We start from the raw sequence: 144,179 nt of genomic DNA, 5'->3' as shown, positions 1-144,179 counted from the left end.
GGCCAAGCCTGCTGGCCTCCTGATTGGCCAGGATATAGGAGGCTAAGGTCATTCCTGGGCCCCATGAAATCAATCTTTTGAGTTTCAAGGCTTGTATTTTAGCCTTACAGGACTTAACCAAACAGTGCAGCTTAATAATTGGAATGAAAGAAATAAAGTGAAGAGATCAATTAGTTTCCATGTCTTTATGCTTATATGCCAACGTGTTTCGGATAGTTTGCACTATCCATCTTCAGGGCTATTAGCTGTCCTTTCTTATAGTATGTAAAACTTGTTCATTCTTCTTTCACCTACAAAAAGGTAATATAATATCAAATTTCAAAAACCTTTGGATGGTTTCATTCCCACCAAATCAAGAATAAACACATCCAACTGACCTTGTATTCAATTTGTGAAAGTTCTAACCTGAAATAAAAAGCATCCAATTACTTAGAGCTCAAATGTCCATATTAGATGTACCCCTACTATCTTAGTGTGAGAAATGGTGTGCACTTACCCTGCTTATTCCTTTGCATGTCTATCATATCACATGGGCATTTTTCTTCTAGTTTTCTACATGAAATGGCATGTGTTCTTAGCCTAGTGAGGACCAATAAGACAACGCCCGTCACTCAAAAGTTTTAAAGTTTTAATCATGCAGGACCTTAATACTCAGATCGAGCTGAAGCGTGTCTTGGTAGATGGCATGGCAGATGAAGATATTCTCTGGAGTTTGGACCCCCAATTTGCACTACCCCCCGATTACGATTCCCCCTAGGAGGCAGTACACATTAGCAGAAGAAATGGCAATCTTGTTAGCCTTGATAAACCTTAGGGGGTGTAATGGGCGGTTTCCTGGGGACTGGCCTTTCGCCTCCACCTTTGATAATGACCGGTCCTCTAGCAAAATGTATTACATGTTGGTTAATCTCAAGGCCTGGTGATCTATTAGGGATTTTGAAGTGGTAGAGAGGGTGGATAGTGATCACCACCCCCATGCATGGTGATGATAAAGGATATCTGGTGGGCACCAGAAGGGTGCCAAACTGCAGAAGGGCGAAGAGTATTCACCCCCCAACCAATCATGCACCCAAGAAAAATCTGAGGATTGGTGGCTTGGAGCAAGAGGTAGTCCACCCATGGGAGTATGCCCCCTCCTTGAGGCATTTCCAAGTTCGGATTTGAGCAACGCTGCAGCCCTAATCAAACTCCATGTGTAAATCATGGTGCAGGTGGGAGCTTACTGCTCAATGCTCAAAACCAGCTAAAGGTGCCTGACACTTTATGGGAAAAGCAACTCCCTGGAATGATAGGGAGAGCCGGGAGGCCAAGGGGCAGCTCATAGTGGCCACTAAGATACAAGGCCCCCAGCCAGAGGTGCACAGTGGTTAGATGAGCAAGAGGCGAATACAATAAGATGTTGATTGATAAGAACAGTGGGTGGCATGATGACTTATGGAAGGCACTCCTGGAAGTAATTGGTTGTAGGGACTCCAAGGGCTTCTGGGCACAGTTGGGGGCTGCTTATCAAGGGAGTCATACCCTGCAGAATAGCCTGATATGTAAAAGCAGTTTGGGAAGAATACTATGTCAACCTGTGTTGGGAGGAGTGCGGCAATGGGATGCACCCTAGTACCAAAAGGGAATGTTTTGCCCTAGCTGGGGTCCCATTGCCCACTCCTTTGATACTCAGGCCCAGGTTGAGCTGGCAGTGAGGTGCCAAATGCTAGGGAAGGCGTTGGACCTAAATAGAGTACCAATAGATTTTTATAGAAACAAATCTACAGTGTGGGCTCCCTATTTGACCAAACTATTTATTGTAGTGCTGGTTAGCATGCAGGTCCCGGTCCACTGCATGTGGAGATGTTGTCCTAAAGGGAATCCCAATGTCAAGATGCAGAATCCAACAGTAAAGACCTGCAGGCAGAGATGTTGGCCTTAAGAGAATCTCACCATTAAGGCATGGAATCCCAGAGGATATGCTTGCAGGTGGAGATGTTGGCCTTAAACATTTAACAACATGGCTGCTATGCATTTCTATGCAATAGGACGAGATACTTGTCCTCAGCACTTAACAAGTTAAGGAAGTCCTGCTGTCAGGACAGGGATTCCTTGAGACAATCTCTCCATGATGAAATATTTGCCACAAGGGACAGCCTCCGCAAAGAGATGGATTCCTTGAGGCAATCTCTCAACATGCAGTTGGAGACATCAAGGGCCACCATGCATGATGACTCTTTGGCCAGTAGCGACATACATCACCAGGACTTTGAGCTATTGGGCCCTCATGCATGCATCCCTCTCAGGAGTGACCATAGCCAATGAGGACCAGGCTTTGGCATTTCATGGTCAGAGTGCATCATCGGAGGATCCACCAGGGGATGAGGGTTCCAGTTGAACCACGCAAGCGAGGCCATTGGCCCTATCCACTTGCCACCACCACCCCTACTTCATGTCCATGAGCCTTTGCAGGGAGCATATATATTTTATGTCTATTTCATTTTTGTTTGGACCCCCCCTGAATCCCTGGTGGACATGTTATTTTATTTTCTTTTTTTTTTTTATCCCGTACGTGGTGGACTGCATTTGATTTTTATCCACATCCAATGTGGACTGTGTTTGATTTTTACCCATGTCCAAGGTGGACTGCATTTGTTTTTTTACCCCATCCAAGGGGAACCGTAATCTATATTTTTGTCCTCATCCAGGGTGGACTATATTATTTGTGGGTCCTCATTTCAGGCCTGTTGTGCTCTTGAGCCAACTGCTCATGGTAGTGGGCACAATTTTGGACTGTGGGACTGCACATGTAACAATGATCAGTGGAGTAAACTGATGTGTTGTTGTGGGCTATTACAGCCTCCCACTAACAGGTGAACATTCCATTCTACCGTAATGTGTATTTGTGTAGTCTGTCAGACAGACTCCTTTAGATGGTCCAAACATATGTCCAATGTTAATTCAGTTGTGTTGCCTCATCCAGTGCCCACACTCCCTGAGAGGACCCCCTTCATCCTATTTGCATACATGTCCCCATTCCCTATGCTGGACAATGACCCTCATAGCACCAATGCAGGGTCGCAGGGTTGGGTGGAACTGGTGAGTGATTCACAGCACTAAAGCTGTACCACCAGGTAAGGTTGTGAACTGTCATAGATTTTCATGGCTGGTGTCATATACATCATGATTGTAGCATGATGTTGCATGTGTAGGGTTTTCATGGACAATGTGATTTGGTGATGATTGGGTGATGGTCACTGTAACTCTATATGTTAGTTTTCCAACATAATTGTGTGTGTTCCTGTCACCTTTATCAACTATGCATGCACTTTGGGTTACTGCTTGCACATGCATAACTTGCTTCTTGCAGTCATTCTCCCATGGATCTTCCTATGCACATGTTTTTGGTGAGGGCTGATGCAGTACCTCATTTTTGTGTGGCATTGCATGTGCACTCCTGTCATGACAACTTTGCATGCCATCTCCTGACATGTGCCATGTCCAGTTGCCAATACATGATCATGGGTGGACTGGCCCTTCGGGAACTCTGCTAATTTCACGACAGGCATCTGCACTGTGGGCCTCTGTTGTGTATTTTTTCCACATTTCTTTCATGGGAATAGGGTTTGCCTTGTATTAGAGGTGTGATATGGGGTCATTTTGGCTATCCTTTCCATTTCCTTTTTTTTGTCCCCAGTCCACCCTGTTCATGCTGTGTGGAAATTCAGAACACCTGACTGTCGCTGTCCATGGGTGTGGATGATCTAGTTGACAAATGTGCACGTGGATTGTGTGTGTGGTATGTGGTGCATTGCAGGGTCAGAATGTTCTTCTCATGTGTCATGTATAATCTTGTTAATGTGTTCTCATTGTCATGATCAAGGGCTGTTGATGGAGAGCGATATGTTACTGTATGTTTTATTTATGTTTGTGTATCCTGTGGTTTGCTAGTTTGTTTTTTGGAATTCCTGGAGGACATCTTCTTGATTGGATGGGGGACATGTTGAGGGTATCAGAGACATGCATGTGGAAGAGGTGGGTAGGCAGATGATAATTTTCCCCATTACAGCCACACACACATGGCAGTGGTATGCAGAGGCGGGCAGGACCAGGAGCAATGGTGTGAAGAGACACATCAGCACAATGGCAGTCAGGTGAGCCCTTTTTGGCACTTAATTCATGCCACTCTTGGGCATATGGTATCGGGACAATGTGCCAGGGGCTGCCTACACCATTTCTTGTCTTTTGGGCCTGTGACAGGGTAACATTTTATTCCGCTTGCAATTATTATGGGTGTGGTTTGTGAATTTAATGTGATGGATGTCCATGGGGTAGCATTGTACTTTTCATGTTGTTGGGCACACACAGAGACACATGCTCAGGGTTTTGTCTTGGGAAAGCAACATTAGCCTGATTGCATCAAGGGCATCAGGGATGTAGCTTTACTGTGTGTCTTCCACAGGGGTGGTATTTATGTGAAGTAGTTTTGTACTACATGTTTGCGTGTGTCCTGTCCCTGTGCCCTTTGGCCTGCTAAGGGAATGGATTGTGCGTGTCTCTATGAGGGCAGAAGCCCTCCTGCTCTAATACTGCAATACCAAGGCATGTGGCAATATTATGCAGACACAGCATGTCCCAACGATTTTGCCTATACAGGGGGTGCATATAGCAATACCCCACCTGAGTGGTCAAGGGAGAAGAAGCGTGACCTTAGCACTCCGAATGTGCACTCCACTATGCCCCTTGAGGCTATTTGTGCTTCATTGTAGTGCGCCTCACCTAGGGTGACATGATTCCTCATGGGTGTCAACAGGAATGTTGACAGTAGGCAGGCACTGTACCCTGCAAAGGAGTACATGGTTGTTGATTGATATGATATTATACAATGATCTTACTAGGCCTTGTGTCATTGAGATCGTTCAAGTGTGAGGACCGGGAGGGGGAGAATTGCCAGGTGGACAGGGGGAGGGGAGAGTGCAAAGTAACTCATAAGTGCTCCTGGGAGGTGGCTCATAAGTGCAGAGAGTCAGGGGACTGTAGGGTTGCAGATACAGTCCCTTAAGTGGTTGAGAGGCCCAGAGGCAGTGCAGGGGCAACTGGTCATGCAGGAACCTGGTCCCGTAAAATCAGTTGAGAGGGACATCAGCAAGGGAGAGAGAAAGCTGAAGATAAAAAGGAAGGTCTTGAGTTGCTTCCGGAACGTAAGATGGTCATGTTGAAGTTTGAGAGAGGCAGGGAGGATGTTCCAGAGGGAGGCCCCAATGGAGGACCGAGATCTACCCCCCACTCTCTGCCTGGAGAAGCACCTGACTCTCAGAGAGTTGGAGGTGGATGAGCGAAGGGCTCAAAAAGGAAGAAATTTAGGAAGGGAAAGTTGGATGTAGTGTGGTCCCGGCTCCAGAAAGCCTTGTGGACAATGCAGAAGGTCTTGAATTTGTTACTTGCAGCCACAGGGAGCCAGTGGAGATTCCAGGGCTGGAGAGACACAATCCCTGTGCTTGGGGCCAAGGACAAGTCTTGCAGTTGTGTTCTGGATTAGTTGTAAAGGACAAAGAATAGAGCCAGGCATATTTAGAAAGAGGTTGTTGCAGTAGTCCAGCCTAGAGAGGCCCAGGGCTCTGGAGACAGTGAGCTTCTGGGGGAAAGTGATAAAGGAAGAATACCTCTGAGGAGGTGCAGCTGATAGTGTAACTTCTTAGAGACATCAGATGTGTGACGTCAGAGATGTGATTTATTGTATTGCATGTATTGTCATTTCTTGTGTTCTGTGTGTCATATGACTGCTTGTGTGTGCATGATAGTTTGTACTCTCCCACCACCCAGGTGTTCTCAAAGGTTCCCGATGCAAGGGCCTCCTATATGAGAGAATGATGGAAGATGCAGTTGTCATGCGTGCATCCTAGGTAATTAGCATTGACATGCATGTTGTGTCCCTTGGCATCACAGATGATGTGCTCAGTGTTTCACGGGCATTGCAGTGCTGCTTGGGTGCAGTCAATGGCTCCCAGATCACAGGGAAAGTGTGCAAATGCATAATATTTGTGGCACACTCTCAGCCTTGGCTGTAATGTTTGTGGCATGTGATTATGGCTATGAACACATGCTAGTATGCAGTGCAAGACCTGGTGGAGTCACCGTGATTGTGTGGTCTGAGATATACCCCCCACAATTGGTGTGGTATGCTGAAATGGTCATGTGGCCAGGACGTTTGACAAGAGGTGGCACAGCCTGTGAGCACATGGTGGGTGATATCAGGTCATTCTCCCACTCCCTGACCGGTTCTAGGAATTGGTATATTCCATGCATCCTATTATATGACATCCAAACAATGTTGTTTAATATTCTAGGCCCCCTCCTCATCCTCTTCCTCCATCCATGCAATGATATCAGTGCTAGCAATACAGGGGCTGGCATTGTGGCAATCGTATGTTCACTGGTGTTGCATTGCACTTTTATGCATGAGCCTTCATTGCGCTTTAGCTTTGCGATGTGTAACGGGTGACGGTTCGTTCATGGGATGATCATTCTCCTTTGCACTCCAGATGATTGCACAGTACCTTCTGTGAATTGTGTTTCCTTAGAGGCTGTTGAGGCGTGGTTGTTATTTGCATGTTGCCTCCCTTCCCATGCTCACGTTCTTCCTCATTTTCCTCCTTGAATGGGGATTTTACATGTAATGCCCCCTTTTTAATTCTTTGCTCGCGCCCTTCCAGAATGTTGTGCACTGTGTCACATCAAGTGCTCCAGCACATGGCAAAGTGAGAAGGGCCAGTGCAACTTCCATCTGTGCACTTTTATGATGCAAAGTCACTTTGCACTGCGCAGAATATTTCTAAATGAGGCCCATTGGGTAGTATTCTAGGATAAGATATTTAATTACTGCAGGACCACTGACTCCTGACATGTGTCAATTTAAGGGGAATATTAGTTATTTAAGTCAAATATTTTTGTTGGGCCAAGTCCAAAAATCTCGATTTATTCACGAGAATGACAGAGACAGATTATGGTGGACCTCTGTAAAGACTGGAGGGGGGTGTCTGTACTTCTGCTCTCAATATGACAGAGGAGAGGCACAGAGGACCCCAGCCAAGATTCTCTATACCGTAGCGCTGGTCGAGCAATCAATGGCTAGCTTCTCAGCAGGTGATGCAGGCTGGTTCTTAAGTACAGTGTAGTCCCCAAACCCCCACAAAGGAATGTCCTGTATTAGTTAAAACACTGGGGGTCATTCCGAGGTTGGAGGTAAGGGAAAAATGATGCCGGTAAAGGATTACCGGCATTGCTTACCGCTATGGGCTATTCTGACCACCCAGACCGCTATTTACGGCACCATAAAGTATGATGCCGTAAACAGTGGTCTAGGGTCGCGCGCGCGACCCACCATGCCGATATTAGCGGCATGCTGTAAACCAGAGCTGATCCCAGTAATGCGGACATGCAAATAACGGCCTTCTGAAGCCCGAAAAGTACCATACCAGCATGGAGTAATTACTGGCATCTCAGAGAAGGTGTTAAGAACCCTGACCAGTGTTTCCAAGAGCCACAGGTGCACACAATTAGCACAGGTGGAGGCAATGGAGTCTGGCACAGCACAAAAGGAGCACACCCACACACCACACCCCCTCCCAAACCAAGATGATACCAATAGTAGTAGCATTACTGGAGCTGGAGGCCCTGCTTGCAAGGCAGCAGCAACAACAACAACAGCAACAACAACAACCACAGCCCCCACCACAGAGGTTACACTGGAGGAGAAGGAGGGTGAGACAGGCCCAGCATGCCCCACCAGTGCAGCCACCGTTACCACGCCGGCAGCCCCCAATCCCTTGCATCAGAGCCACCCCCTTCAACCTAACACCAGAGCAGATACACACCCTGTACCAGCTTGACCGTGACACCATCACCACCATAGTGGACCTGATACACAACAACATAGTGAGCCTCATAGAAATACGTACCACCATACCCCCTCTATTGAAGGTAGTGTCTGTGCTCCACTTCCTTGCCACAGGCACCTACCAGCACACAGTGGGGCACATGCATGACATATCACAACTCTTATTTTCCCGGACACTGAACCAAGTGCTGGATACCCTCTTTAAGCACACAAGGGTCTACATATCCCTACCACGAACTCCCCAGGAGATATTCGATACAAACATTGCCTTCCATGCACTGGCAGGCATGCCAAATTGTATAGTTGCCCTTGAATGCACCCACGTGGAGTTGGTGGTCCCGCATGCCATGGAAGTGGCGTATCGCAACCACAAGCAATACCACTCCATCAACGTGCAGATGGTATGCAATGTGAGCAAGATCATCACAATTTGCTGTGCCGGATATCCAGGATCAACTCATGAATCTTTGGTCCTGCGGAACTCCACGCTCCCACGCTATATGGAGCGACATGCTGGATGACGTGGTTGGCTGCTTGGTGAGTTGCTTGACTGGGCCATGGCAGTGCATCGGGGTTGTGAGGTGGGTGCCTGCATACTCCACCTTGGTGGAAATGTTGACACCAGTGCACAATGTGCACCTCACCGAACACTGTGCCCCAGAGCCAATGAAACGGCACATGACTACCAAATCCCACAGTGATGAAGTGAGGCCGACCCCTAACACTACATGACTAACAGGTGACCAGGCCACATCCCACAACACATGTACCACTCATCGGCAGCCACCACAAACCATAAGGGCATCTAGCACTATGCACTGCATATGCACTATGTCGCTGCCTTCAATGCACTCCCAGAGAGTCATCCCTGAGAGTGCATTGAACTGAGCCTAACAGGGATACCACAGCGTGGTATGAATATGCTACTGACAACAGCCAACACTCCCTACTACCAAATCTCACAGAACACAATACATCAATGATGTCACTCCAACACTGCTGCATGCATATACGATGCACGTGCAACAAGATGTGGGTGCACACCATAACCCATCCTGAGGATGCTACCCACTCCATCATCCCATTGCACAGGACACATAGCGGGGTCAGAAATGGGGCCAATGCATCCAGGGACATGTGTGTATGGGCAGAAATTACCTGCTGCCATGTAAGACTAGTACAGTTGTCCGCCATGAATGTACAAACATTTACCTTCATACCCCTCATGCAGGTGATGGTGGCTATCCCTTGAAGCCGTGGCTCATGACCCCTGTCCGAAACCCACATAACAGGCACAAGGAGGATTACAATCATTCCCATACCCGTACACGTGTGGTGATTGAGCAGACCTTTGGCCTGTTGAAGGCACGATTTTGTTGCCTCAGCCAGTCGGGTGGGGCACTTATCTACAGCCATGAGAAGGTGGCCAAGATCACCATGGCATGTGTAATGCTGCACAATATGTGCATTCATTGGAACGTACCCCTGCCCCTGACATGGTGCTGCTACCACCTGATGATGATGATGAAGAGGAGGAGGAGGAAGAAGTGGCAGGACAGCATCACAGTGCCGATGCACAGGAGGGACGTGCCGTGCGACAATCATTGATTGGACAATATTCTGACACACAAGTCAGCAGAGGGTGTGAGGATGTCAGGACATCGGGCACTGGGGGTGGGGATGCATGTACACTATGCACAGTGAAACATTAAATGACACATGCGCAATGATGAATGCCCACTCTGTTGTTTTTTTGATGAACAACCGGTGTATTGAATTAGTAGGTTGAAACGTGAAAAACAAACCCTCCACCACACTCCCCCCTCCCACTCCCCCCACAACTCTCAAACACACCCTCACCCCCCCACAACTCCCAAACACACCGTCACCCCCTCAACCTCCCCCCACAACAACCCCACAGCAGTGCCATAAGGACCACATAGGCCACATGTGTATGCCAGCATTGCCACTGTGCGCTCCCAGAGCCAGGGGGAGCCATGTCCTGGTGGCGCAATGCACGTTTTGAGCGACGGAGCGGGCTGGTCTGGGTGGAGGAGCATTGAGATGGTGTGTCCTCCTGCTGGGGCTGTCGTGCAGGAGGTGCTGCCTTCAGGGCATCTACAATCCGGCCAAGGACCTCGCAGAGTCGGTTTGTGCTGACTGTGACCTCGCCCAGTGCCCTAAATTCATTCTGCCACTCCTCCCTGGCCTCCCGATTGTCTCGGATGAAGTCATTTATGAGGCCTGTGAGCTGCTGAGAGCGCTCTGCATCAATGGCTGATGTGGCAGATGTGGTTGGCCCTCTGGGAATTGGGCTTGCATGTCTTTCCTGTGCTCCGGTAAGGGAAGTGGATACAGGACTGGCATGTTCCATTGTAGATCCTTGCCCTGTAAGCCATGGTATATCACTCTTACCGGAGTCACTGTATGACACCTGGGGGTTGGTTTGGGCATCAGGGGTGTGGACAATCTCATCAGTGTCCTCCTCAGTTGCTCCGCATATGTATGAGGGGCTGTCGGAAACATTGAGGGGGCCCGTGGCTGCATTTTCCCCAGCCACACTGGACTCCTCAGAGTGCGGTGTGGGGCATGTGTCCTGCGCCAGTGCAGGGTGGGATAGGGGTGGGGGTGTGGGTTGTACACCCTCCATGGGCCTTACTGGAGCCGGTGGTGTGGTTTGCAGTGTCTTCCTGTTTGCAGGTAGACGGCGGGCCCTGACTAGGCCCCTGGAGGTACTGGGACGGTTGCTTGCCTGGTCCTCACTGTCATGCTCGCTGCCTGTGGGGGTGGAAGAGAGAGACGGCATGATCGATGATTTGAGAGTCAGCATTTGGACATTCCTACAATATCACAATGGGATTCTAGTGTGTTGTCGCCATTTGGGTGGTGAGCAGCACATTGATCTATGCTTGGATGGTAAATGCATGCATATGTCTGGGTCACTCATGTTGGCCGGGTACTGTGCTGGTTCACATGCACACTGTTTACATCAACTGCCCTGTGTGCCTCACAGAATAGGCCTCTTCGTGTGGTATGTGCCATATAGGTTACAGCCTTGCACCTGGCATTAGCCTGGGTTTCACTTGTTTCTGCATGATTAAGGGGGGGGGCGGGGGTTTCGCCAACCATGACGTGATACCTTGCCCAGCCCTTGGCAGTGACTTTCATAACAAATGCATTGGCAGTATTGACTTTGGACACTGAACTCCATCGACGGATGACGTTGCCCCGCACTCCATGTCGCCAACCCCTTCAATGCCTTCTAGGCCTTTCATGGCCGCACACGTCTCCTCCCACAGCATCAATTTCATGGGGGAACCTGGCCCTCCTCCTGTCTCCAGAGCCTGGCTTCTGTTGGCCGAGAGGATGCTCCGCACCCTCAGCCGCAGGTCGTCCCACCGTTTTTGCCAGTCCTTGGTGGTGCGGGGGGTGTTGCCCATGGCGCTCACCTTCTGTGCTACCATGGCCCAGATCTCTTTCCTTTTAATTACCGACATCCTCTGCATGTCATCGCTGAAAACGGTGTCTGAATGCTTGTGGACAGTATCCACCATCATCTGGAGCTCATCCGGGCTGAAGCGCTCCTTCCTGAGGCGGGCAGCTTCCTTTTTTGGTGCTTTCGGCATGATGCTGGTGTTGATGGTCGATGTCTGTAATCAGTAAATGGCTCCAGGTCCTGTGTTTTTAAAGATGGCCGCCGTGCTCCTTCCCGTTCCTGTGCGATGTCGCTGTTTCCGGTTCCGCTATTTAACGGTGACCGTAAATAGCAGTGATCGCTGATTACGGTCACTGCTATTTACGTCCACCGCTATTGCCGCTTTACTCTATGGCGGTAGTGTTAATCACGGTGTGCTTGATGCTGGTAAGGGCTTTTTGGGGCCCTTTTGCAGCATGGCGCTAGGTGCATTACCGACATGGCGCAAAGCTCGTGCCCGCAAAGTCGTAATAGGCCGCTTTTAGCGGTCTATTGCCAACTCGGACACGCTATTTGAACCATGCCGGTAATGACCAGTACTTACCTCCAAACTCGGAATGAGGCCCACAGTCTTTATATAATTAAGTTCAATATTATGTACACAATCACAATAACTCACTTTGTGCTAAGAAAATCGACAATGCAAATATATACAGTTCTATCGTGGTACCACAATTATTATTAGATTCCTTCAAAGTACATCAACTGTACTCTGGTTAAACACATAGTCCCCCACTTGCTTGGCAGGACCTGGAGGGGAGGCTTCCAAACCTTCTCTGATCAAGGCAAGGGGCCCCCTCACGGGATGTCCAAAGAGTAACTCAAAGGGTCGGAAACCAACATCCTCTTGATGTACCTCTCTGTAAGCAAACAGCAGGAATGGCAGGAGGAGATCCCATTTTCTCCTTAGGGGCTCTTCCAAAGCGCCTAGCATGCCCTTGTGAGTTTTATTAAACCTCTCAACCAGACAATTGGTCTGGGGATGGTAAGAGGTGGAGCACTTGGAGAACCCCACACTCTTTCCATGTAGTTTTCATATAACTAGACATGAAGTTGGATCCTCTGTCAAAGACAACCTCCTTAGGGAATCCAACATGGGTGAAAATGCCCAGGAGAGCCCTGGCAACCACCTTGGCAGTAACAGTCCGAAGGGGTATAGCCTCAGGGTACCTGGTGGCATGATCTACCAAGACCAGGATGAACTGATGTCCACCTGAAGTGGGAGGGTCAAGGGGACCCACAATGTCGATGCCCACCCTCTCAAGTGGTGTACTAACCACTGGCAATGGTTGCAGTGGGGCAATGACACTGCCTTCAGTCTTGCCAGACAACTGACAAGTTGGGCAGGTCCTGCAGTGGGACTCCACTTCTACTCCCATCTGAGGCCAGTGGAAATGGGCAGAGAGCATCTGCTTAGTCTTCTTGGTACCAAGATGACCAGGTAAGGGCGCCTCATGCGCCAACTACAGCAGGTAGGGCCTGTAAACCTGGGATGCCACCAACCTCTTGAGGGTACCAGGTTCAGGCTTAATGGGCTCACTAACAAGGAGCTCACCCTCCCAATAGATCTGGAACTTTCTAGGCACTTCTCATTGTGCCTGGGGCAGGGCCTGTTTCCTCAGACCCTCGAGAGAATGGCACTCTCTCTCTCTCTCTCTCCCTTACAGAAGTCCGTCCTGGAGGGTCCCTCTCCAGCCAGCAGGCATTGAAGGTCGGGGTGGTCCTCTGGGTTGAGACCCTCTCCCACAGGAGAGTCTTCTGTGTCTTCTCCCTTAGGAGTTGAGTTTGGGTTTTCCACTGGACCCAGTCCGTCCGGAGCATGGATCCCAATGGGTGCTGTAGGAACAGCAGGAAGAGAAAGAGCCCCCTTCACAGAGGTGGTCTTTTTGTTCTTCCATCTTCTTGCCTTAGGCCTCGCCTTTGGCTCAGGTACCTGAATCACAGCCAGACCCTGTGTCACCTGTGACCTAGTGACTGCAGCAGCAGTCATGGGAAGACCATCCAGGATCAACCCCAACTCTACTAGATAATTTCCTAACAGAATGTTAGCAGGGACATTGTCATGAACTAGGACAGGAAGCTTTGCTGTCTTGTCTCCAATCATGCAGGTGACTAAGGCTATATGTGATAATTTGGGAGGCCTACCAGCTAACATGGTGGTTCTCAGAGGAACTCCTACATAGTCCTCTGGCTTGAGCAGGGTCCTGTCCACCACTGTCATGCTTGCCCCAGTGTCTCTCAAGCCAGTAGAAGGCTGGCCATTCAAGAGGACACTTCTCAAAAATCTACGGGTGTTCTGTGGGATAGTCGCCAGTGCTTCTGCGTACTGGTCCCAGGCCCCAAGGGACACTAATGAAATCTCTACAGGAGCACCAAAGGTGATCGCTGTAGAGGAGGGGAGGACAGTGGCCTCCACCCCAGACATGGGATAAGGGTAGGTCAGCCTGACAGCCTGTACTCCAAGTGCCTTACCTTTACACTTGGAGTCACCCTTCTTGTGATCCAGAGCCGCACATTCCCAACAGGTGCCAGGAATGCGGGGTACGGTACTGGAACCAGTGGAGCCGGCTTTGCAGCAGGTGGAACACTACTCTTATTCCCACCCCCAGATGACTTATCCCACTAGATTTTTGGGTTTTAGGAGAGGAAGGTGGGACTCCTCAGCTTTCTGAGAGGTCCCCTTTTCTTTGTCCTTGTCCTTCCCACTGGAGTCCTTAGTGGACACCCGGTGGGAGACCCACTTGTCATCCAACCTAGCCAGCTTAAAGGGATCCAAAATGTTCTGGTCAGCAACATACTGACGCAGCTTTGGTGAACAGGCTTCAGAAAAAATGCTCAAAAAACAAAAGGTGAGACAATTCAACAAACGTTTTCACTTTGTAACCATCAATCCACCCCATCATGTTCATGTCCGCAACACTCACCCAGTAAACCCAAGACACATTCTCTCTTTTCTTAAAATCCCTGAAACTTTTAAGGTATTGGGTAGATGTCTTGCCAGACTTGGCAATCAAAGCAGACTTCATGCACTCATACTGATCCCTTTCTTCCACACTCAGTTTCAGAATACAGACACGTCCAGTTTGAGGCACTCTGCTTAATAAACACTTAGCCCAATCTCTCTTATCCACATCATGAATTGCACACACCATTTCAAAGCCTTCAATCCATTGGAGGATATCTGAACCCTCCACAAACACACCAACCAAATCTTTCATAAACTTGGTGGCTGGGGACCTGACACTCTCAACTGGTTCAGCTGCAGTCTCCACTCAAGCTTTCTCTAGCTGGATTCTTTGGTGCTCAATGTCCCTATCTTTGAGTATTGCTTGCTGTGCCAACTCCTCTTTCTTCAACTCAGTCTCTGTTGCCAACTTTTTGTATTGAAAGGCTAACTGTTCCCACTGTAGCTCCAATTTTAAAAGTTCAATCTTCAGGGCTTCCCCCTAAAGAGCAGTGCTGGGGTTTGGAACAAAGGCAGCATGGATGGTGGAATTCCCAGAATCAGATTCAGCAAAAACCCCAGGAGCAGAGTCCTCATTGGTTGCATCTCCACTTCAAAAGTTTCACCATCAGTCTGGTAGTCCGCCAGGGCAACTATCAGCTCAGCCCTAGACTTATTCACAAAGTCTAACTCCCTGGCTTCACAAGCACTCTGGAGAGCCTCTAAGCTCATCCTAGTCAATTTACCATTTGCAATAGATTCCATTGCTTGTAATGCAGTTATCTTGTTTAACAAAGTGTAGATATTTTGTAAGTGGCACGGTTATACACTGATTCTTAAAATCATAAACTGCTCTCTATATGGCAGAGGAGAGGCACAGAGGACCCCAGCCAAGATTCTCTATAGGATAGCGCTGGTCGAGCAATCAAGGCGTAGCTTCTCAGGAGGTGATGCAGGCTGGTTCTTAAGCACAGTGTAGTCCCCAAGCCCCCACAAATGAAATGTCCACACAGAGTATTAGTCTAAACACAGTCTTTATATAACTAAGTTCAAGGTTATGTACACAATCACAATAACTCACTTTGTGCTCAGAAAATATACAATGGCAAATATATACAGTTCTAACGTGGTACCACAATTATTATTAGATTCCTTTAAAGTGTATCAACTGTACTATGGTTACATGTCACACAAATCAACTAATAAAGGTAACCAACAGTAGACATAGGTGGAAAGCAGTTGGTTAGAACGATTGGCAGAATACTGGCCTCTACCGTTAAACACAGTTCTGTGTGGAGATCCGCCCACCTGGGCAACCTGTAAAGTAAAGATATATCACAAGCCCAGCCCATATATTGTTCTATAAGTCTTATTTTTTTCTATAATGTTTCTACCACCCCAATGTACCTGGAATAGCAGAGTTTGACATTGGGTCGCCCACTGATCCTTCTTGAGCGGATCCCTTTAAAGCAGGAGCCAGGGATCGTCGAGATCCCTCAAAGAAAGTGAACTCCGGCGTCGAGGCGACAGATTCGGTCCCAGCGGTGCTCGTCGACGGCGGAGCGAAGACGTCCTGCAAGGAAGAGGTGTGCGGCTCACCTCAGTGACCATAGTTCAGGACTGCAAAGAGCTTATGAAGAACTGTGGCCCAGCAAGGGCATTGAGTTGTCCGGTGTCTCTATGGTCGTTGGGTAGCAGGAAACCCAATGGCGGATGCTCCTCGGTGCATCGACGGCCTGACCTTCTCCAGCGGGATAAGGCGGGCAGCGGTGTGGATGAGCGCTGTGGGATGTACTGACCCAATAAGCTCTGCCCTGCGAAATCACTGTGTGCTTGGGGGCACCAGAACCAGCAAAATAGCCACAAAAAGCCCTATGCGTGCTAAACCTAGGAAAATTGCACTGTGAAACCAGAAAAGATGGCTGCCAATCTACATTGCCTGTGTCAGTGGTGGAACAGGAGACCACACATCTGAAACCTGTCATTGGGCTACCCACAGAGTGCAAATGGAAACTTCATGAAAGGCAGTGCTTTATTGCAAGAAAACCCAAAGGTGCTCTGAAATCCTTTTTTCCTTGGCTGCTGAAATTGCAAAACAATGGTTCAAAAACATCAGAAAATGACCAAGATCCTTGCTGGGTATTACCCATCACCTTATGTAAGGAATCCACATAAGCACACAATGTCAGGAGAAGCAGAATCCATCATAAGATTATCCACATTAAAATGTGTGCTTGTCTGTGAAAATCTGTAAAATATGGGTGCAGTACCGTCAGCCGCCTGTGTGACAGCTGTCATTTAATTACACTAGAAGCTTAAACTTGTGCAGTTAAAATCAAATGGTTGGAGTTAAGTGACTTGCCATCAAATGCAATATAGGTTGCAACTATTTAATCTCTATGTTTAAAAAGACTGGAATTAGAGATCTGTTTGTCTGTTTTGAAAAATCTAAGTTTATTTTTCAACTAAGAATAATGTGACAGTTGACTTTAAAGTAAATCTGATGCAAGCCAAAGAACTTCAAAGTAAATTCCACAGTTGCCCCAACAAAAGGCATCTCGCCTGCTTCTCATCAAAGCCCGGGAACTCCCAGTCAGGTGTTAATGAAGAGGGGAGGGGATTTTGCTCTGCTGCTCCTGAAAGAGACAAAGGATTTCCTTGGCTGAAAAGAATATGCAGATGCAAGTGTCAATAGAAACCCCTGCCAGAGGAAAGAGGTGGGGATTGTTCTTGGCCCACCAAAATTCTGGGGGCAGGACAGACAGTGTTGTATATTCCGAAAGCACAGAAAAGTATATTTTTGAAAAGGACTGACACAGAACTGTGCGAATTTATAAAAATTGTAAAGTTACAGCATTGTTAATATGAACATTCTGGTCACGTTTTAAAAGTACTTAGATCTCTGTGCTATGTTCAGGGACATGACTACAGAATTTGTGGTTTTGTAGCAATTGTGGTGATGCCAGAAACATGAAACTTCACATGATTTTGTCCAGATATCATGCGCACATAGGTGTAAAATTGTGGACAAATCCGACATTGGGTACCAGACCAAAAGTGTGAAAAATTGCCAAATCTAGACCCAAGCTCTCACCGCGACGGGGCTCGGATGAATACTTGCTCCACCAAATATGGGATATAAAATTGCGATTGCTAGCAAGTTTGTAAAATTGTAAATATGTCTATGCAGAAACAAAGGGGAGGTTTTTTGGTGGACAACAAAACACACCGTCATGATGACACCCTGTTTTCTTCTTAAATCAAGGGAGAGGAAAGACCCTAGCCGATAGAATACCTGGGGGTGTGCCTAGTAGACTTCAGCATACCCACCCCTTTAGAAAATACATAAATAGAGGTAGCTTAGGACCTAGAAACATACACACATTCACTCACCAACTGATTGCTGGCAGAGCACTTTGCAAGAGAAATCCATATTCCAGACTCCAGACTTCAGAACTCTGAAAGGAGAAAGGCCCATTTCCAAAGCTGAACCATTCTCAGCTTGGCCTTTTAAAATCCTGAAACCAGATTTTACCCCAGATCTCTAAGGGGAACCCCAGAACAGCCTGGCTGTGCTATGCTGCTTTCTAGCTAAGAATTCTTGCCAGAATCCAAAGATCCAACCCAGTAGAGCCAAGCTGTGACCAGATAGCTGTGGACCAGAACCGTGAGATCCAGTCCAGTCCTGCCGTGCAGTGTCCAGAGTGCCTTGCTGATTGCAGAACCAGAGCGCATTGAGTCCAGTCCGGTGTGCTGGCAGAATTCCAGGCCAGAAAGTATCCCTGACCAGATCTCTGACAGGTCCATTCCAAACATTGGTAGTGAGTATCCATAGCATAGGATTGTCACTGGCATATGTAGTGTCCATAAGTCATCTCTATCCTAACCCATTCTCTTATTTCCCGAACTGCATTGTTAGAATTTTTTGTCTTACCTGAACTCTTTCTCTTACCCTATAGTCCTTTGTAATAGTAGTGTTAAAATGATCTTTGCGCTGACATATTTTCTGAAGAAAGGTGAGCGTCTTGGCAGGCCAAACCAACCAGTGATATCCTGGGCTGGTGGCTGCGCTGGCGTGTAGTTTGTGGCTTCATAGTCTACCCCTAGTGTAAAGAAATCTTGTTTGTCATTTTAAAATGCGCATCTTTCTATTGCAAATTTTGACTCTTTCTGAAAAAATGACCGCCACAAAAACCTACATAACTTCGTCACCATGTATGCTAAAAACCCAAAAAGCATATCCCGAATCTTTATAGTTATTCTGCAATTGCGCTTACCGCAAATGGAAATGTTTGCCGCAAATATTTCGTTTGGCTCAAATCTATCACGTGTGAAATAGCTGTTCATTGCACCTGACCTCAGAATTAAGTTTTTAACTTGCTAGTTACTCAATAATCATTGGTAGTGTTTGTCTGATACCATACAAAGCGGCTCCCACTAGTATTGAAACGATTTTAGTGAATTAAATCCATTTTCAGTGTTTTTACCATTCATTCAAAGCCACATTCAAAACCATTTTGACAAGTTTGCAATCACTCCTGTTTTTCTCTTTGTACGCTGGAGGGAAATTGGGCTTGATACTATTTTGTTGAATTCTGTATTCCTGAAACCTGTTTTCTCTCCTTCTATCTCTTTTTATATTGCATATATGGGGATTGAGTAGTGTGCAGGGGGAAAGAGTAATCACATTGCATTTTGATTGAACCCACATAAAGTATTATTCTATACTGCATTATTTTTCCTATCATTACTCCATGTGATTAAAGAGATTTATTGTGACATCACCCCATTGGTGATCATTGTATAACCATTAAAATAGTGTGCATTATTTATTGTGATATCCATAATATAAATATGTTTTACTTTGCAAAACAGCCTGCTTCCTCGTTCAGTGTGACCGGGGGGATTCAAAGAGAGGGGCGTGATATAAGGGTACATCATTCAGAAATAAAAGAACTTATAGACATAAATAAATAATTAAGGGTTTCAATTGTGCATCACACGCTAGGCATTGACTTAGGTGGAGTGCCGGGTAGAAATCACTTACAGCGCTCCCGTGAATCAAAAGTCTTAGATAAAAGGAGCGTGCAGCTCTGGTCGTCAGCGGCTTGGTGTCAAGCGGTCCCCTCTTCTGGGCACCGTGGCTTCGACGGGCCTCCAGCAGTTCCAGTCTCCGGCCGGCAGTCTTTCGAGGGTCTGACTTCCAGGGCAAAGGTTAGCGGTGCTCGATGGTCTCTCGGAGCACGGGAAGATGGGGCCTAACCAGGTCCTCTCTTGGATCAGTCTTGACGGCTTTTGGATTTCCGCGAAGGGCGACAGCAGTCAACCTTCTTCTTCAGGCTCGGCTTCGAGATTAAGCATCAGTTTCAACTTCAGCTTCTGAACAATTTTCAGTGGTGAGAGGTCTCCATATATACTATTCTGCTCTCATCCACACTGCTGGGTCACACTCAGCAGCCAATCACACAGAAGGGCATTCATACAGTTAGTCAGCCAATCAGGCATACAGTGCATTTAGGCCATACTCCTCCCTCTCAGACACTCACAACAAGGAATGTGTATTGGGACAACTACCCAGCCATTCAACACTACACACCGAATTCATACTAGTTTTGGGCAGGGCTATCTCAGTCATCGTGTCAAACACCAGAAACCAGACATCCACAACAAGAAGTGCATATTGGTCACACACTCCATTCACCCAGGTCCCACCCAAAGGGTGTACCCAAAATATACAGTCACTGGGAAGGCTCCAGCCAGTCTGGCCTGAACTTCACAACAACAGCATATATGGAACTTCCACCCAATAGCCAGTCAGGGGGAAGGGACAGAGTCAGGGCTTCCCAGGACTTTGGGAAAACACGGTAACAGGCAATAGAAAGCAAGAGGCCACAGGGGCCATCTTGTTTCCTATCAGGAATCAACTGATTCCAATGGCAGGGCCTGGGTATCCCAAAATGGAGGATACTCAGAGCACCTGTCAAATTCAGCATGGAGCTGCCACCAGCCCATACCGTGCTCTGTGGGCCACACACAGGTGCCCAATAACATACACTAGGGCACAGGGTTGCACCCTCACCCATGGGTGCCATAAGGGTATCCCATGGCTCTGTACACCAAACCAACACAGGAAGAGCTGCACTGCCAGGAGTCCCACATGGACTCATTGGCATAAAACAATACAGAACACAAATGAAAAAGGACTACAGGACAAGGACAGGGAGGCCCTGTCTCTCCAATGCATTTCCAGCATCACAACCTAGAATAAACAGAATACACTCATGGAAAAGATGTAAAATCTCGAGCACTCTGTTGCCTCAATCCAGATGAGGGTTGTTACCCACATCCCAAACTTATACCAAATTGCTCTTGAAACGAAGCAACAGTGGACAGGTGAACACTTCACCAAGAAGTGCATTACAGGATCTGTGGGAGGACCTGTTGAGAGATGAAGGATATGATAAGCAGTAAGTATTGGAGGAGGGCGAACATCAATCTTTGTCTTGTTCAGTACAAATCCTTGCTGCCACCCTGCCTCCCTTTTCTCTTCAAGGTTTGCCGAACATGCATGCAAATCTTCAGATGCTCTTGATATTAGTCAACCAACTTTTAATTTATTTCTGTTCAGTTATTTTTCAACCTTCTCCCCATTTTTCTGGAACTAAGGTTAAAACATTGTCTCAGATGTGTATGTCACAAGAAACAGTAGCTTCCGGTAATGTAACCTCTTTTATTTCTCTTCATGCCTAACATATGCAGCTCTCTGTTCACCTCTATGAAGGAAAACTGTGCACACGGAGCACCAGAATATCTTTATATTCTGAACATAGGGTGAAGGCCGCTTTTTTAGCACAAGCTGCATTTTTAAAAGCTGGTCAAAGTAAGTTCAAGAGTATGCCAACAAAATAGGAGAAAAAAAAATACTTGGTTCAATCGAGAAATTAAGTTGGTTGGTAGATATTGAGAGATAATGAGATATTATCTTAAGTGAAGTGTTAAGTATCCAAAATATATAATACTAATAATTCTACCCAATTTCCCCACACACTCAATTGCTGAGCAAGCAGGCCAGACATAGATATCTGTTACTGTGCTGATGTAGGGCTTTTATTTCACGCATTTACAAGCAATTCTCTTCTTTTGTAGCTTTTTCCTGCAACACAGATTTGAGTTTTTTGTTGTTGTTTAAAACACTTTAATGGGTGTTTCTTTTTGTATCTGTATCTTTAAAATGCTCAGCAAACACGCATTCACTAATATAGTGTTGCTATCTTCACAATCCAAGCACACTCGAATACAACAAACACGAATGATGGAATCACATTTCTGAATTGAAGGTATACTTCTCAATGAGACAGGTTCCAGTCTTTATCCTCAGAATAAAAAAGACATCCTAGAATCACATTTAAGCGACCCGGAACCAATAGCAATCCTTAGCACACAGTTTTCAAATGGCAGATAGTTGGAGTAAATAATTGACAATGGAAACAGAACATTCCTTCATTTGATTGGATGTTCTTTTTAACATTTACAGTATGGACTGTGTGAAACAAGGATGTCATAACCAAGATTATTTTAGTAGTCATCGTAGGTGTGCAATATAATATGTGTGCAACTTAAACCCATTGCAATCATTTCTGATGGAACAAGGCCCCATCTCAATTCAAAGGAATACATTTTGTATGGATCTGTTGTTGGCAGTAGATCGGTGTCTTGTATAGCACATTTGCACCCCAGATGGTGTATTGGGCATTTGAGCAGTACATCTCACCTTGAATTAATAGCTTGCTTAGGTACGAATTGATTAGAAGAACTACACATTTGACAGGAAAATTAATTGTGACCGGGGCAAGATCAAAGTGTGTTGACATTTAACACGCAATAGGCCGGGTGTGTAGGGAAGCCCCTACAAGGCAGTTTAGTAATGAGTCTTAAATACATGGGACGCAGATGAAGGGGGGGGGGTCTGGACATCTGGACAAAAGGAGAAAGGCTAGTCAGGTGCTTCTCATTATAGATACATCTTGTATTGTTTACCTATCAGACCTAATATCACCATGTAGTTGAACTACATGGCCTTCATCCATGTGCTTGGGTCTGGCAAGGTGGAAATAATGTGAGTGAATGGTGGAAAGTATGCCCGGGAGACCATTTGTTACAGAGCTGGTCATCGGCCATAGGAAGTTGTTATGTGATTCCTTTACACTGCATTGCAAGATGTTAATGAATTATAATATAGGAACAAGAAAAATATTGATACTTCCATATATAGAAATGTTAGTTGTGATTCTTTAGAGACTATTTGTTTGTTAAGCTATTGCTTGTTATGTTATGTCCTGTTACAAAGCTTTTATACTGATCCAATCATCACCATAGTGCTCTTACAGTGTCTGTACCTTGTCAGAGAAAATGCCATAGTGTGGCCCCGCACAAAGTAACCTGGCTGCAGACTGTGGAGGAAGAAACAAGGAAAACAGGGCAAATCATGGGGCAGAGAGAAACAGAAATTTGAAAAGCATGCACAAAGTTAAGAAATTGGGAAGAATTAAGCAGATCTTGGTAAATGGAATATGATTGAATAAGTGTGTGTTTGTGTACATGCATGTATGTTTGTTGGTGTGTGCAATGTGCAAAGTGGCCCAAAAGGGAAAATAAGGAAACTCACTGTAACATGGTAACACTCATTTTACAGTGATTGCAGTTTCTGGTACCATTGAAGAGGAACTAGAATTAGTGGAAGAATGGTTGTTTGATGGTCCCCAAGATGTGCTCAGGAATCCATTGAAGTTTGGTGACCAGAATTGCCAGGTATAGTTTTTTTAGTCCCTCCCACAAATCCTATGTACATAATGTGGGAATTCCAAGCCAAATGTCAGAAGGATTGGCTGTGTAAAAGGTGAATGCAGAGAACCACAGCAGGGAACCACAATGGGAGAAAGGGAATAGGGGAAAAAGGAAGTTGAAACTGCAATACAAGAGCCAGGCCTGCATTATCTCTGCAAGAGGGCACATTCACTGATGCAAGTTGTGGGAATTGTCGAGCTGATGACTTGGCATGATTTAATCACTGCCCCAGAGTAGAAGAAACATGTGATGAAAAACATGAAAAGTATAAAAGAGGTTATGCAATATAAGAAGAAACGTGGATGTTGTGGAAACTTGTCACGTACCAATGAAGTCAACAGTTCTCCCCTAAAATATCAGGCATTAGGATATATTAGATTGTGCAATAGTAAATACGAAAGGTCCATACTAGAGGGCATTTATAAATGTTGTACGTGATAAGTAAATCAATGTGGTTTCATGTGTTTATGTGATTTTTATCTCCCCTGACATGTGATGTATATATGGTTTGCATTTCCAGAATCATCACATTCCAAGTAGTGATATAGTTTGTCAAACACATTTAAAGGAAGTTGATATATTTTTAAAATAGCACTGTCCCCTCATTAATTATTCAATTTCACCAAATCACTTCTTTAGGGCATCAATACTCGTTGGTATACACCATTGATTGTGGGGGGCTATTTTTGGACCTTTACCTATGTCATAATATCGAATTGTATGCCGTGTTTATGTTTTGCTTTGTTATTTGACTCGGGTTTTAATGCACATTGTGAACTGAACCCTACTTTTAAAGTCTCTTATTCTCACCAGTGTACACCACTGATATACAAGTGATACTTGTGGACCTTTAAAATATCATTTTATAGAATTTCTGCTGCAATTCCTGTCATTGTATAAATAAGAGAGTGGGGGTGTGAGTAGCTTACCTCAAACTTACCTGGCACAAAAGAAATACAGAGTTTTTTTTTTAAATGATAGGATAAGAAAATATATCTACCTGGGTATAACATGTTTCGACTTCCTTCTACATCTTTTCCTTGCTTTAAACATTTGCAGTTCGTTCACCTACTCGTGTTTTTAAAAGTCTCCTCCAGGCATTTTACCAACTTCAGCAGTGTACCCGAGGCCTAGAAATGAGCAACAAAGGGGGCTTGAAAGAGTGGGTCCCCTGAACAGCATGGCAGCTTGCAGGGTTTGTAAGCAGTTTTTTTTTTTTTTAATGTGTGTTTCGCCTTAAATAGCTCCAAACCACATGGTAGTCACGGTGAAGAATTTTACCGGTACAAGACAGTCTTGATGTTTCAGCACAGCAAGTAAACGGCCGTCAGGCAAAAGCATCTGTTTGCAAGACATACTGTGTGACATCAAGAGCCCCGGGTAAAGTCTGCAGTCATGAAAGACATGTCTGGTGAAGCACATACTGCATTGGTAAACACTGCATCGTCACCTTTTCATCGAACTAGGAGTGTATGGGTTTGATTATTGATACTTTGTATTGTTTAGTGCACACACTTGTCTGTTTGGAGCAATATTGTCCTTCATAAACGTAGGCGTTGATTGACACAATCCGTCTGGTCACAGGATGCACAGATGTGAAGATAAATCCAGCCAAAGCACAGAAGCAAGTTTTCCCGGGTCCCCTTAGTTACAAACGAACCTGCGTGCAAAAGAGTGCTGAGTTGGGAGTGGAAGTACCTTGCGGCCTGCCACTCTTACCTATCTAGCCTGGAAGGTGTTGACCATCTGGAACCAGGTATACAAGTTGGTCACCGGATCCAGGTAGTTGGCGGCCTGCGGTCTATCAAATGACATACATTTTATGTTGAGGTGGACTAAAACTTGCCCCTGGAAGTGTTCTACAAATGGCCCCATATATCACACAGGGGAGCAAGTCAACTCCTTTCCCATTAGAACATTTAGAAATAAAATAGGTAACCACACAAAAGAGGCCCGTGATGGAGAGGCCTGCCAGGAAATCCCAGAGTTCTCTGTATGCCAGACAGACCTGATTTTCTGCAGTTCTACGCCTATTTCAGGGCATAAATACCATACGTCTACACGCACTAGAGCTGTGCACTGCATGGCTGTCAGAAGCCTGAAAAGGCCCTTCTTGTTTTCACATACCCTGTAGCTGACATCATTCACTGCAAAGCCACCATATTATCTGAACGCTTGGGACGCTTGGGAGGAGACATGGGGTGAATTTGGAGAGGGGCCACGCAAGGCACCACCTCCCTTCAAGGATTTTGAATGCACTCTAACATGTGCTCCCCAAATCTAGGTTTGCAGACAAACACAATTTGTCCTGCACTGAATTAATGGCAAAAACGCATCCCTAAATGCAGTTTGTCTTTAAGTCCCAGGAAGATGACACTGAGAGCGAGATTCTTTCTGTTGCTGCATGTCACAAGTGTGAATTCGAATAATACTGGCTCAGCCTTTCATTGCACTGTGGGTAAGAAGTGTACCATATAGTTGGATTAGAGTCTATCAACACTGTAGTTTGAAGTCTTCACGATGTCTTCTCTAATCAGGCATCTCTGTGAATCTCCCTCTCCCAATAGAAACACATTGGGCCTCATTACGACTTTGGAGGCAGGCATGGCCTTAATAAGGGCATGGCTGCCTCCAAAACCGTGTCCGGGTTCCATGAATGGGGAATTACCGGGCTATTCCGAGTTCGGAGGGCATGGTCATTCCTCCTTCAGGGAACCCGGGCCCGGACCTTCCCCATTCCCATTTGAGCCCCCATAGGGCTCAATGGGAATGGGTACGGGAGCTAACAACGGGCCGATTACGACCAGCCCGTTGTTATCCCTGGTTCCCTCGCGGGACCCGCTATGGACGTCTGGATAAACCAGACGTCTACATCGGGTCCCGCGAGGGAACCTCGTAATAGTGCGGAATGCGTTTAATGGCGCCGGCACCATTGCGGGCGCCGTTAAACGCATTCCGCAATAGTCATAATGAGGCCCATTATGTGAAAAGAAGTACTGCTCTATACACCCAATGGAGAACTGGGGCCGTCATCATAGAAGTATGCAGCCTCAGGATGGCTTGGTGATGTTGTACAGCATGTTCGTGGTCGGGGCAATGGGGTTTCCAGTGGGTCCCTGCTCGTTGGGTTTGTGTTGCTCTGTGCTGCAGTCTACAGTGGCATGAACAAAGGACATTGGGATCCGCTCTGTTATGTTAGGGGTTGGGGGGGGGGCTACCATTGAAAAATGACAGCTGTCTTAGATTGTGTTTCCTTATTTGTGCTGTGATTGCTGAATGCGTTTTATTGCCTTCACAGCTTCCATGTGTGCCCTTCACGTCATCGGATGTATTTAAGCAGCCCGGCAAGATGGATGCTGCATTGCAACTCTTCCTGTTGCCTTGCATCCAAGATTCTTGTTGTATGGCCTATTACATGCACTCTGCCAAACACAGCTTGCTAATATGCAGAACAAAAAACCTCATTAGACTTGAAGTCTTTTGGATTTGTATTTATTGATTTATAAGGTGCTTTTGACAAAGTGGCAGACACCAAAAATCAGTACCATTTAATGTATTGTTAACATAAAAATCAAAAGAGTGAACAATTAAGACATATTAGAAAGTGAGTTTTGTGCAACAAAGAGAATAGGTAGGAGCAGACATAATGTGAAGGTGCAGGGAATTCCAAAGTTTGGGGGCTAATACAGAAAAAGAGTGAAACCAAGATTGGATACAGGGTGGCCTAGGAACAGATAGCAGAAAGAGAGATTGAGACCGAAGAGAGTGGGAAGGAGCATATAAAGAAACAAGGGTGCAAGCATAACGAGGAGGGTGCAATGAAGGCATTTGAAAGTGATGAAAAGAAAGTGAAACAGAAGTTGCGGTTGAAAGGATAGCCGAGAGAGAGAGAGAGAGAAAGAGAGAGAGAGAGAGATCGAGAGAGAGAGAGAGAAAGAAGTCAAAGTACGAGAAGTGATTCAGCATCGTGTGTCAATAGCAGAATTAAAGACAGAACGAAGAGGAGTCAGATGAGAGGCAGGAAGACAAACAAGAAGGCAGAAAGAAGAGTCAAGGCAAGAAAAAAGCTACAGCAGTAATAGGGAGTTTAGTGGCATGAAACGTGAGAAAGGATGGGCCTTACGAATGTTGAAGAGTTGGAAATGGAAGCAACGGGCAGTGTGAGAGATGTGTAGTGAAAAGGAGAGCGAGGAATCAAAAAGGACAGAAATGGGAAGTGAGGTATGGGGGAAAGAATGGATGAAGGAGGCAGAGGAGGTGGGGTGGTAGAAGGCAGTAAGAACAAGAGTTCAGTCTTTGAAGCATTAAGATGCAAGAGTTGGAGGGTCAACCAGAATTGAATTTTTAAAAGAGAGTGAGAGATGGTCGAGTGAAGGGTATCAAAGAAAGAGAAGAAGAAGACAAAGAGCTGAGAATCATCAGCATGAAAAAAGAAGAGTCAATAGGACAAAACAGTAGAAGACAAGTGGGAGGTGTACAGGGAAAAGAGAAGAGGGCTCAGAACTGAGCCTTAGGGAACATCATGAAACAGCGGGAAAGTAGAAGATGTTAAGCCACCCCAAGGAATGGTCGTCCTGATAGGATGCAAACCAACAAAGCGCCTGGAATGTTAAGTTGTCTGCCTTATATGTGTCTTCCTGTTCATTAAATTGTCCCTTAGCCACTTGCCTACCTGTATTTCTGTTCCAAAGGCAACATAGTGTTATGAGAGACTTGTAACCCATGGCTGCACACTAAAAGGGAAGATGGGGCTGGACATCACCCCAATCCTGACAACGGACTTTGCAAGAACAGCTGGTTAACCGTTTGCCAGCAAAGCTTAACACCCAAGCTTTAGAAATCATGTGGTGCTGACACAGGCTCCACCATAGCACAACACTCCAGTCTTAGTAAAAACAATGGAGGTTGGCAAGTTATTGCGAATCTATACATCAGTTTACAGAAAATAATCACAGTTACCTTAGTACCTTAGTACACTAGTGCTAATAAAATACATCACAAGCTGCAACTATTCATAACATAGTAGCAAAACAATACAGGTTTCAAATTCAAAGTGCACCAGTATCTCACTTTTTTATTTGCACAGAGAATAGCAGTCGACAATATCTTCCCCTCAACATTTTATGAAGTGAAATTTCTTAGAAGTGTATGCAGCTGAACTGAAAAAAGAAAGTTATCAGCAGTTCAAATTCATTGGTGGTTGGCGAAATCCTATGTGCAGGAGGGACCCCATCCGGCCCATGGGACTGGGGTTTTCCCAAATGCCACTTTATGATGGAATAGCAGCTGTGTCCTTTTAATTTGTTGCCTCAGTTTGTTTTGTCTATTCCTCCTTCTCCTCTTGTGTCTTGTATTGTCCTGTCTGTTTTGTTCTTCTTTTGTGTTTTTGTAGTCCTTTCAGATATATATTTCTCATATATTGCCTCAATAAATTCTGATGTTAGAGTTTTGCATGGAACCTTTAGTGCATCTCTGTAACCTTGATACACTATGTTGTGCCTTTTAATTGTTAACTCAACTTAAATTTGTTTCTTGGACTATTGGTTAGCAAGTATTATAATGGTTTTTGGTTGATGATTATATCCTGTATTTATCCATTACAAAGCCTAATAAAAATTGCTAAACAAAAAGACGGAATAGCAGCACCCGTGAGATGGATGGGAATGCAGATTAGTACTCAAGCATCAAATCAATAATGGCAAATCAATGGTTTTTTAAAAAATGGGGAGTTATGAATATCAGCAGTTGCACAATCTTCCTTCTCACTTCATCTCCGATGAACTTCACAAGAATCACATCCTTTATACAGAAAACTCGTCATCACTGATGTGAAACGCTAAAGATGTTGCATGCCATTCTATTGGTTATAGGAAGGTAACTTTACTATAGGTACTATATCTGTATATGATAGTGGAGTAAAATGATTGGATAACTAGTGTCAGGTGGGGCACCAAGCCCTTCCTTCAGAACACTACTGTGGATGTCACTAAAAATATGATGTCTCATTGGTTCTACACACTATAGGATCCTAGATTACTTGGTACATTGTGATTGGGTTGATACCACGTCACCTTTTACTTTTCCACTTTGCTTAACAGCATGCAGAATGGTCGGTCAGGTGCAGGGTGCCCGTCAGCTCCCCTAGCCTCCCACCAACCAATACCACCATCCATCACTGACCCACTGGCCATGTGTCAATTAGTTTCTAATTTGTAGGCCTTGATGCTGCCTCTCTGTCTGGGAGAACTCAGATATCTGTGCATGGATCAAGTCTGCGCGTAGGAGTGAAGGCCCCATATCTTCTTGCTTGGCAGGTCACGTGTTTTAGGCACTGTGAAATCGTCTTCGTCTCCATGTAATTTGTGTATTTGATTTTAGCTTTCTGTCCACCAAATGCCTTCTGCTGCTTATCTCGACTCCTTTGAACAGGATACTCCGCTCAATTGCATTGTCAGCTAAAATGAACTTGGTTTCTTTGCATGGGTCTCATGCACCTGAGTTTCGTTTCTGTCTTTGGCTTTCGATTCACGTTTTTGAGAGCCTTCTCTCCTTGGGCCTCTGGTAACTTGTGGATTGTTCTGCCCTTTTGCAAAGTGGACATATCCATCACATAAAAAGCTCCTTTTGAGGTACATATGTATATGTGGCGCTTGCTGATAAGCTGCACGATTTCCTCAGCTTTCTTGAGTTTCCAAGCACATGTACACGTGCAAACTGGTTGCATATCTTAATTGCTCTTATGGCATAAGCTTCTTATACTTGACATTGTCCTTTTACTTCAACTCAGGATGTTGCTTATCCTTGGTGTTTCATCTCTTTTTGTCATTCACAGGTCGTTGTTTTCTTTATCTGCGAGTGAGTCCGAGTTCTTGTGATGTCACCATTCGTCCTCTTTTAGGGCTTTCGTGGCTTCTTCAGGCATTAGGTTTTGACAATCGTTATTTTGTCTCACTTGTCGATACGGTTTTCTCAATGGGTTCTTTACTGTCCAAGGTTTCTTAAGTGTAGTTACTTCAATAGGTACTGTCCGTCTGACAGGTACTGGGCAGAGTCCCACTATGGCTCTCTGCTGGTTTATCTGCTCATCATACGTCACATATCTCGGCGTGACCGTTCCTGCAACTTCAAAATGGTCAGTTGGAGGGCAGGCCATATTTGAGGCCTCCTCTACGCTCCACCCTCTGGGCGATTCATCGACCACTTTCACTTTTCCGTTGGTATCCACCTTTTCTGCATCCTCTGTCTTCATCTCCCCTTCATCTTCTGGGTTCACACATGAAGGTCTGTAGAAATGCCTCTTTTGGGTCTATATTTTTATTACTCCCTTCAAGTTTCCTGTGGTTCTCACGTGTTCATCTTTGTTCCATGTCAGAAGTTGACATTGTCCATTTGGGCTGCAATAAATCCATTTCCCCACGTAATTGCTGTGTCTCCTTGGATACCGAAATTTTGTTCTTTCTGGTGTGTGAATGCTAGCTTTCACAAAGTCTCTTATTTCTTTATCAGTCAAGTCTTTGGGTTTCATTTTGACTCAACATCAATCATGATCTTCGTCCCTATGGCTTTTTTCGCAGTTTTCTGTCATTGAGAGATTATTATCTTGATAACACAAAATCCGAGCAATATCATCACTAGCAGGGCTCCTAGGAATTTGAATGTGTCTGCCATCCATTGTGGAACCCACAAAAACATTGATCCAAACCAACTGTCATTGTCTACTTCGTCAGTTTCGTTAACCATTTGATTCTATAGTTTCACCAGCATACCTATGGCTTCTGTTAGAGTTCCATTTTCTTCATCATGAGAAGGTATAAATGTGCAACATGATTCTACGATTTTTACACAAACTCTTCCATCCATGGCTGTGATCATGTCAAGGACGTATCGGTTCTGGAGAGTCATTAGTGGAATCGCCCTTAATTCTTCCTTGATCGCATTGAATCCCTTTATGGTTGTATTGATTGTCTGCAGTAACTCCGATCTGGTTATATGTAACCATTTAGTATTTGCTCCAACTTGGATTCTCTGCATGAAGATTGTCATGAACACTCATGAGGTCTGACTGAACTGCCTATGTTCATACGGAATCACATCAAAAGATTCTATTGATTTGGCAGAGAAATCATTTTCCCTTTTCATTCTGCTTCTTATTTCTACAGATCTCTTCTTCCTCAGATGAGCATCTGCGTTCAGAAAACTGTCAATATTCAAATCACTTTTTGGAATCACCAGCACTGGAACATGGACATTTAATAATGTGCATGTACCTCCCCAGTCTAATATATGCTTTGGATCCCCATGTCCAACAATGATCCATGGTCACTGCAGTACCATGTACCATTCCTGGAGCATCAAGGATTTGTCCACAGTTATGATTTTCTTGCATTTTTCTTTTAGCATTGTTTCTGAAGCACAGTTTTGGATTTTCCAATGGCATTATCTGTAGGCGTCCTCCTCTGTCTTCGACCCATGTCAATAGTTTTGCAAGTTTTGGCCATAACGGCTTGCATATCTTCTGCATATTTTCAATTGCTTCTTTGCAGGCTCTGGTGACCATCCATGCTCCCCAGATCACTACTCCTTTCTCCCATCCATCTGGTGAAAGCACTGTTCCCCATATTTGCATTTGACCTCTGTTCTTCCATTTTCTGGCCTCTTCTGGAGTTCTTCCTTGGACTTTCATCTTTTGATTTGCTTCTCTTCTGATCTCTGATCTGCAGTCTTCTCGTACCTGATCACGATGGGCTTCGTCTTTCCATTGTTTCTTACCTTTATGTCCTGGACATAATCGTCCTCGTTTGGATCAGTTGCTTCAGTTGCCCATTTCAGTGAGACCTCATTTCCCATGAACTGGCCTCTTGTCTTGAACATTGCTATGTGTGATAGACAGTGTGCTGTCTGGACGTCAATTTCTACGGCTACAAAGATCTTTGATTTCTCCATGCTGTAGGGTAGGAGTGCACAAACAAAGCATTCCCCCTCCCAGCTCCGTCTTCCAACTTCTTTCCTGTGTTTGTACTATATGTTGTTTCCCAAATGTGCTGTGTTGTCCAAGTAATCGTTTAGTTCACTGTCATCTCCTTGTATGCTTCTCTTGATTCTCAAGGTTTTCATGTAGTTTGCTATCATCACATCCTTAATAAAATCCATGTAGCTTCTTCTCACTGCGGGATTCGCTGGCACTTCCATCCATGGTTCAGGCCTCTTCATCTGTACCAATGAGGTAGGTGAAATTCTTGCAATTCTTTCCCTCATCTCCTGTCTTTCCCTGGCTCTGGTTATGAATGGCCAAATTAATTCTGCCACTATCTCTGCACGTGATAGTTTTGCGGGACTTGTGCTTGTTCTCTTCATTGGATGAGGTGTGCTTGTCAGTACTGTCTCTGTTGGTTCATTCTTCAGTTCTCTTTATCTTTTTAAAAGTTCAGCTTTTCCCCTTTGTCTTTTCTCTTCACTTGTGGGGTAGCTTCTCACAAATGGTTGCCCTAACTTCTCCCCTTTTTTGGCCTGTGGTTCTGTAGTTATTGAAATTAGATCTGGTGTATGTGTTCTCGTTGTTTGCATGCATTAGGTTGTCAGCAAACTGTTTTCATTCAGATTTTGCCAACCCTGTCTCAGGCTTGTTAATGTGCCTGTTACTGCAACTATGTGTGTGTCATTACTACTCAGATCCATCTCAAATTCACTCACTCCATTGTCAGACATTTTAGGGACTAGAATGACTACATATGGCCTGGGTGCCTTTGTGGGTTTAATATGTTTATCGTTAGCTGGGTGCACTGGACTCTGAACACTTTGTCTACCAATAAAAAATGCAGTTCTAATCGTCAGTGACAATAAAACAATGATGAATATAATGCATAAGTACATGATACCCTTGTAGGTTAGACTGCAACATTTACATCTGGAAAAACAAGGGAGTATCTCCTCCTGGTGGAGAAAATGGTTGCTATTTTGATTTCTCATCTCGAACATTTTAAGGAAAAAGACTAATGCTTTAATACAATCTTAGACAATATTATTTCTGGATGCTGCTGGTTCCTCTTTCGGGATGCATGTACGGGAACAATTTTCCCTCTTGCTTGGACACTCGATTGTCTGTTATCTCTGGATACAGTTCTCTTCTTCTACGTATGAGGAAATGTCAAAATTGGGTAATGCAGTCAGCAAGTCTCTTTTACTGTGCATGTTCAAAGTACATGAGTTCCCAATTGATGCCTCTTATTTGCTTCATTACAGACGGCATGTCACATCTTTGTCAGTGTAACAAGAGTGAAGTCTCTGGCAACGCTTTCTCGATCTGTCCCTTGGCGGGAAGAATCAAGGTTTCTTCTGGAAACTCTGGTGGAGATTGGAGAGTTTAATGTGTACTACAATACCAAGAAGGAGCATGCTTATCTGGTTAGATTTTGCTAGGTCTCTGATGAACATGAGGACTTCAACACCGGCAGGTCTCCCTACAAGTTCTGTAAATTTCTCAATTATGAAAAAGAAGACATTGTTTGCCAATCTGCTATCTTCTGGTGATGGAGGCATTTGTTTTTTCCTTGCTGAATTCTGGAACAGTTCGGTACTCACTGTGAGTGGCTTCTACGATCCAGGTTGTTGTGGAGAGTGACCTGGATTAAGATGCCGTTCAAAATTATGCGCAAGCATTCTGTGTTTGCCAGATTTCGAAGAAACGTTAATACATCAGTGTGTTTTCCGACAACGTTTGGGTGCTCTTCAATTAGATGAAAAAATATCATGTTGATGAGTGTATTTGCTTCTTCTTCCACTTGGGACATTTGTTTTTTCTTCTATGTATTCGGGAAGTAGGAAGAACTACTCGGCGATCATGGTGAGCAGCCTTCTTATTGTCTTGTTGTTTTCAGGATCTTGCAGAAATTTGGGGATGCTAGTGAGCCTTCCCACTAGTGATGGGTGTGACCTCAAGACTAGGTCAAAGTAGTTCAAAACGTCTTTAGTGATGTCGCAACTGTGGGATGCCATTTGTGTGTCCAAACAATGTTCCTGCCTTGAACGAGTTTAGATACTGTATTTTCTTCCAACTCGTGTGTCTGCGATTGAAATTTGACATATTCTTTTCTTATCAAGGCTTTAGTGTGCCTCAGTCTTAAGTTCAAAGTCAATAACCTACGTTATGGCTTACCAATGCACTTCTCTCCTTCACCCGGCAACTAGGATGCACAGAGTGTATGTATTTTTTATGTCCTTATCCTCTTCTCTTTTTGCTCAGAGGCATGTCCATTTTTAAGCCACAAATTTGCACAAAAGTTCTTTGTCTTTGCTTTGCTGCTGGTCATGCGTCCTTCTTCCTCATCATGGATCTCGTCTGCATGTGCTGTGGTTCTTCCCCGTTGTCTGTAGTCTCTTCACAGTGGGGTGCAGGCAGGGGGATTTCTCTGACATATGGCTTGATATCACCCAGGAAGATGCTAGCTCTTCTTCCTTGTAGCTTGACTGCAGATGGAGTAACATCTTCAACTGTGAATGGTCCGTTGAACCTTGGCTCGTCCCACTTCTTCCTTGTGTGATTCCTTCCCAGGACTGTGTCTCCAGGGAAGATTGAATGAACACATACACTCTGAGCTGTGTCTGCAGTAACATCTCCTTCTGTGCTCTGTGCTGCCCTGCACTCTTTTTGTCATCGCTGCAGCTGGCATGCAATTACAGTAAGACAAGATGTCATGCAGTTCAATTAATTTTGCATTTCAGATCCTAAGATTTCACTTGTCGGCTTGGCATCACACCTAGCTCTGCCTCGGGGTGTCAGGGGAGTGTGCATCCTTCCTCATGTTGCTATTTCATCCGGCGTACGGTGATTATCAGAACCAGGTTGGTTTCTGAGTGCATACAGTGCCAGTGGAAGGCAGTGCAGCCATCATTTCGCTAAAGTAAGCTTCAACTTGGCTATCCTTTCCTTTAACAAACGGTTGAGCTTCTCACAGATCCCATTACCTTGTGGGTGATACACCGACGAGAACTTGTGCTTTATACCAAGCAACAAGCTAATATGTTCAAAACCTTTGTTGACAAAGTGAGCCCCGTTATTTGATCTCATGACTTCACATACTCCCCACCTGGGAAATACCTCTCTCACCAGAAATGTGGCCGCACAGTTAGAGTCTGGGTATGTATATGGACCTGCTTCTATCCATCTAGACCATGGAAACACCACAACAATGAGATACCTGTACCATTACATACTTGAATCATAGCGACATAATCGTCATGCAAGTGTGTGCACAGCTGTGAACTGCTGGCATTTCATACAGTTCATCATAAAAAATGCAACGTGCTCTTCTAAGTTCGGTATAAACCAGTCTTCAGTGAGCGTTGCCGCAAGATTCTCTTTTGTCATGTGTGCTGGATAGTGTAACTGCCCCAGTGCTAATTTTAATGAGGCTATAGGCATTACTAGTTTACCAGTGCTGTCTTGTCACCACAAGCTTTCAGAGGGGTTTAAAGAAAACCCTTGCTGCTTCCAGAGATTCTGCTCTTCCTGTGGTACCTCCCCTTGGAGTTCCATTAACTGGGTTTGCCCCATGTTATTATAGCTCTCAGGTTCATTTCGTGCAGCAATCATCTTATTTACATCAGTTACGTCTATGTCCATTATGGGTTCACACTTGGACGTCATATACTTGGCCTCTGTGTCTGCTGCTTGATTTCCTCGTGAGATAAAATCTGCCCCCTTTGTGTGGGCGGTGCATTTCACGACCGCTATACCCACTGGGAGCTGTAGTGCCTTGATGAGCCTGTCCAATAAGGCTGCGTTTTGCACTGGCATGCTGTCCGCTCGGAGGTAGCCCCTCCTCTTCCAGCGCGCTAGGCCTGCATGCACTGTTGATGTCACATAGGCGGAGTCACTGTACACCATAACTTCCTGGTCTGCGTGATTCTCAATCACGAGTATCAACGCCAATAATTCTGCAGCCTGTGCCGAATAGTGAGATGGTAATCGTGCGCTAAGGAGCACTTGAAACTCTCCATTTGCCATGTTCTTCATTACAGCAGCGCCTGTATATCTTTGCCCTCCGTTTTGATCGATTCTCTAGGAACTGACAACAAAGACAATTTCTACTCCGGCCAATGCATTTTCTTTCACTCTGGGAATCTCATCATAAAATTCTTCATAGTTCGCGCAGTCATGGATCGGTTTTCCTTCAGTGACTGTCTCTGCTATAAACATAGCTGGGTTCACTATCTTGCATCAAATGATCTTAATCAACGGGTTCGATATGATCACTTCATAAGCAGAAGCTCTCTGAGATGTCAATGTGCCCTTTGGCTTTCTAGAATGGCAAATAGCGCGAGCTCGACATACGTCATTGAGCATCCCATCACAATGGTTGTCGCTTTGTCTATGGTGAACGCTGCAGCAGCTAAACTCTGTTCACACAGGAAGTGGCCTCTCATCACTGGACCCAAATTCCCACTGTAACATGCCAGGGGCTTGTACCCCAATGTGGTTCTCTGTGTGAGTACTACCGTCATGACGCTGCCATTCGTGTGTGAGAACAGGTAGAATTCCTCTGCATAATTGGGAATCCCTAAAACTGGTGCCGTGCAAATGGCTTTCTTGAGTTCAGTAAACCCTTCCTCCATGGTCTCAGACTATATGATTTTTTCTTTTGTCACCTGTGCCTTCTTTAGGGCCTGTAACAAGGGCTTGGTATATGAGTTGTAGTCAAAGACCCAAGCTCTGACATAATTGCAAAGACCTAGGAAGCTCTGCATCTGTTCTATTGTGTGTGGCTTGGCTGTGTTAAGTATGGTTTCAGCCTTTTCCGGGGTAACTCTATTCCCATCTTGTGAGATCAGCTGGCCTATATAAAAACACTTCTTGCTGACAATATTGTAACTTTTCTTTGTCCACTTTATATCCTTTCTCAACCAGTATAGTCAATATCTTAATAGAATCGTGTCTGCACTTTTCCTCTGTGGTGCTGCAAATTAAGATGTCATCTACATATTGCAAGACAACACTCTCTAATGCGATATTATTTAAGTCCATCTGAAGGACTCTATTGAAAATTGAGGGAGACTCACAGTACCCCTGGGGTAACCTTGTGCTTTTCAGACGCATCTTTCTGAAGGTAAATGATGTCAGATCTCATGAGTCTCGATGCAGTGGGATTGAGAAAAATGCATTTTTAAAGTCAATCACTGAAATATTTTGCCTGAACAGATATTACATAGAATTGTGGCCGGGTTCGGGACTAAAAGGAACTCGGCTTCTACAATATTGTTTATTGGGCGTAGGTCTTGAATTAGCCTCCAAGACCCTCCCTTTGATTTCTTGACAGGATAAACTGAGGTACTGCATGGCTATTCTGACGTCACTAAGGTGCACTGTTCCATCATAGGTGAAATTGTCTTGAAAATTCCCTCATCTGCCTCCCTAGACATGGGATACTGTCGTACCTTTGGTAAAATAGCTCCTGGCTTCATTTTAATTTGACTTCTGCTACTCCTTTCAATAAGCCTACGTCATAGGGGCCTGTGGTCCATACTGAGACAGGCTCCTGGGCGATATCGACCGCAAAATATTCAGGACAGTGCTGTGCCAACATCATTATCTGGGGCACTTCTCTTCACCCAAAAAGTGAGATGCACCTGAACTGTTATTTCTTCAACATCTGGACGTTCGTCGAACAGATCATCATCCGTGACGTCAGTCAGCCTGTACCCTGCTTCAATGTCGATCACTGTGCACCATTGTCGCCCTTCATCATCACAACCATCGATCAAAGCCATTTTCCCTCTCACTATGGCTGTGTGCATCATCAAGTGAAACACTTGCCCCTTCTCCTCGTGCATAGATATTCTTGGCCTAAATAGAAACTCATCTGGGGTCCTCTTGGTTTTGTCTGCAACACCTGGTAGCCATGCCATCAGCACCCGTACTCCATATGCACATATTTCTGGCTCCAATGGGACAGCTCTCATGGCTGTGTGTCCTGTATATGTTCTAATCATCTTGCATACGTTCAAATAGTGCATTCCTGAGTTGAGCATACTATACCCTTCTCTGTGAACGAGATTGTCATGTTTAACTTTGTCATTAAGTCTTGTCCCAATATATTTACTGGGGTTTGCCTTGAATATAACAGTGGAGCATTCATGTCACATTCTCCTATAGAGATTGGAAGTGTGTCTGTAAAAGGAACACAACTTGTTGCTCCTGTGAAGCCCTGAGTTTTTATTGCATCGCTGGACAACGAAAACTTGCCTTCATGTATGCATGAGCTTGTCGCACCTGTGTCAACTGAGAAGGAATAAACTTTACCCCCTATAACGACATCCACCCTTGGTTCCTGGTGAGGGTCTGGTGTCACTGATAGGATAGAACACATCAGGTTTACCAGTGAGCTGTTCTAGCCCATATACAATTTTGTCCCATTTTGTGTGAATGGTCTTCCCCCATCACCAGTGTTAACTCTTATCCCATTGTTCACAGCCCGACCTATACTTGTTGTTTGGGACATTTGCATCGGTGACTGTTGGGACTGTCCCTGTGGACAATTTATCACATTCTGAGGTTGAAAGCTTTGATCATTTGCCCATTTGACATTTCCTGACTTCCATGTTGCATGTTTTGGAAACCTCCCTGTTTACTGTTTCATCCTCTTCCTCGAAAGCCTCTCCCTCTGGGGTAAAACCCATTATTGCTCTGATTACCCTGCTGTTGATTATTGGCCTGCTGCATATTTGATCCATCTGTGTTAGTTATCATTGCCCCTTCAATGGAATATTTTAACAGTTTCTTCTGCAATAATATCGCTTCCTCACCTTTTTGTGTAGCTTCTTTTTTGCGATTCTTCTCTTGCAGCAGCCTGCAATAGTGAGCTATGGTCAACTATATTTCAGACCACGGTATGGCCTCAAATTCCTACTAATTTCTTGAGCTGCTTCAGTACCTGATATGGCAGCCCTTCGCATAATATATGGTAGAACACGGGTATAGATTTCCCCTCAGATTCCCATGTTTCAAGTACCCACACATCTTGGAAATTCTATACGTAAAGCAAAGGGTCTTCTTACTCCTTCATTTTGCGTGACATTGTAGCTCCCATGTCAGAAGTATCTGGATAGAGCGATAGTAATGCTTTCCATACTGCGACTCTGAAATTGTTAAATGGTGCTCCATCATGCGCGGTATTAACTGTAGTCACACGAGAGTAACCTCCGCGTGTCCACACATCATCAGCTCTATCACCAAGTATGGCGATTAAAAGACCCTTGATATCCCCTATAGCTAACGTGTTCCCTCCCGTCATTTTTTCTAACTCAAGTATCCATTTTCCCACTCCCGAAGTCAGCATTGAAAACTTGTTTTTCATGTTTTCCCGATCCATGTGTGGCCATGGAATATACTGTGGTCTCACTCCTCCATTCTCGAGCAACAGAAATTGGGATGCATAGTCCTCTCTCTCTTCTCTCATTGTTTTTTCTATCTACTACAGGAGTGATATTTTTTGCATCACCACCTACCTGGTAATGTCCTCATTCGGATCACATAGGGTGGTGGAGTCACCCCCCTCTGACAGTACAATATTTCTTCATGTCGGCTTGACTGTGTGGCTGATGCCTCCAGTGCAGACACACTAGAATCCAACCATCTTATTCCCTTTCCCCTTGAGAAGCATCTTCCACGTCTTCTCTCGTCTTCCTTTTCCTCATATTCCTCTCTTTTTGCATCTGACATTATCTGTGCCCAACTTGTGCAAATTTTCGCATCCTCCTTGTTCCTACTGATTTCTAACCAATCTAGGGATAGCTCTCTATTCTTACTATTTAGGGAGACATTCTCAGCATCATAAAGCTGAGTGCTCTCCAGGCGCTTTTCATCCCCTTCCCCTTGGGGTACTTGTTCTAGCCCCATCTCGTTGTATATTCTATCAATCGTCTCTCTGATGCTTCTGGTGTCGAAGTCATCCTCAATATTTGCCCTAGACATGCCTGGTACTGAATCGTACTCAGGAAATAATTCTTCCATGTCTTCCCACTCTACTACTGGATCAGGTTTTTTAACCTCTCTTAACAGATATTGAAGATCGTCTGCCCTCTGTCTCCGCTTACATTCTATGTCGTCATTGAATTCTCTGCACCTCCTCACTTCCTTTCTGACCCTATCATCTTCCTCTTGCTTTGCATTTCACCATTCATTTGTCCTTTGTATTCCCTCATCCATTTGTCTCTTTATTCTTTTCTCCTCTGTCTTTTGCTCATCTTCCATTCGCCTTTGTTCCTGTCTGTCTTGATCATTAGATGCTCTCTGTTTATGATCTCGTCTTTTTTGCTCTTTGCGGTATAACTGCTCTCGTCACTGCCTCTCTTTTTTCCCAGTTTTTTCATCTCTCAATCCTTTTTCCTGTTCCTTCTCCGTTCTCTGTACATCGTCTAACTTCTCTTTTTGATTCACGTCATCATTGCCTTTATCATCGAGTTTCAATAGAATCTGACCTCCCATCCATTTGTACTGTGCGAATGTTTTCTCATCAGTTCTGTCCTCATTTCCTTTCACTCTCTTGCCTTCTCTCTCTGTTTCGGGAGATGTTCTTGCTTGTGCCTGGTCTTTCCTCTCATTTTCACGTCTCTCCTTGTCCCTTGGGACCTTGGAGGTGATATCTCTACCTCTGTCTTTGTCTGGGCTTTCGTCACTACTTTGCGTATGTGACCCATATGCCGGGTTGCTGTACTCCGTGGCTGCTTTAAGCTCTCTTAGCGGGTATAATCCTTACTGACTTTGATTTTTGTTTCAGACCGGGCAGGTGGTACGGAAGGCGTCTCATCCCAGTCTGTACATATGTTAAGTATACAATCTAATGACGGCTCTTCCTCCTTATCCTCTTGGTACATCCTCCACAGCTCTAAACTAGCTAGGCATTTATGTAACTTTTTACATTTGTATGTGGTGTGCAAATATGTCGTCATGTGCTGTAGGGTGGCTTTAGACAGCTATCCACCCTGGGGCCATGGCATAAACATTTTGTTTGCGGTTCCTTTAACCCATTCTGCACTGTACCTTTTCAACTTGGGTGCATGTTTTGGCAACTGTTTGCACAGGTGTACTAATGGAGTCATATCCTCCATGCTTAAATCTATTCCCTTTCCTTCATATAACACTTGTTATGCCCTTCTGTTTCTTTAAACAACTCTAACAATATGAGCGAGCACCAATCGTCGCAAACTCCAATCCCGTTTTTTCCACAAAAAGTATGCTTCCTTTTTTAACCAACAAATATCAATTCATATTCTACAATATCTCAGTTACTTAATCGTGTAATTTCTTATGCTCGTTCCTTAAAGGAAAAATGTCATCCTATGACGTCACAACACAAAACACATAAGACAAACGTTAACAGACTAGACAAACTCCAGCTGGCTACACAGATCTTCTGCCCCTAGTTTTTACCCCAACATGGGGTGTAAGCCCATCCCTTTCACATGTGTCTTTAACCGCTGTGGTCTGCTATTTATTCCTGTTTTATTCAGGACTATGGATGCAGGCTTCTTCTAGCCGCTATATTAAGCGTAGGAATTTGGCCGTATCCTTTCTCTTCTTGGGTGTCCTCCCCGGTATTGCTCTCTTTTCTCAGGTATGCTCCTGTTATCCCCCTCTTCTCGGGTGTCCTCCCCGGTATTCTTATCCACTACTTGGTCACCCCTTGAGTCTCTATTTCCTTCCCCATATACACATACATTTACGCTACTTCTAACTATATTTTTGTTTTCTTTTCTTCCTCCTCCCTCCGTTACCTTCCCTTACTTGTTCTAAGGCATGCACTTTTGCCAAAGTATTCAGTCTTTTTCACTCACCGTTCGCATATTTCTTATCTGGGTGCTCGGGATCACTGCCTTCATCAACGCCTCTCCTGCGTTTGCCCGCTCAGTTGCTCGTAAAAGTGGGAAGGAGTTTGTAGGAGAATGTATAGGTCCTTTCAGACCTTCACTTGCAGGTTTTGCTCTTTATTCTAACCACTATCTACAGGGAGCTTCACGGTCTACTTAGCCAGATGACAAAGGACTCATGATATTGCCAAAGACCTAGAGTTACTTTATGTCAATGGTCATTGGGTGTCTTATCTAATCGATAACCGATAACCATCAATCTCTGCTACCAAGTGTGCAGGAGGGAACCCAGCCGGCCCATAAGACTGCGGTTTTCCCAAATGGTACTATAAGATGGAATATCAGCACCCCTGAGATAGCTGGGGATGCAGATTAGTACTCAAGCATCAAATGAATAATGACAACTCAATGGCTTGGCAAAGGGAGTCCGTTTAATGACAAGTACAAAAAACAAGGAGTTATAAATATCAACAGTTGCTCAATCTTCCTTCTCACTTTAACTCTGATGAACTTCACAAGAATCACATCTTTTATACTAAAAACTTGTCATCGCTGACGTGAAACACTAAAAATGTTGCATGCAATTCTATTGCTTATAGGAAGGTAACTTTACTATAAGTACTATATCGGTATATGCAAGTGGAGTAAAAGGATTGTATAACTAGTGTCAGGTGGGGCATCTAAGCCCTTCCTTCAGAATGACTCCTGTGGACGTCACTAAAAGTACGACTTCTCATTGGTTCTACAGACTATAGGATCCTAGATTACTTGGTAGATTGTGATTGGGTTGATAATACGTCACCTTGTACTTTTCCACTTTGCTTAGCAGCATGCAGAATGGTCGGTCAGGTGCAAGATGCCCGTCAGCTCCCCTGGCTTCCCACCAACCAGTACCACCATCCATCACTGACCCACTGGCAATGTGTCAATTAGTTTCTAATTTGTAGGCCTCAATGCTGCCTCTCTGTCTGGGAGAACTCGGATATCTGTGCATGACTCAAGGCTGCGCGTAGGTGTGAAGGCCCCAACTCTTCTTGCTTGGCAGGTCAAGTGTTTTAGGCACAGTGAAATCGTCTCCGTCTCCATGTAATTAGTTTATTTGCTTTTCGCTTTCTGTCGAAATGCTTCAAAGGAGTTGAGATAAGCAAATGCCTTCTGCTGCTTATCTTGACTTCTTTGAACAGGATACTCCACTCTTGGCGTCATAAATTGTATTAGCCTGTATCAGCTAAAATGACCTTGGTTTCTTTGCATGGGTCTCATGCATCTGAGTTTCATTTCTGTCTTTGGCTTTCGATTCCCGCCTTTGAGGGCCTTCTCTCCTGGGGCCTCTGGTAACTTGCGGTTGGTTCTGGCCTTTTTCAAAGTGGACATATACATCATATAAAGTGCTCCTTTTGAGATAGATATGCATATGTGGCGCTTGCCGCATCTAATTTCCTACAAAACATAGCAAGCCACACAATTTCCTCAGCTTTCTTGCGTTTACAAGAATATGTTCATGTGTAAACTGGTTGCATATCTTCATCGCTCTTATGGCATAAGCTTCTTATACTTGACATTATCCTTTTACCTCAACTCAGGATGTTGCTTATCCTTGGTGTTTCGTCTCTTTTTGTCATTCACAGGTTCTTGTGATGTCACCATTCGTCCTTTTTTAGGGCTTTCATGGCTTCTTCAGGCATTACGTTTTGACAATCGTCATTCTGTCTCACTTGGCGATACGGTTTTCTCAATGGTTACCTTACTGTCCAAGGTTTCTTAAGTGTAGGTACTTCAGTAGGTATTGTCCTTCTGATAGGTACTGGGCAGAGTCCCACTGCAGCTCTGTGCTGGTTTATTTGCTCAACATATGTCACATATCTAAGCGTGAACATTCCTGGAACTTCAAAATGGTCGGTTGGAGGGCCGGCCATATCTGAGACCTCCTCTACACCTATTGTCAGAAGAATTTCTAACACAAAAAGAGGGCTTCTGTGTTCTTGCCAAACTTCTATGTCAACTAGACTCAGGCGTATTTCAATTATAAAGGTTAACCAGACAAAGCAAGCATTAGGTGATATATACTGATTCATAGAGCCTCAGGATGTTGATATAAGGATAAATTGGCAGCACCCTCAGTCAGTCCAAGGGATACCCTGAGATAATGTCCGTGAGCTGCTACATCAGTATAATGATTAACAGTGCCTGCTCTACCAGTGGTCCAAATCAGGTTCAGAGATCACAGTTGCCCAATCCCCAGTTGCAGTCACTGCCAAGTGTCTGCAGTGCAGGGGCTGCATTTTAGATATGCACATTAGTTTGTACAAAAGCTATGATGACCATAAGTAGCCATGATGGTGGCATAATAAACTATAAGAATACAGCTATGCCTCCATTGAGGCATTGCCCTAATTCTGATAATTGCAGCCACATTACATTGATATTGAGCATGTGTCAGCCCTGTGTGCCTAGTTCAGCTGTGGAAAGGTTGTGTGTATTCCCCCTACTTAAAGGAATGTAGCCTGATGGTAGTGTAAAGGGATGAGTACCCCTCCCCCTCAAACTGACTGTAGTGGAGGTAGACCCCCTCTACCTCAAACCAATTGATGAACTATTGGAGTGATCAGTGACTCTAAATTGTGTAGAAATTAGAATTGTAATGTTTCGCAGGAAAGCGCTTTAAGGGATGATTTAGTTTATGGAGTCAGAAAGTTATGTGGAATAGAGAATGTTCGGATAGTACATTTTATGATATATTATCAAAGAATCTAGGTCCAAATCGGAACAGGTTTAGGCAACATTTGGGTTGGTCGGGCATTTCATAAGTGATCTGCCATTTTGGGTTTTGTGACAAGGTCAGGCACTCTAACACGGATACTTGCTTTAGCAGACAAAATGTTCGAGTTATGCTAACTCATTATGACCTTAGTGGACAGTTTTATTTATAAAGGTTCATGCAGGGTACAATGGTGGGGGGAATGAGTGAGTAGGACCGGTCTAGACTAGGTTCGAGTGGCAGAAAGGCAGGCGAATCACAAGTAGAAAGAGGAACAGCACATTGATCATGCCATAGAAGTCAACGAATTACAGACAGGAAAGGGGCTGTACTTGTGATCAGGCCATTACCTCACCTCCCTAGAGTGTATATGAGGTGGGACATTTTATAACTTTTAGCAGAGTCCCAGAGATGTTTCTGATGATGCATCTTGTGTATCCTGTGTCTTGCCAGCTGGAAGAAATAAAACCTGATGACTTCTTGAAATCAGTCTGAGTGTCCTGATGTGCTCCAGAGTCCCTTCTTGACCCCAAAAATGCCAAGGCCCAGAGAGTGGGGGTGGTGGGACCCTCATGAAAAGTATTACCTCTCTTTGTTCCTTTGTAAGGGTCAGTGACACCCTTCTCCCGGAACAACCACTCCACAGGATGCTTGCCTGGGAACAGGAATCAAAGGAGGAGGGGCAATTAATATTTCCTTCCAGTCAGTACAGAGCAGCCAGCACAAATAGTTACTGCTCCATGCTGGAGGCTGCTCAGAGATGAACTGTTATCTGTTTACTCCTTCATGACCTTGCCTCTGAGATCCCACCGATCAGTGGAGTTTGCAAAAATTATCTGCTGTCGCAGAAGGTTTGTTGGAAACTGGGAACTCTGTGTACAGTGCTGGTAATAGTGCATGCAATTCCCACTCTGCAAACGGAGCACAATCTGGTAAAAGGTACAATCAATACCGGAAGAGGGTTTAAAGGGAAGAGACAGCAACATCTGAAGGAGATTGAAGTAAATGCAACATGAAAGAAGGGTTTGATTAGTAGAGAGAGCAATATCAGATGAGGTTTAAAAGGGCAGAGAGGGTTACAACAGATGGAGGTGGAAGACATGCTTGAAGAAAGTAGAGTTCAATATTAGGCTGAGGTGTAAGGATAGATTTAAGAAGTGTGATGTCAAATTCAGGAGGAAGATGTTAAGACAGAGGTTTTAACCTCAGGAGATGTTATGCAAGAAGAGCACGGAGGAGGTTGGTGACAGTGAGGAGGAGGTGAAAAAGAAATGAAAACATATATTTCGGAATATTTGGAGGAGATCGATGATGGCCAAGAGCAGGAAGCAAAGGTTAGAAAGATAAGAGATTGTAAAGATCTGAAGGAGTTTGTCGAGCAGCAGAGGGAGGTGGCACGTAAAGATGAAGAAGGAAATAGTGAACGCTAGAAGCGCTGAGTAAGAGAGTACCAGAAAAAAAGCCAATGGTGACAAGGAGGAAGTTGGAGAGGTTCAGCAGGAGCATTTGCAGAGAAAAGCAATGAAGGAGCACCTCTGGGTCTATGACTAATGGCTGGTGGAAGTACAAACCAAAAGGAGCGGGACCATAATGGGAGGTGGTGTGAACACCTGGCACAGCCTCAAGAGAGGTCTGTATCAGTATAGATATTTCTCTAGCAGCAACGCCTCTCAGAGTCTAGGGTATGAGGGAGCCATTCCTTGGTCCATGAGGAAGCTGCAGATAGTCCAAGCCTATCATCACTACCTAGCACTCGTAGGGACATTTCCCAGCTCTTTTTGAACTTTATAGATGAGAACCTACAACCTACAATTGGTAAGTTTTCACCTCAACATCTACATTTAAATACATCATCTATGAATGTATTCACAGTCTTGTTCCACCCTATCTTTCTGCTCTATAAACACTATAATCCTCCATCCCAGATTCTTCATTCTCAATCACTGGACCAACTTTTAACTCCTAAACCAGCGAGTGCCCATCTCATTGCTGTTCATTTTCACTGTTTGACTACAAATTCTGGAATTCTCGACCCTTACCTGTCTGTTTTTCCCCTTCTCTACATATCCTTCATAACTATTTGGAGACTCATGTATTGTCTCAATTTTGATGACTCTTCTTATTTTGTAATTCCGCTGATTGATTTTTCCTCACCTTCATGTAATTTTTACTGCATTTTTTGTAAATTGTTTGATATAAAACGTCATATAAATATGTTAGAGCTTATGGAGCTTATGCCTGGATGAGTGAGGAAGAGTAACAAACAGTCCAAGGAACTCTCAAAACCAATAAATAAGTGAAAATATTAAATCTAAAGCTTGAGGGGCTTTCGGAAAGAAGAGGGGTGTGGGGGTGTGGAAACACTGAAACCTCTCATAAGTTTATTTATTGAGAAGCTACGAAAGACTAGAATCCCTTAGGATTGCAACATTTGCGTCCTGAAATTAAGCTTTTGTTTTGGTAATTCTGTCCTCTGTGTTGATTCATTCAATACAAATGTAAGTTACCTGAATGTATGCCTTTTTCTAACTTTTAATCCCTGCCCCCTCATACAAGGTCTTTTATCTATGTGTTCTAAAGTTTTAGGCTATTGTGGGACAATACTCTTTCAAGGACCCTATGAATGGTGGCTTCTGATGATTACAACTCTTGATTCAAAACTTGTTTTAGTTGATGATTCTGCTTGCCAACCTTCTATTTTTAACTTTTGGACCAGTATATTTCTTTGGTAGAGGTGGCACACAACACACACGACACAATCCATCTGTGCTTTCTGCTTATATCTTCTATCAACTATGTCTCTGGCTTTAGCACAAAGGGCGAGCCTTTATTTGCAGACTGTTGTATCATATTTCTACATCATGTGTGTCAAAAACATGTGATGCTGTGTCACAATGATAGCATCAGTGGGACAATACCATGTGTCTTTGCATCCACTTGGCCAATATTAATCTCAGGTTGGATTCCTCCATTATTTGACCTGTGGTGGCGCGTTCCAGTTCAGTGTCTCAAGTCAGAGACCTTCAGTCATCGTTGAATTGGTAAGGTGATCTTGCAGGTGGTACCTCAGTTCCTAACTCCTTGTTTCTTCTGGGTTTATGACACCGATGATGAGCTGTTGGGGACTTCTTTTATTGCACATTTGTGGGTGAAGTCTTGGACTTGTTTGTCTGAGGCGTCAAACTGCTCTGCTGGACCACTGATGAGGATGTGGTGATCTCTGTCTGCATGTGCTAATGATTCAGGTGCTGTGGCATCATCCAAAGATGTCAACTTAGCTTCTTGAAGTGCACCACATTATGGTTCATACTGTCTCAGATGCTCTAAGTGGTTATCATTGTTCAATCACTTTGAATGACAGTTATTAGAGAAGCCTCAATGGGACACTGGATTTGCCATTACGGTGTCAGTTCCAACACAGGTGACATTTGAAATATTGACCAACAAATTGTGCACTTCTTGATCAGATATGAGGAATGTTGCTTCAGCAAGTGACCTCTCATTTATTTATTTCCAATGCTATTTGCCTAATTAGAAACCATTGACACTCTCCAATACATATTGGAGTTAGCTGGATACACACAGGAAAATAAAATATCGGGTACATAAACAACATGAATACCATGATAATCCTTTCATGTCAGGTATTATGCTTCACACTCATTAGTGACGACCGAATTACAACCAGACCATTGATTTGAAAATATATATATTGCACATTTTTTTACAAGTTTAAAAATATTCATGTTCATATAAAATGCAAAAATGCATCATGATTACTCAAACATGTATGAAAACACAATTGACAATTGCTACATAACCTAAAAAAGCCACAAAATATTAACATACATATTATTCAAAAGTGAATGGATAATATAACCGAATTTAAACACAAAATATCCATCAACAAGTAACACATTTGAAAACAATATGAAACAACACCTACACCACAATCTGCATTTGTTTGAACGAATGGTTGTTGAATGTATTCAGCCTTAAACAGCTGTTGGCGAGTCCCCTTCACAATTAGATCTTGCATTTCTGAGAATTGTATTTTATTTCAATGTCTTATTCGGCAGCAAGAGATCGTGAAGGTGCTGAGGCTGACCAGTACCTATATGCTATTAGAAAACAAGAGATGGGGATCTGGTTTTGTTGGCCCAAATCAATGGATTGATTGGTACATTATTATTGCTTTTTCATCAATATTTCAATACAACTTGTTCAATCCCTTCTCATTCATGCACAATATTTCAATAGTGCTCAGTTGGTCCCTTCATAATATTTAAACAGTGCTCATTTAATCCCCTCAGCACTTGTTTCTCCATCTTTCATGCAGATGGTTCATCAGGAGGGTTAACAATTCAATCATAGTGTAGGTAACCTAGAACAAAACAAATTTTATAAGCCTTATGTAAGTATTTAATCTCTGAGTTAACTAATCTAATATTGTGTATAATTTAGTTGTACTCAGTATTAGTCAAAGTTCATGCACTCTTACAGAAATGTGTATAATTTGTTTCCTCTCCTTCTATTCTGTTTAATTGAGTTAGAGCGAATTCATTCTGAAAATGAAAAGGATTTAGAACCTACAATTGTTGAAAACTGTCATGACTTCTGAAATAATTTTACCTGACATTCAAAAAAGTTTCCCCCAAGAACGCTGGTTTCCTCACAGTACGATTGCCGTGGGAAATCTAAGATGGCCGCATTTAGTAGTAATGTGATGACGCGGTCACGCACGTTGTGAACATTATTTACAAGTTTAAAATATTCATGTTCACTACAAAATGTAAAAATGCATCATGATAACTCAAATATGTATGTAAACACAATTGACAATTGCTACATAACCTAAAAAAGCCACAAAAAATGAACATACCTATTATTCAAAAGTAAATGGATAATATTACCGAAATCTTGAGCTCTTCACTCCTCTACCTCTAACTCCCTCGGGGTCAGTCCTTTTTCAAATAAACAAGCCGGGGGTATATCTCTGTCTTCGGCTGGGGCCTCCCTCTGAAACAGCCTCCGTGCCACTCTAGAACTTGAGGAGAACCATCTCTGGTTCCAGAAGCACCTCAAGACCTTCCTCTTTGCTTCTGCTTACGCTCCCCCTCCCCCCGGCTGATCTGGTCTCTCTTGGCACCGTGCACTTGGCCACCCTCTGTCCTCCCGGCCCCCGGTACCTGCTCACCCTGCCACCCTCCCGCACTGCCTCCGGGCCACCCCTTGCACTGGAGTCTGTATCTGTACCCATACAGACCCCCCTTTTTTCTTCCTGCGCTTATCAAACCTACCCTGTTTACTGACTGAAACCCAGCAATTGCCAATTATATGAACAACAAGGACTTCAAAAAGACAAATACAATTCTCAATTGTGTCCAATTTTTCACATAAACTGTATTATCTCTTGATTTCTCATTCAAAAGATATGATTTAACATTCTAAACTAAAATACATTCTCAAAATGTTTTGTACAAAATAGCTTCACAAAATTAGACTCTCAAGGTCTCAGTACACATTAATACACATATAAACCATCACATATCAGGTTTGTCAGATCCTCTGTACAATTATATTTTCATCTTAATAAAAGTTCAAATTTCAAAAAGTAGCCAACACGTTTCGGATTCTCCATCCATCATCAGGGCTTATTATTTGCAATTTCTAACTTGTGGTAACAGCACATATTCATCTATGTACCTATAATGTACAGTCATACTTTATATCACTATTCTTGAAAAAAGCTTTGCATCAACCCCACAGGTGTAGTCATTCGTAGTGTACTTGGTGCTTGCCAGTGTAAAGAAAACTCATGACTCTCTCTCCTTGTCAATCTAGATGGGACAAAATATAAACCAATCAACTGTAACCTTGTGTGGCCCCACAAGTGTTGCCCCACAATTCCTCTATCCTCCACTAACACATCTTAATATCTAGTGTGTTTAAACCTACGATTTGAAAGAGGTCACTGTGAAATACTAGTATGAAAAACTATAAAGTGAGTGCTTCAAAGCAGCAGCTTTATTAAGTGAGTTACACCGCTCACAGGTCCCATGCATATCTCAGACGCAGTGAGCGACAAAAGGCTTATTATACGCAGGTTGCATGCTGATCCCTGCCTTGAATGTGCGGCATCATGTAGGCATTAAAATAATAAAAATGCTTCACTTACAATTGAAGCGCTTTTCACAGAGTCTCCTCTGCGAGCGGGAACAGCCAGCAAAGAAGCCACAACAATACTTGTTCGTAGCTAGGTACACTGAGTTGGCATGGATATCCCGCGCATGCGTACTCACGCGTGGCTGTAACCAACAGCCATATTGCTAGGGAATTTGATTCTTTAGGTCTCTAATCTTCCACTGCAGGCATACCGCACATGATTGTTAAACCTCATGGTGGGGAGGCATTAAATCCCGAGATCCAAAGCTGCAGTCGTAAGGATTTCACATGCGGTATGTTCCTCCAGAGCGCCATGTAAATGCCAGATTCTGAACTCTAATTGCAATGTTTAGTGTTGTCAAGGCAACCACGTGCAAACATGGACACGTGAAGCCAGGATTGGCTTTCCTATAGCCCTAAGATTCGACATATGTAATCTAGAGTCACTGTTGAATTATAACATGACAAAGGGGCAATCAGGTCGCAATAACAATCCAGTGCCCCTCTCCCGTCCAGACCCACCTAGACACAAGATCATACAGTGGGCAATTTAATGTCTATTATCCATAGTGAATGTGTGTACCTTGCGTGGTCATGGTAAACAATGTGATTTAGCTCATATCGTGACTTCAGCTAGGCCTAGGTTCCAGTTCATATAACACATCACCCAAGTGAACTTGTGGTACATATCAATGAACATAGAACTACAAGCATTTAAAATCATTAGCTGTCACTCATGCAAGTTGCAAAGCATTCTACTTTTTAGATACTTGTGAATAGCTCCCAAAATGTATTTTATGATTGTATTGAATTCCTTAAATATCCAGTAATATGTTAATTTTAAGTGGTGCACACTTTTAAACTACCCACAGTCACTCCACATGATTGTCTTGCTATTCATATTTACGGACATGCATTTGGAGCTCCTATCAGTGCAGAATGTTTTAATCAAACAACATCCAATTCGGGGGATTTTCCACCCAGCCGGAATCAGGTGGGCACAATTGATGTTTATTGAATAAAATTCTTTTCATGCCTTCCTCCCCTTTCGGTTACAAGAACTAGAAGGGTTGAACAGAATGTATTTTTATGAACAACATGAAATAAATATAATCAATTTAAATAAATACAAATTATGAAACTATGAACTTCCAACTAGAAGGAACAAAGATCCACTAGTCACATCACATTTTCTATTCTACATTTATTTGAATAGACTTTTGCAAACACACACTTCACCATCTATACATTTGGTTTACCTTGAGCGCCCATCAACTATGGATTGAAAAATGAACAATGACATCCGGATAAAGCTCACATTTTATAGGAAGCCATATTAATCTGAAGATCTAAATCTCTCTACTTCTTTGTCATTGTAAATAAACACTCAATGGACATGTCAGAATTTAAAACAGTGCTCTAGAAAACTTCATTGCAATACAAGCTACTTAATATTTCTGCATGTGAATCACTTGCATCATGACAATATGGTTGCCTGTTTCCTTCAGTGATTTTTTTTTATTGCATTCCCATGTAAACGTGTACGTTTCTCAGTTTCAATAAACAACTTTAGCATGGGAAATGGGTAGCTGATAACCCTTTTTCCCGTATCTTCAATGGATCAACACCAGTAACAGGACTCTGCTTGGTGATGTAGTCTCAATTAGATTATTTTTCTAGGTCTGCATACAGTGCACTGGGATGTAGGTTGGCTCCCAAAATACTCTTCTTTGTTTGATCATTACACAGAGAAAGAGTCAGGGAATCTCCCAATATACACACCATAGGATCTATTTTATCAAATATATAGCACAAGAAGCACATACACTTTTGAAATTATCATTACTTTTGCAGGCTGTATAGTCAATTGTCTACCAAGTCTCCCTGAGTACTATCACTAATACAAGCGGGCTGGGATTGAATGTTTTTCCCTGTAGAGTATTACTCCCCTCAAGATTAATGTCCCTTAATATTTACTTACATATACATTTCTTTTGGCTGTTTTACAGAGAGGTGAGTGACCTTTTAAGGACTAGTTCCATCCTCCCCCTTGGGCATTAACCAGCAAGATGTGGTCTGCCTGCTCTCTTTTCCACTGAATATGGCTGGCTCTTTAACTCTAGGTAGGCCTCTCTTTCAGTGCTCTGCTTGTAATCCAAAAATGGGTTCAAAGGATAGCAATCTATTCCATTCTGCTTTCTTTTTTTATCTGAACCCATAGACATTGGGTCCTTTAAGATGAGGTAGCAATACCTAGAGATAGATGGGGATGCAGAATTTACTCAAACATCAATAATCAAAACCGACTCAGGATATTGGCAAAACTTGTTCTGTTTTATTTGCAATGATCTAAAACAGGGAGTTACAACAGACATTAACGGACTTTCACTCCATTTCTCTCAGCGCATATTATTAAAAATACAACTTTTATAGTAAAAACTCATCATACGTGATGTCACACTACGTGGCAAACTACAAAAACCTACTTGGGGATGTGATAGGCTTACAGGGATCATCTAAGTATATGTTCCGTACTGATGGAGGTTGTGTTTGGGTTTCTGCTATCAGGTGGGCAACTAAGCCCATCTCAAGTGAAAGTCATCTTCTGAGTCACTCTAATACTCAACACTTAATGGGTTATACAAACTATAGGGCTCTTTGATACATGACCCTCTAAAATTGGTTTGGCACTCTTGTACCCTTCTGGAATATTCCACACGCAGGCAACACACAGGCTACCATGCCAGGTGCAGGGAAGTTCGGCATGATTCTGCCTCCCCACCCAATTAGCCCAACTTCTATCATCACTCTTGCAGTCTGCCAGTCAATTAAGGCTTTGAACCTGACCTTGCAGAAGCTCTCTGTGCCTGGGAATAAAAGGGTGTATCTTCTTGGTTTCAGTGTAGCTTGACCCAATATCTATTTTGATCTGACCATGTGACTTGGAGACCACATTTTCAAGATCTTTGCAGAATTTAATATTAAATGATGAACTCTTGACACCCTCAGTGTTTTTCCATTTCACCTCAAACAGAAGTGTGTTTCTTTCTCACGTTCATGTAACTACTGGCTTGACAACCAGGCTCACGGTGGCCTCAGCTTCTTAGTGCTGGGCCAGCCAAGCCTTTCTTGTATTTCTCCATTGCCTTTAGTTATTTTCCAACAGCATCACACTGAAAAACCCTTTCCAATCATAGGGTTTCAAGCCTTACTTAAAGTGCATCATGGAATATCCAGGTTCTATACATTCCAAAGTACTATACATTGGCACATTGCCACAACTATTCACTAACTAGCCATCCTTAAAATCACTTTGAATACTTGCATAACTGTATCTGTACAAGTGTAAACTGATTTAGCATTTTCTTCACCATTTCTATAGCATGAGCATCTTCATCTGGAGCCTGAAATGTTGCTCATCTTTATCAACTTCTCTTCAGATCTTAGAGAAAGTCTATGTTCTTTTACTTCGTGTAACATTTCTGGGTGTGTCAGCTCCTCTTGGCATGTCGTCACCAGTCTTCTTTTTCACTTGTTTTCATACTTCCTCCGGAACTTTGCCCAGAAGACCATCATATCTTCGGAAATGCATATAGGGTTTTCTCAATAGATACCTTGTTTCCAAGATTCTTGCGATACAGGCATTCTCATTGGTACTGCACGTGTCACAATTTCCAGTTCCCAACATATAGGCAACATGGCAGCAGAGCTTTTGATGGGGGTACTTGACTTCTCCTACACCTATCAATTCACATTTCACTCCTTCCCCTCCATCAGGTAGCCAACTATTCAGTGAGCAAGTTAGTCTGTGTCTAGAAGTTATTAGCAGAAACCACTCCCTTTAGAAGTGGGTATGATTTCTCTAATCTAATTGGTCATGTATGTTATTGGACAGTGTTCTAAAAAGTAACATTACGGTAACCTATCCTCTTGGTGATCATTGGGCATAATAATGAGGAGGGCAGTCTAATGGGATTGACTTCTACAACCACCTTCCATCCCATTTGATTTAATGCCACCTTGGATAATTCTACATTAAACAATTGTCATTTTATGGAAAAGCATGTTCCTTACATGTGATCAAGTTAATAATCAGTTCATCAGATTGATCTCTCTTAGTTGAACAAAATAATGCAATGTTAGCTCGGCACAACATATAGCGGATGAGTTACTACAGAATTGTACATTTTTCTTTCTGACAGTTTAACACACAAATAATATTTCCATCTCACGATAACAGGCTCACCAGCACCTATACTAGGATATGTAAATCAATGGTGTGTGCTGATTCGTTAGCAGAATATATCCACATTTGCCAAATGTATTAATATCACCAAAATATTATTTTACATCTCGCGGATAGAGCTTTTCACCCTGATTGTTTTTTTTAAATGCATTCCCAATACCTTTCATGCAATAGTTACATAGAGAGCATTTGTTTATAAAATGGGATGGATCAGAATCTGAAATGGCATACCAGTTCCTACCTGTTATAGCCAAATGGTGTCATTTCCTTAGAGCTCTGAGCTGGAGAAACATATGAGTGCTTAGAATGCTGGTTGCCATAGTGCAACGTCTTTTGAAGTAAAGCGCTGTCACTGCCATTTAAGACTTGAGTCCTGCCCCCATGAATTGTTGTGGCCTCAACCTATCCCCCAATGTCAGACATCCAGTCTCCAAAGTTCGTTGTGTCCTTCCCCTAGGAGGATGTGGGATTTCATTACTTGAGAGGAGGGCACTGCTCAGATTTGTCTTGGCCCTGTGGAAGTTGTAAGCTGTAAGGGGGATGCATATATTTGTATTAACCATAGCTATATCCTGTGAACCAACTCCAGGTAAAGTAATTCACTTTCATATTTGAGATTCAAAAGCCAGTATTCACACTGTTCTCCTGGGAAAGCAGGCCATCCCCTTTTCATGTTGTTTCTGCCGTGACAATGGAAGAGAATGTAATTTGGCTGTCCAGGCCTTGTTGCTGGCCTTATTAAACAATTCACCTTTTAACAGTTATGTTTCCATAAAACTGGGCAACATTGCATATTTTTGTAATCAAACTCCTATTGAAGAGATATCTTCACTATTTCTGTATTTGTTCTTTATTCACAGCTGATTTCCAGTCCTGTAAAGGGAAACATACATAATATAAAGCACGATATTGGTTTTCATGTTCCTATGCATTGCTGTGCTTTTAATACCAGCTTGGACTGTTGTTACATTTTAATTAAGGTTTCTGGATACTGTTTGTGCTTTGTCATATAATTCTGGACATATACTATTGTTATAGATGAGCTGCAAACATTGTACATATTCTTAACCATGTCATTTTTCAAGTGCTGTGGACAGGCCGCAGCAAACATGTTTGTTTTTAAACGAGTGCTTTCTTTTACACTATAATACCCACCAATTGTTACCTCATGCTTAATGAAGCATGTGTGTCCTGAACCTCTTGGGCACACAGGTATTTTGCTTTCTCCTGTTTAGGGCTTTGGGTTCTCAACTAAGATGTCCAGCTTAGAAATTAACTGTAAATGGACCAGAGGAAGTAGTCTACTCTGATCCTGGGTAGGTTTCTTCATGATCCCCAGACTATTACAGTCACACTGAGACTTGAATGATTCTGAGTTCTTCCTCTAACATTTCTATTAGCTTGTTACTGCACCAGTTCACATTAGATCATTTGGGGAGTGATGATGCCCTTTTCTGGTGATCCGAAGAGTGCTAAGCTTCTCCTCCGCCTTCTTTTGATTCATCTGCCCTCTGTCCTTTAGTTTGGAAGTAGATGGACAGAAGCTTATGATAATTCAGTAAGTAATTTCCCATTGCAATCACCTCTTTGCTGACACACTGTGGTCAAACAATATGTTTACAACAATGCCTATTTCGCTTTTTGGTAAACAAGCTGAATGGGCAGGTGATACATTATTAAAGGCAGTTGAGCAGAGTCAGAAAACACATTGAGGCAATCTCAATAAATACATGTAGTATTAGAAGGTTTCTTTATAGATCATATTTTGTTTCTCAGAACAATAACATGCACATTATTAACAATCACATACACATTATTTTGTATATCCATGCATAACAACATATATTGGGATTAAACTGTGTAGTGTGTCATTCCTATGCTCCTTTCATGTAATGGGGGCTGATATTTTCTTTCATTGAACATCATCAGCAATATTAAGTCCCAGAAAAATATGTAATCAATCGAGCAAGGACTTCATTACGAGTTCAGTGGTGTGGTAAAAATGTGGCAGTAATTCCACTACTGACAGTTTTTTGGTGGTAATGGAATTACTGCCCTTTAAACACTCCACTGAATTTTGAGTGTGTTGGAACAGTGGATAATTTACTGCTCGAGGTAAATCCTCCACTTTTCCTCCAATATTCAGTGGAATTACTGTGGTGGGAAAATAGCTCACAAGCCAAAAGCCAGATGGAGTTGTATGGACTCCAAAATGGGGAATTACACCACCTTACTGCCACGTGTAATTTTGTAGTAACCCCACGGGACCAAGTGGAGGTAACATTAAATGATTTTAGCACTAATTCTTGGGAGTTACCACTGAATTACCACGTACAAACTCGTAATGTGTAATTGTGTAGTCTAGAGGCTTAGAGCTGAACTCTCAATCTCCCCAGTGTGCCTTACCTCAATCAATGGTTCCAAATAGATGAACATAAAATGGCTGGTAGGGGGCAAGGAGCTTGCCTCAACACAGCAATGATTCTTTTAGGACTCGGCAGTCTCTCAAGGCTGTAGAAACGTAAGTATAGTTTTAATAGGCTCTATTACAGATTCTCAGTTTTGGGGAGAGTGGTAATGTGAGTGCTTTGTGGAGCACCTTGTTCTCATCTGTCTGGACAGCATCTGGGCTTCAGGACCTTCTTCAACTCAAGGACAGCATCAAGTGTGTCTGAGTATTTCAAGATTCCACTTTAGGCGGCAGTCGAGTCACACATCAAAGAGCCCCTCAACCCACAAATAATGCATGAGTGATGCTCCACAATACAGATTTATGTAGAAAGGAAGTCTTCTGCAGGTTCATCATTAAGAGCCATACAGGACTGGACAGGGCATCAAAATAATTTCATATAGATCCACAATTAATGTTCCCACTCACCGTGGATTGCCTTTGACCTCGAGGTGACCCTCCTAGCTATGTTAATAGGTGGTGCTGTGGAAGGTTTGGCTTGTTAACTTAAATGGCCTATTCTACTCTCACATTACAGGTAGAATGTTGTTCTCTTTTATTTCAAACCCACCATAATATTGATTGTGTTTGATTATCATGCTCCAATACTCCGTCACCAACTACATCACACTAATAGCCACCGTTGAGGATGAAATGGTATGAGAATGTTGTCATTTTGAGAGCTACGATTTTTTGGCTGATGACACTATGTAAAATAGCAATGACATATACCACGTATTTTAAAGCGAGCTAACATGCAATCTTTTAAGCTCACTTGCATCACCATAGTGCATTGCTCTTTTGCTTTGAAATGTAGGCTAACTTCCAATGATGGTACTAGGTGTTTCTGTGGCATGTGTGTGGCCTGTTAACTGAAATGGCATAATCTACTCTCATGTTACAGGCAGATGTGTTTTTTTTTTGTCTTACATTTTTAAACCCACCAACATAGGGATCAAGATTGGACTTCACAGAGGTTTCATTGTGCATCTTTGCTAGAGTAAATGCACAGATGTTTCAGGATTAGTAGGGCTTCCCATTAGAAAAGTGGTATTTATTAACAGATATGATTACTCTGCTATTTAGTAAGGGGGCATGAAGCAGAGACTTCTTAGGAACACACGTAAAGGGGTTCTCCCATAAGAGGGACATTACAAAATAACAACGCTTTCCTGGACAATATGCTATTTGTCTATGTGAGGGAGCGAACCAGACATTATGTGTGCTCAGGCACCAGAGACTTACCAGTGAAAGATAACCATGGGCACAGGAATATCAGGCTGTTAGCACATGAATACTGGAGAAAAGTCTGTTTCACGCTTATTGGTAAAACGATTTGAGAAGCTTCAAACTATTCTTGGCAGATTCAATAATTTAACAGGGGAGAGTGAAGGCAGAAAAGCTGACAGAAAACATCCAATTCATATACTGTATTTTCCAGTGTATAAACCCTTCCCCACTAACCTGTGGTGTCATATGTTATTGAAGCTAAATTCCAATTTGAGGTGTGATTTCTTCTCAAACAAAGCGAGGGGGATGGCTAGCTAAACACTTTCCAGTGAAATGTCAGGCAACCTTTGTTCTTTCCAGGGCCAACAAATAAAATAGTTGTTAAACACTGTTACATTCCTTAAAGCCACCGTCAGTCACATTTTCCATCTCACCTCTTCACACTAATGGGATCTGCCTCTTGGCATCAGTGGGTGTCTACGGAATTCCTTGATTATTCCCATAAGAATCACCAATACTCCATTCTTTAAAACAAGTCTTTTGCCAACATTTCAAACTCAAATAAAGAAAGCGAAAACCAGCCTTTTCCTTGGCAATTTGAGGAGATAAATCAGGAAATGCATACACATTCTCCTTAATAAAACCTAAGACACGATTCTCACTTTTTCTATACTACCACCACTAGCCCACTGTAGAGCTTTTACAGGACAATGATCACCAAGTGATTATGACTTCTAACGGAACAGTAGGCCGGATACCCAATCTTCCGATAGCCATTTAAGTCATCAAAAATGAAAGAACACATGTTTGCCATTGTCTCTCTCCTGGATGATGTTTGAAATAGGCTACATTTTATATTTAATCGTAAATATCTAGTTTTTGGTGTGTCCAGCTACCCAACACAGTGATAGAATGTGGGATCAAGCACAGCTCGAACGCTGGAAAGGACAACGTGAAAGGGAAAACAGTGATGGTGTTATGAAGTGAAAAGGGAAGGAAGGAAGGAAGGAAGGAAGGAAGGAAGGAAGGAAGGAAGGAAGGAAGGAAGGAAGGAAGGAAGGAAGGAAGGAAGGAAGGAAGGAAGGAAGGAAGGAAGGAAGGAAGGAAGGAAGGAAGGAAGGAAGGAAGGAAGGAAGGAAGGAAGGAAGGAAGGAAGGTGGCATCTGAGTGGTTCACTAATACTGTATTGCATAGTTGACAAATGCATAAGTCACATTTCTTGTTATACATCTTCAACAAAGGGTATGTGGAATCTAAAGTGCAGAGTGTTAGTGTATCAACACGGAGCTGATATGCTTTCAGCTGATTTAGTTTACTACTGAATAGAAATCTTTACTGTGCATTATATCCAGTTTTGGTTGGAACCCATGGGGAACATTGAGCCTAGCTCTTAGAGGGCACACATTAGAAGATTGTAATGGTTGCTTGAAAAAACATCTGGATTATTGAGTTCAGTTCTACTCTGTTTGGCTTACTGGGAATACTATGCTAATATTTGGAGGGCTTGGCCGGAGTATTTTGGCACAACTCTGGGGACCACATTGAGGGGCCGATTCATGGAATTTCGCTCAGAAAGCATGCAAGGGATGCGCATGGATAATGCCTTTGCATGAGCCTGTGTGCAGAGAGAAAAATGCATGCAACTTGTATTCATGGAACTGTTTGTGAAAAGTAACCCTATTCGCAAGTCATGGCTGGAACACAGCTGACACGCCCACACGCAATTCAGAAAACTGCCAGATCAGCTACCTATTCGCGAACCCCAGGCGTGACTAGATGCACCATACAGACAGTGCGTGGGGTACCCCGTAAGCAGACCTGTGACTCGGGGAGCCTGCGCGGGGTCCCGTAACTGTATCTGACACGTGAGAACCTGCGTATGAAAATTCGTAACTCTGCAATAACTCGGTAAACGTGCATGCAAACCCACGTAAAACATACCTGTAGCCTGCTACACAGCTTACCTGCAGCCCTAAGTTTCATCCGACATGCGATCCCACCTGCATGCTGAAAACCCTACGCGCTAGTGTACTTACGCCAGCTGTTGGGTGGCGGATCCTATGAAGGACTTGCGTGGGCATTTCCCAGCCGAGACGTTGCACAATCGATTACATGAATACATCTCTTGCCGCGCAATAGTGGGCGCGAGGGAGTGCCTGCAGGCCGTCCTTTGGAACACCCCCTTCTTTGCAAGTTAGTCCCCATTTCTGATTTTATGCCCCTTCACAGCGCTCTGCGAGGCTATGCCTACCCTCTGCTCAGAGTCTCGCGCAAGGCCCTCGGCGGCTCGCAAAGGCGTGCCAGGCCAGCACGAAATCAACGCAAGTCTAGGAAAGGTGAAGCACATTCTATTACATGAATAGACCAACAAAGTTGTGTGTGCAGATTGGGCACAAGTAGCCTATTTTCTGCACAATTAATTCCATGAATCAGCTGCTTAGTGTGCTATGCTAATTTGTGAAGCAGGATTGACCTAGTCTATTTTGCACAACTTCGAAAGAAGTATATCCTAAAGGCTAAAGTAGACTGAGAAAGCATTCAAGATAAGGCAAGATATGCATGAGAAAACCTGACTATGAAAGGCACAGAATCTATGTATTTAGGAAGAGACGTGAGAAAGGAGAGATTTGTCTGGTATGGAAACCTCCCTCAGGAGAGAAAATGCAAAAGGAAGGCTAAGACGTAAAATGGCTAAGGAGGAGAATCCAGATACTTGTAGGAAAGTAATTCACCATAGACAGAGTGGTGTCTGCAAAATCAAAAACTGACATGAAAATGGCTTGTGACACAACCTCATAACGTGGATCAAAAATGCAGACACACAATAGATCATCCACTGCCTGGACTTATTCAATCCCTAGGAGTTTCTGATTAGGACTGTAAATACATGCTTCCTCATTTTCACCTTCTGTATATTCCTGTATATTTTGTTGTATATTATTACGTTATATGTTTCTTTTTGCTCTATTTGCCATGTGATCTTGTAACTAAGCTTTAAGTTGTCTTATAAAATGTGCCCGGTTACCCCTGGGTCTGGTGCGCAACATAAGTAATAAAAAACAAACAAACAAACAAACAAAAGCCACAGGGTAGTTATAGGGCAAAAGCAAAGGAAGGTCTGGGAACTAAGGGACTCCTTACTGCCTCAGTGGTAATGGTGAAGAAGGTCATATTTGAAAAAATATCACCTGTGTTAGTACCCACTATATTTCAGGTTTAGTAGTATATACAGTTGGCATGATTCCAAAGAAATATCGTTGACAATGAATCCTACCATATTACAAGGTGTAATATTTGAAAGTCCTAAAGTGTTACCTTAAAATTGTAAAAGGTACCTTGAAGTTTTTACTTGAACTTTGCATCTACAGAAAGGAAGTGTAAGTGCGACATTTGGTTATTTACAGTAATACAGGAAATACCTGAATGGATGCCAGGTCATCAAAAGTGCACAGGAGCATTTTATTCATGATGCCTTTTCCCAGAATTGATGTCAGTATTGCCAATGTAAAACACAGTTGATGACGCATGCACCCATGGTGCAAGCCAGTATTTCAATTTAAAAGCACATTTTTGTGATCCCTGTGAAAGGAATATGTGCCAGCATTTCTAACTGTAAGGTAGACTTCATGATGCTTGTTCCCTCATTGTATAATATATATAAACTCACTATATTGCTTCACTGCTATCCCCCTTGGACTCTCTGGCCTGATTGATACGTTCTCTTCTTTGTTTTGCTCAGTGTTGTCTGCATGTTACAAATAAAATAAATATATCAATATGCAAGTACTACCATTGGAAAGTGCCCCCATGATGCCTGTGCCCTTACCTTATGATAGTATACCATTGCCTTGCCAAGCACATGCTCATGATGCCTGCTCTCACAATATATGCAAGCACTTGCACTGCATATCACATGCTCATGAAACTTCTAGCCACATTTAATATGCCTGTATTCACGCTGTGAGAACAAAGTAATGTTGGTTTTACCCAGTACTGCCCGAATTCTCATTGTAGGAAAACACTCATGTTGGATGTGCCGAATGTCAGAGTTATCAATGAAGGAGGACGTTTAGGTGTCAGCTGTGCCGATATAACCCAGCATCGTTCCTCTAAAATATTTTTGTATTCAGACTGTGTCTAACACATGCCAGTTTTGCACATTATCGGGTTATTATGCATCCAATCACAGCTTTATGGCGACATTGCAAGGTAATATATTTTCATCAGCCAGTGAACAAAATATGTCTGCATTGCTTTTGTAAAAAACATATTGCCAGCTCTCTCTCTCTCTCCCACTACCTATCCACACACAGGGGCCTCTCCCACAACCAAACACCACTGACTCTCACATACAGATATGCAACCAAACACTGCCCCATGAAAAGGTGCACACATACATGGATAAGCACAAAACTAAGCACAGACATACATATTCATACATGTTTTCTTACGCATCCTTGTTTTCTGAACTCGGACCTTCGCTCTGCTATCAACACTCTTCTTTTTGGTCCCGTAGTTCCCAGATCAAGAGAAAATAGGAAGCTGAGATGGAAACCGATTGGCCTTATCCTTCCTAAGTATCAGCTCCAAATCGTTCTTTGGTCACCTCATGACCATCGATGGACCTTGCTCTCACTATCGCTTGCGCAAACAGAAGGCCACAAGGCATTCATTATGGTTTGCTGTCCAAATAAAGTCGATTATGAGATATGCCCATGCAGGTAGTAGGTGATTATCCTGTTTTGAAAATCGGTACTGAAATGAAGACGTGCATGACCGAATAAGTGGGAGGGTTTAAACTCCAAAACCTATTATTCACTGGCTGCCACTATATCAGTCCTTTTGAGACCTATTATAGTAAACAGAGCTTGAAAATACGGCCTTATCAAATGTTCTTTTCTTTTTTCTAGTTAATGGTATCTTCTGAGTAGGCAATTATTTAAGCAATAAAACCCGATCTGGCTCGTTAATGGCCGGGGGTGCAAGGCAAGAGTGCAGCAATGGTCGATAGGTCACGGTACCGTTACCAACCAACCGATACAAAAACCCAGGGTGCTGACAGCAATGTAATTTTGTTTGAATAAACAGGACAAGTTTGTGGCATCCTGTTCATTAAAAAAAAAAAATACTTACCAAAGCTGGCCACTGTGGAGATGGAAATTCAAGCAGTCAAACCGTTTTTATTCAGCATACAAACCTTTAAGCACAAAAGCACAGATAAAAACATTATTTTCCATATTATTATTATTTTCCATATTTGGTAGGGCTACAGAGATAAAAAGATTATACAAATAGGATTTGATATCAACAAGCTAAAATAAGTATTATACAGTAATACATCAGTACAAACAGAAGCCATTGGGGACCCAAATATACAGTGAAAACAGAAAGAAGAACATTTGCAAAGAGAGCTTCCTTCAGCCTCGCAAAAAATACCAGGTTCTTAACATTATGCTGGTCTATGGAATGGGGCGCCCAATTCCACATGTTTATAGCCTGCCTACTTCATGGCCCTAGTTCTTTGCATCCACACTCTATGTACATGATGTGCTGTTGCAAACACAGCATGCAGCACCAGAGAATATGTAAGGAAGTTCATGTTGCCACCAACAGTGGGGATCTCAGCCAACTTTATAATTGGTCTCAAATAAATGTCTCAATTTAAGAGTCATAGCAGATATTAAAAAAAGTGAATCACTGTTTCACTTTCAGTCCCGTATAAAGGGCATTCATTTTTACCAATGCCACTCAAAGCCCTTCTAAAGGATGCTAGAAGCAGACAAACAGTAATTTTTCAAACGGTGGCAAAATGGTATCTATGTCATTTTCATATCCAGGCCCACTTTTATGGCTGAGGAATGCTGGTCCCAGTTTTAATCTGGCGACCTTCTCAACCAAATGTTCTGTTGATCTAATGATAGCCATTTGTTTTGACTTTCAAGAGGGCCTGACCATCTAATCCCTAGAGATTGTCCCAGATTCCACTCGCCTCCAGGGCAAATAAGGTTTTCTTTACATGTAAGACCGAATTTAGGCTCTTGCCACCTCCCAGGGTCAATAGGTGTTTCATTGCATCCTGGTATTTTTCCAAACCCTCTGAGCGTCATAATCTAAAACAATACAAGACTTGTTCCAAGGAGTCTAGTTCACCCACAGGAAGTATACCAAGCTCTGAGTGGAAAAGTGCAGCTAGGGAACTCTGTGGGAGTATTAACAACTGTTTAAGGAACCTATGTTCCAAAATATCAAGTGCCCCAATACTCTCACAACCTCATAATTTTATGTCAAGACCGGAGGCTCACATTATGCTTCTCTTTCTTTATTAAAACAATTAAAGACAGCCCAGCAGCAAGATATGTTGTTCACCTGAGTGCAATATGTATAGTATGCATAAAGAGAAGGTGCACCAAATATAAAAAATATAGAACAACATAGTAAACACATCATAATATGTCCATAAGTCTCTGAGGAAAAATAGGTAAACTCCATTTCCCAGAAGACTTCCCAAAAGTTAATATAGAGGCCAACAGCATGTGGCCTTAGTCCTCCAATAGGCATCTGGATCCCTTCATAAACAGCCCTGAACATGATGTAACTTCCTCTTTCTTTGCTGCTCACAGCAAGAGATAAGTACATTCATGTTTAGCACTATGTATGAAGTGATTCTATGATCTTATATAACATTGTTTATATTTTAATTATTGATTTATATGGTCTTTTTATGCCATATTGAAAGTATTAGAATGTGTTTCTGACGGATTTATTTCATTCACCTTTGCTCAAAGCTTTGTACCTTCGATCGTTTCCCTCCGACGCCAGCTACTTCCTTCTGGTTTCGGGCAGCGGGATACACGAAACTCTTTGTTTGTGCCACTTCAATTTACCAGCTGATCGAAGTACGCGAAAGCGGACCACTCCGGGCGCTCGCTTCCCTGGCCCTTCTTAAGATCCTCAGGCCTGAGGAAGCCGGTGCTGCCTTTCCGAAGCCGCCATGGGAGCTCCTGCTTGCACTGGTCCTTTCCTCAGGATTTTGGCACTCAAGTGCGCATGCCCGTTCGAATTATAACGGTCTTTGCAAACGCGAGTGCTGGAATCCTGACAGCAGTGTTTCTAATAAGTTAAATTAACAGATGATTTATTCAGCTATTCTTCAAGGATAACAATAAGAACTGTGATCCCTCTTACCTGAAGATAACTATAGCTGAACTATCATTACTACTGGGCTAGAAAGAAGGCCTTCAGGAAGCCTAGAAAGAAAAAAAAGAGTGAGTAAAGGTGCTTTAAATTAAACATGGCGGCGCAGTACTCTCCTCAATCAGATCAGGCTTGGTCTGAGTGTGAGGAAGATACCTGCTATATTAAAGAGGTGGCAATGGCAAATAGCCTGCAAAAAGTGCTAGGATCTTCGGTCGAGACCAGCATAAAAAAGGCAGTAACTGACATGCTCCTTCCTATTCAACACTGCCTAGATACTATGGAGAAGCACCTACGAGAAGCCTCTCCACCTGGGAGGAAAAAGACCCAAAAGAGGAAGCACCTTACTGAAGGGGGATGTATCCCGGCTCGCAAGAGCAGAAGCTCTCTGACACCCCCACCCCTCCCCCCGAGCCAGCCAGAACCTGCCACTGCTGCCGTTTCGGACGTTTCAGATGCCTTCTCCAGGCTAAAGAAAGCCTTTTTGAATACGAAGGTAACCCCTTCCCATAATGGACCCTCTTACCCCGAGGAGGAAAACAGGGGAAATAGACCCTCAAGCCTGGAGGGAGATGGACAGGACATGGAAGACGATCAGAGCAGAGGTGTGTACGACACTGATTACTCCCACACCTCCTCTGAAGAGGAATTTCAAATAGAGGGTTCGAAGCCCTCAGGCTCAGGAATTGTGGCAGCCCACATCCCCAAGAAGTCAACCGGGAATAAGACTCCTTCAAAGGGCATGTTCGTGCTGGAGGATCTAATACATCCCAGATCCACTGACTGGGAACCGTCTTCCAGACAGCTAAATATGTTTATTCCAGACTGCGCAAACCCCTCGATAAAGAGGTCAGAGCCAGACTCCGGGCCGAATGCCCTGTCCAGATATTGCAGACAAAGTAGCTCTAATACCGGAACTAGACTTTAAAATGATTACATTTCCCGGCCTCATCCATAGTGCCTGCCTCCTGGGTGGTGCGCGGCCCCGGGAGGTGGGCCGGAGCCTAGGGCCTGGGCGAAGACGTGCTCCTTTGATTCCTGGGGCCGGGCCCATGCTCGTCTGCGGTCGGTGCAAGCCGCGGACTGGGGCCAAACCGCCCCCCGGACTGGGCTTCCTGCTGTGGTGGTGAGTGCTGAGGCCGCTCTGAAGCCGCTTGCGGAGTGCCCGTGACCCCCACCTTCTGGGTCCTTTAGCTGGGAGTCGGCGCGATTGCTGCAGTTCCGGCCCCATGCTCGAGGTCCACTTCCGGTGCTATGCGTGGCTCCGAGGGGCAGACCACCATCTAAGGCCCGGGAGGGGCCGCGCCCCTGGTCCTTCCACTCCTGGGACTGGGCCCACCTTCGTCTGAGGACGGCGCGGGCCGCGGGCCGGAGCCCAACGGCCCTCCAGACTTCATACGCGATGAGCCTGTAATGAAACAACTGCAGGTCAGGTGAAGAGCGGGGGAGGCTCGTGTCTTTTCTATGTTGTCCCCCATGCCTGCAGGCCCCCACGAGACTTTCCCAGTACATTTCCCCTGACAGGCTACGATATTTCAGCATCACTAAGCAGTACCCACAGGAAACTGGTGCATATATGCCCACCTGCCTAATCGGAGACGCATGCCCTCACCTGCTAAACCTGGCATTAAATGACTCTGTATCTCTCGGCGCTATCACACTGCTATCAAGTCTTCTGCACCTCTTTGCTGAGCGCCCTGAGGACCCTGTTGGCCCTTGCACATACTGGGCAAGGAGCACCTATTCTTCTCCCGTGGTGGTTGGCAGCGACAGATTGCCGGTCTTTTCAGCAGACTGAGCGCAGTACTCATTATCTTGGCCTAGAAGTGGGGTGTTACTCAGCGGCCTGGCCCACAAATTACCTTCTGACAGCTGCAGTTTGCCCCCTTGGGGCACTTGACGACCAGTCCCCTGCATCCTGCCAAAGCCTTGCTGCAATCATTCACTGTTGCCCCTGTCCAGCGAATTAACTGTCACGTGACGGATTATCTTGGGACCACCAAACAGGTCTGCGCTGTCACTATCCATTTGCCTCCAGTTCCACCTGTGGGCCACTGCTGCGCTTATTCCTTTATCAGCAATGTCTAACAGATCTCGTGGAACCGGCAAAGGGGGAACCATGGACAAGTTTACTAAGCCCGTTCCAAGGGCTGAAGCGGGCCACACATCATCCCCGGAGGAGGAACCCGAGGCTGACCCACATTCCAGTGCTCTGGTACCGGATTTAGCCACGATGATGGAATCAATAGCCAAGAACTTTGCCTCCTTCCATGTGAAACTAGACAACATTAACGCCAACGTCGCCTCACTAAAAACTAGAGTTGACCAAGCGGGGACCAGAATCACCGATGCTGAGAACAGGATCTCTACAAATGAGGGTGAAATACATTCACTTCACTGACCCGTGATATGAAGAGCGTAAGGGCGAAGTGTGACGACTTGGAGTCCCGCTCACGCAGAAACAACCTGCGCATAATCCGGGTTCTGGAGAATGCCCTTAAGGGGCATATGGAGGACGCCCTCGAGAACCTACTCAAAGACTTACTAGGCAACCCAGCCCTATTACCATACTTCACGGTTGAATGAGCCCATCGGGCCTTATTACCACGGCCCAAACCAGTACACTTTCCCAGGCCCATCATCGCCAGAATTCTTAATTACTGTGACAGAGACCTCATTCTACGTCTATCACATGAGAAAGGTGAACTACGCCTGGAAGCCCATACCATCAGGATCTTCCCTGATTTCTCGATAGGAGTACAACAAGAGAGGCGCCAGTTTCTCGGCGTCAAAAAACTGCTCAGAGAACGCAACGTCCAATATGCAATATTGTTCCCGGCTCGCCTTATAACCACTCATAATGGCAAACTGTACTTTTTCACTGTTCCGGACGAGGCATTGAAGTTCATCGAGTCGCAAATTCCTCTCCACAACCCTGGAGAGGACCACACTGATGATGACTAGTTCTAATCTGACTTTCCTCTTCTGTGCATATTTTGTCTGATAATTCCCATCTAAAGATGTGATGATGGCAAAGATGTATCATTAACCTTACAAGAAATGGCTCCCTGTCATACACACCCGGGCCACTGGTCGGCCTTTGGCCTTTAGCCTGGGGCCGGCCACCTGGACCATCCACCCACCTGGGTTTCAGTCACAGGTTTTCAGGGGCCATGTTAGCAATTCATACTCTGCAGATATCGGTAATGACCACAGCACATGCTGTCTTCTACTCCGTTTAAAAACTCAACCACACGGCAGCAGCACACCTCGCTGCAGTTGCAACGATTGTTTTCATTCGGTGGTTGTTGAATGTTGGCCTCTGTTGGGCCGAAAATGGGGGGTACCCACGTTGGGTCCTACCCACTGACCTCTGCCTCAAAGGGAGCGTCAGATTTTTTGAGGGGGGATGGATGGGAACACTACCCGGTTGGGGAAGGTGGTGAGGGAGGGGGGAAGACAGGGGTTGGTTATTATGTTAAAAAAAATGGCAGGGGTAGACGAGCACACCACACTATCTGCGATGGGAAACACTGACAGCAGCTGCAAGCGACACCGCCAAAGCTGGGATGTCCATTAAATTACTAAAATGCCCACCACCATAATGTCCTGCAATGTTCGGGGCCTCAGCAATCACACCAAAGCCCACAAGATCATGGCCTATGCCGAAGACACGGCTGCAAGATATTACTTCAACAGGAGACACACTCTGACGGTCTCCTGTCAAAAAACATGGCAATCTCTTGGGGTCCAAACAGGTATTACACATCCTACTCTACCCGGGCTAGAGGTGTGCTGACAATGATCCATACGTCTATCAAATTCACAATGCACAAGAGTTACATCAACCCTGAGGGCTGATATGTCATACTGCACTGCACAATTATTGACTGAGAATACCTTCTAGCAAATACATACGGTCCCAACGTGGATACCCTCAACTTTGTGGACAGTGTGGTCTCCATACTCCTGGTATACGTGGGAATCCAAATCATCTGGGGGGGGGAGATATGAACTTCATACTAGATACAAACCTGGACAGGACAGGGGTAGTGCCCAGGTCACTGTCCAGCGTGGCACACAGACTTCAAGCACACTCCCTAACACTCGACATTCATGACGCCTGGAGACGCCTGCACCCACAACTACGTGAGTATACCCCTTACTCCTCTGTCCATGACAGCTCCTCCAGAATCCACTTATTCCTTGTGTCAAGTAGCATGATCGAGAGGATTGCTGGAGCACAAATACTTACCCGTACCCTCTCGGATTATGCCCCGATCACCCTAGCTGTGGAATTGGGAATGCCCGCTCCAACATTCAATGCCTGGAGATTCAAATCTGCCGCACTACGCAACATTGTGTTCAAGGCCGATATCCTTGCGGACATTGAGGCCTTTTTCGATCACAACACCCCCCAGGCCACCACCATTGGGGTACGCTGGGATGCCTTTAAGGCCTATATTTGAGGAATGTCTATATCCAAGGAAGCCAGGGTACTGAAGACCATTAGGGCCGACCTTAGCCGCTCTGAGACCAAATTGGGGGACCTGGAGCAGAAATGTTCATCATCAGCTGATCCTTCTACCCCCGCCCTTATTAGTGAAGAGCTACAGCTCTTCAACACACATGCTACCAGGGAGGTTCAGTACTTCAGCCTCCCACTGGCTGCAAGGAAGTATGGGGAGGGTGAACGACCCGGCAGAACACTCGCTGCTCTGACAAGGGGGGAGTGAGGCCAGGCCCAGATTGCCTGCATCAAAGATGAACAGGGTGCCACACAGTGGTCTGACCAGCAGATACTTGACGTATTCACCAAGTTCTATACTAACCTCTACTCCCAGCCCCCGGAGCATAGCAAACAACATATGAGGGATCTCCTTGCTCGTATTCCCACTACTGGTATCTCCCTGGCAACTAGAGACCAACTAGATGGCCCGCTCCTGCTAGATGAGATAGTCACTGCCATCTCTAATCTCCCCAAGGGCAAGGCTCCTGGTCCGGATGGTTTTACGGCCAAATTCTACCAGGAACACATCACCATACTGGCCCCCAAGCTCCCTGAGGTATGGGAAGAGTCCCTTCGAGTATCTACCCTCCCCACGACCATGCGGGAAGCCGTAATAACGGTGTTACTTAAACCCAGCAAGCCCAGTGAGGAATGTGGGTCCTATAGGCCCCTCTCATTAATTAATCTAGATACCAAAATCTTTGCTAAAGTTATAGTGAACCGCTTTCTCCCGATGATGACTTACATGGTTCATGAGGATCAGGCAGGCTTCATACCTGGGAGATCCACCTCTCATAACATTAGGCGATTACTTAATGTAATGTCGCGAATAGACCAGGGCTCTGACGCAGTGGCAGTCACATTGGACGTGCCAAAGGCGTTCGACATGGTATCCTGGAAATACATGTGGAAGGTGCTGGACACGATGGGCATAGGCCCTAATATGATTAATAATATCAAGTTATTATTCACCTCCCGGTGGCCAGGGTACGGGTCAACTCCTTAACATCGCCTCTGATCCCGCTTTCAAGAGGTACCTGTCAGGGCTGCCTATTCTCCCCTATTCTCTTCACCCTAGCCCCACCGGGGGATACGTTTAAAAGACACTCCTGAGATCATATCCCTCTATGCGGACGAGCTGTTACTGTACGTAAGGGATCCATCTGCTCACTTAGACTTAATACTACATGATATCACACAAATTGGCACTCATTCTGGTTTCACGATTAACTATAGCAAATCTGAGATCTTTCCACTCACCAGCTCCACCCCTCAGCCAGTCATGGAATACCCACTCCGCTGGTCTCCCAATTGGATCACCTACCTGGGGGTTAACGTATCCCTTACCAAAGACACTCTCCTTGCTGACAACTACACTGCAGTAGCACAACTAGCAGAAACCAAAATGGCTCGATGGCGCTCTCTCCCGCTGTCACTTGCTGGGAAGCTCTCACTTATTAAGATGATATTATCACCTAAGTTCTTATACACCTTCTCCAACATACCCATCTGGCAGGGGGAACATACTTTGTGAAATTACACAAACTGTGCGCACAGTTTCTGTGGCACGCAGGCGCGGTACGTAAAAAATCATCCAACATGACCCTTCCATATGAGAGAGGGGGATTTACTGCTCCTGATTTGTCACTTTACTGGCTGGCAGCACAGGCCCAATACGCCTCCCATTGGTATCCGGATACCCCCCCAAGCCCACATGTCAAACTGGAAACACTTGCAGCTGACAACATCAATGTGATGTCACTAGTTTTACATCAACAGTACACACCAGACTCCCCCATAGACCCAGTTGGCACCACAGTACAAGCATGGGGCCGTCTCTTTAGACTGACAGCAGAACAGCACCCCTACTACAAGTGACTTCCAGCATGGAGGTTCCCGGGGTTAGAGCCCATGCACGATGTGGCCCTTTCACAACACTGGAGTGACCTGGGCTATCTGGCCCATGCAGACTTTTACCGGACAGTTCATAAACCCATAGACATTGAAGCCAGGCCACTCCGGGTCGGCCCTTGAACTTTTTTGCAATATTACAGACTTTGGTCTGCCTTTCGTGTCGCATTGCCCAAATTCCCCGACGAACCCCCCGACTCCCCAGTGATCGCTTACATCGCCAATTCTGGAGGTGCCCGCTTTATCGTTTCCACACTATACAAGATACTAATTACGAACACTCCTTCTCAATTCTCTGGGGACGTGGGGTGACTGGGCTGAGGAGCTGCCTCTTGAGATCCCCGATAACCTCCGGGGGAAAATGTGTTCGCACACTAATACAGTCTCCCTTAACTTTCGTTATCGGGCCAAACAATATAAGCTGTTAAACAGGCTGTACTACACCCCCTTCAGGATTTCCAAATTTGCTCGGACTGGTTCTCATACATGCCTCTGTTGTAAAATAGAGAAGGCAGACCACATACACATGTTTTGGACATGCCATAAACTAGGAGAATTTTGGGAAAAAATGTTAATGACATTGTCGGAGATCAGTGAAAGCGTTATTGATCCGGATCCTCTGGGGGTGCTGTTTGGGGTTTGGAAGGCTAAGCACGCTAAGGGGATGGCTAATTTTCTTAACATAAGTTGTGCAGTGGCCAGGAAATGCATACTTCAAGATTGGAAAAACCTACCCCGCCCACATTTCAGAAATGGTTGAACTTACTTACCTGGTCCCGGAACTGCGAGGAGGAATACATTGAGATGCTTCCCTTTCGCTCCCGCCCTCAGAACATTTGGACTGCATTCAACTCAACAGTTTCCTTAATACTGAGTATGCAAGTGCATCCGAAAGCGGTTCATCAGTAGGCCTATTGGACAGCACCCCTGTGTAGTGGAGCCTTATGTTCCTCCTTTTATGTCTTCTTTCTCCCTGTCTCTATGCCCAGTGAATCGGTTATTTGAGATTACTGTGTCACTATGCGGTTCAGTGAATGTAAATGATTATTCTGTTGTGTGTGTTCCTTGTATGTCTCTGCCAACAAAAATAAAATGTAAAAAAAAAAAAAAGATACAGGGCCTCATTACAACCTTGGTGCTAAGTGCACCAACTTTACCACCATGGTGTAAACTCCGTTTACACCATGGTGGATGGCGGATTTACCACCCCATTCCAAGGTGAGTGGGGCGGTAAATCCCCATTTCCCATTTTCCCTTCCCCATTCCCATTTTTGCCCCATAGGGCATAATGGGAGTGGGGAAGGCGCTAATTACGCCGCCGTAAATTACGGCGGCGTAGTTAGCACCATGGCAGGTTAGCGCCATGGATTTTAACGCCTGCTAAAAGCAGGCGTTAAAATCAGAATCAGGCGTTAAGGGTTAACGGTGGCGTTAACCCTTAACGCCTGAGTTGTAATGAGGCCCACAGTCTTTCTTACTCCCAACTCCTGACACTGTCACCTCAAGCGAGAACGGAGCTCAACTGGTGGCTCACTCATATGGAAGCATGGAACGGCAGAGCGATCTTTAGATCCACCCCAGATATCAACATTGAATCAGATGCCAGTTGCTCCGATTGGGGAGCAAGATGCGGCTCCGTCGCCACGGGAGGAACTCGGTCTCCACAGGAGCTGGATTTACATATCAACTGCCTGGAGCTCCTTGCAGGCTCCTTCGCGGTGCACTCTTTTGCCAGAGGCAGAGCAAGTTGTTGTATCTTGCTGCAAATGAACAACATTTCAGCAGTAAGGTACATCAATCATCTTGGTGGCGTCAAATCAAGGCCTCGAGCCGAATTAGCCAAGGACGTTTGGAATCGGATTTCAGTCACATCAGAGTATCTCCCCGGTCTTACAAACATGGTGGCAGATTGGTATTCCTGACACTGCACAGATCACAGCGACTGGAGGCTCAACAGAGAAGTCTTTCTCCGCCTCCAAAGAGTCTGGGATCCCATGTCCATAAACGTCTTTGCATCCAGACTCAACACCTAACTACCAGTGTTTTACAGCTAGAGGCCGGATCCGGCAGCAGCTGCGACGGACATTTCTGCAACAATGGACTCAGGGACTCTATTGAGCCTTTCCTCCATTCACCATGATAGCGAGGACCCTGGCGAACGTCCATCAGGAGAATTTGGATCTAGTCCTTATAGCGCCAGTCCGGACCTCTCAGACCTGGTATCCAATTCTTCTGGAACTTTCCTCAGATTCTCCAATCCTACTACCCCAGTTTCTGGATCTCCTACTAGATCCATCAGGACATTGTCACCCCCTTCTTCTCAGTGAGTCACTGATCCTAGTGGCCTGGAGGATTTCAGGTGAAGATGGAGAGTCCCTGGCATTTCACGCATGGTGGACAGTCTCATCGCGGAAGCTGGGCTCCTGCTACCCTTAAGAGGTATTCCAACTCTTGGGGCACCTGGAGCACCTAGTGCAGAAGGAAAGGATTACATCCAGTTTCAGCACCTGTAGAGGAGATCCTGAACTTCCTAGCTTCCTTAGTTGAAAGAGGTCTCACCTACAGAACACTGAACGCCTACCGTTCAGCCATTTCTGCTGGACATGATCTCGTCCAAGGAGTCCCAGCAGGAGAACACCACCTTGTTTGCAGATTACTCAAGGGAATCAGGCTTACAGTCCCATCTCCGTCCCGCTACGACAAGCTTTGGGACGTTAATAAAGTAGTGAATCTTTTTCTATCATGGCCACATAATGAGGATCTATCCCGTACGGCCCTATCCGGCAAACTTACTACCCTTCTTTGCCTGGTCTCTTGCAGGAGAGTCTCTGACGTCAGAGCACTCCATCTAGTGGGCAGGACCTTTTCTCCCGATGGCATCTAATTTCATATACACAGGAGGACGAAGTGCAACTCCAGGGTGATTTCTTACCCCGCATTTAGAGACCAACCCGAGCTTTGCTTGGTTAAATGCTTGAAGGTTTACGAAGAAAAGACAGCCCCGCTTAGGACCTCCCCTAATGAGCAGCTATTGATATCTCTGCGTAAACCACACAAAGCAGTTTCCACTCCAGCTTTAGCACGCTGGGTGCGTTGGACTCTAACTCAAGCAGGGATAGATACCCAACACTTCAGAGCCCACTCCGTTAGAGGAGCCATGGCCTCCAAAGCCTTTCAGGCTGGTGTTCGCCTAGAGGATATCATGAGGATGGCAGACTGGGCAAGCAAATCAATATTTAAGCAATTCTACCTGAAACCGGTAGATCAGCCAGCATCTATTGTGGCAAGTAAGCTTTAAACAAGCATAATGTGAGCCTCCAGCCTTGACGTAGAATAAAGATTTTCCATAATAACTTACTAGAAAGTCTTAATTCTATTAAAGACACAGAGGCGAGCATTATCCCACCCAGCGAGAAAATAGCAGCATGTATCTCGTTTGATATTAATTAAATGCATTGCTATGAATTACTGACAATTTGGAGTTTTATATTTATTTTGTCAGAATAACTCAATGACATTTCTCTCCCACCATGCTAAGGGAACTAGGGTTGTAATACACATGAAGTAATTTTGCTCTTTTATCCTTCTCTTGACAGCCACTGCAGACAAAGGACCTCATCACGACTTGGGCGGTAACGCCGGCTGTATTAGCCCTACCGCCGAACTCCCCGGCGCTAATAGCGCCGGATCATGAGGTTGGCGGTAATGTTAATCCCCATTCCCCATTGACCCCATTCGGGAATGACCCATTCCCTATTGGGCTCAATGGGTAAATGTCGCGCTAATACCGCCGGCGGATTTTCCGCCGGCGGTATGAGCGCGAATTTTCACCAGATTTCCCCCCAGCTAAGAGCTGGGGCGAAATCCGCCAAAGTCCTGATTTGGCAGACACTTAAATCCGGCGGTAATAGCGCTACCGCCGGATTTAAGGGTTACCGCCAAAGTCGTGATGAGGCTCAAAGTCTGTCTTATGGGCAGCTCGACTCTGTTTTCTTCTGCAAGATGGCTACAGTTACTATTCTACTATGGACACCCAAGTTCGCAGCCTCGAGAGAGGAAGTTACATCATGTTCAGGACTGTTTATGTAGGGATCCAGATGCATATTGGAGGACTAAGGTCGCATGTTGGTGGCCTCTAGATGAACTTTAGGGAAGTTTTCTGGGAAATGGAGTTTATTTATTTTTCCTCAGAGACTTATGGACATATTACAATGTATTTACTATGTTGTTCTATCTTTGTTATATTTGGTGCACCTGCTCTTTATGCATGCTCTTTTATCCATACACTCTTTTCCCCCACTTTCTCCCTTCCCATCTCCTACCTCCACTCTTCTACCCTCCCTTTCCTCCTCCTGCCCTCCTCCTCCAATCCCCCCTAACCTGTCCCATCTCCCTTTCCTCCCTTTCCCCTTCAGTTAATTGCTCTTCTCACTGTTTTATTGTTTGATTGATTCATATTGCAATTGCTTCAACAGTTTTATCGTTCATGTTTTATGTATTTTGTTGTTCCATGTACAGCGCTTTGGCGTAAGGCGCTTTATAAATCAATAAATACAAATACAAATACTATCTATATTGCACTCAGGTGCACAACATATCTTGCTGCTGAGCTTTCTTTACTTGCTTTAGTAAAGTAAGAGAAGCATAATGTTCACCTCTGTGTCTTTAATAGAATTAAGACTTTCGAGTAAGTTATTATGGAAAATCTTTATTCTGCACCATAAATGGATGCAGCGAGAAACTTTTTTTGTATATATCTCGTGCTGAGGAGATGGCACCACTACCATGTTTATTAATTAATGACTTTGTAGCCGTGCTATATTTCCCCAGGGTAATGCTTGCCTTTGCAATCCGGACAGACCAGACCCCATTCTCTTGAAATCAGACCCCTAGGTAATCAACATACTTCCCCTGTACTAGGGTCATTTCATTGGCTTTGATTTGCATGGGGCAATATATGGTACAGTGCAGACTAAATACCATCACCTTTGCCTTCTCTGTATTCAGTTTAAGCTGTAAATTATAACATTTACTCAAGAAGACGTTCAGTGTGGCCTTCAGCCCTTGGGGAGAGGTAGCGAGAATGACTGCATTGTCAGCATAGAATAAGGCTGGGTATTTTTCAGCACCGATCCTTGGGCAATACAGACACATCCCCTCAATAGGGTGTCACCAATATTATGTACATATACGCTGTGAAGAAGGGGGCCAACACACACCCCTGTTTCACGCCTATATTCTACCTTTTCTCACTTTCCCCCGAGAAGCTCACTTTCTCCAGATCCCTGGTTCACTCCAGGCTGGACTACTGTAACAACCTCTTTCTCAATCTGCCTACCTCTACTTTTTCGACCCCCATAACTAATCGAGAACAGGACTGCAAGACTTATCCTTGGTCTCAAGCCCAGGGACCATATCTCTCCAGCCCTGAAATCTCTCCACTGGCTACCGGTGGCTGCAAGGGTGAAGTTGAAGAACCTCTGCTTCGTCCAATAGGCTCTCTGGGGCCAGAGCCCAGACTACATTCAACTCTCACTTCCAAAATAACTTCCTTCTAGAGTCTTTCGCTCAGGTACCTCCAACTCTCTGCGTGTCAGACGCTTCTCCAGGCAGTGATTGGGGGTATATCTCTCTATTGCAGGCACCTTCCTTTGGAACAGCCGCCATGCCCCTCTCAGGACCACCTGAGGTTCCGGAAGCAGCACAAGATCCTCCTTTTCTCCTCCACGTTCTCTCTCTTCAACCCTTGCTAACTTATCTGTCTGTTGTGCCGACTGGTTGCTTGGTTCCCTCAGGGTCTCACTGGATACCAGACCCCTCCCTGGCCAGTCTTCCTTTGCAGTGCTTCCTGGCCTGCGCTCACTGTAACCCCTTCAGCACCCCTGCCTCATTGCACATGCCCAGACCCATGCTGCCCTGGCTGTATTTCCCCCTTTCTTCTCCCTTGCACTTCCCCTTCTCCTTCCTCCTGCACATCTTTTGTCACACTTGCACAATCCGAGTGACCCAAGGCCTGGTAGGATCATTTGTTTTGACCTCCCTATGTCTTCTTTCGCTTGTCTTGTTACACCTAGAAACACTTGTGTACAGGCACTTTATAAATGCCTTAGCATATCATATATTGACGTCAAATGGGTTGTCACCCCTCCACCAAGGCCGAAACAGACCACAACCTGGTTCTCAGAGTAAAGTGCCTGGATGATGGAAACCAGCTCTGGGGGTTGGAGTTTCCATGATAGTAATATATGCCATAGAGTATTCCCAGATACCCCATTAACCACCACTGTGAGATCCAAAAACACAGCATACCACTTCATTTTCTTAAGGGTGTGTACTTTTACACCAACAGCAAGAGCATAAAGCACTGATCTACTGTGCCCCTATTCCTCTGGATACCAGATTGGAGATCCCTAATTACATCATTAGAATCAGCCCATTCTTGCAAGTGGTTCAGAATGACTTTCCCAACCTTTTACCAAAACTGTCCAATAATGATATTGGGTGATAGTTGGCTGGGCCTTTTCTTTTTTATAAATCGGGACTAATACAGCTTTTTGCCAGAAGGCTGGTAATCTCCCCAAATCAACTATGGCATTAATGATGTTACACAATACGGGGGCCCACAATCCAACCTCATCCTTGTAGATGTCAATAGAAACAGGGTGTGGCTGCCTTACATCCTTTTTGAGACCTCAGTGCTTTTTCCACCTCTTGTACCATAAACAAAAGATTCCCTTTTCCCAATAAAAAAATGGCCTTGGTATCTTTCCCGTGGGGTGTATCATCTTCAGAAAGAATTGTATAAATCTTAAAAATGGGACTGCCAAGAATCAGCTAAAATACAGCAATGTAATGTCTCATTCCCATTCAACTCATAATTGGCAATCATATTGCAAAGCAGAGTAGTATCCCCAATCTCTAGGGCTTTTAAAAGGATGCCACACTGATTTGAGGAATATTCCTGCTTTTGGTGGCTATAAGCATTTTGTAGTCAGCTCTAATGAGTCTAAGATTGGCTTTGTCTACTTTGGAACCATATCTATCATAGGCCAGTATTTTCTGTTTTGCCGCTCTATAGGCACCATCATACCAAATGATTTTGTATAAGGCCTTCTTCTTCACTTGGCCCGTTGGAGATGAGATATATAGAATACCATTTTGATTCATACATTCAAACTCTCATACAATTTCCAAGATGGATCCTCCCCACCCCACATATAACACCCAGATTACCATGGGTCACACCGTAAATAGCGGATTTTGCTGTTTGTTGAATCATTTAGCCCATTTAACTGACATGCAGGCATGGCCTAAAATTTTATTATTTGTGACTTCAGCTCTGCAGAGTCACCGTCCCCAGTGCCTGATTCCTTAAAATTATGAGGTTCAGAGGGTTGTGATCGACATCAAACCTCTCCAATGCCTCAAAATGTTCCACTCTTGCACACTCTTTGCCTGTGATCAATATATAATGATTTTAGAAGCACCATTGCTGCCATAAAATGTATGCTTTTCCATTGATCCTTTTGTAAAACGTCCATTACATCCCCTAAGATCAAAGCTGTGCAATATACGTGCAGTATCTAAAGCAAGACAATGGACTCTTTTTGGATAGGCTCTAAGGGTAGATATGCCCCAGGCCAAATTTCGGTCTTCCCACAGGTCTTCCAGCTCACTGATTGGCTCAAACTGGAAGTTTACATCGCGTACAACTACAATGGACTGGTTTAAGGAGTCTTGTTTGTCCTAGTAAAGTACTAGTTCTTGCAGTTTTATCCAGCGTTGCCAACCCCCATTTACCGGGGGACCTACTATAGAGGTTATACAGAGAAAATGCTTCTCCCTCATTCAAGACCCTCTGTTTCCTTGGTGACCAACGGGGACATGGAGTGGTGTTGACAGCCCCCGTACCACTTAAGGAATCAGGTAAGTTGGATAGGTGGATAGGAATGGAAGGCGATGGAGACCAGAAGGGAGGAGAGGGTGGGGGAAAGATGACAGGGTGGGAAAGCAGCCTTCAGGTTGCCCAGAACGTGGGTTTGGATCTGTTGGAATGTACGTTCAGATCCCTCCCCCTCCCAAATGCATAGCACGCATTGAATAAACATGTCCGTGTACTGGGGGCAAGGTGGAGATTTATGAGTATAGGTAAATGTTACAGGGCATGTTTATTTCAAGACTGTATTAGAGAAATATCTGTCAAGCTTCTTTGAATGCTAGGTGGATACATTGCATGCAAACAACGTACATATAAATTGCTGCGAGAACAAACACAACTAAATGACCTGTTCTTTGGAAAGGTACCCACTCGAGAGTCCACAGCCACACTTTAGCCCACTGTACCTTTCACAGAAAGGAAATATCCATTTCCATATCAGTCTTTATCCCACTCTCGTGGGCAGTACAGCACCGAAATGCTATAGTAATTATCTTCTGAACAAGAGTACCAACAGCAACTCCAGAGACGTGCTTCATAATCGCTGGGCCACATCAGTGAGGTGGAGCTGTGCCCCTCTGAGCACAGTGAGCAAGGGGTCCATGTCTGGATGACCCTAGGAAACCTAGGGTGACTAAACCTAAGTCCCTCAAACAATCAAAAAATAGTCATAGGCGCCCCTTGTGAGAACAAACATGGCTAAATTGCCTGTTCTTTGGGAAGGTACCCACTCGCAAGTGGTGGTTGTGGGTGTGGGCGGTGGCCCACCTGCCTGTCTACTGGTACACTGTGCTGTGTGGCAACATTGTGCAGGACACGTGCAGCCACAATTATTCTACAGACTACTGGTGGGCATACAGCAACACCCCACCAGAGTGGTCAAGGGAGCGGAATTGTGACTTTAGCACTCAGAATGTGCACTCCACTATGCCCCGAGTGGCTACATGTGCAGTATTGTACCCCACCTCACCTGGTGTTGTGCGGTTACTGATAGGTGTCATCATAAAGGGAGTCAGAAAGTAGGTACTGTCCCCTGTAAATGTCAACATGGTTGTTATTATCATGGTTTGGCAGGGTCTATTGTTCAGTCTGTGATGTGAATGCATGTGCATAAGTGTACATACTCACCAATGAATCATGCGTTGCCATGTTTACCAGATACCAGGGCCCGGTGTAGTGGTGTCATGTGGAAGATGTAGCTGTCATGTGTGCTGTCCAGGAAATCAGCATACATTTTCATGATTATTCCCATGGCATCACACACTACCTGCCCATTAATGTAGCGCCAGTGCTTTCTGTTCCTGTAGATGTGTTCTGTCAATAGGGGTGATTGGAGCGCAACATGTGTGCAGTCTATGGTACCTATTACACAAGAGAAGTGTGCCACTGCATAGAATTCCTGCATGACTGCCTTCCTGCTGGTGTTCAGGGCATATATATGTGCCTGTGCACACATGCACATGCTGTTATGCAGATTAAAATCTAGTGTAGACAGCGTGATTGTGTGGCCTGCAATATCCCACCTACTACTGCAGTGGTCCGCTAGAATGACCCAATGGCAAGAGAATGGAGTGCAGCCAACACTTTTACAAGCAGGGTAAGGGTCGGGGGGCAGATGGTGGTTGATGTTAGACCATCTTCCCACTCCCTGACAAGGTCAAGGTTTATATGTGGGAACCTGTACCTGCCATACACCTGATCATCTGGCATCTCAAAAAGCACAGTGAGTGGAGTGAAGAGCTTGACCCTGGACATCCTCCTCCTCCTGCTGTGGTGTCCGTGCATGATAGTTCGGAGTACAAATGGATTCAATGTGGCTGTTGATGCTCGTTTGGTGTGTATTGCCTGCTTTATAAGTTCCTATGCGCGTTGAGGTTTACACCTGCTATCATGTGACATATGAGTTCCAGGATTTGCGTGTGCTTTTTTGCCATCCAACGTTCTGAGTAGAAATCCATGAATATGGTTATATTTGTGCGGCTATGAGCTTGCAATTGCTTGGCCATATACCATCCCTCAACCCGCCCACATTTCCACGTGTTCTTCCTCAATCTGCACATTCCACTACCTATTTTGATCGATGCATATGCCCGGCCCAAACTCTGTGTGGAGTCTCACGCAAGGCGTTCTTCGACTCGCATAGACATGCCGACCCTGAACGAACTCCACTCAAGTCCCAGGAAAATCCCACGCAGGTGGTTCCATGAATCGATGATTAGGGATTTGCGCACAGATTGGCACGCAAATCCCCTACTTTCCCAGCAAGTATTTCCATGAATCAGTCACTTAAAGCATAAGTGGGAACCTGACAATGATGTCGACTTTGGATAAATAAACCACCCAGTCTGTATCATGTAATTTATTTGCCACCCCTGCTAAATTGCAGGAGAATACCCCATTGTCCCTGGGTTTTTTGAACTTCTCAATATGTTCACATTTAACTGTATTGTATGGCAGACTTTGAAAAGATTGCGGGGCACACTGTCCCTTCCAAATGGCCTATTTAAATATGTTCATATTGATTTCACAGATATGGGATAGCGGTTCAATACATTTTGCTATCTCATAGTTTTGATGTGTCCTTTCTCCTGTTGAATTGAGGCTGGCCATGTGCAAATCTTGATGCCAAGTCAGCAGCCACATTTCTAGTCAGAGAAGTGTTTCCCTGTTGGGGAGTGTGTGAAACTCTTTAAAGTCATAATGGTACCCAATTCCTTAATGAGCTGTTTAAAGAAATAGCGGCTCTTTAAGGAATTAAACATAGGATGTGCTCCATTTATCATCTCCAGGCCAACAGCATTGTTGAACGGATGAAAAGTCTCTTGAAGGCAAAGTTGTCTAAGCTGTGTGTGACACTGAAAAAGAAGTGGGTCCATTGTTTACCTTTGGCCCTCTTCAGTTTAAGAAATCAGCCCTGTAAGGATTACCACTCCTCCCCTCACGATGGAGAGATGTATGCACACACCATTATCTCCTCTGCATAGCACATCTGATGCTCACAGGGCTGCGTCAATTCTAGGGGAAAAGATTCAAACTTATCTATCTGAGTTGACAAAGTGTATAAAATATCTTTCTCAACAGATTGCATCACCACGAATGGAAGAGGACAACAGCGATGCACCAGTTTCTACAAGCTGGCACCACTCCAGCTGTTTCCAGCACACACAGTATTTGTTAAAAAACCTGCCCGCAAGTGGAGTTAGCCACGTTATAATGGACCTTATACAGCAGTGTATGCCACTCCACTCGTGATCAAGGTAAAGGAAACTGTTTTATTGGGTGAATCTTACTGATGTCTGGAAGGCACTCCATACATCCCCTCCTTCAATGAGTATATTGTCTGAGTGTTTTTCTTGAATACTGGTATGAAAATTGAACAAACGGTTTATGAACACTTCTTCATTGGTATAGTTGGTTTCTACTCTCTTGTTACTTAGTGGTTGATTTCATTTGGATATTTTTTTATTTTTTTTATTTTATATGGTTTATACAAACCTTTAAAATATTTACAAACAATCAACAAAACAACAAGCAACATACATCGATTTCTGTCATTCCACAGCCTCCTCCACTCCTCCCACTCCTGCCAACGTCTGTAAAGTCCAGCCCTCCATTTGGCCAGTGCCTACGTCCTGCCATCATCAACCAAGCTAAGTCGCACTTCAATTATTCGTAAGAAGTTCGTCAATGGAATTAGCAGTTTTGAATCAGTTCCATTGAACATATGACCCCACCAATCATCCGCGCACAATGTCGGATGGCATGCGCTCCATGGACCCAAGTGCAAACTTCTTTCATTGCGAAGATTTTTGCAAAAAAGGACCAGATGCTTCAATGTTTCTGGGGCTCTTGAGCAAAATCTGCAAGAAAGATTTGCGATTTTGTTGCATTTCCACATCTGTAAACGCTCTTTGGTTTTAAATAGATTCAAGTGAAATAACATGAAGTGCCTTGTTCTCGAAAATAACTTGTTCGACCTACTGTATATTGTGACTGTTAAAATGACAATGATAAAAATAGACACAGAAGAAAAAAACAATAAGACAAGAATTAGATTGAGGAATTCTAGACTGTAAATATGAAATAGGGAGAAGTTAGAATGAATGAGAGGAAATGAGAGGTACAGAGGAAGGGTGGGCTGTGATTGGTTGGGGAGATGGAAGGCAGGTTAGGAGGGAACAAAACCAAAGTAATCAAGGCAAATCAAGGGATGAAATGAGGATTGGAACTGGAAGACAGTGTAGGCAGAGGAAAAATGGGAGAATGGATGTAAAACAAGGATAAAATTATAAGGAGGAATCAGAAGCAAAAATCGGAAGATTACATCGGAAAAAAAGTGAGTGACTTATGGATAGTAGATATGGATGGAGTTTATTCAGGGAATGAGGAGCTAGAAGGATATCTGAAAAATAAATTACGGCACCACGCACGGATTGGAAACAATTTACCTATTAATTTGAATGAATGAAACAACTAATCTAGAACGATCACCATAACATGAACTTAAATGATATAATGGAGTCTTAAATCTGCTTAAGGCCTTGAAATGTTTTAAAGAGGCAGCAGCAGTTATTGAGTCATTGCAAAGAGAAGACACATGTGTGGAGGAAAAAATTGACACGACCTTCACAAATCACCAGCAACCCTAGTCAGCAAAAAAGCCTTTTATTTAATGGCATGAACCCATTACAGACCACCCTTGTGTGTATGAGCAGGTAATTTTAAGTAGAACCTAATGTGTTTTGTTCAAATCATCCCCATCATTTTGCGGCAGGCAATGGTTACATTTTGACATATATGTAGGCATGTCCCAAATCAAATGCCGAATTATGCATGGTGGAGTGCCACAGTGCAGGACAAATTGAGTGCATGCATTTACAATGGATCCCTATGGGGTCTGCCAGCTTTTGTTGGCACATAAAGCTGTCTATCCCATAAGTATCCTCAGCATTTGCACTGGCAAGAACATTCATGCTGGAGCAAATGCTGGTGCATTTGTATGGTGAAGGGACAGGGAGCAGGAGAAAATGCAGGTTGCATTCCTTCCCTCCTCTCTGCCATACAAATGAACAAAAGTGAGCTGTCATGGGAACCAGCAGCATAAAAGCCTTATGCAAGGCGTTAATGCTGGTGATTCCTAATACACGGAACCCAAATTGAGCTCACATGACTTAGATTTGCAGTAGTAAGACAAATTCATTCAGAGCTGAGAAATCAAAGCATACAGTACCTTCATGGATGACCTCACATGACAGTGCAGTTAAGACATGAATTATAACACGCTGCGTGGCTCTTTGAGAAATTAATATGATGCACTAGAGTTCTGTGATCCTGAAAGCACATCCAATGTCATTGATTTACATTATGCTAGGTCCCATGGTGTAAGCAGCTGTAGGCGTGGACCTTTAGCTCCACCCTTCAACCAATTAGTCACACCACTAAAATTAGTAAGGGCGCATTTTGTCCATAAAGCAAGTGTATTGTACAATGGCAGGGAGGGTGTTTAGATTAAATCTAACAGACAAACTAACCCTGGTCTCCCTGAACCACACAAAGAACACATATTATATACAGTTTGCAACATTTCATAGACTCCGCCGGATACTGTTACAAAGGCACCCTCCAAAACATGATTGGTTGCCCTGGAAAGAGAAATAGAAAACCCACCCAGTTCATTGGACACAGAGATTATAACACAATCCCCTAACACTTATATTTACAAGGTTTACATTTTCAACACACCCCTTCCCAAAACCTCTCCATATTTGGTGGCATCCTTGCCTGTTAGTTACAAAATAACATAATTCATATTAATAATATGCACAGACCTGCCCTACAAATACCTAAGCACATGAAGATGAAAGAAAGACATGTAGATTCCCTTTGACCTATTTGTGTTTGCTAACCGCATAGCTCAAACCTATCCAGTGTTCGATTTGTATGACCATTGACCCTTTCTATTAACACAAGTTCTGTCCACTCTCTGACAACACGTTCGTTCTCTTGAAATGTATTACTACTGATCTCTATACGTGTGCTGGGGGAAGCCATCTGTTCAAACAACCCAGTGGGTTTCATAAATGTCTATCCCTTTCAAAAATGAACTCTCATGTTTACCAGAGATCATATCTTCCCTTCACTCTGCAGCACTTGAGCCACCTGCAAACTGAATGCAACAACCCCGTCCACCAGCTAACGAAACCTGTTTTCTGACTGCTGACAGGCCTTTGCCATGATTGTGAAAACACCCCTTGATGCATTGGGCAACCAGATGTCATATATTTGATATCTTTTACTAAATTCAAAAAATACTTCCTATACATGTATACCATTATGTGTGCATTTCATACCTATTATGATCTCTCATGACCGCCATTCATGCAGCTAATCTCCACTTGAACATATTGATCACCTGCTTCACCTGAGTGTGGAGGGGACCTCCATGTGACAATGTTTCATCGTTATGTTTCTGCATGCATGAAAATCTACAAATGTATCACCTCTACACAAAATAACACAAAATAACCTAAATGTAACACTTATTCCATTTTCCACAAATATGGTAATATTTGTAACAATTTGCAAAAGTGACAGAAATGACGATGATGATGTGTTCAGCCCCCAGTCAGTATTATGGCGAACAAAGTTCAAACTTTTTCAATTTCCCAATGCAGACAAGAACTACTATTTTGCAGCGAGTGTGATTCACATCTTGCCATGTGAATCGGTGACACTGAAGCACGTAGTGCCTGCCAGGACAGATTAAACAGGTTAGATACTCTGTGGGACAGTCATTTCTTGACACCACACCCACTACAAGAAAGGAGGAAGTCACATTTCTTGATGAACCATTATCTAATTATGTATCCATAAATCTATCTATCTACCTAGCTATATATTTCTCCATTCATCAATTCAACTCTCTTTCCCCACCTTCCATCTTTAAGGTGCAAAACGTAAGTTAATGCTTCGGTGCACCTCCTATCAGGTTCATATGTACGTTGTACCACTTAATCAACTGCAAGAATGAATGCCTGCATTAAACATTTCACCTTCACATTTCTTCTAAACATCGTAATTTATTATATTGCATATCTATTTTGGGAAATCATTCCACAGCCTAGATTGTGCCAACAGACAGTGAGCCTCATCATGTGTGGGCTTATCCCAGCAGTAAATCTGCCAACGATACTGCCTAAAGCAATTAGCATTACCGAAAACTTGGTCCTTGCGGTGGTGCAGTAAATTCCCATTTTTCTCAAGTCCAAGGGACTCAATGGGCATTTTCGGCGCAATTCTACAGTCGTTAACTCATGGAGTAGATTTGAAGGGTTTTATCCATACGGTTTCTGTTCTGTCTGCTAGGAATGATTTAATCCAGAGTAGTGGCATGTCCGTTATGCCTATATCTTCCAATCTTTTGCTTAGGGTGTCATGGCTTACTGTGTCAAAGGCTGCAGAGAGGTCCAGCAGGATCAGAGCCGAGGTTGTGTTGGAGTCTGCGTTGTTTTTAGGTCATATCAGATGGAAAGTAGTGCCTTTTCTGTTCCTCTTGCAGGTCTGAATCGACTTGTGCTTGGTCTAGCAAGTGGTGTTTTTCTACAAGTACTTGGGTTATTTTTGTATATGTAAGTTTTTAGGAGTTTTGCCGAGTAAGAAATGTTTGAAATTGGTCTGTAGTTGGAGAGGTCTTCCACATCGCCACTTCAGTTTTTTAAAAGTAATTTAATATATGCTGATTGGAAGGATAGTGGTACAGTTCCTGTTGTGAGCAACATATTTAAGAGGTTTCTGTAATATTCTGATGGCGTTCCTTGTGCAAGGATTGATTTGTAGATGTCAGGGACGGTAGGAATCCATGGGTGATCCTGCATTCTTGCTGTGTTTTACCAGCTTGGCGACTACCTCTGCTGATATATGTGGGAAGTTTTGGAGTTTGTGCTGAGGTCCCTCGTCAGATCCGGTTAGTTGAGTGTTAGGGTTGGTGTTTCTGTTTTGTATGATTTGTCAGATGTCGTTGATTTTGTTCTTGAAATGGTCTGCCAAGTTGTTGCATAGTTTCTCTGAGATGGTTGGAGTGCTGTCGCAACCAGCTGGGTTTCTCATTTCATTTATGATGTTGAACATTTCTTTTTGTGTGTTAGTGGCATTTGTGATTCTGTCATCATAATACCTTCTCTTTGCCTTTTGAATATCTTTCTTGTATGATCAGATTTGTTTCTGGAACTGGGTTTTCTTGTCTTGGTTGTATTCTTTCCTCCATTCCAATTCCAGCTTCTTGTACTTTTTCATGGTGCTTAGTAATGGGTGAACCATTTTGCCATTGCTCTTTTTCTTGAGGGGGTAAAATGGTTTTTCCAGGGTGATGTTTTCAATTGTATCAGCAATCCATTTGTGGAGTAGCTCCACTTTCCCATCTAGGTCTGCCTTCTCCAGTTCTGCTACAGAAGGTTTGGTCATCTTCAGTTGTTCCATTAACTTGCTGGCTTTGACGGTTTTCCAGTTTCTTTTTGTGGCGGTTGTGAGCTTGAGGGGCTGGAGTCTGACTTGAGTTGGTGGTGTGATCACGAATGGAATAATGAGATGGTCACTCCAAAGTATTTATATCGGTGGTGCCGGGGTGATACATTTTTTCTTGGTGAAGATTGGGTCAAGGGTATGAACTGCTGAGTGTGTTGCATTTTGACCAACTGTTGTAATTTCATAGTTGTTAGCTGCCCAATTAGTGAGTTTTGAGAGTTGGCATGTTTTTCTTCGAACCAAATGTTGAAGTCCCCAGGATTATTAAATGTTTGTGTTTGATGGCTATGTTGACGATGGCTTCTATGAATTTGATGTTTGTTTTTGGATTAGCTGATAGGTGTACGACCATGGTTTCGCAGTTGATGATGTTGAGAGGTTTGTCTGTTTTTATTTTCAGGTGTTCTTTGAATGCTATTGTGATACCTCCTCCTTTTTATTTTTCCAGTTTACCTGTAGGCCTTTGAAGTTGGTGGGGAGGGGCAACTTTGAAGTGTGATTTGGTAGTTGTCATCCAGCCATGTTCCTGTGATGAATAGGATGTCAGTGCCATTGTTGCAGAGAAGGTCAAAAATCTATGTTCAGTGTTTTAACATGGATCTTGTGTTTATTAGGTTGCAGTGGATTTTAAAGGTGTATTTTGGTTTGTGCTTTATTGTTGACATTGTCTTCTGACTGGTGTTAACATTTTCTTCCAGGCTGATCTCTAGCTGAGGTGTTGATCCAGTTGTGTCTGTGTGGTCAAAAAGCTCTTCTAGGTTCAGTCTTGGGTGTTTGTTTTCATCCGGCTCCTCTAAATTTTGTGGCTTTCGAGCGGAGGATCCACTTTTTTTTGGTGATGTAAGGGGTTTGGGCGTCGATTATGCTCTTGTTATTTCTAGCTTTGTCCATTCTTCTTCTGCGTGGTTGTGTTTGGTTGTTGGTCATTCATGATGTGTACGTTGGGTTGGCTTGTTCTGGTGAGTGATTATTTTGTGAGGTATGGAGTTAGGTAAAGGGATTTCTCTCTTCCCTCTGCACTGCTTCTGTTATCGTTCTTGTCTGTGGGAGTGTGTTCTGCAGTTGTGAGTCTTCAGTGGAGCTCAGTTGGATGTGTTCTTTCTGCTCATACCTTTGGTCCAATATGTTTGTGTGGCATTTTGAGCTTGAGCATTTTTTGGTTGGTTTTTCTTCGGTTCGTTGTTGTAGAGTTTGTCTTTGGGCTTTTGGTCTGGCTGTCTTGTGGTATTGGACTGGGTGTATGGGTTGTCTGATACAAGATTGGGCTCTGTCTGTTGGGGTGGTCTAGTCAGGTGATATTGTTGGGGCATTTCAGTCAGTATCTTGTGTTAGGGTTGTGTGGTTGTGGAGGTCTACTTGGGTTATTCCAGTGGCTGTCCCTAGTGTGGCTCTCCCTGCAAGAGACGTACAGCAATAAACCAATCTCAGTGGTGAGAGGCAGGGTACGGCCAATAATAACAGTATAATCTTAGAGGGCACAAACTGATAATCACTGTGCTAGCCAAGAGGCACAAGCTAATGACCACAGTACTATTGTATAAAGGTGCTTTCTAGAAATTAATTAGGTCAATGTGTGCTAATCTCTAAGGATAGTGCACAGTTTAACAATCAATCAAGTATTATCCTGAGGAACAAGCCAATAATTGCAGTAATATCATAGGGGCTGCAAGCTAATAATCACAGTACTGTTTTAGAGGTATACATCTAATAATTACTGTATTCTCCTAGAGGGCACAAGCTAATAATCACAGTACTATCCTAGATGGCACACGCTAATAATCACAGTACTATCCTAGAGGGCACAAGCTAATAATCACAGTCCCGTCCTAACAAAAACAGTGCTATTCTGTAGTGGTGCTTTCTGGATATGAATCAGGAAGAGGGCTGGAAGAAAATTAACAGTTCTTGGTGGTCTGTAGTGGCCCTTAGAGGCAAAGAACATATCTGTTTTACTCCCCGGTATCTCCCATCACTCTGATGATGATAAATCTTGGTTCACTTTCTTGGACCATGGATCAGAAAATGCACACACATTGCTATAGATTGTAGTCGTTTTTTTTAACAATAGCTCTGCTCTAAATTCCAAAATGTGTTCAGCCCATCTAAACAATATTTAAGTAATAAAACATCAACAATCTCACATAATGTCTGTGGATTTAACAAGTTATAGCCTGGTTTGTCTCCACCAATACATTGGTTGCATTGAAAGTACATTGAAAAAGCTGCGTTTCCCTGAATATAGGATTCATCCCACCCATCAAAGCACTGAAGAGGAACAATGGCCATTAGGCCTGGGGGGCTAAGAGCGGGGCAGCTTCTCCACCCTCCCCCACAGGGGTAAACAGTTTCTAAACAGTTTCTAAACAGTTTCTAAAATTGGAACATTGTGGAGCCGGCCGAGACTTTTTGCCCAGCTGGCCCTGCAGCTGGAATAAGATGTCCTCGGCTTCTCGTGCAGCAGGCTTCCTCTGTGGATTTCACACTGTATTTGTTTCTTGTAGGGCACTGATAATGGGCAGAAGTTTAATTTATTAGCCTTAGCCTCACCCTTCCAATGTGGCCCATTTTGAAGGAACCTGCTGGCTTGAATAGGAGCAAAATGCAAATGAGTAAAGGCACCTTAACAAAGGTGTAATATTTACCGTTGATAAACATTGCCTGTCAGCAGTGCCTGATTTAGGAGTGAGTGTTTGATCAATTGGCAGTGTAATGGGACATTTCCAAATAAAAAGTGCCCACCTGGCCTCGAGTCACCTACCAGATCTGTGTTTGCTACCAGCATAATTAAAGTGAGTAGTGCAAAAGAGCTCCTTGTAAAGTTTAAATATGTCTGTGATGTCTGCTAGCTTCTCATGCAAAAGGGGTTGCTTTTTTCTGGCTAGTCAAATGTTCATAACATCATAGAGAAGAGAGAGCTGGATGTCTGTGACAAACAAGGTTAATACAAAGGTGACCTTACTATACAATTCCTTTTAATGTGCGTCTAAAACAGATGTCCCGTCATAGCAATTTTGCCTTTACTAACAAAAAAACTGCAACATCGCCTGTTTTCTTTACAGTGCAAAAACTGACGTTTTAGCTAAAAGTTCTGCAAAACTGCAGTTTTTTTTAATTAAACACACACACACAATCTGCAGTTTTATTAAAACATTGTCATGCTACTCTGGGAAAGAAAGGCAAAGCGAGAGATGTGCCAGTGAGGGAGCAGGTGGCGACGAAGGGACCAGTGGCCACTAAGGGAGCAGTGACCCACAGTCCAGGGAGGCAGTCATGGGCCAGAATCCAGAGAGGCAGCGGTGGGCTGGATAGGACCAGTGGACATTGGGACAGCGGCCAGAGATGGAGCGGTGGCCCAGATTCCGGAGAGGCAATGACTGGCCGAAGCCTTGAGTAGGGCTGCATTATAGAGAAGGAGCGATGCACATTGGGCAAGAGTCCAAGGAGGGATACATGTATTTCGTGGGTGCGCGGGGTGAATCACACGCGATAGGTCCGGTGCGAGCGGGGTACGTGTATTCCAGGGGTGCGCGGGGAGAATCACACGCGATAGGCATTGTGCAAGCAGGGTATGTGTATTTTGGGGGTGCGCGGGGAGAATCACACGCGATAGGCCCTGTGCGAGCGGGGTACGTGTATTTCGGGGTGCGCGGGGAGAATCACATGTGATAGGCCCTGTGAGAGAATGGTACATGTATTTCGGGGGTGCGCGGGGAGAATCACATGCGATAGGCATTGTGCGAGCGGGGTACGTGTATTTCGGGGGTGCGCGGGTAGAATCACACGAGATCGGCCCTGTGCGAGCTGGGTACGTGTATTTAGGGGGTGCGCGGGGAGAATCACACGCGATAGGCATTTTGCAAGTGGGGTACGTGTATTTCGGGGGTGTGTGGGGAGAATCACACGTGATAGGCATTGTGCGAGCGGGGTACTTGTAAGACTGGGGTTTCCCCCAATGGAAATTTGCAGTGTGTGTCCTCCCCGGTGAGCCCTCACCACCCTCCCCAGGGCTTGCAGGTGCCCACACCACAGGGGACCACTCTGCACCCCTGGTCATGCCCCGCAGGCAGCCCATCCACCCTGGCCATGCCCCCCAGCCAGCCCACATGTCACCATGCACAAGTGAGCACCAACTCATGTCCCCCTGCACCCCCCCACCCAGCAGTGACGGGCACCTGCCAGCAGGCCCCGACTCATGTCCCCCTGCAGCCCCCCACCCAGCAGTGATGGGCACCTGCCAGCAGGCCCCGACTCATGTCCCCCTGAACCCCCCAGCAGTGATGGGCACCTGCCAGCAGGCCCCAACTCATGTCCCCCTGCACTCCCCCAGCAGTGACGGGCACCCCCCCACCCATCAGTGACGGGCACCTGCCAGCAGGCCTCGACTCATGTCCCCCTGCACCTCCCCCACCCAGCAGTGATGGGCACCTGCCAGCAGGCCCCGACTCATGTCCCCCTGCACCCCCCCAGCAGTGACGGGCACCTGCCAGCATGCCCCGACTCATGTCCTCCTGCACCCCCCGCCCCAGCAATGACGGGCACCGGCCAGCAGGCCCCGACTCATGTCCCCCCCAACACGTCATAATGATGCACAATCATGGCCCTCATGTCAACCAAAATCCCACAGCACGCCGCCCCAGTCTTGATATGCTATGAATTTCCCAATCCACCCCACACTGACATGCCTACCTCATGACACAAACCAAAAGTCAACTATGTACATCAACACATGTCCGTCACGCACACACACTGGGTGCCATTGATTGTGTAAACTCACATTTTGACATGCATGAACCCAATGAGTGAATTCCACACATGGAAGTAAAATATGAAAATGTATTATGAACAAAATTAATTTAATAAAATGAAAGCATAAACAAATGTCAAACATGAAATGAAATGCATGTCCAAAGCATACTAAAATGAAACGTAGAACCAATCCAAAGAAATCCAAAAGAAAAATCGTAAAAACTCTCCGTCCACCAAAGCAAATCCAAAGGAAACCTAAAATGTAAAATCCATTGATCCATGGTGAATAAAAAAATAATAAGTTCTCACAAATCCAATGTACAACTATGTACAACGAATGTTCAAAGGGTCCATGAGACCAACGAACGAATTGAAACCTATCAAAGAAACTACCTGAGAAATAACTATATACAAAAGTGTGGGGCATAGTCCAATCACCCCAAAATAAAGCAAAACGAAAATGAAACCTAACACTAAAAACTATATACAATGGCGGCGGGCCAGTCCGACGGTGTTAGGGAGAATTCTCTGTTTAGGCTGAATTTCCTAACCTAGTGAGTCCCCCAGCAGCTTTGCTGGATTTCTGGAGTTGGTTTTTTTCCATCCTGCCAAGAGTGAGACTCTTTTCTCCCACTCTTGGACATGTATGTGTGTAATTCCTTTGAAATGTCAATGTGTTCGATGGGCTATGGGGTCTTTTAATCCATAGGGTCTCATATGTTTTTCTATGTGTGTTACACCGCACCCTACGTGTCATAACACGGGGGCGCCCTAGCGGGTCCCCCACCATAGACTCCATACCCGGGGACTGACTACTGTCTCCCCGGGCATGTAAAGTCACCATTGGCTTTACTAGACTTAAATTTACTAACAGAACTAGTACCAACCATCTTATTGTGGATGTACTAGTAGGGGTAATTCGATTACTCCTGGATCTGTTACTCGAGGGGGCACTGTCCCGTCCCCCCTCGTCGAGTTTTGGCTGGTGGCAGTGGAAACTACTTGTTATGTTCGATCCCGAACATAACCCTATGGGATTCGTCCCATTGTTGGAGATTGATACTTTTTCTCATTTATCTCTGACGTACCACCGATCAACTTATCTTAAATAAGTTTATCGAGTGGTATTTTCTGCCAGAACTCGGTTTTAAAATGGCGTCTGTGTTCGTCTCTGTGACTCCTAAACCAAAGGTTGAGCCCTTTGTTCCACTTTTGGCGGGCCTCTGTACAGAGACCCTCCAAAGTGGTGCCATTCTGTCTGGGTTACCTCAGGAGTGTGGAAGGGGGTTTAGGCACCCTGGACCGAGTTGCCTTGCCAACTCAGGTCGCACTCTGGAGTGATTGGCCCAGGTGGTGAGCCTTCCCGCTCACCACTTAGCATGTGTTGATTGACAGCTAGGCTGAATGAATGGGGGTCTTCTGCATAAAAGCAGGGCTTTTGGGACTGGATCTTCAGAAGTCGCCACAGGACCTAAGAATCCGACGAGGGTAACGCTGAGCCGACCTGCAACGACGACACCTCCGGTGGAGCCCTGCTGAGCCGACTCACCACTTCCCAACGACAGAGGAGATCTCCCTGCCGGAGAGTCTCTTTCCCTGACTGGTGGGAACAACCAGTCCCCTTCGCTTTTTATTCGCCTCAGGACGCAGTGGTCGAATTGCCCGTGCAGAGCACCTCGGCAACCGGATAGCCACTACCCCTGTACCACGACCAAAAGGTGGTGCCTTGTGACGGAGCACTCCGCGGCTGGTCTCTTCCCTGGTGGTGCACCGGACTTCACTTTCATTCGACGACGAGATCATCTCTACTCTTGGCCAAGACCCGACGTGCATCCACCACCAGGAACAACTGCCCCCGCCGGAGCTGCCCTCCACAACAAGGTACTGTGTCCGCCTGGCTTCCCTTTCGTTCGGTTCGAGTGAGGTGTCTTAATCCTCTCCGTTCCGCTGGGTCGCCTCCAAGCTTTGCTCATTCTTTGTTCTGAACGGGTTCAATCTGCCGATAACAATTTGCTATAAAGACTTGAATGCATCTCCACTAGAGACTTTTTGGGACATCGCGCCTTGCCTCTCTCCGAGTGGGCCTGGCCTCTGAACTTTACGATCTATTGTGATTCTTGCCTTCCTGCCATAGGATTGAACTGTGTTGATTTCATAACCTGCCTATCTTTTTCTCTCCCGTCCTAACTAATATTCGAGTGTCATCTAGGTTGAGGTATACACCTCTGTCTGGAAATAAGTGGTACCGGTAGAACCTAGAGTTGTCGATATTTTGCTAGTGGGATTGATCGTTTTCTACTTCGTAGATTAATTGTGTTTGATTTGTTTGCCGTGATTTGCTTTAGTGTTTTCCATAGAAATAAATAAATACCTTACTATCTTTACACTAAGCCTCGTTGCGTGTTTGCTTGTCTTACTGTCAAGAATTTCCCTATGTTGTATACTCCACATACTGCTCAACTTTTCTTGAGAGAAGTCTGACTGCTCAGCCACAGGCCCCAAGTGAATCTGTGTGGTACAGACTGCTACCAAGTGGGTTCACCGCCAACGCCTGTAGTCCTAAATCTTTGGCAGTGGTCCCAGAGGGAACTGCACAGGTTTCCGCCTAACACTGGTGTACAGCGGTGGGATTTGTATCGAGTATACAGTTTGGAGAGCTTTTCGACGCTGTAGGATAACTAACCACAAAGCTTAGCACTGAAAAGCAACTTTCACAAAAATGTCTACGATGGAAACTTACAGTCAAGAATCCTTGTCAGGTGAAAATACTGAGAGTTTGCGAGCTCTCTGTAGGCAAGAGAATCTTTCTGTAAGAGGCAGGAAGTTAGAACTAATAGAGAGATTGCTGGCGAACCAAAGTCTGGGTACTGGTTCAGAGGAACCACTCTCCCCAGCGAATGTAGACGACAGTAATGGTGTTGATCTGAATCGTAATTCTGATAATAGCGATGAAGAGGCTGACGAGGACGGAGAGGCTAACGAAACTGTCTCCCCTGCTCCTCTACCTGCCTTACCAGCTGTGCCTACGGGGCCCATACCAGGTCCCACAAGTAACCCTGCTTATTTTGAACTTGAAAAAATGAAGCTCGAATTAGAATATAAACGGTTCTTGGCTCAATCTGAACGAAACCAAGAGCTTGAGTTCAGACGGATGAATGCCCAGGCTGAGCAGAAGCAAGCTGAGTTAAGACTCAGAGAAATAGAACTTAATCACGAGTTAGAAATGAAAAAGTTGTCTATGGAAAATGCTTCTCTCTCCTCTGGTTCCTCTAGGAGCTCCAGTCCCAAAAGACCCCGGATGCCGAAGGAATTAGTGGGTATGTATGAACCGAGATTGGATGTGTTGGATTGGTTGAAACTGTTTGAATACAATCATGGGCCCCAGGACATCACCGGGAATGCGTTGCTTCCCTGGTTGTTCTCTAGGCTCCCTCCTGTTGCGACTGATGTGGTAATGGAGTTGGGGGAGGCGGATAAGACGGATTACGAAAGTGTGAAACTAGCTTTGATAGCTAGATTCGGGAAGACCCCTTCCCAGTATCTTAAGAGGTTTAGAACCCTCAAAAAGCATGATGGTACCCCTTGGGCTACCTGTGTGAGTGAAGAGTTGAAAAACTTAGAGGGATGGATTAAGGGTTACAAAGTGAACACTCATGAGGGTATGAGAAATCTTTTTATGTTGGAGTCTATTTATGATGCCTGTTCTCCTGAGCTCAGACAGCACTTGGCTGATTCGAAGGAATTGGATTCCAGGGCACTAGCTAAGGCTGCTGACTTGTGGGTTGCCAACAGGGCTACTCATAAGGATTCTGGGGAAACTCAGAAAAAGGATGAGGGAAAACAACCTAAAAAAGACTCAAAAGAGAATTCGAATAACTCACATTCCAAAGAGGGCCCCGAACAAAACCAGAAGGGTAAGCCACCGGGAAAACCACAGCAGAATAGTGTGTCTTCTGGTGCCAAACCGGAAGGAGGTCAGAACAAGACACCATTCCAGAAAGCATTCGGTAAATGCTTTGTTTGTGGCTCGACTGACCACGTGAAAGGAGATCCCAGATGTAAGGGGAAACCTTCAGGGGTCCAGCTTGTCTCCTTAGCCTTCGCTCCAGAGGAGGAAGTCCAAATGGCAAGTGGAAACTTTCTACTGCTAGCTGACGAACCCATTGGAGTCTCAGCCAGCGTTTCTTTAGTATCTCTGGGGTTGTGGGAACAACAGAATTTAGATGTCTATAATTCTATCCCCGATAATACTAAAGAGTATTATAAGGACAGTGTCCAGGTGAATGGTCAGGAGACTCCTGCCATTAGGGACACTGGGGCCAGCATAACTGTGGTGGATAAATCGTTTTATCAGGCTGAGGATGTTGCTAAGGCACCCAAACGCCTCACCAAGTTAGCTGGAGGGCCTGTGCAGATGCTTCCCCAATTACCAGTTCTCATCCAGTGTAACGACATGACTGTGAAGATACCTGTCAGCATACAGAGTGATGTACCAGGACGCGTACTGTTGGGTAACGATTTGAAAACTCTCGGAGTTGTATCGCATACTCCCAGACCCCCTAGTAAACGGTTACAGGAGATAACCAGACCCGCATGAGAGAGGACCATGCGTGGTACTCTCCCAGAGATGATGAAGAAAGAAATCACTCCTGCTCCACTGGAATTGTCGGCCGCTGTCTCCAAGAAATCAGAAGCGAAGGGGAAACCTAAGACTTCTATCCCGAAACCAGCCGCCAGCATTCCAGTGCAGCCGACACGGACTTCCCCGCACTTGTCCAACGTCACACCCGTAACTCCACCTCCAGCCGAGGCTGAGAGGGAGGTACAACCCTGCGTGGTAGAATTAGACTCTGAGGAAGAGCTAATGGAAGGCCAGGAACTCATTGGAGATCTGGATCCTGTTGACCATCCTGAGCTGCAGTCTTTACTGGCAGAAGGTGGACCCAGCAGGGCAGACTTCAGTAAGGGACAGAGAGAATGTCCAACTCTGGAAGGTCTTCGCCATCAGGCAGAAGCTCAGGCTGAAGGGCAAGAGCCTGGGAAATACAGGTTGCACTGGGAAGATGGCCTCTTCTACAGTGAACCGACCGAGTCTGCACCTGGAGACTACAAACGCCTTGTAGTACCCCTAGAGAACAGACCACAGTTCTTGCAGTTAGCCCACGAGATTCCTTTGGCTGGTCACTTGAGTTTCAAGAAGACTAAGGAAAGGCTCTCGCTCTACTTCTATTGGCCAAAGATGGGGGCCGTAGTAGAAAAACACTGCAGGAGCTGCCACACCTGCCAGATCTCTGGTAAGGTTGGATCCAAGAACGTGGCACCGTTAGTGCCTCTTCCGGTTGTGGGAGTCCCATTTGAGAGAGTAGGGATTGACATCGTTGGTCCCCTTGATCCTCCAACCTCCTCAGGCAACAGGTTTATACTTGTTGTAGTAGACCATGCTACTAGGTATCCTGAGGCAATTCCTATGAGGACTGTTACAGCTCCGGCTGTGGCTAAGGCCCTCCTTGGTATTTTTACCAGGGTCGGGTTTCCTAAGGAAGTAATCTCTGACAGGGGGTCAAACTTTATGTCCCACTACATGAAAGCCACGTGGAAAACCTGCGGAGTAACTTACAAGTTCTCAACGGCTTACCACCCACAAACCAATGGGTTGGTAGAACGGTTCAACCAAACCATGAAGAGCATGATAGGTCCTCTAGAGGAACCCCTTAAGCGTAAGTGGGACCTTCTATTGCCATGCCTTCTCTATGCTTATAGAGAAGTCCCTCAGGAGGGAGTAGGTTACTCTCCCTTCGAACTACTCTATGGTCATCCCGTCAGAGGTCCATTGGCCCTGATTAAGGAGGGGTTGGAGAGTGCTCCTTCCCCCAAGCCAGTCAGAGTGACTGACTACGTGATAGGTCTCCGGAGGAGAATGTCGCACATGATGACGGAAGCAAGCGATAACTTGAAAGCTGGACAAGCATTGGTCAAGCACTGGCACGATCAAAAGGCTAACATGGTTGAGTTCGCTCAAGACCAGCTCGTTCTCGTTATGATCCCAACAAGGCAGAGGGCCTTACAAGATAAGTGGATGGGACCCTACCGAGTAGTGGGTAAACTCGGAGAGGTTAACTATCTGGTGGACTTGGGCAATCCCAAGGAGGCTCCGACAGTCTTTCACACCAACCGACTTAAAGCGTATGTCTCACGACCTGATGTAGGAGCGTTGCTTCTAGCATCATCCGAGGAAGAAGAAGAGAGTGAAGCTCTTCCGGATCTCCTCAGAGGCTTACCTTTAGATGGAAAAATTGAAGGAGTGAATCTCTCCTCCAATCTGACACCCGAGCAACAAGAAGAGTCCAAATCTATGTTGAATCAGTTTGCCTCTCTGTTCTCGCTTTCACCAGGCTTGACCCCTTGGGGCCAGCACGACATACTCACTGGTGACTGTCTGCCGGTCAAAAGCAGAGGATACCGCATGTCAGAAAACGTACGAACCCACATCAAAGGTGAGGTCAGCAAGATGCTTGATCTCGGGGTAATAGAGCCCTCTACTAGTCCATGGTCTAGCCCAGTTGTGTTAGTACCAAAGGCCGGATCTAAAGAACTTAGATTCTGCGTGGATTATCGAGCTCTTAATGCAGTCACCACGACTGATGCCCACCCTTTGCCAAGAACAGATGAGTTGGTGGATAAACTTGGCGCCGCCAAGTTCCTCAGCACATTTGATTTGACGTCAGGCTATTGGCAAATAGCCCTGACAGACCATGCCAAGGAGAAAACTGCATTTTCTACCCCCGTTGGCTTATACCAGTTTAAGGTAATGCCTTTCGGACTGAAGAATGTACCTGCTACGTTTCAACGGATGGTAAACCAGGTTCTGAATGGGATGGAGGACTTCTGCATGGCATACTTGGATGACATCGCAGTGTTCATCAATTCCTGGGAAGAACATGTAATCCACCCAAGAGATGTTTTGCAGGCTCTTGGACGAGCCAATCTGACCATAAAGGCAAGTAAATGCCAAATTGGACAGAGTAAGGTAGTCTATCTTGGGCATGAGGTAGGCGGTGGAGAAATAAGGCATTTGCTCAGTAAGATTGAAGCTGTGCAAGATTGGACAACACTGACTACTCAAACCCAGGTGAGAGCCTTCCTAGGCCTCACTGGGTATTACAGGAATTTCATAGAGAACTATGGGACCATAGCTTCTCCACTGAATGTCATCTCCTCGCCCAAATTTCCAAAAAAGGTTAAATGGAACGAGGAGTGCAATCAGGCTTTTGAAAACCTGAAACAGGCTCTTTGCCAAGCCTCAGTACTCAGAGCTCCTGATTACCGCCAACACTTCATTGTGCAGACAGACGCTTCCAATGTAGGGATAGGTGCCGTACTCAGTCAACTGGATGGGAAAGGTAGGGAGCACCCCGTTTGCTTCATCAGCCGCAAGCTGAAGGATCCTGAAACAAGGTGGGCAACAATCAAAAGAGAGTGCTTTGCTATCGTGTGGGCTCTGAAGAAGTTTAGGCCATACTTGTATGGTTCTACTTTTGTTATTCAGACTGACCACCAACCCTTGAGATGGTTAATGCAAATGAAAGGGGAGAACCCAAAACTATTGAGATGGTCGATCTGCCTGCAAGGGTTTGATTTCACCATTGAGCACAGGTCAGGGTGTCACCACCAAAATGCTGATGGTCTCTCTAGGATGTATGTCATCGACTAGAGGTATGAGATTCATCCAGGAGTGGATTAAATCCTCCTGTCCCTTAGTCTGGGGGGGGCGAGTGTTAGGGAGAATTCTCTGTTTAGGCTGAATTTCCTAACCTAGTGGGTCCCCCAGCAGCTTTGCTGGATTTCTGGAGTTGTTTTTTTTCCATCCTGCCAAGAGTGAGACTCTTTTCTCCCACTCTTGGACATGTATGTGTGTAATTCCTTTGAAATGTCAATGTGTTCGATGGGCTATGGGGTCTTTTACTCCATAGGGTCTCATATGTTTTTCTATGTGTGTTACACCGCACCCTACGTGTCGTAACACGGGGGCGCCCTAGCGGGTCCCCCACCATAGACTCCATACCCGGGGACTGACTACTGTCCCCCCCCGGCATGTAAAGTCACCATTGGCTTTACTAGACCTAAATTTACTAACAGAACTAGTACCAACCATCTTATTGTGGACGTACTAGTAGGGGTAATTCGATTACTCCTGGATCTGTTACTCGAGGGGGCACTGTCCCGTCCCCCCCTCGTCGAGTTTTGGCTGGTGGCAGTGGAAAATATTTGTGTAGGTTCGATCCCGAACATAACCCTATGGGATTCGTCCCATTGTTGGAGATTGATACTTTTTCTCATTTATCTCTGACGTACCACCGATCTACTTATCTTAAATAAGTTTATCGAGTGGTATTTTCTGCCAGAACTCGGTTTTAAAATGGCGTCTGTGTTCGTCTCTGTGACTCCTAAACCAAAGGTTGAGCCCTTTGTTCCACTTTTGGCGGGCCTCTGTACAGAGACCCTCCAAAGTGGTGCCATTCTGTCTGGGTTACCTCAGGGGTGTGGGAGGGGGTTTAGGCACCCTGGACCGAGTTGCCTTGCCAACTCAGGTCGCACTCTGGAGTGATTGGCCCAGGTGGTGAGCCTTCCCGCTCACCACTTAGCATGTGTTGATTGACAGCTAGGCTGAATGAATGGGGGTCTTCTGCATAAAAGCAGGGCTTTTGGGACTGGATCTTCAGAAGTCGCCACAGGACCTAAGAATCTGACGTGGGTAACGCTGAGCCGACCTGCAACGACGACACCTCCGGTGGAGCCCTGCTGAGCCGACTCACCACTTCCCGACGACAGAGGAGATCTCCCTGCCGGAGAGTCTCTTCCCCTGACTGGTGGGAACAACCAGTCCCCTTCGCTTTTTATTCGCCTCAGGACGCAGTGGTCGAATTGCCCATGCAGAGCACCTTGGCAACCGGATAGCCACTACCCCTGTACCGCGACCAAAAGGTGGTGCCTTGTGACGGAGCACTCCGCGGCTAGTCTCTTCCCTGGTGGTGCACCAGACTTCACTTTCCTTCGACAACGAGATCATCTCTACTCTTGGCCAAGACCCGACGTGCATCCACCACCAGGAACAACTGCCCCCGCCGGAGCTGCCCTCCACAACAAGGTACTGTGTCCGCCTGGCTTCCCTTTCGTTCGGTTCGAGTGAGGTGTCTTAATCCTCTCCGTTCCGCTGGGTCGCCTCCAAGCTTTGCTCTTTCTTTGTTCTGAATGGGTTCAATCTGCCGATAACAATTTGCTATAAAGACTTGAATGCATCTCCACTAGAGACTTTTTGGGACATCGCGCCTTGCCTCTCTCCGAGTGGGCCTGGCCTCTGAACCTTACGATCTATTGTGATTCTTGCCTTCCTGCCTTGCATTTTATCCGTATAGGATTGAACTGTGTTGATTTCATAACCTGCCTATCTTTTTCTCTCCCGTCCTAACTAATATTCGAGTGTCATCTAGGTTGAGGTATACACCTCTGTCTGGAAATAAGTGGTACTGGTAGAACCTAGAGTTGTAGATATTTTGCTAGGGGGATTGATCGTTTTCTACATCGTAGATTAATTGTGTTTGATTTGTTTGCCGTGATTTGCTTTAGTGTTTTCCATAGATGTTGTGTTATAAATAAATACCTTACAATCTTTACACTAAGCCTCGTTGCGTGTTTGCTTGTCTTACTCTGAAGAATTGCCCTATGTTGTATACTCCACATACTGCTCAACTTTTCTTGAGAGAAGTCTGACTGCTCAGCCACAGCTACCAAGTGAATCTGTGTGGTACAGACTGCTACCAAGTGGGTTCACCGCCAACGCCTGTAGTCCTAAATCTTTTGCAGTGGTCCCAGAGGGAACTGCACAGGTTTCCGCCTAACAGACGGCTCATTTTTTCCGATTTCCCGGGCCAGGGCATCATCGAACTCCTGCTCTATGTCCTGGAGGCGGTCCTCTTCCATGGCCACAAGGGTTCGCAGGGACAATGCCATGTTCAACTCCAACTCCCTGCGAATTGCCTCGAGGCACTCGGCCCGCCTCAGCACCCTCTGCATGGAGTTCTCCATCCTGACCATTGTGAGCTGTGCCTCTTCCACCCGCCGCCACTCCGCACCTATGGCCTGGCCCAACCGCTGCCACACGGAAGACACTCCCAATCCTGGGTCCTCCTGCCCTCTGGCCGATGCCTGCCCCTCAGATGCTGATGGCCCCGAGCCATCATCACTCCCACCTTGTTGCTGCTGCTGCTGTGCCTGTGCCCTGGCTCTTGCTGCCTGCACATCCTCCTCCGACTGGGGTGCAGTTGTTGTGGTGGCCACCCCTGCTGGACCTCCGACTCCCGACTGTGGCAGGGATGTGTCCTCCACCAGCCTGGCCGCTGGGTCAGAGGCAGCTCCACAGGGTACCCAGGTGATACATGGGTGGGAAGATGGCATGGAGGACGACTGGCGCATAGGGGGTTCAGGTGAGGAGGGGGTCGGAAGAAGGTCCAGCATACGGAGGAATCCAGCCCTTGTGACCCGTCCCAGTAGGTCAACACGGTCAACGAAGCATCCGAGATGACCTGGAGTGTCTTCATGAAAACACTGCAGGTCATCTCGCATGCCCCATTGACGCAACGCTATCCCAGCCAGGAAAGGCTCAACCCAGTCCTGGATTGCCACGTCCGCAGGGAGAGAAAGGCCAGTTGTTGTGCGCTCATCCCCTCCCTGAAAACGGGTCTGGACGTAGGCATCCCTGCTGGTGCAGGATGATGCAGTCACAGGATCGGGGACAGGATTACACAGAGGCACCTCCGCGGCAGCCTGTGCTGCCTCCTGCCCCTGCCCCTGCACTGCACTGCTAGCACCAGTGGAATCCCTACCTCCAGACCCCATGTGTGTCCCTTCCACGGCCTCCTTCTCCACCAAACCCCCCACCAACCTGGATGTCTCTGTGCCATCTTCCTCCGTTGGACCCTGTGGTGTCTCAGCTGCCCCTTCTGCTGCCGAGGAGTCCATCTCCGACCTCTGCCTCTTGGACCTACCCTCGGCAGCTGCAGCCTGGGATGCGGCACCAGACTCCTCACTCCCCAATGAGATGACAACCTGGGAGGGGAGCTGGGCCTTGCGTCTCCGGCTGCTGGTGCGATCCCTGCCGCTTTGCTCAACAGAACCCTCTCCGCCCTCTTCATCAGTTGACGCTGCAGACAGGGAGAGATAGAACACAGGCATCAGGGCACTGTACAATGGACTGATACACACATGACAGTTGTACATGAGTGGCAGTGTCAAACTTCAGACATGGCATCACACTCCCCAACACACATGTCATTTCAACTCACACACATGAGCAAATCAACAGGAATATTGCACCAGGCACAACCATCCATACACAAACAACAGCACGAGCAGCAGAAGATGAGCCTGACGTCACATGCAACACGGGGAGTGCAGAACACATGCACACACGCCACCAGACTCACACGCATGTGTACATTTCCACCAACTGTTGCAGTGATGAGATCGCCATCCATGTCACATCTGGCATTCAGCCTTCTACATGTCAGTGTCACATGCATCCATGTTGCATCACAGTTGCACACTTGTCAAATACACACACATGCACATGTACATAGTGCAGATACATGCAGCAGGAACCAGCATCCATGAGTGACACCACAACCATGCCACAGTACCTACACATAATTTATTACATGTGTGTACCCACACATACATTTTGCACAGCATGCTACCAACCCATACACCATCGATGTGCCATGAGAGGAATCACATGTGGCAGATTCACGTCCCTGTACATACACACCCATACATGTCCCTACAAAGATATATGTGCAACCTGCACACTCCTGGCACACCACAACACGCACAGCGTCCAATCAGTATGCATGTACACTTACCACTCGACTCCAGATGGGTCTGCCTCTCAAGGACCTGGACGTGGAGTTCCTGGTGTATGCGTTCCAGGACCCTCATTTGGTTGTTGGTCAGGTGAACCCGGCACCCCTTGGCATCTACTGCCTTCAAGAGGCGCAGGGCCTTGATGAGGGTCCTGGACCTGAAGTCCTCCCAGCGCTTCCGGACGTGTTTAATCTCACGGACTGCCACCCCCTCCTCGTTGATGGCAGTCATGATGTCCATCCAGATCCTCTTCCATCTTCATTGTCTGCGCGCAAACTTCCAAAGAGGGCATCATACTGCCCCAGGACTTGCTCCACCAGGACACCAACTTCACTGGCACTGAAGTAGGTGGCCCTCTGCCTCTCTGGCTTGGGGTTGCCAGTGGTGCCAGATGGTGTTGTGTCCGACAAGGCAACCCCAGAGGCAGTTGTGGGTGGGCAACTGGGTCCTGGGGCTGGGCTGTGGAGCGATGGTATCCCAGTCGGGAGTCTTCAGTTCCAGCAGGGGTGGACACATAACTGCACCCCTGCAGATGGCTGACGTGCAGGCAGCAAATAGCAGAGCACGTGGGCAGCAGGCAGTCAGCAGCAGATGGCAGGTGGGAGCATGCTCAGGGCTCTTGGGGGCAGGAAAATGGCCTTTTTGGCAGGCGCGTGATCATCCGTGTGTTTTTGCGTGGCCAGCTTGATACAGAGTGATTTGGCATGTGAAAAAGTGCACGTCAGCGTGTAAATCGAGGAATGGACCTTAGCGCAAAGCGCGTCTGTGCGTTATGCACGCTCGCGTTTCCCTCGTGATGTGTGCATAGTGATTCAGCATGTGAAAAAACTGCACGTCTGCGTGTTAATGTGTGTAATCCGAGGAAAGGGCCTACGCGCATAAGTGACGAGATGCGTGCAGGCGTTTCCCTCAGCACAGGTTAAAGGTGAGCGGCTCCCGGCAGTTCACTGTACGTGCCTTTCGTGGAGACCGACATGTATGTTGCTACTTCGTGTTGTTTCGCGCACCATCACAACTTAACAGCGATCAAGGACGTATCTCTTCTTTTGGCAGGGGTATTGGCTACGTGTGTTTTTCATTATCACGCTAGTCTGACGGTGAGTCGCGCATGCTATTTTCCCCACTGCGGGTGCCCCTGTGTATTGCGTACCAGTTTTTGAGGTCACAGTAGCCTGCGTGTCCCACACGTACGTTTTTTTTGTGTCCCTGGGTGCCACTGCGTACTGCGGGAGGTTAATTCCACACATGTGGGCTACCTGGGTGCATGCACGGTTTTACAGCAGTTTTGGGGTGCCTGAGCATTGCGTGACCTGTCACTTCATCACTGGGGTCACATACAGCCTTGCAGGTGCAGGGGTGCTTATAACATCTTGTGCCCCACCCGCTTCACCCCAATTGCCCTGGACAATTGTCGTGTACACCTCCCGTTGGCACTTCTCCATCTGTGCCGGCACTACTCCATCTGTGCCATGGTTGGGAGGCCACCAAAGGTGAGGGGTGCCTCAGCTGGGTGTACTCCTTGTGGCAGGCGTGGTCAGGGACGTGGCCGGGATGACCAGGGAGTAGGGGGACTCCAGGGTGTCCAGGGTGGCTGCAGACGGGGAAGAGGCAGGGGTGCGCCAGCTCGGGACGATGTTGTGCTACATGTTGGTGCAGTCAGGCCACCACCCCCTGCGGCTCCACAAGATGCAATTCTCGCATTTGGCACTGGCGCCCGTGTGACCCGGCAGTCCGTTTCATCGACTGCCACGGGCCCAAGGGTAGTGGTAGCTGCAGGTGCAGTTGTGGACACCACCACCCAGGCTCACTATCTGCCAGCGCAGGCTGCGTTGGCACTTGAGGAGTCCATGGAAGATTTCCAACTGTTCAGGAGGCACACCGTAGGTGCACGCAGGGCTTCCCAGACCGAGGCACGTGTCCCTAGGGCTTTAATTCATCTGCTGGCCCGACCAGCCGGGTGTCGGCAACTGCAGGGCCAGATGCAGCCGACACAACCCCGGTTGTGAGTCTACCAACCAGGACAGTCCTGGTCAATGACCCTGGCCCAGCGGATGTTGCTGTGCAGGGTCCATTCCAGGGCACCCAGCAGCCACTGATGCAAGTCAGGGCCTCACTCCATGTTCCACCTGCCACTCCCTCGGCTCATTCCACCAGTGCCACTGCCCATACTGATCAGGGCGGCATTTGCCAGTCAGGGTCTGGACCAGCGTCCAAGAGGAGGAAGGTTGCACCTGCAGTACAGGCTGGGACCCCAGACACAGCTACTGCCTACTGCACGTCGAGGAAGAAGCCTTTCTGCAATCAGGAACTGGACTGCCTCGTGAACTACGTGCAGGACCACAACCGTGACATGCTAGTGGGGCTGAATTGTCATACTACGGCTGCCCATCGTGATACCCATTAGAAGCAAGTTGCAGAAGATGTGAGTGCATTCGGCCATGAGGTGCGCACAGCCCAAGAGTGCAAAAAGCGTTGGAATGACCTCAAACGCAGCACTAAGGTGAAGCATGCCTCAAATTACAACATGACTCTGGTGACTGGCAGTGGGCCTGCACCTGAGGAGATAGACCTCACTCCGCACGAGTCACTCGTAGCGGAGTTCATACCACCACAATTGATCAAAGGAGTGGGAGAGATGCAGGACTTTGATGCCCAGTCCAGTGAGTTTTGCTGCCTGTTTTTCGATGCCATGGTTGTTTTACCCGTGTCATGTGTTGGGCATGACTGCCACTACATGTCATGTGTACATGGTTCTCATGGGTGTCCTGTGGAAGATTCAACACCAAAAGGATTGAATGATGCAAGGGTCGGGGTAATTGGACCTAAGACCAAAGGGTCAAATTTGTCATACATCATATATATATGGTTAATGCTTTTCGTATAGTTAAAAATAGAAGTGGTTTTTGCTACAGTAACTGGGGTTGTGGGGGTAAACCACAAACTGTTGGGCCAAAAAAATCAACCCTTTGGTCATTTGATCCTTTGCATTCGAACATTTGACCTAGAACCGTTTTCATGTGCAAGTCATGCAATGCTTCACTGATGCGTGCCTGCTGTGCAGGATGGTGGACATGTTGAGCAGACAGGGACTGTCCTCATCACCACACTTGCACCATACTCACATGCTAGTCCCCCAAATGCCCCTCCGGTTCGTTGTTCCAGCTCACTGGCCCTTCTGCATGTAGCCTGTGTTGTCCTTCCTCTCAGCACTTGGACTATGTCATTGCATGTGTGACGTGTATGTGTCCCCTGCCTGCATGAGGGTACTCCACATAGGCAATCTCCCTTGCCCCTCCACCCCCCCCTTTACCCCAATTTCACCATTGCACTGTTGTGCATCATTTTGCGGTACTGCAATGGCCTGTTCAAGCCTCCTGTGTACATGCTAACTTCCACCAGCCAACCTGCCAGACACATGCAGTGGGGTACATCCTCTGTCCTTCATGCAGGGTTTCTCACTTGGACTGTGCAGATGGCAAATGCTCCGCAGGGACCTGATTGCCCATTCATGTTCCATGTGCATTCCATGCGTCCCCCTATGTGTCCTTGACTGGATGATCATTGTAGTACATGTCCAGGCATTCCACGATCCATCCCATGGCCACTTTGGCCCAGTCCTGCATCACATACATGTTTAGGGTGTCACAGTCTGTGTTGGGCAGAGTCCTCCCCCAGTTTCAGGCCCACTGACTGTGTCCAACTGATGTAGTGGGTTTTTCACACATGGGTGTACTACTGAGGGTTCGTCATGTGTCCTGCTTACTGTCCCATCATCATCTGCTCTGTTGTCAGTTGACTCAGATGATGCCATTGATGCTAGTCAACACTGGCTGTCAATACACAGGTCTCTGGTCACCCTTTTTCTACCATGCAAGGCATCCCTGGATTTTCACTCGGGGGGTGGGAGGGTTTGCTTGTTGGCATGCAACCCATTGCATGCACATTGCACGTTATGCCTGAACTTGCCCATGCACTGCCTTCACGTGTGTTGATACACATCATGAAGTACTTGTTCATGTAGCTAGTGAGTAACATACACATGTTCTGCATTGCATAAACCCACTTCCGAGCCATGTAACACCGTTCTACATGCGTACTCACTGATGCAATGACAAATTGACCAGGCATGCATGGCAGGTTCTCTTTTGTGTTTGACATGTCTGCTTCATGTGTTGGCTGTCTGTGTGATGTCCATGAATGACTGTGTTATGTGCTTCTAACATGTGTACTAATGTTTTTTTATCTCCACTCTTCATATGATGACACAATGGAGGCAGAGGATTGTGTTGTCATGCCAGGCACAGGGTTGTTATCACAACCGCAACCCGGCACAAGTGGGGGTCGTGGGGTGTGCTACAGTCCATCTTGTCTTTGGCTGGCAATGAGTCCAGCCCAGATGACCACTCTGACGACCATGTCGAGTTGGATGTGCATCAGGTCCATACGTCAGGGGTGAGTGATTCTGATGTGGACACTCCTCTTACCGCGACACCTGCACTGAGGGGCCAGACAGTGGTGGGACCTCCGCCTGTGGTGGATCGGGACACAGGGTCACCCTCTACACCAGTCGCTGATGTGCCTGGGGCATCACGTAGACGGGGGCATGTAGTCTTGCAGCCGCGGGTGGTGCCAACCCAGCGAGGACACCCTGTCCTTGGGTCCCGCAGGTGTCAAGCCCAGCAACGCGGTGGCCGCGCGCCACCAAGGTATACTGAGTGGGAGCAAGACATGACTGCCAATTCAGAACGTCAGGGGGCAGCACTTGATAACATCGCTGTGAGCATGGAACGTGTGGCCCAATCCGTGCTCCCCCCTGCTAGGCAGGTGCTTCTCCAGCGGCAGGCGACGCTGTCCACGGCCCGCTCACTCAGGCTGGGCATGGCGGCTTCTGACAGGGAACGCCAGGCTGAAATGTTGTCTCTGCATCAAGCAATTACTGCTCACGCAGAGGCACACATGGAGGCCCTGAGGGCTGAGTATCAGTACCTCAGATTAACTCTGGGTGCCCTCTTGACGTCCCAGAGGGTGCGGTCGGAGGAGAGGTTTGAGCAGCTTGAGCGTACCATCTCGGCTGAGCTGCGCGCTTGCCGGGAGGTGCATCAGTTGTCCAGCCAGACCACGCAGGAAGATCTCCGTGTTACACGTGTTACCTTGCAAGAGGAATCATGTGTATCACAGGAGGTTCTGCATGCAGACCTGCGTGTAATTGCCGTACAGAACCAGGCAGACTTGCTGCCGACGAGGGGCAAGCTGCGCCTAGGCGTGGTCGGGCTCCTGGCCCACGTCCTCCTATTCTGGATGAGGCAGACTCGGGCGACGAAATATCCCCCCCACACAGATCACGCTGTGCAGGCGTTGAGTCCATGTATTTTTTTTTTTTGCCTCAACATCATCGCATGTGGGTGCTGAGGTGCACCCTGTACCTCCCCCATTCTGGGTGCCCCCCCTCCCCCTGGGTCGTATGTGGCAATTTTTGATTTTTGATTTTAGTTTAGTTAGTTAATATCAACTATTTGATAGTAATTTTAATTAGGTTATGTAGGTTGTTCATTGTTAGTTTAATTAGTTAATATAGTTTAATATTGTTTGTCTATTGTGCTTTCATATGACGGTGTGGTGCTTTGTGGCTTTTGAAAGTATCCACTGTCTGTTCCAGCTGGGCCCTTCAAGCTTGTCTTGTGTATGTGTTTGCAGCTTGGGGTCTTGACTCACATAGGCCACTCCTGCTTCCCTTATCCATGGGCTTGCTAGGATGGTTCGGTGTAACAACATATTAAACAAGGGCTTTGGACTTGCCTCATAACTGTGGCCTGTCTGCTGCTGTACTACTTGTGTTAACACCCCTAGTGGGGATTGGTTGCATTTCATCCACCCGATGTCTGTAATGAATTTGGGTGAGTATGTGATTGTTTTATCCATAAATTGATGTGGATTGTGATATATGTCATTTTCTTGCCTGTATATGTGCTTAATGCACTTCATGCTGTAGACAGTAGCCTGCACCCTTGGCCTGTCAAAGTGACACTGATGGTGGGAGGAGTTTGGATGTAGCTCTGTAACCTGGCCCTGTGACAACCAGCATGTAGACAGACACACAGGGAAGTTTCCAGCCTTGTTGCCTTGTTTAATGCCCTTTCTGCAGGAAGATGAGCCTCCAGACTACCTTTGGCAGCAGAAACAGGGACCAGTAATCCAGGAAACTGGCCACGTTCGTTGGTGCAGACGTGTGGATGTGTGCGCAAGCAGATGCACAGGGCTTGTGCTCAGATGTCCGACAGATGCAGACATGTTTCCAGGAGCTCCTGGCAAGGTGAGCAACACAGGGGCCCACGCCGCAGACTACCTTCCACCAGGCCACTTGCACATGGAAGCTAAGTTGCACCTGTGCTGGGGAGCTTTGCCAGGCATTGGTGGAGAAGCGCACAGTACAGCTCACATGCGTTGAGGGCCACATGGCAAGTGCCTTTGCAAGTTGTCAGGGGCACTACCTATTTGAATCAGCGGCGGCCAGAACACAACTTGTACTGAAGTTGCACCATGCTATATGCGTCTAGCAGCTCATCCAGGGACCATTGTATCATGTCTGATTATTAACCCATTGGACTTTCATTTCCCGTCCGGCCACATGGGCCGGCCTTACTGCATTGACAGTGTATGTGCCATCGGTGGGCCAACCTAACGTATGGGTACATGGAAGCAGACAGGGGTGTTTGTTTGTGGAGAATTCACTTACTTTGGGGCATGGATGGGGTTGTGTGTGTGTGTTGTAAACACACATTCAGATTAGTAACTCACGCTCTCTTTGCAGCATTGAAGTGCTCCTGTTACCGGACCTGAGAGTGCGCAGGCAGGAGATCAGCACTCACCCCAGATATAAGTGTCTCTTTGGCTTGCATTTGACAGATTTGGTACAATGTGCATGATGAACATGTTTGCTGTAATTGAGTATGTGTTTTACTGATTAGTTGTATTTTGCCTACTTTCCCTTGCAAATCCACATCCACTCTCCTGCCCCTCTTTCCGGTTATCCTGAATACCAATGCATGGCCATGCAATATATCCCTGACCCTCCTTCCCTGCCGGGGTCTCAGAGGCCTGTGTTAGTTTGACCTTGTAGGCGCACAGACCACAGAGGGGGTGGTTGGTTCGTGCTACTCCTGCGCCTGGACACCGGAGCTGTGACACAACCCATCAGTTGTTGCATCATCATTGTATGTAATGTACAGTAAATGGTGTCCATCCTGTTGGACCATTGTTCAACTGTGCTACCTTGGTTGTTCTATCATTGTGCTTGTACATGTGCTTTGACATTTCCTACTACTTCAAGTCATCTACTGGAGACTCTTACAGGGTTTTTTGGTGCTTACAGACTTTTTCCCTGCTTTGTGGGGTTGCCTACTTGGAGTTCTCTGCTATTTGGTATTTTTACCAGTCTATGGGGGCTCTGAAGGGGCTGGACCCTATTTACATGCAAGCTGGAACATGGAGACCAAAGGGTCGGGTGATCCTGTAGCCAGGTACACTTGAAGAAAGACGGCTACATACCCCAGAGACAGTTGTTCAGAAGGTCATGGTGATATGTGAATGAGGGAGGGCATTTTGTTGTTGGACAGTTGGCTTGGCCTACAGTGTTTTGGGCACTCTGACATTGTAATTGTGGGGTACGTTGTGCTGCTCAATGCCTGTTCCTGTGTTGTCTTTACTTTTCAGGTGTCAGGGGATTGGTGTGGTTTGACAGGCTGGGGTGTTCACATGGGCAATGTTCACATGTGATGTGTACAGGGCACTGAGGGTCACTTGATTTCACATGCATGTATTGAGTGCATGTCCCTAATGACACACACAGTTGCACGATGATCCACCCCACGTACATCCACCCTTCCATGGCCACATGTGCACACAGATTGCATTCTCAGGCCCGCGGTGTCCATGCAGCACATGATCAATTTCCACTTGGGTACCCTGTGCATGTGTCATTTGGCGGTAGATTTCATTGGTCTTTTTCATGTGATTCTCAAGGTGCATCTGCAACACTATGGCTGATCAAAGTGCTGTGTGCTGAGCAGTGTGTTGCAGGAGACACACACAGCACACAGGTTCGGAAGTCGGGATTTTGCCATGCCCAATGTGCATGTGAACGGGCATTCAGTGTTGTGTTCATGCTACGATTGTTGGAAAGCATTTGTGTGTGACTTTGTATGTATGGGAGGTTGTTGGTCAGTCATTTCATCTGATTCCATGTCCGACATCATTGTCTCATGCCATTTTTCATGTATGACATGTCACTTTTTATGTTATTGGTCATGGTTTGGGCTTTTGCTATTGCATGCAATTTCATGGTGTAGCAGACAAGGGTGATGTGGTTTGGAATGGTTTAGGTGACATACCAGGGATCGTGATGGACTGTTTTGCTGGGGTGTGTGATACACACCTTGTATGTGTTCCTTTTGGTCACACAGGATTGGTTATGTTTAAGGAGCTAGGGATGCACACAATGTAGCACTTCCGTGGCAACATTCTCAGGGTGGTAAGGTTGTGACAATTGACTGTCTCTTTGTCATCATCGATTGTCACCTGGTATGTGCCAGGACTGTGTGAACTCCACAGGGGTGAGAGTTTAGGTGAAGAATGTGGCCACAAGCTGGGTCTGGGCTTCCTCGCCACGTGCCCTGTCCCCTCCCATGGGTGTGCCTGTGGTTGTGGATGTGGGGGCACCGCCATGTCCACCAGTACTTCCCACCGTGTTGCAACATTGTGCAGGACACATGCTGCCACAATGATCCTGCACACTACTGGGGGTGCATATAGTAGCTACCCACCAGAGCGGTCAAGGGAGCGGAAGCGTGACTTGAGTACTCTGAATGTGCGCTCCACTATGTCCTTGTTGCAATATGGGCATCGTTGTATCTTACCTGGGGTGGTGTGGTGGGGTTCCGGATTGGCGTCATCATGTGGTTGCTCAGAGGGTAGGCACTGTCCCCTGGGGAGGTGATAATAGTTGAAATTATTTGGGTATTTGCCTGTGTGTGACTTGCATGCATGTGCACAGACATTTGTACTCACCTAGGAGACATGTGTCGCCATGCTGCCCAGCTTCCAGGGCTGGGATCAGGGCGGACATTCTGTATGTGAAACTGTCATGGGTGGAGCCAGGGTAGTTTGCATAGACAGAGGTGATGATTCCTTTAGCATTGCATACAACCTGCACGTTGATGGAATGCCAGTGCTTGCAGTTTCGATAGATGTGCTCATTGGCCCTAGGTGGTCGTAGGGTCACATGGGTGCAATCTATGGCACCGAGCACTTTGGGCAACTGTGGCACCCTGTAAAAGTCCTGGACCACGGCCTGCCTTTCTGCGGGTGAACTGGGCATGTATATGTGCCTGCGGACTGAGGGGCGTGCAGTGATGATTGCCAACACCTGGTGTAGGCAGCGTGACTGCGTGGCCTGTGAGACCTCACCCACTATGGCTGTAGTCCGCTGAAATGACCCAGTAGCCAATAAATGCAGGACATTGAGCACCTTCTCCAAGGGGCTTAATGCTTGGGAGCACAGGGTGGGGGATGTAAGGTCATCTTCCCACTCCCTGACGAGGTCTAGGATGATACGAGGTGGAAACCTATACCTCCCATAGATGTGGTCGTCACGCATCCCAAAAAGGCTGGTCCGGGGAAAAAAAATGCAGGCCCTGGCTATTCTCCTCCTCCTGCGGTGTCCCACGATCAGTGCTGCGACAAATGGGGCATTCATCGTAGCTGTATATACGTGTTTGTTGTTTGCATGCATTTTTATACTGTGCGCGGGGACTCTTCCACCTGCCTTCGTGTGGCGGGCGCATTGACGCCTATGCGCGTCTTTTGCCGTGCGCGGGTTTCCCATATTCGAATCCATGAAATTGGTTGTTCGCGTGCATGAGGGCGTTCCGTGTATTTCCCTGCAGTACTTCCCCAGTTACGCCTTCTTTTTCATGCATTGTTCCCCATTACGCGTGTTACGCCCTATGTCCCGCCCCCTTTTTGGTGTGTGCTCCGACATTGTGCGCTTTCCCTGTGCGCGTCGCGCATGGCGTTTGGGATGTTGCAATGACGCATGCGTCCGTGTGCGCCACGCATGGGTTTGGCACACATCCCCAGAAAAACACGCGCAGGGACTTCCATGAATCGCACTTGCGCCAGCCTGTGCCACTTTTTTCGCTGCACCTTTGTTCCATGAATCGGCCCCTAAATGTCATGCCACAATGTCCTAGGGGGTTCTATTTAAAGTGCTAGAAGTACAATGGTGTAAAACAGGACTTGTTTACACTTATATTATTTTTTTATGTGGGATGTGGAGTTTTTTTATTCAGAATATGCAAGTAAAGCCACAATTATATGGTTTTGGCTTAACATTTTTCTAAAAGAATTTGCATATTGCCAGGTCACTTTACTATGTGATGTGTGTACTTTGCAAGTAATCACTATAAGACAGTATTATTGTAGTCCTTCAAAGCCAAAACGTAAATATGTGTACTGACTACAACTTGCACGGTGTATTAAACTGCTCGATTTACAATTTACTGCTTATGCAAATTGTGTGATCAGGGCCCACAAATGTACTATCAATTTGACTCAGCTGTAAACAAAGTGGTTTAGGTGTGCCCTCCAGAGCAGATGGTAAATTCGATAGGGTTGCTTACATTTTAATGACAATATTTCTGTAAAAAGCTTTGTTTCCATTCTTCACCCCCCCCCCACCTCTCCCCCTCCTCCAATGCTTGATGATACTTTGGCTGCCATGCATCTGAATTTTCAGAGCCTCTTCAAGTTATATGAAAGGCTAGATTAAAAAATCTCTGATCAAACTATGCAAACTCAACAAGTGCTGTCCTTACTTGAAACGTGAGTGTGGCACTTGGAGTTGAGTCCCCAAGACGCTTCAAATTTAGACTGTGTACCGGTGAATGATATTTCAATCATTACCATTGGCTCAGCCGGGTCGCAGCATTCTTCACATATTCCGGCTCTACCAGTTTTTGCAAAAATTATCACCCCAGATATAGAGATTGGAGCTGACGCCGGTGCTGCACCTTCGCATGAGTCAGAACCCGCTTCAGCTACAGCCCCTCTGTTGGCCGTGGAGGCCACCGAGGAGGGGGCCCCATCCACAATCCCATCCGCCCCAGCTATAAAGAAAACCATTTCCAAGGCGTCCCGTTTGACCTCTAGAAAAAAACAAAATCATATTACACTGAGGCTCCCAAAGCAAATGATGAAATCCTTTTTTCACACGTTGAAACCCAGATCAGTTAGAAGTAAGCCTACTGACGAACGAGCTTGTACATTACTGGCATCTAAAAAAGAATCTTCGTCTACCTTGCCACTTAGGACCGACCCACAAGAGCCCACTCCTTTGCAGCAAGATCTGGTGGTGCTCCCGGCAGCTAGTCTCCTGGTACCAAACAAGGAATTCCCGACCACCTTGCCACCCAGACATGACCCCCATGGGTCCTGTCCTTTGCCGCAAAACTTAGTGGTGCCCCCAGCAGCTGCACCTTCTCCACCCACATCTTATCCACTGCTTGATGCCTTAATTCGTGAACTGGACCACACAAATTCTCATAGAATAGCCGCGCCTGCCAAAAATACACCTGGGCTATTACCCCAATCAAACAATGCGGCTTCCCCTGCCAAAATATGTGCAAATGAGCCCCGCGACCTTGCAACTGTCCAAATATGCAAGGCAGTAGACTCCTACCTAGCGCAGATGGTTCTTTCCAGCTTCCCCCACCCAGCAGCATTGTCCATCCCTCCCCCCTCCAGCAAATGGAGGCCTCTCACCTTTCAAGTAAGCCAGATGAGCCAATGGTCAATTGTAACCCACAAGGTGCCCCTGTGATGACATCTAGACACCATGCCCCAGACATTTGAAAATGCCAATCTCTAATTTAAAAATGCTGCGGGGGCAGCTTTGGCACCTATCACCTTAACAGACACAGTGTACTGAATAGTGGAGCTAGAAGACATTTGCTCTAGTGATATTGAACAAATTGAGTTTATTTCTAATTCCACTTGTTCAGTGGTGCATATGTGGATCCCCTCGGGAATTGTGATAAATACTATTTGGAAATCAAAAATGCAGTTGTTTAATATGGGTTTTCTACTAGCTCATCATGTGCATGTAGAAAATGATCCCGTATGCATGTAGAAAATGATCTAAAGCAACTACCAACTAACACTTCTAAGAATTAAGTACCTTCGAGAACTTCCTATCCTGAACACCCCTACATGTCATTACCACTAGTAACATCTACAGAATGCCACTTTACCATTGCGAGCTGGAACACACAAGGCCATTCACATCTGCAAACTTCCATGTCTGGTTTTTCTGTGGCATATGACATCATAGCATTGCAACAAACTTGGCTTTTACATTCACCTGCATGGAACAATTATGAGATTGCCTTATTACCAGCCATTGCAGGCATCAAGGGCCGTCCCTCTTAGGGCCTCCTGGTGGCGGTCAACATGTCAAAGGGATTTTCTGTTCAGTCTTGGGAGTCGGTGTCTGCCTATAAACAGCTTGTGAAAATCCTATGTCCACCCCATACACTAGCACTGATTAACATCTATCGTAACCCCCTTAGGCTAACAGATGCTGCTTTCTATGCTGGTATGACTAGATTTCTTGACCTTATAATTGTTACCCCTAAAATCACAGACACAATCATCTTTGGAGACCTCAATCTCAGCTGTTTACATCCTAAAGACAAAAATACTATTGCCAAGGTCAAGCACTGGTCATCGTTCATGTTAGAACGCAATTTCCATATGACCAATGGTTCTATACGAGGTGACATTCCAGCCCAACCGATGTGGCAAAGAGAAACCATTTCTTGTACTATTGACTATATGTATACTCATACCAATTTGAATGGTCATATACAATCTTTTGAAGTCATCCCACAGGCGCATAGCGACCATCATCTGTTAGCACTAACAATACATTGGATTTGTGCACAATCTAACAAACTGTTTCTTCAACAGAATCTTACTGTCAATAATGCCAAATCCCGCTTTCGCTGGTCTGATACCAATCTACTAGCCTTTTCCAATCTGGTCATCTGTAATAATATGTCCTTCACCCAGACTCAGTACACAAACCTTCTAATCACTTTCAAACATCCGATGAAAATTTCTAGTCTCGGAGGACCCTTTCATAAACATTTCTTCAATCCTCTAGTTAGAGCTAAAAAGAATGAATATCAACGTGAAAAAAGACTAATCTGTAAACTAGACCAGTCCTCTCGTTACTCACAGCGCAGATCTGCTAAATGCAGATATTGTATTGTAACTGGATGCGGCAACACCGAGCCCATATTCCGCAGCATGATATTTAACACATGCTTAGAGTAATAGCGAACAAAAACACAGCAGAAACTTGGGCTGTATTTAATCAATGTGCCGATCAGACTCAATCTCTCTTGCAGGTCCATAATATTACCGAGGCGCGGTGGATCCAGCACTATGCCAACCTATATGCGGATCCCAGTTTTTCCAACTATGCTTACAGACAAGAGGGACAGGAAAAATTGATTCTAGAATGTTCCTCGACTATCCTCGAGGTGTACATTAATCACATTAGCCCCTCCAGAGCCATGGGCCCTGATGGCCTTAGTAATTCTATGTTTAAATCCAATCCTCCCATGTGGGCATACATCCTGAACGATCTATTCCAACAATCATTGCGTCACGTTGTATTCCCATTTCATGGAAAACCTCCATAATAGTGCCCATCCATAAAAAAGGTGACTGGACTCTTCCCTGCAATTACAGGCCTATTGCGCTCCTAGATGCACCTGGGAAGCTTTTTGCCAAACTAATCCTTCGTGATTTTAACATCTGGACAACAGCTACCCACGCAAGATATCCTTTCCAGATGGGCTTAATGGCAGGTATGGGCACGAACATCAACCTGCTTAGCCTCAATTCAGTTAAATTCCAAGCACAGGCATCAAAACAGGCCATTTACTTTGCTTTTGTCGACTTTCATATGGCCTTTGATGCCATCTCTCGCGCCCTTCTGTTTTCTAAACTCGAAAGAGACAATTGCCCTTATACATTGTATCATATTATTCAATCCTTACATTCTGAAACTTCGATCCATATCAGACTGAACTTGGAAGGGTTGTTGTCCATGGCAATTCCAACCGCCCGTGGCCTTAAACAAAGTTGTCTCCTCGCGTCTGCAATTTTCAATTACTTTGTGCATGATGTACGTTAGGTCTTTGAGGTAATGACATCATATTCACCCAAACTAAACAATATTAAGATCCAGACCCTCATGTACGCTGATGATTTGGTGTTGATTTCAAAAACCCCGAGTGGCTTACAAAATCTACTTGATGCTACATCGAGAAGAATAAATTACGAATAAACTCCTCCAAAACTCAAATTGTCGTTTATAGACCAAATAACTTGTCCAGACATAAATCTATATGGACAATTAACCAAATTCCTTTGGCGACAGTTCCAAACTATGTTTACCTGGGAATGATATTTGATGGAAATGCCTCAGCTTCTGGCCATCTAGATGTTGTAAAGCAAAAACTTGACACACCTATTTCGCAGGCCAAGGTAATAACACATCGTTATGGCGCTTTCACCATGAAGCCAGCTGTCATTTACTGGAAACAAAAAGCCACTCCATGCATTTTATATGGGCTTGAATCCCAAACACCCTGGTCGACAAAAGTTCTCGATAATCTGGAAAGCAAGTTTTGGAAAGCGCTTCTCTATCTGGCCCAATGCATCCAAAGGGTTTGGTTGCGCTACGAATTAGGTCTAACTTCCTTACATGAGCAATATTCTTGGAAGGTTTGTGCACTACTTCATAAATGTTGTTTGGCATCCAGTGAGAATAACATCCTAAAATGTCTTTTGGATTATATATTCATACCCAATCATAACTTTATTAAATGTTGGCTACGTGCCATATATACCATCTTAGCCCAAGCAGAAGTAACCATTGATATGTTACTCACTATCCCTGATAAAGCTAAACATTTAATTTATCGTTATGATTGGATTAAGACCAGATCTGAATGCTTACAATATAAATCTGCCATTCCTGACAAATTTAAACATAAAAGCCTGGGCTCCATGGAACCGTACTGTCACGCCTCTTAGGAAGCGCTGGTCCCTCTGGCATCGGTAGACTCGACGCTATGCAGCTTCCATTTTTTCTCCCAAGATGGCGGCTCGGTCCGCGTGCAGAGGTCTAGATGTTCGACTCATGTAATGCAGTGGGTCTCTGCCCCCTACTCCACGAATAGCTTATCTGGCGTCCTCTCCAGCAAGCCGATGCGTTGCTACTCTTCTACGACAATGCTTCGTAAGTACGGACCTAGGCTTGTCTCTCTGTCCTTTCTTACGTACTCTGAGCTACTAACTCTGTTTCTTTTCCAACTGTTAGAAAAGAGCGACTAGTACCCCCAGACCAGAAGCATCTACACTTTGTCTCGGGAACAAGCGCGTCCACATACACACACACCTCATTTGCGCGCCCATTCCAATTCCTACTCAGCTTCCTCTGAGGTAAAGATACGCTTCTACCGATATATGCCCAGTCACTATAATTTCTCCCTGTCTAGATCTAACTTTGTTTCTTTAATAGTGGAACTACCTTCGCATCCGGATCTTCGGTCCCAACATCCGTTTCCCACTAATCTACACTTTAAGGGTATCTAGTCCAGTCATTCCTTTCACTACCTCACTTACCCTTCGCTTTACAACTACTTACCATTTCTATTTCTCGTCTTTCCCTGGATAGACATCTCCATCTGGAACCAGCCTTCTGCCTAGAAGAAATCCGTGAAGCAGACGATTCCCAGACGTGCAGGGTTTTATTCCCCCGGAGGGTTTCCCTGGGGTTCTTCTCTCCGACTGAGACTTTATGTCGCGGCCTCGGAGAGGAGTTCCAGGGGGATTCCTATAGCATCGGTTCTCCGACAACTCTGACACAGACGCATCTCGGAATCCACTCCGAAGGTGAGTTCTTGAAAAAAGGTCCAATCCCTGCCATATCTTTATATTGTTAAGAGGTAAAACTATCAAATTTGTTACACGTACCTTCTCAAGTTTGTAAAAAAATACGGTCAGGAATCCTAAGGATGCGCCTTAATCTGTGGCACACCCGTGAACTACTTGCTAAACGTAACTGCATTGACTCGAATTTGGTCTTTTGTCGATTCTGTTTAGACATTAAGGTCACTGAGACCTTGGAACATATATTTTCCCTATGTCCAGCTCTAATCTGTGAAAGTTTGAAATGCTTTTATACTCATTGCAATCATTTAGGAATACTGGAACCTGCTCAAAGATGGTCCACACTGTTGTGCACTACGAATGTTTCTCTACAAATTGCTATGGTGAATTTTCTATATGCACTGAATCTAACCCATTGAGCAACTTTTTAAATTATGTTTTATATTATGTTTGTTCCACCAATCTTCTTATCTGGTTTTCATTGTTTTGACTGTATACCAACTGTGTTATACTTTGTCAATTTCTGTTTTAAATTTGATTCTTTTTAACTGTAGTTTTGTATTTAAAAGTTGATTTAATTGAACTATATCAATAAAAAAAGCATGATATCAACTCATTGTTATAAAAAAAAAATATATGATGGGAAGCACTTGTCAAAAGCTTACAAGATTACCTCAGGTGCACTTGCCCAGTTGAATTCAGGGAAAACATGTACACCCCTCCATTTTACAAATGTACCAGCTGCAGTTTCTAGACTGTAGTGGTATTATAAGGTGGGGCATGGAAGTCCGTGAACATGGCTAATAAGGTTTCGGTACCTGCTTTGACCACACAATTTCATAACCTGATTTCCCCGTAAAAAAAAAAAAAAAAACAATATCAGAACTTTTTTCCATAGTTCACCCCACCGCCTGCCCCCAACGCACTTTAGCCACGCTGGATAATCAACCTCCTAAAATGAGGGCTATCAAGACTGAGGCGGGAGGCACCACGAGAGTGATGGGCATATGTATTTTGGACATTGGTGAACTGATGCCATTGTACAGGAACATGGAGGGCAGCTTTATATGAGTACATGTGTGTCGGAATGATGTGAGGTAAATTACAATCTTTTATTTTGGTTCTTCCCCAAAGCATTTATTAATGTTAGAATTGCTGTGCAGCAGGAAGCGAAATTTCACTGGCTGCACCTGAGTGTGCCCCCCTGTGTGTTCTGCATTGTATGTATATGCATCCCCGCTGACCTTTCAGCTGTACTTATTTGGTGTTGCTGTTGCATGCTATGTCCCGTTTGTATTTTGCCACGCTCCATTTGCATGCACTTTTAAGAGGCTCAGGAGGGTTTGTAAAGGATAGGTCCCTGTTATGTCATTGGGGAAGGAGAGCAAATGCATAATAGCTTTATAATTGTATTGATTGTAAAAGTGTGTTCATAAATAAACGAATATGCGGGACAAACGATCGGAGGGGGTAGAGGGGCTTCCCATTGCAGAAGGGATCAATTTAAAGTGCATATGAACTTCTGCAACACCCACCCACCCCAATGATATTGTGTCTTCCCTATACCCCTAGCTTCTTTTTCTAGTTGACTTTCACGAGGCACACCTTGACACTTTCACTAAAGACAATGCTTGTTCTGCCACATACTGAAGGACGAAAGCGAGAGTACCAGAACTGCAGGTCCCATCCTCTCCAAGGTTACCAGAGCAAGGCCATGGTCCTGAGCTCATGGAACAATCCAGCATAAACTAAACTAAACAATGAACTGTTGTAAATGAACAGATATCATAACCGTGGGCGGGGGACTCCACTCCTATGAGCAGAGGTCCCACATCTCATACAGTCACACTTGATGGGAAATACGTCACCACATGTCACCTCTGTACATGAACAGTACAGACAACTCGATCTCTGAATGGAGTTAATATTTGGTGGGCTAAACATGCCGAAAGGCATAGTAGGAGATTTGGATGGAATGTGTGATTATGCCGTTGTGCAAAAGTACAAAGGAGTCAAGGGACCACTGCCGAGACATAAAGTAAAAGATCAGTGTCTTACTACTAGTGGTACAGAAAGAAGAAGTGTTTTCAAAAGGGATGAAAGCAAATAAGTACATTTGAGTAGCCCTATGCTTGGGTGCATATGTGTGTGTGTTTGTGTAATAATATCACATATTATATAGTGATTTGTGTGCAATGCATACTACATCTAAGTGCTGCAGTGATAGGTGTTTTTCATGACCCAACACAATGGTTCTAAATTTTGTTTACCTTGGAAAGTTTATTGAGCTCAGTTTACTTGCCTAGCTCCATAGCTGTGAATATAAGTTACACACGGATCTCTGAAAAAATGCATACATATATTACAATAAATTACCATAAAGAATTGTGTGCATGTCCGTGTGTTCAAAATGTTGGCACATTTTTCGGGTGCAAAAGGACATTTCGTGGCCAGTGACTGAGTTATGTACAACCACAGTTTTTTGTTTTCCCACATAAAAGTGACACTTACTAAGGATGAATGGGTGGTCTACTGGATATTGCAATTGCCTTATCCTTCTCTAAAAGTCTTCCACTGCTTTCCCAAAGAAGTGTCGGAGCAGCCCAACATGCTGGGATACTATTAGGCACATTGGCTCTTGCTCCCCAAATTGTCTACACCAAATACAACAAAAGTATAAGTAATTAATGCAAGGAGCTGTGCGCGTCTTCGTAGGCACTCATTGAGTGAAGTGCATCAACAAAGTCTTCTGAGTACCCAATGGTATGTATGACCATGTTAAATGTCACAATAGAACGTTGTGCCAATGTTGGGTACTACCCCATCACAGGGATGATATTCCGATTGTGTTCATTTGAGGAAAAAGGCCATGTTTTTGTTTGTTTGCTTGTTTGTTTGCTTTCCTTCCCTGGAAGAAGATTTTGAAAGGTTGTAAGAGGTTTGTGTTTTCCACGAAAATGTTCTTGCTCCCGAAGTCCTGTAAAAATAGAGCACTCCAGAACCAACTTGAAACAAAGCAGAGAGTAAATAGTGTGTTTTATATATTAGGTGAATACTTAAGGGTTGCAGGTGGCAATACTGTGGAAAAGAGGTGCCAACTGAGTACAGTGTCATAAATGCTGACCCTGCTGATGCTGTGGCAGGTCTGCTTCTACCCCGATCGCTGCCTAAAATCCTTTAAAATGGTGTCGCTAGGATTCAACATGATTTTAAGGAGGATTCTAGGCTGTAGGCTGTTTAAAATTATATATTGCCATATCAGTCCTTTTTTTAGGTCCGTTTGTGAGCAATTGGTGACCAAAACCTAGTGCACACTACACCTTATTACTCTCTTAAACTGGCAACCCATGTGCACCTTAATTCATTTGTAAGAAGCAAGCAACCAATACAGGTGGATGAATTGCAAATGTTTTATGTAGAGTTGCCCGGGCACACGAATCAATGAATTTTCGGAATACATTTCCTTTTGATAGGGGCAGGTGTGATGGGATATTGAACCCGACAATTATTCAATGATTGAATATTCAATCCGTATGCATGCATGCGATCAACAGCGTGGCATGTGATGAACACAGAACGGACTTTGCTGATCAGGCTATAGTAACAGAATGCTAAGGTGGTGAGGGAACTACATGGCGGTGGCAAAAGGGATTGCAAAATCACCCTGCAGAGCTCAATATAAGTGACTCCATGAAGCACGCCTATTAGAATACACGAATAACAAGCGATGTACTAGCTCAGTAGAGGTGAATATAATGAACACATGACATGTACCTGCAGCAACCTTTGATAAATAGACCTTTTTTTTAGCATGTTCTGAAATAATGATCGTATAATTAAATTTGGGAGTAACCAATGCCATTGTCCTATTATATTCTCGCCCCTTGACAGAAACCAAGCAGACTTTGTTTGTGGCCTGGTCACCACTCCTCCCCTCCCCTTCCTCATTAGGTGTAGAGCAGCCTGGTTCGACATCCAAGAGGGAGCAACTCTTCATGTGTTTAATTTGCTGCAAGGATATAATCATTAAGGGCACAGTGGGCGCTTTCGCTGGGAGTCAGGAAACAATTTGGTTCTGATAAATGTGCCAGTGGACCCACGGTGACGGTGCGCCAGCCGTTTTAAGAGGCTGCAGATGTGGGAATGATTATTGTGTGATGTGCGACACCTTGTCATAAGCGTTAGAAAACTAAACAGTCTATCACAAACTTTTTTTTTTTTTTTGACAAAGCTGCACTAAAGGGCACATGTATTGCATTGGGCATTGGTGGCCAGGACTTTGGTCACTTTCATGCTGATATTGATTGGGGTGGTGAGGAAGAGGTTCACTACCCTGCCCCACCAGTCATTGACTATCTGCAAGGACTTCTGAAAGGTCTATGGTGATAAAATAGTTTTCACCAGATCAAAACAAAAAAAGATGTATTTAGTAAGACCGAATAAAATCGATAATTCAGTCTTTCTAAATGGATCCTAAAACACCTCACCCACCTAAAACTCAATCTCCACTCACCGCCTCCAACCATTGAACCGCAAGTACACTGCTCCGGGAACGATGTACTCTCTGTGTGCAACCATTTTGGGAATGACAGCTGCAGCCTGAAACGCACACGAGTGCAAGAGCGAGGGACTTCGTAGAAGCAAGGTAAGTGTTTGGGTGTGTGCATGTGTGTCTACATGTATGTGGAAAAAAAAATTAATAAAAAAAAGTAATGAATGGTGTGAGTGGGACAGGAAAGTGTGGTGCGGGACAGGAGCAGGGAGTGGCATGAAGGCAGGTTTCAGCGGGAGAAACCACCAAATACCTTAAAAACCATGGGTCGGGCCCAACGTGATATTACAGCATTTTGAAAATTACACCAAAAATGACCAAAATATATCAGTCTTTTTGGTGTTCGTGTTTCAAAATATAGTAATATCATATAGAAGCTTTCTCAAACACACATACATTACCATAGCAAGCTGATTACTGCATGTGTCAGTGCAGGTGAGCAGGGATGTCATTTAGGGGTTGCCAGGGGCCACACCTGTGACCCTTGCAGTCTCCATTGCTACCCCTGTGGTCTCCCTTGCTACCCCTAAAAAAGGAATATATAAATGATTTGTGTAAAACATGTTTTTAAATGGAAGCTCCTGTGCTGGGACCAACACCATTTGGCTCTTTGTTTCTTGAGTGGCTGGCTTTCTTGTTCAGGCCTTTTAAAAAAATAAAAATAAAATAAAAAACAGGGGGTTCCACGAGCGTACCACTTTGAGCCGTGACCCTAAATATGAAAGAATAGGACTAATAAATCATTTGTCTTTCTGGAATTATATGCAATAATCGCTAGACGTGAGTCACTGATACACTGATTTGGTCTGTTCTTAAACACCTCAAATTCACCATGCAGGTACAAACTTCCAAAAGCATTTCAAGCATTTCAAGCATTTCGGTGTCTGCCTATAAACAGCTTGTGAAAATCCTATGTCCACCCCATACACTAGCACTGATTAACATCTATCGTAACCCCCTTAGGCTAACAGATGCTGCTTTCTATGCTGGTATGACTAGATTTCTTGACCTTATAATTGTTACCCCTAAAATAATCACAGACACAATCATCTTTGGAGACCTCAATCTCAGCTGTTTACATCCTAAAGGCAAAAATACTATTGCCAAGGTCAAGCTCAAATTCACCATGCAGGCACAAACTTCCAAAAGCATTTCAAGTGGAATAAGCATCCATTTCGGACTATGTATTTTGCTTTTTGCAAGTTGCAGATACACCCTATTTTGTCTGCTGTTGTCTCTGTTGCGATCATCACAAAACATTCCATCTCGGTGTCCTCGGTCACTTGACAACATCCTTATGCCTAAAAGCTTGTGTATAGTGTAGAAAATATTTGACCATAGCACATTAAGTGGCCCTTGATTTCTTTGTGCCACAATTAATGCCTTGTTGTAATGTGTCTATCTTTCCTATCTCCATGGCATGCTGTTCAGGATGCTTGTTTGCATGTATCAGGTAACGAGTGCCCAGAGTATGGGATGCCATGTGAGGCCAACCTCTGACGCTTGACTTGTGGCCAACGTTGCACCAGACCTGCAGATGATCTGGCCTGCTGTTAAATCTGTTACCAGTTTAATGGTATCCACCACAGTGTGTAATTTGCTTTGAGAACATTCAGATACGTAATTGCTCATTTTACTCTAGCCGGTAATATAGCTATAGTCGGTATGATAGCTCAGTGGATTGAGCGCTCGCTGCAGCGATGTAAGTGTGATCGGCAGTTTGCAGGTTTAACTTCTGACAAGGCCAATTCAGCTTTTTATCCTTCTGAGGTTGATAAATGGTGATATTGTATGTGTATTTGTTCTATATAAATCGTGTAAGCATAAGTGCTACATAATAACACATCAATATCCTTTGGTCTTGGACGTCTGCTTGCATTCACAGTAATTAGGTAATACGGGCCTATGCACACCGATATTAACGAAACATATGGTGATCCATTCTTGTATGAAATGTATATCACATTACAGTATCGTAACCATATTTTTTCATAGTTTACTTAGGAACAATTCTATGTGATGTCAGTTCCTGTTTTGTCCAGGGGTGAAAGGTTGTGTTCCATCGCTTCCCGTGATGTCACTTTGGGGTGGGTCAAATGACATTACTTCCTGTAATGTCATCAGAGGTCAGGGTTTGTGTGATGTCACTTCCGCTACCCCTGGCATTTCGGTGTTATTACAGCAATTACTGAACATTTCAGCAGCGTGTTTCACTGCTTTATTACGGTTCTTCAACAATCTACCACGTTATTGCTAACGCTTGGCTTCTTGTCATTTGTTCTTCAGCATGACTCATGCGATTGTCCGCATATTGGCCGGGGCATGGCAGTAGCAGGTGAGGCGTACTGTGCCTCTACGTCTTGAGTTCGACAAGACAGCTCAGAGGGTGAGCGCTCTGCTATAAATTGCTGCGGTGTAATTATTCCTTTCTTTTCCTGCAGTATATTCATGATAGTGCTGTAGTGAAACTATCCGTGTTTATTCTTCTATATACTGTATACTCTAGATTTGTGGTTCCAATTTCAGGCTATCCTTGGGCGGACGTGACAATTATAGCCAGAGCTCGCTCAAACATGGACAGACTAATTGATGTACTTCCTTAAACGTCTTGCTGGGGGTAAGTAGGAATTATCTTCTTGGTCAGGTCCTTAATGGGACCGGTTAATTGGCCACCACCACGTAGCAATATCTGGCTTCGTTGAAGTCCAGTGTCTATAGTCCAGCCCCTCTGCAAATGTGCATGAGTGGCTGCTGTTATTTTGATCTTTGAACTCATTCTTTGCATTGTGAGGTTTTTTGATTTGTTTATTTGCATTCCCATTTTCTTAGCTGAATTTAGGCACCAACATTAAGACATCAATGATTGCCTGTAAAACATTCATGGTCACCTGGTTTCCCCCTTCATTACAGAACATATTGTGAGCGCAATACACAGTATCATTGTGCAGTAAGTCCACACTGTGTGTTTTTTGTTGAATAGGGACTGGAACACCGGGTGTCGGCTCCTTGGGGTTGGACTTCTCTCACTATACACGAAGTTTGTCTTGTTTTCATTATCATTGATCTTTCCACTTCCTTAGGGTGTATAATCTTTTTTTTCCCCTGTGCCTATTTGGATAAGGGTGATGGCACACATAGCGGGTGATGCATTTGGTTATAGTTAGAACTCTTTTCTATTTTGCATCCTCTGTTTCCTTCTGCCTTTTTAATCTAGGTTATACCTTTTTGAATTTTATTTTTTCAGTAACAATTCATGTATCACATCCACAGAGCTCCAACTTCCCTTGGGGTCCTGAAGAAGGCAGTGAACTTCATCTTCTGCTGAAACCTCCCGTCTGTACAACCCTGGCACTACAACATCTTTGGGGGTTGTCTTTGTGTTTGGGACGTAGATCTGGGATGTGTATCTAGATCTATTAATATTTTACATATTTTTTGCTGAAATATTTTCACTGTAACGTGTTGTCAACAAAAATATTTTTGTTGTTCTCTATGTTTGATTAGAAATCTTGTCTATGTGTTATTGACTGTATTACAGGTCCTCTAACATATGATGTTGTGTACGGACAACAGGTTGTAGGTGTGGGTTTATTGTTGTGTCATTTATATGCTTTATCTGTGTAATTTGGACAATATTATAATAATGTTTTGCATTTTTGTATGATCCATGGGCCTACTGAATAAATCATTTATTTTTTATATTCAACTGTGTGCCGTTCAACAGATTTATTAAAATATAATTTAGGATAGCCACGTGGTGCTCTAGCAAGAGTGTGGATCTACAGAATCAGAATTTGAAGGGGTTTATTAGAGGACTTCCCTTTGTGTGACAATCACTTCCTGTGATTTCATCAGATGTCAGGGGTTGTGTGATGTCATTAACGCTACCCCTGGCATTTCAGTGAAATGACATCCATGCAGGTGAGTACGGGGTGGGTTTCGTTAAGAGTTTGTGACAGCTTCCCCCATTAACAAACCCTGTCCCTGATCAGAGGCCACTGTGGGGTAATTTTAATTAATTGAAAATGACATGCAGGGGACTGTCAGCATTAGCACGTAGGTGTTGTTGAGACCCGTGCATGCAATTTTAAACAAAATGAAGTGTAATTGTGAAGAATAAAACGAGGCAATGTCACCTTTGATCTTCCCTTATACTCTCAGACCAAATTATTGCAGACCACCAGCCTATGCTCCTGGAATACAAGAGGCTCCAAACACGTGTTTGCATATGAAAGCAATAAACGTACACATTTTGAAATAGTCTGCCTCCAAGAGACTTGGCTCACCAAGAGCCCACTATGCGATGGATACCTGAACCACACGACTCTGGCCATAACAGGAACCAAAGGCCGACCCCAATCTGGCCTCATAATACTGTGGAGAATCGACGCAAATTACAAACTAATTGAGACGCTGTCCCCCAACCCTTGGTTCCAAATAAATTTTCTCAAACAGAACCACATTGAGACTTTCACAAATCTGGAAATGAAGGAATTCTATCTTTTGGCCATTCTCAACAAATATTGGAGCCCATCGCTTCCATGTGATGAGAGATTTAAAGATGAGATCCTGACCCAAATCGACAAACTCTACACAAAATTAAAACTTTTGCAAATAATTATTTGCGGCGACCTAAACCTCCATCTGATCCAGGAATATGGGAATAAAACACCACATACAAACTTAAGTGAGAAAGCCAAATTATGGTCCGACACACTTTGGAGGCACAACTTTAGACTTCTGTACGGGAATATAAGTGGAGATATCCCTGCCAAGTCGACTTGGCATAACGGGAAATCCAGCGGACAACTCAACTACATTTACATCTCTCCCAACCTATATCCTAAAATCTTAGATCTAAAAATCAAGATTAAGAAGAATAGCAACAATGCCAAACTTCAGATGTCTTGGACCACCCCCCACCAACCCCTTGACAAGATAAAAATTCCAAAACTATATATCAATACTGGTCATAATCAACTATGCATACCAGAAGTCAAGATCGCTGAACTGGAAGACGAATTTACATCATCCAATAGAAGGGACAAGGAACAAATTAATTATGGATGGCTCCTAACACCTTACCTCCAGAAAAGTGCCAATCAGATCATATCCATGCCTATCTCGAGGCAATTGTACTTGCTAAGAAACAAATGTGGAAATCCTTGAAAATAGTAAAAAAAAATGACTCCATAGACAAAATGACAAAAATAAAAAGTATCAAACAAAAATACAGAACTGGTTCAAGAACATCTGAGCAATTGCAGTTCAAAACGATGCTGAATCCATGCTGGCTGCGCTAAATTAAAAGAATACTAGGGGTCTCTGGTCATTGCTTAACCCTACTCAAGCCATTCAGCAGCAACAGATTGTGGACTTCCCCGAAGATGTCTGCATTGCCCACTTTCACTCCATATATAACACAAACTTAGAACAAGGGAGCGAAAACTCCTCTGTCAACATCAACAAGAAAACTTGGTATAAACTATGGAACTACAGAGAAATTCTTTCACACATCAGACGCCTTAACTCCTCCAGAGCCCCGGGGTCTGATGGCCTAAGCAACAACATCATTTAAAGCCACCCGAAGTCTGGGCAAAACTATGTGTGCGACTCCTCACCATCATCTCTGAAAACAACGATATACCCAAAACCTGGAAACTGGCGATCATCATTCCTGCCTTCAAGAAAGGTGAGAGAAACCATCCCCAAACCTATGCCTGTTGGCGATGCTTGATCCACTTGGAAAAATATTTGCATCTATTCTGGTTAAAAGATTTAACAAATGGACCAAGGAAAACAATTAACACGATCCTCAGAAAACTAGATTCACCAGAAATGTAGGCACAAATATGAACCTTCTAATCATCAATATCTTGAAACAGGAATCGATCAGAAGCCAGACCAATACCCATGCCATTTTTGTCAACTTCCGGATGGCATTTGACAGCATCAATAGAAACAAACTGTGGGAAAAACATCAAAAACAGAACTGTCCACATGAGCTGGTCAAACACATTAAAGCGCTCTACAGTGACACCACCATCCGAGTCTGACTCACAAGTGACGGAGCACTGTCTCCTGCGATCAACACCACCAAGGGACTTAAACAAGGGTGCCCTCTCGCTGCCACCCTTTTCAACTTCTATCTGCTTGACATCGCTGTAAACCAAAGGATTCCAACATTTAATCCGCTAAAACGAAATGCTACTCCTGTCTTTGCTTGGGTGTTTGTTTTGTTCTTATTCTCTCAAAACCGATTTTGAGGTGTATATTGACAACAAGGTAAACAAAAATGACGTTGGCACCATGCGATATGAGCTAGTAGTCTGATGAAGTTATCCACAGCTCTGTATGCACGCAAATCAGACACTTATGTGTAAAACGGCCGCTAAGGAACAATACTTGCAGTTTTTTGGCTTGTTTTATCTCTATTCTGTCAAAACTGATTTTGAGGTGTATATTGACAGCAAGGTACACAAAAATGGCACTGGTATTATGTGATACGAGCCATGAGTCCGATCACGTGATCCGCGTTTTGCCATATAAAATCAGCTGATCGAGCAAATTCAAATCTGCTCTTCCACACGAGTTGATCAGAGGAATACTGCTGTTACATTCAGAAACAAGAAGTAAGTGTATTCGCGCCATGCTAGTTTAGTTTAGTTTAGTTGTTTAGTAGCAGGTTTTCCGTACGGGGTCAAAAACCTGACAGGAAAACCATTAATAGCGCGGAGCATCTAGGTTATGCTTTAAATTAGTTTCTGAACCGCATTTGTTTCTCTTTCTTTCAGTGAGGAGAAGAACATCCTGTACCTAAAAAAAGAAAAAAGGAGAAAGAATAAAAACACAGACTTTTGAAACAGTGTCATCTGATACAATTAAGTCCTCCTTGTTATCTTTACTTTCAAAAGCTAAGACATGAGAAAGGAATAAGGGATTTGATACACATGAGTTCTTGCCTTAATGAGAGAGCCCTCTGTTTAAAGTAACAGTGCACAAAGCATCAAAAGATGTAACTAAATTTGAGTAAGAGAGTATTAATTCTAAGTAGGCTGACTATATAGGATATGGATAGATTTTACCTATCCTAAAAATACAGAAATAAAAGGAGAAGCACTAGTGCTCCCTGCCATTATTTGAAATGAATCTGAAAATAAAATGACTTGTTAAAAAGTAACAATCAAAATAAATTTGTGTTGCATTATAGAGGTAGGTGTTTTTCCTCCATAAAAGTTGATTATACCGATTGGAATGGAGAGTCTGTAATGACCATGAACAGCCATCTGGTTACCAATATAGATGGTTTCTTCATTGAAAGAAATTATACATAACCCTAATTCACAGGGTTAAAAGCAGATGTTCTCACGCTCATATCACATGTAAGTAATAGATTGGTGTGTCTTCCTGTTTTTAGCAATTGGTTTTTTGGAGTAAAGTGTGTACATTGTGTTGTGTAATTTAGATACACTGTTGAAACAGTAGGAATCAACAGTGAATACATACAATTCCTGTGGAATGTTGTATTTCGTTTTTAAGCGTTAATACACTCGCCACAGATTTTATTTTTTTAATTTGTTTTTTAAATGTGGTTTAATACAGATCTGTTTTTTTGTGTCATTGTTTGTAGTGTAACCGATGTTGGTCACTAGATTAAGACATTGATTACAAGAAATGTTTTGTTCTAAAGAAGGCCCTCAAAACTATCCAGAAAGGGACACTAGAGATAGGTCTCATATATATCAAGACCGAAACATGTCGACTATCTGCAAGACTGTAAATAGTAAAAGTCTTCTCATAAGAATGAACTTTTCAAGATATTTATATCTACCCCAATGGAATCTGTGTTTATATTTTATGTGGATGTTTAATAATGGTGTTTTTGGAAATTGTTAAATATGCATCACAGATGCTGTATTGTATATTTTTGTTTAGGAAATACTAATAAAGTGGTTGCTTTTTGTAAATAAGTGTGTGTGGTCTCGTGGTGGGGAGTATTTCTTTGGATGTTGATTTACACAAAGTAAGTTTGTGTGTATTTTTGCAATGCAAATGTTTTGAAAATTTGCACCAGTCTATGTGATATTAGCAGAGAGGGGGGTAATCAATTTTCCAATTTCTCTACCTTTGCATATTTAAAAAGGGCAATAAATAAATGTTTTGCAAGAAGATGTCATGTTAGGATTGTGGTGCATTCTACAAGACAATTAATTAAATTAGGAACATATAACCAGAAGGGAAGGAAATCCATAGGAAAAGAATGGTAAAATAGCAGAGGTTTTGTTTGAGTAAGAGGTCAGATGTGGAGCTAGCTAAACAGTTCCTCTTTGATATAAATGTGTTCATAACCTCACCTTTTGAATAATGGAGATGATCAGTGCTAGTTTTGCAAGTGTAACAGGCTGATAGACATTACATATCAAGACCCATGGGCTGTTGGAAAATGGAATGATTAAACGATTTGAGCACACAGAAATGTCCTACAAAAGAATTGCTTATGAATACGGTGTCAAAATATTACAATACTAGTGGAAAAGCCTGTGTACATGGGCCAAAGGTGTGTTGGATGGAGGCTTTCCATAATTGACTTTGTTACATTTCTGTTAAGCAGCATTTTCTTGATCAGTGATGTTGGTGCAAAAATGTTTGCTGCATTCTCGATTTTCCTTTTCAAGGGCTGTTTCTGCATCTGCCATATTCAATCTACAGGCTGCAGAACGCAACCGTTGCAAGTCCCGTTGATGAGCTGTTTCCCAAGCTGTCATATTGGCCATACATTTTCATTTGCTTGCAATATTCTTTTCACGTTGACTTGCCCTTTGTTGCTCAGTCATATTTGTCTGACGAATACATTGAGCCTCATTTCTAATGTGTTTACTGTTTTCTGCATCTTCATGTGTGAAAATGCTCTTAGGAGGCATTGAGGTGGAGTGATATGCTGAAAATAATTGTATTTACAGAAAGCTTTCTGCATGGGGAAAACAAGTAATTTCTATGATGATGTCTGACAAATAGTGCAGCTCGCTCTAGCGATGGCAACAGATGAATTAGGCAGTCCCTACTGTTCATGACTGAACCAGACAAACATACATCTGGCCTTTTATTATTACAGTGATCAGGAAATGTAATCATCTATTAAACTAAACCATGAAGAAAACCAGATGTTGCCTAATAACCTTGTAATGTCTTTCTCCAGCAACTGCCATTCTAAATTATTCAATAGAGAAGGGATTATAGAATGTTTTCAAATTAAAGTTTGGAATAGCACTTATACATAAGTGGGAAATACAGAAATAGTCACTTCTATTATTATTATTATTATTATTATTATTATTATTATTATTATTTTTATTAGTATTATTATAATTATTATTATTAGTGATAATAATAATAATATGACACAAGAGCATTCTTAAAATTAATAAGCCTAAACGTGATTTCTGATTGATTATATGAAATGAGAACTTCATGCAAATACAATAACGTGTTGTGAAAGCTTATTTTTAATATTTGATGACTATATTTAAATTGTATACTATGTTTGAAAGGAGACACCATCTGCATCAGCTTCAGCATTTATCAATTTGCATACAATTGACATTTATTCACTAATCCACACAAAGCTGAAACATATTTCAACTTGTGCAGATTATGCCCCAAAACTGGAAAACAAACGTTTCATTTCCCGAAATTGTATGATTATGAAAGACAAGACTAATGTGTTGACTTCTCTGTGCCATTTGTTATTGTTAAAACAGGGCGCTTTATTATATGGGCTTCTTTGATATATTCAATCTTGCAGAAGTGTTATTTAACAATAGAGATGATATATTCTTGTTTTGTCCCGTTTCATAGAGAAGTCCATGTCGTTTTCCACAATCCTCTGGGCCTTTTATTTACTCAAAGGAAGAGCATGGGCGTGTTCCCCTTTTACTTCAGAAAAATGCTACTTTCCTCCACCCTGGAAGGTAACTGATGCAATATGTGATTTCAGATCAGTTCTTCGAACAAAAGTGTAAGAGAGATCTTTTCACACACCACTATGTTTGCATGCTTATTTACGATTGCTGAAATGTATGGTGGTGGCTCTGATTTAATCTGCAAAGGTATTTCAGCGCTTTTAGTGCTTGCCTTGGATATCTGTATGTGACATGCCGACACAGGTTTCCAATCCTGGCAGGCCCAACTCAGTCTCTCATGCTTCTGTGGTTTATACATTGAGTTCCATTGAAATGGGAAACAATTATTTAAGGGCTTAAACATAGAAGGAATCTGAATGAAGCACTACTCTATTCTCCCCTCCTTTCCTTTCTCCCTTTTCCTATCTCCTCCCCTTACTTTCTTCTATGCACTTACTCTATCAGAATTGTCCCTGGACCTAGTATGATAACAACCTCATCTGTCTCCTCCTCCCACCCCTTACTGTTTATTTCCTCCCAAGCGCCCCCCCCACACCCCTAGCACTATCTGAAATGTGGTCAGGCCTAGTATGATAGTCGCTTGTTTTGTTCCTCCCATACCTTTCTGCACCCATCTCCCTCACCTCTTGTTTTTTTCCGGCTCTACCAGAAATGTTGTCAGGCCTAGTATGGTAGTCGCCTGTCTGTTTCCATTTCCTTCCTTATCTATGTCTTAGCTCTTGCACTATCTGAAATGTCGTCAGGCCAAGTATGATAGTTAATTTCACATCCTTACTGTTCATGGCCTGTAAGAATGTCATTGTTTTTTCCCTTGTTCCTTCCCTTGCCTTGAAGCACTTTGAAACACATTGTGTATAGGCGCTATATAAATAAACTATCATATCATATAATGTCAAAAAATGTAATACTTCTATAGTCCTTCAACTGTTCCCTGTAACAGCGCCTCCATGCCACGGGCTGTGGTGCTCTTTATAAATGAATACAATAAATAAATAAAATAGATCATGATTTACTCCAGAGAAAAGATCAATTACCTATATAGTACATCAAAGAAGCAATCACCTGACATTGATACAGGTGATTTGGGAGAATCTGCTTAATGAAAGGGTACACACAGTCTTGGAGTATTGATTGCATATTGGGGTCACCTTCGATATAAACAACAGTTTCATGCATAAAATATGAATGGAAGCAGTGTAACATGGCATAACCTTTCAGATTGCAATACAGAGTCCTCATTAACACATGGCTCCAGAAAAAAGTGCAGAGTCCAGGACAACGTTTGACCATTTGAAACATGCGCATGAAGCCAATGTCATTCGAGTAAATACTGATGTCAGCGTCTCCCTCGTGCTTTCCTCATAACAATTCAGCATTCTGCGAAAACAGTTTAACGTTTCGTTTTTCAACAGAAGCTTGACAACCAGTCTTGGAGAAAAGGTTTTCATTTGCAAGGCAACTGACACCGTAGCAAAGTTTATTCTAAATTATGGTTTTCGTATTGATTTTTTTTTTGTTCGTTACTGCGGAACGATAAGGGTTTTTCCACCTTAATTAGGTGAACTTATCGAGGCATAGAAATAATTGGAAAAGGTATGTGTTCTGAAAAAGAACAGTTGACTTTCCCCGGCAGCGCACAGCATTCTAAAGTTCATTGGTGAACTCAAGAACATTTCAATTTTTCGGATATTTGTTCACATATGCATTGCATTTATTCATTTTAGATTAAGGTGTGCTTGTGGTGCTGCTCCGGGCTTGGATACCGGTCGACTAAGCACCGCTCCTGATTTACAGTTGAGTAGTGGGGCAGAGGTAGGTAAATTAAGGTATGCAGGATCAAAATGCGTGCGGGACTGGAACATGCATCTCGATTAAAAGCACATGCAGGATTTCTTAACTATCCACAATGCAGGCTTTTTCTTACAACAAGCACCGAAGAGATGCCCAACCGAACTGGGGCCAGATTACAGAAACTGCACCGGTGCAAGTGCAAAGTTGCACGGTATTAGCACTAGTGCAATGTTTGCCGTATTTTATAAAAAAAGGTACATATTAGAAAACAATTGCACCATAACAATTGCAGTGTGGCATGGTATAAGCACCAGGGCAAAAGAAGGTGTCTCGCGCAAGGCGCATGGCTTGCTGAGACATGCAGAGCCTGCGTGAACTCCATGCTAGTCCTGGCAAAGTACAGCACATTCGATTCTATGAATCGGCTAAAAGGATTTTGCACTAAGTTTGGTGTGCAAGATCCCTATTTCCCATGCAAATAATTTCATGAATCAGGCCCTTAAACATTTTACTCATTACATGAATGACACAGCTCATTTTCGTTCATTTTTATGCTTGAGAGGAGGTGGAAATTGTAAGTTATGATTCCGCCTCGCCCTTCCTCTCCGCCATACACATACTCAAGCATTTACGCCACCACGTATTTAGATGCTGGCACAAATTCCTTTTATTCCTATGGAATCTTCCTGCCTTTTGACAACATCAAAAAGCAGGCACACTCCCTACCAATTCATGTGTAAATGGCAGGCAGCAATTACTCATTTTGTACGGTGGAGCAACAAACACACTTTAACAAGGATTTGAGTACTTATGTGCCTGCACAAAGATTATTCGCAAAGTGGGAGAAGTAAGTTATCCTTTCATAATGTCAAGGGGATATCTATCTAGACTCTAGAATGAAAACTAAAGGAGAATGCAATGGAATCCACGAGTGCATCTCAATTCAATGGAAGGAAATTCCCAGGAAACATAACCCTGGGATAATCATGGGCAGTCCTATTGGAAGTCCATGCCTATCCAAATTGAAAACACGTTTTAAAAATTTAGATTCCTGCCGATCCTATGCTGTCAGGCAGAATGTAGTCAAACTCCTCCTAAGACATGAAGGCAAGAACTCAAAGATGAATTCATGTGATACTCTTGGTGGTGCCCCGAGGAGATTTGGATGCAGTCTCTCTATTTCAGAACTCTGTGGGGGTGAACACATGTGTGTGGGAGAAGCCTGTAGTCCTGCTGCACAGCCTGGTGAGCAGCAGAGATGTCCTCAATTAATGGGTGAAAACATCTATACACCTCTTGGAGGATCTTTACATGATATTTTTCTGACCGGAAACATGATTCCTGAAGTTCTTGTGGACACGCTCTTAAATTCATTCTCATCCACGTCAGATCCAGAATACAGCAATGTTGATCCTCCTGGTGTATGAAGCTAAAGACCCTCCAGAACCATGGGGTTCTAAACATTTAAGGTCAAGCCAGAGTTTAAAAGAGTGATCATTGCCTAAAACATGCATGCTGACTGAGGCCATCTTTTCATCATAGATCATCTCAGTCTGTCAAGCAATGCATTGAACCTTTCCCCCTAACTACAATTGCTCTACTCTCAGTGGGAACTCTCTGAAGTCCCTCATAAGGATGTGTCTTACTCGGTACACCCCTACTAGTGAAAAACGTTCCTGAATGCTCATATAACTTCTAACAGCAACCTCACAAGAGGCCTGATAGAGGAAATAAATGGGCCAGCCACACGACATGAGCTTACAAAGCACTATCAAATGTCAGTAAAGGTTTTACCAATTCAGAAGAACAAGACATTCTATGACCTACAAGGAATTATACAAGGCACTGTGTGGGAGCATGGAAGGGTTACGGCTCACCCGTAAGCAGTGATCCTCACACCAAATAGAAACAGCACTGAGTATCTAATAGAAGACTTCACCACCAATCAACTATTAACAAACAGGGTCTACACTGAGGACAGATTGTAGTGGTGGTAGACAATGAATTTGCTCACTCAGCCTTGTTGTGTGGTTCCACTGTTCAAAACTAGGGATATATTTTGCAGTTGCCATATTGCATGCAAGCCAAGAAACAATTTTGCAGATTGAGGAATACTAAGGTAACATTGGACACCAGAGCATTTAGCCCAGAAAGTATACTTTGTGGTGTCACATTGTGTACTTGCCTGGTAACCTTAGCAGCTGCATTACAATCATCACTACACTCTCATGACACGACATAGAGACTAAAAAATACAATGTAGGCCATATTTTTGAATTATGTGTTCTAAAACATTTAATTTTAATTTGTCTCTCAAATTACCTCAATAATGTAATCAATTACTGTGCCCCCCATAATACTGTGCACAGTATTGAACACATATTACATTCACCAGTTACATGCGATGTGGCAAATAAGTTACTGTTGACAATAGAACAAGGTTGCTGAGCTGCCTAGCCTGTTGTTTCAGTATCACTGAATGCTGAGAAGGTGTTTGATAGAATTGAGTGGGGATATCTTTTCTTTGCCCATAAAATGTTGTGATTCAGACCCAGGGTCCAGCAATGGTTAAATCTTCTCCATACGGATCTTCAGTTAACGTTGTTATGAATGGTCTGATCTCAAGAATGTTTAACCTCCAAAGAGGTACCAGACAAGGTTGCCCTCTTTACCCACATCTATTCATTATCACAAAGGAAGCGCTGGCTATTATGCTAAGGAAGAATAGAGATATTCATGGATACGGCTATGGGGGAAAGTCAGAGACAATTTGGTTGTATGCCTATAACCACTCAGTGCTGATACAAGACACTGAGGCCTGCATGGCCCTCTTTATAGATGTAATAGAAAGATTGGTCTCATTGTCTGGTGATAAATGAAATTGGAGTCAGAGATCTTTCCGGTTTTACCAACCTGTACGAAACACATGTTTGCTCAATGTAATATTAGATGGTGCCCAACCAAGATGAAATATTTGGGAATATGTATCTCCTTAAAGGTGAACGAGTTAGTGCAGATACATTTCTTAAGCTCTCCTTCTGGGGGAAGGTCAGCAGAACAAAAATGAATAAATGACCCAGAATTAACTACATCCTCCGTATGCTCATTCTTAAACCGCCACCTGCCCTTTTTAAGGATATCAATGCCACCTTTTTAAGGATATCAATGCCACAATTCAGTGATTCCTTTGGAAGGGCAAACCACCAAGACTGGCACTCTGCAAGCTGCAACTGCCAACCGAGTCAGTGAGTATCAGTGTCCCCAATTTCCTGAAGTACTATCTAGTGTTTTCTATGGAACATATTAGCAAGATGATAAAACCTGATGAGGATAAAGGATGAGGATATTATAAAGGATAAAGATAAAGGAAGAATCCAATGCGACTGAGAATAACCCACGGACAGAGTTTCTAAGAGGCAGCTGGCACACTACTTCTTAAACATTCAATTCCAACACTAATATCTCCTTGGAGGCATCATTGTAGCAAAATCCTAAATTCACATTGCTTGGTAAATGTATATTGTAGCCTAACTGGCATGTGGGAACCATTCGTTATATTGGAAGCCTTCTGGAAAATGGGAAATGGAACCCATACATTCACATCATGTCTATATTCTGTGGTGATATGTTAATTACTGATGTGTTGTTTTCTTTTTAACTTACAGTGCAATGCACTTTGCTAACCACGGTACTTTTAATGACTTTGCTTGTTTAAGGACTAACTGTAAAATAGAGAGTAAAGCCCTGATGAAGGAGCTTTAAGACTTCGAAATGCATTGACAATACATCTCTCGACCATATAAACTTAGCCAATTTGGCTTGCTCTTCCATTTCTTAGTAGCACGCAACAATCTAATGAGTATTTTTTTACATTAGATAAACTTTCAGTTGAAATTCATTTGGAACTTATAGTCCATTAAATACATGGAATATTGTTTAATTTTCTATGCATCACTTTCATAGTAACCTCGGACGAGGAACTACTTGTGAGCGACTGTTTAGCTGAGTGTTGTTCACCTGGCTTCTTTTTGGTTGTGATTATATTTAGCTGAGGTGTCTTTGAGCTTCATACAGTCTGCTCCAGTGAGATCACATTGAACTCCCACCTAACTGTGGATTTTTGTCATTTTGGTGATATTTTCTGTTGTATACACTAACTCAGGGTGGTGCCCACCTTTTCTTCAGTTATCACAGGAATTGATATAATTTGACATCATTTGACTCCACCCCAAAGTCACATCACGGGAAGCGATGGAACACGACATTTCACCCCTTGACAAAACAGGAAGTTTGTTTGTTTGTTTGTTTATTATTTATAAAGCGCTCTGGACCCATAGGTATCTGGGCGCATTACAAGACAGTTTAGAAATAACATATACAAAAATAGATAAGGCAAGTATGAGGTGTACAAGGATAAATGACAATAATTTACAATAAAACGAGGCAAGCACAGCATAAATAAATAACAGATAGGTCGGTGACAGTCAAAGTGAAGTGGGTGCAGTGTGAAGGTCTAAGAATAGCAAAGTAACCAAGCCCTGGCAGTGATGGCAGACACATTGTTTGCGAGGAGCCACTTTTTTGTGATAAGTCTGAAGCTGTCGAAGGTTTGGTCCGTTCTTAAGTTAAGTGGGAGGGCATTCCACGCGTGGCTACTTGAACCGGGAAGCTAGAACCACCAACTCTTTTTAGGTTAAAGTGGGGAGTGATGATACAGCATGAGTTGGCTGATCTGGTAGGTATGGATGAAGTTTTGCGGATAATTTTATCTTTCAAGTATTGGGGGCAGCATTATTGAGACATTTGTCTCAGATGGAAATTTTGAAGTAGATTCCATCTCAGATAGGTCGGGAGCCGCAAAGGGACCTCGCAATTAGATGCTAAAGGGTTAACGGCGCTGCAGCCTTTTACGGCGCTGTTAACCCCTTAGCGCCAGGGTCGTAATGAGGCCCTTTCAGGGCAAATGATATGCAGAGGGATTTAAAAAGAGCAGCATTTTCTTACAATGAAATCACAATTACCATCTGCATCTAAATGTTGTAACTGGAAGCATGGAAACCATTTGCACTCATTGTGGAGCATACCGATGGAAAGAAGAGCCACAAGTAATGTGTTGCTCAAATGGGAAATTCAAACTATTTCCTCTGGGCCCTCCTCCTGATCCTTTAGGAAGATTTATGTTGGAGACCAAACCTACATCAAACCATTTCCTGGAAGACATCAGAAAGTACAATTCATGCTCTCAAATGGCATCTTTTGCCACAATTCAGGAAATTCGAGAACCTGGCTTCATGCTAACTTTCAAAGTGCAGGGACAAGTCTACCATCGAGCTGGATCTTTACTCCCATCTCCAAACGAAGAGCCAACATTTCTCCAAATTGACTTCATGGGTGAGATGAAAAATTAGGCAAACCAAAGGTGTTACAACATTGCTGATGTTTGCCAAGACATTGTTTTGGACTTGCAACAATTTCTCCATAAAAACAATGCCTATCCTATGTTCAGCTTTGTTATCTTTGTCAATGTGTGCCCTGAGTATATATTGTGGCCATCCTCCACCTTTTTTATAATAATGGGAATTGTATAAATCCTGGTCTACAATCGTACCCACCTACACTTTTTGTCTTCAGGTGGGGCTAGTTTCACCTGTTTGTCTTTGTCCTGGCGATGACCTTACTCTACTTAAATAAGTTGCGGATACATCCCCTCGCTGCATGACTATGCTTGTGGTCATTTGGAATATGGTGTTGGTTCTGGTGTTGTTTCTTTTGGGGTTCTCTTGGGTCTTCTAAAGCTGACCACTTTACCCCTCTTTCTATATTTGAATCTATCTAAGAAACAAATGTACCTTCTCTTTCTTCTTCTTCCCTTTCTTCATCTGACATTATTATACCCCATCATAAAGATATAGAGGGTCATTACGAGTGCGGCGGTAAGGGGTTAACGGCACCGGTAAGGATGCCGGTGCCGTTAACCTGTTACTGCTACATTCCGAGGTCCCTTAGCAGGACCCACTAAGTCCGGCTGGTAAAACCAGCCGTCTTTAGCAGGAGCCGCTAAGGGACCAGAGAGCTAATAACGGGCCCGTAATTTAAAGGCCCGTTATTAGCTCCATCCCCATTCCCATTGAGCCCTAGGGGGCTCGAATGGGATTGGGGAATGGTTTTCTGAATGGGGACTTACAGGGTCCTCTAAGACTGGAATGACCCGGTAAGTCCCCATCCAGAGAACCCGGACCCAGACACGCTAATAGCGCCATGGCTACCTCCAACTCATAATGACCACCATAGTCTTCTTAGGGACAACGTTCT

This window comes from Ambystoma mexicanum, chromosome 10 (assembly GCF_040938575.1).
Source record: "Ambystoma mexicanum isolate Mex_15411 chromosome 10, UKY_AmexF1_1, whole genome shotgun sequence".
In the NCBI taxonomy this organism is placed as follows: Eukaryota; Metazoa; Chordata; class Amphibia; order Caudata; family Ambystomatidae; genus Ambystoma; species Ambystoma mexicanum.
The sequence above is the reverse complement of the archived record's forward strand: the minus strand, read 5'-3'. Positions refer to the sequence as shown.